Consider the following 115043-nt stretch of genomic DNA (forward strand, 5'->3'; position numbering starts at 1 on the left):
AATGTTGAGAGAAAACTTTTAGAGATGTAATGCACATACGTGAATCCTCTATACAATTTTATTAATAAGCAACCAGCTATGAGGGGAAAAAACAGACGAGAAAAAAAATGAAAGGTTTGGCAGCAACAGGAAAACAGCTATGAGAGCACATTCCTAGCCCGGCTTAGACAATGAGGGGTTGGACAAAACTGTATATTTTAAAATCTGTAATCTAACCCCTAAATCAGAAACATTGCTCAAAGTTTGGTTTAGACTTATCGAGATGGAGCTTGAAGGAGTCGATCTGGGAATGTGTATTTCCAAGCGGAACATGACTTTCTTCTCTGAGAACCAGCTTCATGTTTTCGGTGTATCAGCTCGAGATTTGACTGGAGATATAAAGTATTATGTTTTGCGCAATATTTAACGCAATACTTCGCTTGGGGAAACAGGGCTGATCGTATTGTGAGTGTTGCAAGAACTGGACAAAAAATAATGTCAGGATATGGGATAAGTTCTGGATATCTGGATATGACTTGCGCCACTGGTTCCAGCAGTTACGAGATCATATTTTTGACGTTTTACTCTGCGAGTAATAAGAGCAGGATTTCACAAACAGATGACGTTTGATAAGCGTGATTCGTAAGTGAACGCAAAAGGAAAATCAGGTAAACCACCTATCATGATTTCTAATCTCTTAAATAACTGAAATTGCACTTATATGGTAAAACTTGTGTAATTCATGGAAAAATAGCTATTTAATTTACACGAATAATCGTCTATATAAATGTTGAAAATATTTTGAATGAAAATGTCATTCATTGTTCATTGTAACATCTTGGTTATCACATTATGAAAGGCAACATGCAAAAAAGACCTACAGAATAAGCTATAGCTATTTGTCTTTTACCCTTTAATTTTTATTTAATTTTATTTTTTTATTCCCATCTGTATAATGTGTTATTCTCACAGGTGAGTTGTCTCTGAACACAGAAGGGACATTACAATGATGTATTCAAGTTGCTGATTTATCATTCTGAAATATTTATTATAATTGCATTTAGGAACACAATGAGGCTTGCAAAACACCCAGCTATGTTTAATGAAGGAACAGGGAACACATCGATTGATTGCATCCATTCAGATCTTATTAAACTGGAATAATATAGGCTACTGTATAGGGTGGCCTATAAATATATATTCACAGAAATAAGCCTAAGCTCAAAATGAGGAATAAGTGTAAGTCTGACACAGATGTCATATTAGATGTCAGTGATGGAGTACCTGAGCTGACTTCTGGGTGATGCAGTCATATGAAATGTAGGCAACATTATCCCTTTTTTGAAGATGGTCAACCATAACTATATAGCATCATTGCTATTAAAAAGCACTGTACATTTTATACCAACATTCTGCCTTGACATCTTTGCACACCAGACATGTTTTACGAGAATCCTTGTTACAGTCATCGTGCAGGCACAGAGCCACAAATAAAATCCTCTTCCGGGAATCATGAAACGAGAAGTCGGATCCCTAAAACGACTGTAGAAATTACAATATAAACAACTTTACAGCTCAAATAATACATGCGTTTTAACAGAAGAATTAATGCAAGTGCTTTTATAAAATTATAAGCTTTTTCAAAAATTGGCCACATTCACTTTCATTTTCCCCATTCACTTCCATTATAAGTGCCTCACTGTAACACAGATTTTTGCTTTTTTTAAAGAAAAGGAGGGACGAGTCGAAATTCATTTTTGTGATAATCAATATTATGCCACAAATGCTGTTGATTGAGCTTTCACTTTCTTTAGTCTATGTTTGAGTGGAGGAGAAAAAACATCAAATAACTGAAATGTCAACAGAACGCAATAGGAAGTGTGTTGAAGGACAGTTTTGTCTTCATACACCTGAAGCATATGCTTTCATTAGGAAACCACTTTGAAGTCTGTTCAGCAGGAAACTAATCATAAAATATAAAGGTGTTTTTGTTACATTTATATTGACAATTGTGTTTTCTTAGTTGTGAAAGTTAAAATAAGCTTAAAATATTGATGTTGAGTTTACGGTTACAATTTTAATTCAGATTCATGAACTCAACTCAGACTCGGCCTGTTATGAACTCGGTCTTGAGTCCAACTCGGCCCCTTTTGGACTCGGACTCAATTGTTTAAAGACTTGGATTTGACTCGGACTTGACTAAGTTGGACTCGAACCCAACACTACAAGTTCCTACAGCTGCAAGATGGAGCCAGAGATATGCCGCTGAATGCTCAATTTTCCTCTAACAATTTCAAACTATTGACTATCTATTTTGACCCAATTTATATTTATTTTTATATTTTTTTGTTAACAATGTTGGTTATTATGTGCATCTTTTATATGTATATATGGTATATTATGGGTAGTTGACATAATATACTTTTGGAAAGTTGACATGTCCATGGTATACATTATTTTAAACAACATTTTGAGATTACATGGAATATTTGTACTTAAAAATGTTTGTTTCACACTGCAGGACCGTTTAAAATGATCTAGTGAAGGCAAAATGGTGATTAAAAATGATACACTTTTCCTATATACTATATACAGTTGAAGTCAGAAGTTTAGATACACTTACATACAAGTCATTAAAACAAATTTTTTAACCACTCCACAGATTTAATAGTAGCAAACTATAGTTTTGGCAAGTCGTACTTTGTGCATGACACAAGTAATTTTTCCAACAATTGTTTACAGACAGATTATTTCACATTTAATTGACTATATCACAATTCCAGTGGGTCAGAAGTTTACATACACTAAGTTAATTGTGCCTTTAAGTAGCTTGGAAAATTCCAGAAAATTATGTCAAGCCTTTAGACAATTAGACAATTAGCTTCTGATAGGAGGTGTACTGAATTGGAGGTGTACCTGTGGATGTATTTTAAGGCCTAACTTAAAACTCAGTGCCTCTTTGCTTGACTTCATGGGAAAATCAAAAGAAATCAGCCAAGACCTCTACAAGTCTGGTTCATCCTTAGGAGCAATTTCCAAATGCCTGAAGGTACCACGTTCATCTGTACAAACAATAGTACGCAAGTATAAACACCATGGGACCACGCAGCCATCATACCGCTCAGGAAGGAGATGCATTCTGTCTCCTAGAAATGAATGTAGTTTGGTGCAAAAAGCGCAAATCAATCCCAGAACAACAGCAAATGACCTTGTAAAGATGCTGGAGGAAACAGGAAGACAAGGATCTATATCCACAGTAAAAACAAGTCCTATATCGACATAACCAGAAAGGCTGCTCAGCAAGGAAGAAGCCACTGCTCCAGAACAGCATCAGCCAGAAAGTTAAAGCTCGGTCGCAAATGGGTCTTCCAAATGGACAATGACAACAAGCATACCTACAAAGTTGTGGCAAAATGGCTTAAGGACAACAAAGTCAAGGTAATGGACTGGCCATCACAAAGCCCTGACCTCAGTCCTATAGAAAATTTGTAGGCAGAACTGGAAAAGTGTGTACAAGCAAGGAGGCTCTACAAACCTGACTCGGTTACACTAGTTCTGTCTGGAGGAATGGGCCAAAATTCCAGCAACTTATTGTGAGAAGTTTATTGAAGGCCACCCAAATCATTTGGCCCAAGTTAAACAATTTAAAGGCAATGCTACCAAATACTAACAAATTGTGTGTAAACTTCTTACCCACTGGGAATGTGATGAAAGAAATAAAAGCTGAAATAAATCATTCTCTCTACTATTATCTTGACATTTCACATTCTTAAAATAAAGTAGTGATCCTAACTGAGCTAAGACAGTGAATGTTTTCTACGATGAAATGTCAGGAATTGTGAAAAACTGAGTTTAAATGTATTTGACTCAGGTGTATGTAAACTTCTGACTTCAACTGTATACTGTGTATAGTGAGGTGTAGCATTCAGTAAAGTAAAAGCAAATTTAGCATGAGTTATAAGGTGTGTAGTAGAGGAGATTGTGGCAGACTCTGCCTTCCCTACCAAGGTGGAAGCGAGAACCGGAGTGAACAGTCAACAGAACATTAATTATAACATAAAACGCTGAACTGAAACATAACGACACACACACAGGCACGTATGCCTCTCTCTCTCTCTCTCTCTCTCTCTCTCTCACTGGCGTCCCCGGCTCCTCTTATCCCTCTCCCAGCTGATTGAGCTGATTGAGCTGACGCACCCTCACGGCCCAGCTACGCCCTCCTCCTCGTCACAGAGATATATATAACATACACTGAAAAAAGTAGGAACCAGCAATTGTTACCTCAAGGATCTGTTTATACTTCTAACCCATTCAAATCATTTTTTTGTTGTAACCTAATTTGTCAGATTGATTTAGTCAGACTAAACAACATTTTTACTTGAATGCAACCAGTTCATTTAGATGTTAACACATCTTATGTAGCACACTTTTAAGTTACCTGACAATTTTTTTTTTTACAGTGTATATAGTGTTTTCATAATGGGGATTTATTTTAGCTCAGATAACAGTGGAAGGAGAATTAGAAAGTGTACTGTACTGTTAGTTCCCATGGGTCTTTTGACTGCTCTGAGAGAGAATGTTATGACAAGCATGACATCGAATCAGGAATTGCATTTCATCATGTTTATATTAGGCTTTGATTCAAGACACTGACACCATCTGATCTGAGAAACATCCTGGCAGTTTGGAAATAAAGATCAGCATAAATAAATATCAGCATATACCCAGAGAGAAGAGAGCATTTCCAAAATGGGTGGGGTTGTTTTCCATCTTAAATGTGGCCCAGAGGGTCCAGTAATTACCATTTTCTTGTGCATTGAGCCTATGTGACAAGGTTGTTTACACTAGCCCACCTGCACTTACACTGGTGGGCTTAAATTGGGTACTTAAAAGGCTACTTCTTAGACAAAGTGACTACTGAGAGATTCTGCATGTATATTTCTATATTAAGCAGTGATCAGCATAATTTCCAGTTATGCATTGTTGGTTTGTGTGTGGGCTTGCATTCCCATGATGCCATTCACTGATAGTTAACTAATTTGTAAATAACTAACAACTAAAAATTTCACTGATTAAATTGACAAATTGTCATAACTGTACAGTCTTAATACACAAAATATATAAGGATACTGATGAATGTAGTTTTATGTGCATTAAAATGTTTCAGAAAACAAGGATAAACTTAGATGGATAAACTCTGGCTCTAATTACCGATCTGTTTCAAAACATCTGACACTGTTTTTCCATGACATCACATAAGTAAACTATACACCTATTTAATTACTATCTTTGGGCAATACAAAAATGTGTCCTGTTGTTTTCTGAAACATTTTGGTAAGCATATTGTTATACAGTGGCCCCAAAAAGTAGTTGGACACGTTTGTCACACTTAAAAATGTATACATTTCATTGCATTAGATACAAAAATGAAACTAAGTGATATCTGCAAACAAATTATCCTTTTCTCAGAACTCAACTTTCTTAGCCATTTTTTTTATTATTATTTTTAACCAATTGGTCTCAATGTGATTTTTAGTGGTTGTATGAAGTTAGTTCCCCTCAAGTTCACACAATGGACATGTTCCACTAAGTTTGACAACCAGAAAGTGTCCAGATCCTTAAAGGGAAAAATTAAAATTCTCTCATCCTCAAACTCTACTCACACTCATATCATCCCAGATGTGTTTTTCAAACAAAGATTTTTAGAAGAATATCTCAGCTCTGTAGGTCCATCTAATGCAAGTGAATGGTGACCAAAATTTTGAAGGTCCAAAAAGCATATAAGGCAGCATAAAAGTAATCCATATGACTCCAGTAGTTAAATCCATATCTTCAGAAGTGTGATAAGTGTTGGTGAGAAACAGATCAATATTTAAGTTATTTTTCATGACCAATCCCCACTTTTACTTTCACATTCTTCTTCTTTTGTTTTTGGTGATTTGCATTCTTTGTGCATATTGCCATCTACTGGTCAGGGAGGAGGATTAATAAAAAAAAAAGAAAAAAAAAAGGACTTAAATATTTATCTGTTTCTCACCCAGAACTATCATATCACTTTTGAAGACATGGACTCAACCTCCGGAGTCGTATGGATTACGTTTATGCTGCCTTGATGTGCTTTTTGAAACTTCAAAATGTTGGTCACCATTCACTTGCATTGTGAGAACCTACAGAGCTGAGATATTCTTCTAAAAATCTTTGTTTGTGTTCATCAGAAATAGGAAAGTCATATACATCTGGGATGTCAAAAAAAGTTGGTAAATGATGAGAGAATTTTTATTTTTGGGGTGAACTATCTCTTTAAATTTGAAATAACATTGTTTTATCATTGAAACCCAACAAAATTCTAATTGTGAAATGTTTTGCTTAAGAAGTGTGCTTTTGATTTCTTTTTTAAAATAAAGCTCACTTGGTGTGATATTTTGTTGTATAATTCAAAGACATTCGTGCATTTTTAAGTGTGCCTAAAGTGTCCAAATACTTTCTGGGGCCACTGTATATGTTGCAGACATGTTGCTACAATGTTCAGTGTAATTTATGCAAATTCTTATTCACCACAAAAATGTTCAGTTCTAAGACTGGTTTATTATATGTGGCTTTCAATTCCATACACTGTAAACAAAGTGCAGTTTTCACCTATTGGTTGATAGCAGTCTGGAACGCTTGGCAACACTTTAGATTGCAGGTTTTACCTCATCTTCATATAATAGGTTTCCACACAGACATTTTTGTTTGCATGACCAGTTGACTCCCTGACCAAGAGGAACAAGCAATCCAGAGTCTATGGAAGGCTAGCTGGGTGCGGCCTCTGAATGACAGGAAGTATAGCCATCAATATTTACTATGTGTGCAGCAGCCAGAGTGTCTGCAAGGACCTGCAGAGCAGAGGAGAGCAATTCAGAGCCAAGCGGCCTCCATTAAAGCCCTCTACGAACTACCCTGATGATAATTGCAACACAGACAGAACGACTGGCCCTCTCAATCTGTCGTTCTTTAACTTATGACTTCCTTTGGTATGGATAGGATTTATTGTGCCTTTTTCCCATTAAGGAATGTTGGCCATATGCAGTGCTACATGTGATTGTATGATTGTGGGATTATATTATTGTGGTATGTAATGGTGCCTTGTAGATTCCAGATCATTAAAGGATGGTAGAGGGGGGCATGAGCATTTCAGTGGGTATGACTAAATGTAAGGACATGGAAGCGTTTTTTGTGTTGGAGTGCTTTGATATATCCCAAGGCTTGCTCTCATCCTGCACTCTTATTCTGTTTTCCCTTTCTCCTAGAGATGAAGGTTTCTGAGATGCATGCAGTACTGGTTGTTTTAGTGTATTCGGGGAGCTACACAGCTCTTGCAGTTGAGGCTACATAATGGCACTCTCATGTGTCTCATGTGATCAAAATAATTTAATGTGTGCAGAAGTGTGAGTGTTGCATGAAAATCAGATTGGTAGAGACAGGGGAGTCAGACCCTGGGAAATGATGGACCTGAGTGAGTAACAGGGGCCCTCACTGGTGGGCCCATAGAAAGGCTTCATTGATATTCCATTATATTATCATTTGTTATATATATACATAGTAATAACATGCTATTAGTTGGAATTAAACATCGCAAGACTCTGTTTTCCACATGTAAAAATGGGGAGTTCCCCTATAATCTGCCTTGTCTCCTCCCATGTTAGCGACAAAAGCGAAAGTGGTCTGGTCCATCAGCGGCGCACGATCCAAACTGAGTGCATGTCATGATGTCATTTGCTTAGTCCATTAATGTACCTACAGAAATGTTGACCAAGCCTGCAAAATGATTTTCACTTTCTGCATTGTGGTTTGCCATTAGTTTGGCATGACAGGGACACTATACATCTGCATCTTCTTTCGGATGAGATGTTAAACCGAGGTCCTGACTCTTGGCGGTCATTATAGGGACATGAAACCCACCTAGTTGAGCCCCAATTTTTCACACCTCAGACTGAGAAATTACTCTTGAAATGGGTGGGGAAATTTGTAAATATGTGGGTGGGTACTGTGGGCAGGAAGAGGGAAAACAGGAGGGGGTCAAGAGTTACTTCCAAATATACACAAACAGAGGTTGCTAAGCCTCACATTATAAGTGGAGATGAAAACAAAAGAGTCTGGGGCTTTATATTAATCACGGGACAAAGAGTTAAAGCGATAGAACAGTTTGCAAATAAAAAGATTAGGATATTTTGTTAAAACTTTTGAGAATGAAGTGAGAACAGCACTCAGAGCAGACATTACCATCAAAACCAGCACTGCTTTAAGACTACAGTAATTAATGGATATTTATACTTACAAGTAGTGTTTTGGGTTTAATACAAGTTAAACTCTATTGAGAGTATTTGTGGCATAATGTTGCTTTGTCATAGAAAATAATTTTGACTCATCCCTCTTTTCCTAAAAAAAAAAATTGCATGCAGTAATAAGGCACATACAATGAAACTAAACAGGTCCGATACACACAAAACATATACACACTGTTTTTAAAAGTATAGCCACAATACTTATGCATAATATGTTTTAACATGACTGTAGTGTGATAAATTCGCTTACTAACATTGTCTGTGTAAAGTTATTCAGTATTTCATCTCCACTATCATGAAAACGTAACACTGGTAAACAATAGGCACAAATCCCGGAAACTTGACGTAAGGGGAGGGGGGTGGGGTCAGGTCCGGTTCTAGGCATTGATGTGCCCTAGGCAAATTTTATGTTTGAGGCCCCGGATGGTTGAAAAAAAATGTTTATTACTTATTATATGTATTATTTATTATCGTATGACATGCAACAAAGTGGCAACTTATTCAAATAATCACTGAATCACTTAATCTGCTTCAAGCAGTACTGTTTAATTTTATTAAAAGATTCAATAGCAAAAAAACAACAAAAAAACAAATCAAATAGTTTTTTTCTCGAAGGTGCTCATCAGGGCCATAGCTATTGGGGTGAAAGGTGGAAATGATTCTACGGGCCCACAGGTCCAGGGGGGCCCCACAACAAATTCTAAACAGTATTTTTTAATAGGAAAGGTGCCCAGAGCAATATAAAGTCAGGGGGCCCAGAATACCTTGCTACAGCCCTGATGCTCATTGTAGCAGCCTGGTAGCTTATCTGATAAACTGATAAATACCTGCACATTCCTATGTCATAAGAGTTGCCTATAGTGGCCAGCCAATCAGAATGGGTTTTCTGCAACCTTTTGCCATTTTTGTTGCAATATGCATCATGCTTGCTGTGAATGGTCTGTGTGTATTACATGCTGAGACTGAGACTAACCTTTAGCATTGATCAAATTGAAATATCCTTGAAACTTGTCTTAATTGTTTAGTGTTTTGCAAGAACAGCAACTAAAACATAAGAGAGCGCAAAATAAACAACCCCATATCTATAACACATTTTTATATAATAACATTCATATTAATAGTAATAAAAGTATGTCAAGATCATTTATAGCCATTTCTAAAGCTCCAACACACCAATGAATATTAATTTTCTTATTCCCTACTTTGTAATAAACACTAATAGAATAAATATAACAATTTTAATAATTGTTTTTTATAAACATTCATTTTATTCATTTAAGAATAGACCACTAATACAGTATGAATAGCCTATTAGGAACGCATCACGTGTTCTCTAAGAAGCATGCTGAATTCAGTGTTTCAGAATCAATGCTCACCATCTTTAAGCTCGTTCTCTATAAGTCAAACATCTAGATACAGTACTTGATCGACTCTCATTTTCTTCTGCTCTTGTTTTTGCGTAAGCACATAAAAATGAGGTGCACGGCTTTTGAGCGTGGCCGCGCGAGTAGTGCGCAGCGCAGAGGGAACAATACAGTTATCCCATCAACGTGTGCTACCAGGACGGTATTCGCAGTGCGTGCTGTCTCCGTGTTTATGTCCACATCTCCCGCTGAACACGTGTATTTGAGCTCTACGGTATGGAATGTGGAAAGGTTCTGTGGACCCCCCTCAAGCCTGGGACAAAAGGTCCAGTTGTCCCAGTGCTGTTGAAGTGTAGCGCCTGCAGAACAGCGGTTACATTCATGAGTTTGAATTCTCCGCAATGGCTATAATGTGAGCTCATACACTGGTGGTGTTTAAGTAGATTCCCTGCTACTATATAAAGCCCTTTGAAAGTTGTAAAAACAATTGTATTTGCAACTGTTCAACTGGCCCGACCTGGATAGTGGCCTCTAGGTAATTTGAGTTTGAGGCTGCTGCCTTAAACATTTTTCTTGTTTCAAATGATGTATTGGCCTCTCCCCCAGAGGATGGTGAGTTAACCTACAGTATATATTTCAAATGAAATGACCAGTATTTTTTGTTCTGTTGCTATCACACATTTTCTTACATTTATACATCCCTTTCTTGTCTATAGATGAAGGTGATGAGGACATTTTACCGTGTACATGTGAGAACACATATTCCTGTGTTAACAACACCTGCTGGAGCTGAATCTGCTTCTACAGTTTGGTCCACAAGCGGGTTGTGAGAGGCTGTTTTTCGACCAGTGAGCAGTGCCATGTGCTTGACGTCCCTAGCTTGTATTCTAAGTGCTGCTTCACACATTTCAGTAATGCTAACCTCATTGTGCCTGAACCAGCAGGTCAGTAAATACACAACGTAACAGCCTTGTTTTGCACAGCTAAAGGGGCCTTTTCTATCTGACCTAACCCTTAAAAAATTGTTTTGTAAGGTTGGGAAACAGAGCTCGACTTCAGTACAATACAAGAGCAATTGGTTTCAAAACATCTCTTATGCTCAGAGTCAGACTAACCTGCTGAGACTATTCAGCTCTGATTCTTTGACAGACAAGACAATTGCATTACCCATTTTATATTAAATTGTAGAGTTCTTTTGTGGCAATATAAGACATTCATTACTGAAACCACAAAGGCCTTGGCCTTACTTGGTGTGACATGAAGCATTTACAGTATAGAGGTTTGGTGGCTGCTGCCTCCTAGTGTTTTATTCATATCACACAAGTTTTAATGAAGCAGCTTTAGGTTGCTCTACTTCAAATAGCAAAAAATAGTGACTTTCTGAATCAAGAGAGACTGATTGCAAAGACTTTTAACTTAAAGGTGCAGTCAATATTTTTTCCTAATTTAAAAAGTTACTCCTAAGTATACGTGTAGAATCTTGACCACTGACATGAGATGAAGACTCTAGTCATATCAGTAGCCTTATAAAAGCTGTTTTGTTCTACATGTTGAGATCACATGACCAGCCAAATATTATTTTCTTAGTGTCTAAAACGAAGCGTGCATCTTTAATCACAATGACAAATTTCACAGTTTCACCTCCATAAAAGCACTTGAAATGTAGTTACGACAACACTGTCTTCTCAGCTGGCCTGGTACAAGGGTGTAACTCATGTCCTGTTGTTTCTGGTATCAGTAGTGCTGGTGGGAGTGCCTCTGTTAGTGCTGCTGGTGATGTCGATGGCAGCCTGCGGTCTCATACTGTGGCTGCGTACAAGGCGACAGCACCACCAACTGATGGAGCATGAAACCTCCGTGCTCAAAGTCCCTAACGGTGGGGACCCTACTTATGATGTAAAGCAAAACTGCTGGGACCTCTGCTACTGTGTTGCATTCATAGCATTTTTTAACTGATCTAACAATCCTTCATTCAGATACAGTCTTTTCTGATTCTTAATCTGTTGTTTATAGTGCTCTAATTCCCACAGGAAACAAATATCACAAATAAGATCTCTAAAATCTCAGTTGTTTCTCCTAGTCAGCAATGTGATTAAATAGAGAGTAAATGGAGACTTTACTGAAGTCTCCTGCTTTGCAGATTTTCTCCTGAAAAGTAGACCCCAGTAATCTTGTGTGTCTCGAGTGTTATAGAAGAGATCTTAACAAAGAAGAGAGTTTTTCATAGTGTGCTCAGATTTGCCAAGATACCAGAATCTGCTAACATTAGGGTGACCATATGTCCTCTTTTTCCCGGACATGTCCTCTTTTTTTGGACCTGAAAAAGCGTCCAGCCGGATTTCAAAATTGGATATAAATGTGCAGGATTTGACTTTCTTCTTATTGACGTGCAGTTAGGACTCTCATACATTCTGTGTATTTCAGCCGCGGGCCGTGCATTTTAAGTCTAGGCCTTCAGTGCGATTCATGCCATTAAGAAAACACAATTTCACAATGAATGAGATGCTATGCCTATCATACATTACGTGGCAGTCAACTAATAATACCAACTGACATTTTAAAAACACGTCCACGCACGAAAGCCAGAACTTGAAACGACACTTAACGCTCAAGCAAGCCTAATTTTAACTGCAGCATGACTGTTAACGTCAAAAACCATAATTTTTCATATGACTCTACCAAGGAGGTCTATAATACCTGGAAAAATATATCTAATAATATTTGCGATTTAAATGTTGCTTGCAATAATTTTCGTTTCGTCAGGGTACAGGGTTATGCTGCGTTCCATTCAAGTTGGATGTGGGATATTCCTACTTGATATCTCCGACCATAAATGCATTCCATTGCCTGATATTCGGAACTGCAGTGCTCCCGTTAGCTTAGCAGGGGTTTGACTCTCATTAGAGATGTCTCTTAGCAACCCAACTGATAAACATTACTGCAGCGCTAGCATTTGTGCTTCAGGTGTACGATTATCAAAAGAGATTATAATGTTTTATACACCTGTTTCTGCAGGCGTTTGTTAAACAAGCTTTAATATCATGTAACGTGGAAACGACTAATTTATCAATATTACTTACTTAATAAAGTGAATGTTTATCACCTACTTTGTATATCTCTGACTTTAGTTGCTCATTAATTTGCACTGTTGAGGGATTCTGTGGAAATTCTGAAGGCCTGAGGGTGTGGAGCTCAGACTTCCGTGCGGCTTCCGCTAATGAGCTCGGCTTTGGGCATGCGATTTGCGAAACTGTCACACTTCGCTTGTAAGCATGATAAACTGGATAAACTTTTCGTTTTTCTTTATTTGTTTGTAGATTAAGAGTGGAAAGCGATTAAACATACATAGGCAAAAAGGTGATTGAGAATGAAAGGATGAAAAATATTTATTTATTTGGCATGTTAGGCCAGCAGAGAAGGCTTTGCTGGCCCCGAGAATTCGCCACTGGTGTATTTGATACCCCGCACCAGTTGTCGTGTTCACATGTCCTTACGTGATTATTCTGACAGAGCGGCAGACTAAGTGCGCTTGGCTGCAGCCTTGTTAGGCTGGATATCTCGGCTGCTATGTCATCCAGCACTGTCGAAGGCCGTCTCAATTGTGAGGACACTTGGGCTGCGCTCCGTTTCAAATTTGTATCCCTTTCCCTCGCAAATTTCACTCTGTCTCATGGACTCGGATGTACGTCACTGCTTACGCTGTGCAAGTGTCCACTACTGGCGGAAGACATGCAATGGGTTTAACTGGAACACTCTTAACCCTTGATCACTTGGAGCATGTTGAAGGCTGATGTCAATTTGTGAATTATTTAGTGATTTTTGCACCTGAGAAAATGTTTTCGGAGATTGATTTTAGTGGCTTACAGTATGTATAAATCTTGTATGTTTATTTTTTATTTTATTTTTTTTATTCATTAGAATTAATTGTTAGAAAGGATTAATCAAGATTTACACAAACAAAAATGTTAACATAACAATGAACACATAGGCTATAACTGTGTGATAAACAGTTTAAGGTAGCTACAAGTATTATGCTGTTAAATCTCAATATAACTTTTCTAAACTGCTTAATTGACCTAACTTCACTTCAATCATACATTAGAGTTGTGTGGGGGTGAGGTTTATGAAGTGCAATCTGCTGTCATGTCACAGTCGAGTTGCATTGTGGGATATGGAGCTGCCTGAAGCATACATCAAACTCGCTCCCTCCAAAATCGAGGGGTTGAGGGTCTGTCAGTAGAAACTTCCCTAGCTCACTTATCGAAATGGAACATACTTCCAAATTGGCGGTGGGGATTACCCCGTGGGGAAGTGCTTAGGGGAGTTAGAGTGGATGTTAAAAGTGAAGTGGAACGCAGCCTTGGAAGGCAGCATCGTTTCGCAGCCTTCTTTGCCATATTTTGGAGGATGCATCGGGTGTATCCTTTTTGGCCTTCAATCACCCACAATCCTTTGCACATGTCCCAAATTTTTTTAAAAAGGGTGGAAAACGAGTTGCATGACTGCGGAGGTGGAAACCTTTATGACGCTGCTTACTTTTTTTTCTCTCTCTCTCTTCAAGTTTTTATTCAAATTTGCACCAAGACAATATGTAGAAAAATAAAAAAAAATGCAAGTAGATTAGACAATACAACAAATTAGAAGATAAAAAGCACAAAAAAATAAATTAATAAAATTAATAAAAGTTACATGAATTTGAAAAGCTTTATAAGTTTTATAGTTTTTACAAGTCTAGGGTTCCATTTTTTCATATTTGAAAGGGTTTAAATATAAATTCAAAGATCAGTGTTGCAAAATATATTACATAAAGGCTTTTTTTGAGTGACGCTAGCTTTGTGAATAAAACATTTTGCTAAAATAATTAAGGAATTAAAGACATATTTCTCGTTTTCTGAAGTATATGGGTTTTCTAAACAAAGTCAAATATCACATTATTTCCAACACATCTCAAATTCTGTATTGTGTGTTTAAAAAAATTGTGTGATGGAAATTAAATTTTTAACATTCTTGAAAAAAAATTGCCGCCTCATTTGTCTAAGGCTAATTTCATAGCTAACATTTGATGTATCCTAAATGAAAATTAATTGATATTTAAAAAAAAATAAATAAATAAATAAAAAAAATGTAATTTGGCAAAATTACAGCTTGATTGGATATGATGGCCAATAAAAATACTCTGATCATAATTGATACTTTTTTTTACTTATATTACATGTCAAGCATGCTCTTTACTGGCACTTGTTTGACTTGCTAAACAAGTACATTTATTTTGGGGGAAAAATTATTTGGTGTGGTGGAAGTGATGTCACAACTTCGGTCACAGTCGTAATATTTTTTAATTGATAGAAATCATTTTCACTCAATTAATATGGAATTTTTGTATGTTTATTTCAATACTTGTTTTGATTTGTGTTGGGTTTTTTTTGTTTTGTTTTTTCTCCCCTTTTCTCCCCAATTTGGAATGCCCAATTCCCAATGCACTCTAAGTCCTCGTGGTGGCTTAATGACCCGCCTCAATCCGAGTAGCGGAGGATGAATCTCAGTTGCCTCCACCTCTGAGAACGTCAATCCGTGCATCTTATCACGTGGCTTGTTGAGCGCGTTACCACGGAGACGTAGCGCGTGTGGAGGTCCATGCTATTCTCCGCGGCATCCACGCACAACTCACCATTCACCCCACCGAGAGCGAGAACCACATTATAGCGACCATGAGGAGGTTACCCCATGTGACTCTACCCTCCCTAGCAACCAGGCCAATTTGGTTGCTTAGGAGACCTGGCTAGAGTCACCCAGCATGCCCCTGATTTGTGTAATTTTAAATATGTAATAATTTTCTTTTTTAATGGATTTTTGTGATTTAATATCGAAAATCTGTCTTTCAATATTAAAGATTATTTACAAGGCTAAAATGGTAAAATATATACATTAAAGGCATTTGAAAAATACTAAAAATAAGTGATGAAGGCGTTGAAGAAACACCCAACTGTCTCTTAAGATATAATAGAGCAACCTCTAAATTCTTTAATTCCCATAGTTTGACTGTACCTGTAAGTGTGTGTAATAAGTAGGTTTGACAGTTAATAAGTATGTGTAATTCTCCTTTTAGGGTCTCTTTGTTTTGATTTGTACATCAGGCAGTGGCCTACCTATCCGGTGCAGATGACTATGGCTCGACAGATCTCTCTGGTTGAATGTGTTGGTGAGTAAAACATTCATATACTCATGCAATATACAATTCTGCAAAAACACTAATAATAAAATAATAATGCATTGATCAGACTATGTCTCAATATACGTACAAATAAGTGTCTTGTTTCAGTGTAAACATTTTCTTCTGAATGTCTCTGGTAGGTAAAGGCCGTTATGGAGAGGAATGGAGAGGCATGTGGATGGGAGATAGTGTGGCTGTCAAGATTTTCTTCTCTCATGATGAGCAGTCCTGGTTTAGAGAGACAGAGTTCTACAACACAGTCCAACTGAGGCATGAAAACTTTTTGGCTAAGTACTACCTAGAGTGTGCATTTTTCATTGCTTGTGTGGGAAGGAATAATTTTGAGAGACTTCTGCTGCCATAATATGTTCTGTCTTCTATAAATGTCACAAAACTATTGATTAAAAATGCAATATCCTTCTCTCACTCACACACATGTTCTCTTCTCATTATCTGGCTTCATTGCATCAGACATGACATCTAAAAACTCCAGTACTCAGCTATGACTGGTCACGCACTTCCATGAGTTGGGCTCCCTTTATGACTTCCTGCAGTACATCACACTGGACCCAGAGGGCTGCCTGCGCATGTGCCTGTCCATAGCCAGTGGCTTGGTGCACCTCCACACAGAGATTCTCACTACACAGGGCAAACCAGCCATCGCACACAGAGACCTGAAGAGCAGCAACATCCTGGTAAAAAGAAATGGACAGTGCTGCACTGCTGACCTGGGTGAGAGAATAGAACTCCTATTACTGTAGAACTCTAGAATTGTGCTGTTATCAAACACATATTCCTTATTACTGTAGTCTATTGTTGGACAATCATGAACTCATGCATGTTTTATAGATAATATTTATTTGGCTCAATCACACTTGTTTGTTTGATATTGGGGTCAAAGATGACTTTGGCCTGCTCTGCTAAATGAAAGCCTAAGCTGGCTTGCCAGTCTTAGCTGGTGTCCCAGCATGGTCAGATTAGTGTGTTGGCTGGTTTTAGAGGGGTTTTAGGCACTTTTCAGCTTGGATAGGCTGGGAGACCAGAAAGCTTTTTTTTCCAGCTGGATGTTGAGATCATAAAAATTTTTGTTTTTTTAAACATGTCTGTTCTTTGTGATCTCTCAGGCCTAGCTGTCATTCACTCTCAGTCTAATGACTATCTGGATGTGGGCAACAATCCAAGAGTGGGAACCAAACGCTATATGGCACTGGAGGTTTTGGACAAGAGTTTTCGTGTAGATGTCTTTGAGTCCTACAAACAGACTGATATCTGGGCGTTGGGCCTTGACATCTGGGAAATAACTCGCCGAACTTTTGTCAGTGGTAAGACAGGGAATTTGCTAAATGTAATTCCATGACACCACTGTCATTCTGTGCTCTTGTGACCTGTTCGAGAGTAAATGATTAAAATGCTTCCAAAACTTACATATTAATATGAAAGACTTTGATGAAGCCTGAGGACTTATAGTTATATATTAAGAATGCCCTAAATTTCTAGGTAAAGTTTTATTGACCTTTAACTTCCTGTGAAAAGTTATTAGACTGTAGGATCTCCATGTTCTTTTCCTGAATTATTTTTTTCTGTTGCTAAGCAACGATTCACACCATGCTGATAGAGGTGGTAGAATTTTCTATTTATTTTTCACATGAGTTTCTTCATCTTACTTCCTCTCCATCCCTCCTTTGGTCTTTTTTTCCATGTCTGTGTCTGCCTCCTCTATCCACCCATGATTAGCGATCCAGTAATTATAAACAATCTTATCGGGTGTCAGCACTTCTCTCATATAGTCCAGATGTGCTTGTTCTCTCTCTCTGTTTCTTTCACTCACACACACTCTTGCTTTTTAAGCAGCACCTTACCAATGATTTATATACAGTAGGGCCCAAAAGTCCACAGACAAAATGTGGGATTCCAAATCGAATTTAAACTTAGAATTGGGACCTTCAGATAGTTTAAGGATTTTGACAAATTTAAAACAAAGAAAAGTTATGACTTAAAATGAATAAGAAATATCAAATAATCAAATTAGTGACTATGTTAACTCCTTTGAACAAAAGTTCAGATTTCCAGAGTCCATGCCAGCTCAACTGCATGCTGTCATTAAAGTAAAATGGGGACGTACCAAATACTAGGAAATTCTGAAATTAATGTTAATTTTTCAATTAAAATGTTCAACTTTTCACTCAAATTGTTATGCTGATAATTTATTTTGTAATGAAAATATATATATATATATTTTTCAAGCATTTTATCAAAAGCTTTTTAAGACTTTTGAACTCCACTATATTTTGGTCGGGGTTGCTCTAAAATGTAAATCAAATGTATCTGTTTTTCATTACTGTCTTTTAGTCCAGGATATGTAGCTTCACTCATTTTTACTGAAACAAAATTTTCCTCCCAGAGTTTTCCCCCAATATGTCAGCTGGCATACACACATAGGCACTCTGGACAAATTCCAGCCATCCTCCCACAAAAGTATTAATACTTCCAATCTCCCTCAACATCCAAACCACAGTTTAATAGATATAGCTAGAACAGACTCTCAGTCTCGGCGCACATCTGCACTTTTGTCAGTGTAAATACAAATGTGATCAGTCACCAAATGTTGACAAAAACCGCAATAAAAATCCCTTAAATCTGTGGTTTTCTAGTAATTGTAGAGGAGGACAGACTGCCGTACTTTGACATGGTGCCTTATGACCCCAGTTTTGAGGAGATGAAGAAAGTGGTGTGTGTTGACCAGCACAGGCCTTGTCTACACAATCGACTACACTCTCATCCGGTAAGATACTAAAACATACCAGGGATACAGACTTAAAGGGATAGTTCACCCAAAACTGAAAATTCTCTCATCATTTACACACCCTCATGCCATCCCAGATATGTATGACTTTCTTTCTTCTACTGAACGCAAACGTCCTGGTTACTTTCGTAACCTCCGTTCCCTGATGGAGGGAACAAGACGTTGTGTCGATGTAGTGACACTAGGGGTCACTCTTGGGAGCCCCAAACATCTCTGCTTTTTGAAAAAAGGCCAATGGGAATTGGCGAGTGGAATTTGCATGCTACTCCCCCGGACATACGGGTATAAAAGGAGCTGGTATGCAACCACTCATTCAGGTTTTGTGCTGAGGAGCCGAGGCAAGGTCCCATTTCAGCAGGTAGCTCAGTGTTGTGGCAAGAGGGACACAACGTCTCATTCCCTCCATCAGAGAACGGATGTTACGAAAGTAACCAGGACGTTCCCTATCTGTCACTCACTCGACATTGTGTCGATGTAGTGACACTAGGGGTCCCTATACAAAATGACACAACTCAACCAGGCCGTCATGTAACCTCCCCCAACGCTCTTATGAGCGTCGAACGGTCCTTCGGGAACAAGTCAACTGTTCAACAAATAGGGACAGGTTAGCCCAGCCGTGGCCTCTTTTCCTCCTTTTTCTCCCCAAAAAGAGTGGAATTTGTTAACCGACTGGGGACCATAAATCTCTACGTTGGGGGGTGTGTCACTCCCAAGGGGAAGATACCACGGAGACCACACCCCACTCAGAGAGGGGGGGGGGTATTTTAAGGCGCTATGCACAAGCGGTACACCCGGCCAGCTGTCCCGGAACTTACCTGCTCATACCTGACAATACACGGGATGAAACCAGCTCAACCTGGAGATTGTAGAACCTCACAAAGGTGTTGGGTGTTGCCCAGCCCACTGCTCTGCAGATGTCTGCCAAAGAGGCGCCACTGGTCAGGGCCCAGGAGGCCGCTACACTCCTAGTAGAGTGGGCTCGTAACCCCATGGGGGGCGGCACGTCCTGAGCGTGATATGCCATCACAATGGCGTCAACGACCCAGTGGGTGATCCTCTGTTTGGAGACAGCACTTCCTTTCCGCTGTCCACCAAAGCAGACAAAGAGCTGCTTGGAGCTTCTAAAGCTCTGCATGTGATCCAAATAGATGCGTAAAGCACGCACCGGACACAGCAATGCCAAGGCTGGGTCTGCCTCCTCCTGGGCAGCGCTTGCAGGTTCACCACCTGATCCCTAAAATGGGTCGTGGGAACCTTGGGCACATAGCCTGGTTGGGGTCTCAGGATCACATGAGAGTAACCTGGACCAAACTCCAGGCACAGTTCGCTAACAGAGAACTCCTGCAGGTCCCCTACCCTCTTGATGGAAGTGAGCGCAGTCAGGAGGGCCTTTAGCTCAACTGACTCCAGGGGCTCAAAGGGAGTTCCCCGTAGACCCCGAAGGACTACAGAGAGGTCCCACGAGGGGATGAGGCACGGTCTGGAGGGATTCAACCTCCTAGCGCCTCTCAGGAACCTAATGATCAAGTCGTGCTTCCCCAAATACTTACCATCCACTGCATCGTGATGTGCCGAAATGGCGGACAAATACACCTTCAGCGTGTAGGGGGACAGCCGCCCCTCCAGCCTCTCCTGCAGGAAGGAAAGCACCGATCCGACTGCGCATCTCTGGGGGTCTTCGCATCGGGAAGAACACCACTTAGTGAACAGATGCCACTTCAAGGCATACAGGCATCTCGTAGAGGGAGCCCTATCCTGAGTGATCGTGTCTACCACCATGGGTGGTAGGCCACTTAGGTCTTCCGCATCCCGTCCAAGTGCCAGACGTGGATATTCCAGAGGTCTGGTCAAGGGTGCCAGATGGTGCACTGTCCCTGAGAAAAAAGGTCCTTCCTCAGGGGAATTCACCAGGGAGGGGCTGTCGCCAGGAGCGTGAGGTCCGAGAACCACGTCTGGGTGGGCCAGTAGGGTGCTACTAGGACGACCTGCTCCTCGTCCTCCCTGACCTTGCACAGGGTCTGTGCAAGTAGTCTCGCTGGGGTAAATGCATATTTGCGTAATCCCGGGGGGCAGCTGTGTGCCAGCACGTCTGTACTGAGGGGTGCCTCAGTCAGGGCGTACCAAAGCAGGCAGTGGGAGGATTCCCGGGAAGCAAACTTGTCTACCTGTGATCGACCAATTTGACTCCAAATCAGCTGGACCACCTGGGGGTGGAGTCTCCACTCTCCTGAGCATAGCCTGTTGTGACAGCAAGTCCGCCGCGGTGTTGAGATCGCCCGGGATGTGAGTGGCTCGCAGCGACTTGAGGTTTCAGTGGAACCGCTGTCTTCTGTCTGCACGCCTTCAGACAGTTCAGCACCAACTGTGCGCGCTCGTTCATGAGGCGCGCCATCATCGAGACCGAGTCCAACTCCAAGCCGAGAAAAGAGATGCTCTGAACCGGGGAGAGCTTGCTCTTTTCCCAGTTGACCCGAAGCCCCAGTCGGCTGAGGTGCATGAGCACCAGGTCCCTGTGCGCACACAACACATCCTGAGAGTGAGCTAGGATTAGCCAGTCATCGAGATAATTGAGGATGCAGACACCCATTTCCCTTAGCGGGGCAAGGGCTGCCTCTGCGACCTTCGTGAAGACGCAAGGGGACAAGGACAGGCCGAAGGGGAGGACCTTGTACTGGTACGCCCGGCCCTCGAAAGCAAACCGCAGGAAGGGTCTGTGTCGAGGTAAGACCGAGATGTGGAAGTACGCGTTCTTTAGGTCTACTGCCGCGAACCAATCTTGATGCCGGACGATTGCTAAAATGCATTTTTGCGTCAGCAAAACTGGAGTCTGTGCAAGGCCCGGTTCAGTACTCGCAGGTCCAAGATTGGCCATAACCCACCACCTTTCTTCAGTACGATGAAGTAGGGGCTGTAAAACCCCTTCTTCATCTTGGCGGGAGGGACAGGCTCTATCGCACCCTTCCGTAGAAGAGTAACGATCTCTGCACGCAAGGTAGTGGCATTCTCGCCCTTCACTGAGGTGAAGCGGACGCCGCTGAACCTGGGCGGGCGCCTGGCAAGCTGAATCGCGTAGCCAAGTCGGACGGTCCGGGTCAGCCAACGCGACAGGTTGGAAAGCGCGAGCCACGTGTCCAAACTCCAGGCGAGGGGGACCAAGGGGACAATCATGTCGGATATACTGGCGGGTGGGGCCTCGTGGCAGGGCAGAGCCTGAGGCGCCACGTCGAGGGGGCTCGAACCCCGTGGCCGTGCTGAGTCCAGAGACATCGAAGCACTTACCTGGCTCCTGATGCCCACCATAAGATTGGTTGAGGAGGGGGGGGAGGAATATTGTCCCTGCAGTCTGTTGGAACCAACCCAGTGTGGGCATGTTTGTGCCACAGCTGGGTGCACAGGGGCGGGGGTCCGCCACTGGAGCACCAAACCTGCCAAAATGGGACAGTGGACGGTCCGACGGCCGTGCGCACATGACATGTGACCCAGGGAACAAGAAAACCACTCTTTTGTTGAAGTTTTGGGTACCGCAGCCTCTTGGCATGCGGCGAAAAATGAAACAAAAGATTCTCCTCCTGGCCCTCCACCGGGGGATGAGTGGTCTGTCCACCAGCTCCATAGAAGCGGGTCTCCTCGTCCCTGGGTCGCCCGTCTCAGGGGCGCTTCGAAGCCTTCCTTGGGTTCTTGACGGCCGGCCATGAGATGGGTGGCATCTGCTTCTTGTGGTGGGCTCCACGCCAGGGCCGGGGCTGCCTTTGGCGATGAGCAGATGGGGTCGGGGCAGGATGTGCTGTATAGCCTCCGTCTGCTTCTTCACCGCCAAGAACTGCTTGGCGAAGTCCTCGATGGTGGTGCCGAACAGGCTGACCTGGGAAATGGGGGCGTTAAGGAACCGTGCCTTGTCAGCCTCTCTCATCTCGACCAGGTTGAGCCATAGGTGGCGATCCTGGACCACCAGGGTGGACATCGCCAGCCCGAGAGACCACACCGTGACCTTCGTCACCCGGAGAGTGAGGTCGGTCACCTAGCGCAGCTCCTGCATCAATCCCGGGTCAGAACTACCCTCGTGCAGTTCTCTTAGCGCCTTGGCTTGGTGCACTTGCAGGAGAGCCATGGCATGCAGGGCTGAGGTGGCCTGTCCAGCGGCACTGCAGGCCTCAGTCGCCAGAGACGACATAACCCTACAGGCGCTGGACGGGTGTCTCAGGCGGCCCCGCCAGGTGGCGGTGCTTTGTGGGCACAGGTGCACCGCAACCACCTTATCCACCCCCTTGCAGCCCCACCATCGAGGGTAGTGAGAGCGGAGGAGCTCAGAGACAGGGTCCAGGCAGTGAAAGGTGCCTGCCATGACATCGTGAGCTCCTTATGCACCTCCGGGAAGAAAGGGACTGGGGTGGGGCGTGGCCGTGAGAGGCACTCCGGGCCCAGGAACCAATCGTCAGGCTGCGAGGGTTCAGGGGGGTGGAGGGTTCCACTCCAGCCCGACACACGCAGCTGCCTGGGCAATCATGGCTGCCAGCTGCACGTCAGGCTGCGACTGGGCGACCACACCCAAAGGTGGAAGCCCAGTCGAGTCCTCAGTGTCAGACTGGACAGCCCACTCTCCGATGCTGCAATAGAGAGCTCATCCAATTCGCGAGCGCCGAAACGAGATCGCAAACTCGCCCTGAGACGAGCCGGCGGTCTCATCCCAATGGAGCAAATGAGTGTACTGGGGAATGGGAGGTCCGTGGGGAGTTACCCGGTGGAGTGGCTCCCATTGGGGTCCCCATATCGCCCCCAGTGCTAACCGACGTGGCCTCAAACCCGTAGGTAGAAGGATCGAGGCGGGGAGCCGCTGGGGTGGTCTTTCCCTCTAACAAAGGAAAAACCGTGACCGCAACATTGCCATGGTCATGCTCTCGGAGTGAGAACATGACCCGTCCACGATCGCTATCTCTGCGTGGGCAGCGCCCAAGCACGTATTACCACTATCGTGGCCATCGGAAGCGGAGAGGTAATGACCGCAACCAGGAAATACACACAAACGGAGAGGCATCTTTAAAAAGACACTCTCTGTTAATGCCACTCTTTTAAGAAGGGAAAATTAATTAAATCTTTTAGTAGGAAGAATATACTCTTTTAGCTGCTGAAGCACCCAGGGGCATTCTCTGCACTTCACCAGTGCAAGAGGGGGAGAAGCCGCTGTAATGCGCCGTAAATCCAACAGCTTTTCGAGGTGAATGGATCGGCAGAGTAATTCAGCTCGCTGAACACAACCATTCGGCTCCGAAGAGAAAATCTGAATGAGTGGTTGCATACCAGCTCCTTTTATACCCGTATGTCCGGTGGAGTGGCATGCAAATTCCACTCGCCAATTCCCATTGGCCTTTTTTCAAAAAGCAGAGGTGTTTGGGGCTCCCAAGAGTGACCCCTAGTGTCACTATATCGACACAACGTCGAGTGAGTGACAGATAGGGAACAAAGATTTTTTGAAGAATATCTTAGCTCTGTAGGTCCATACAATGCAAGTGAATGGTGGACAGACCTTTGAAGATCTAAAAGCATATAAAGCAGCATAAAGAAATAATCCATATGACTCCAGTGATATTAAATCCATGTCTTCAGAAGTGATATAGGTGTGGGTGAGAAACAGATCCATATTTAAGTCCTTTTTACTATAAATTCTCCTCCCTGCCCAGTAGGTGGCGATGTGCACAAAGAATGCAAAAAAAAGATTGTGAAAGTGGAAATTCAAAGTAAAAAAGGACTTAAATATTGGTCATATGGAGTCATATGGATTACTTTTATGCTGCCTTTATATGCTTTTTGAATATTTAAATTTCTGGTCACCATTCACAGCTACAAAGCTGAGATGTTTTTCTTAAAATCTTTGTTTGTGTTTAGCAGAAGAAAGAAAGTCATACACATCTGGAATTGCATGAGGGTGAGTAAATGATGAGAGAATTTTCATTTTTGGGTGAATCTCTTTTATGCTTAAGACTTACACTCGAGACAGACCTGAGACAATGCATTGCTTCAACAGCTGCAATCTGTAGCAATTTGTTAGGAAATCATAGAATGTGTGTGGGAGAAATTATCCTATCAATATATGATGTCATTGAAAATAATCTTGTGGGCCTTCATTATGAAAGTTCCATACAGGGGATTATGGCCAAAACAGTTTGGCCATAACCTAAACACAGGAAAACAGCCATTTTGCTAAAGCTCAGCGAGCATGCAACTGACTTTAGGAACAAACAAGAGACAGAGAAACGCAGAGGAGTAGTAGGAGTTGCAAGATAGTTGCAAAATTTGTTGCTTGAAGAATTCTTCCTTTTGAGTCCATATCACTCGTTGGGAGATATGGACTCTTAGTTTTAGTTGTTTTCCACATTAGACTGTTTTATGTCTGTCACATACACGCACTCACTCCTACAAAATATCTGGTCAGAGCAGAATGCCAAAGATTTTGAAAAAAATATTCAAGCAACCGTTTTGAAAGACTAATATGAAAGTTATGACACATATTACATAGCAAATATGAGAGATATGACACAGCACCACATTTCTCTTTGTTTTGTGACAGAAGTTGACAATGTCCTGGTCAGTCAGGGTTGCTTCTTTGTGGCCAGGGTTGGGGAGTAACGGAATACATGTAACGGGATTACGTATTTAAAATACAAAATATAAGTAACTGTATTCCACTACAGTTACAATTTAAATAATTGGTAATTAGAATACAGTTAAAAAAGTATTTTGATTACTGAAGAGATTACTTTGCATATTATTGTCATTTGTTTCATTTAATATTTAGTCCTTTCAGATGGAAAACATTTATACATATAAATGATGCGATCCAAAGTGCATCTACCAGTGCTGAAGAAGTAATCCAAAGTATTTAGAATACGTTACTGACCTTGAGTAATCTAACGGAATACGTTACAAATTACATTTTACAGCATGTATTCTGTAATCTGTAGTGGAATACATTTCAAAAGTAACCCTGCCTACCCTGTTTGTAGCTGTTTTTGTCATTTGACTTGAAATGAACTCCAGATGCAGTCAGTCACATTTCAACACATCTTTACATTTAAACACTAACATTGTATCCTAACCAGCCATAACCACAACAAGCAGTGAGCAACAGGACATTTTGTTTGATCGCTTGTTTTCTGCCGTGGATAGCCCCGCCCACTTTGGTCCAATTACCAAATCGAATTGGTCCAAAATCTCACTTCTCATAGCTGTACATTAAACATCACATACCTGATTGACTGCGATTGTGTCACATTGCACAGTAGCTTTGCATTCAGGGTGTGTGCACAGATAAATTGCTTGTCGCTGGAAACTTGTCTCATAACAAACATATAACCATAGTAAATAATTATACATTATTTTTCTGTCAAGATCCTGTCTGCAGTTGCAAAGATTATGAAAGAGTGCTGGTTCCAAAGCCTTTCAGCTCGATTCACTGCCCTGCGTGTGTGCAAGACCCTTTCCAAACTGGACCAGGACCATGACTACGACATAGACAAGATTAAACTGGCCCTCTAGAATAAACCTGAAATCATGCAATACTGAGGCAGTTCAATTCTAATGGACCTTAATGACATATCCATCTAAGTACTTTCTTAATGTGCATTAATTTTTTCAAGTTAGCACTTTTAAACATCCACTCACTAAAGAACAAATCGTTTCTAGTCAATGACCTCATCACCACAAACAACCTGGACTTTATGTTTCTAAATGAGACTTGGTAAGATAACAGCTGCAGTGCAACAGTCCTCAATGAATCAGCCTCTCCAAACTTTACTTTCATGAATGTCTGCAGAGTTGTTAGGAGAGGTGGAGGATTAGCGGCAATATTTAAAGATATCTTTCAATGCAAGCAAGTGACACTTGGTGATTACTTGACCTTTGAATATCTACGTATTGTACTAAAAGGTGCTCCATCTGTTCTATTTATAATTATTTACAGGCCTCCAAAATACTCTCCTTGCTTTGTTGATGATTTTACAGAACTGTTAACAACAACTTCCTCTGAATTTTGCTGTTTTGTTATTGCTGGGGATTTCAACATTCATATAGATAATCCTGAACACAACACTGCCAAAAAACTCAAAACAGTTTTAAACACTTTTGATCTGACTCAACATGTAGATGGACCCACACACAATCGCAGACACACTCTTGATCTGCTCATTAGCAAGGGTCTGAACATTTCGTCCACTATTATTAAGGACGTTGCGCTATCTGACCATTTCTGTATTTTCTTTTAAATATTGATTTCTCCTGCCACTGAAGTTAGATCTGTCTCTGTCAAAAAGAGGAACATAAATGAGAACACTAGTGTGCAATTTATCAAGGTTGTATCTTTGAAACTGAGTATATCTGCAGACTGTGTTGATGGTCTGCTCGATAACTTCAGCTAAAACGTTATAAAAGCTACTGATGGCATTTCTCCTGTAAAGGTCCGGACGATCACTGACAGGCGTAAAGCACCTTGGAGAAACACAACAGCAGTGAAAAACATGAAAAGAAAATGCAGGAAAGCAGAATGAATGTGGCGGAAAACACAACTTGAAGTCCATTATAATATCTATAAAGACAGCCTTCATGCTTTCAATTTGGAATTAGGCACAGCTAGGCAGACCTTCTTCTCAAACATTATTAACAGCAATATAAACAACACCTGCACTCTCTTTGCTACTGTAGAGAGACTAACAAACCCCCCAACACAGGTTGCCTGTGAAATGCTCTCTGACAGAAAATGCAATGAGTTTGCATCTTTTTTCATGAAGAAGATAAATTATATTAGAATGGCAATCAGCTCAACCTCACGTTGCACTGAGGTCAGACAGCACCCACCACAAAAACTTTAGAAATTAGTCACAATGTCTGATTTTGAGGAAATTGATGGCAAAATCCTGGAAGAAATAGTACAGCATCTTAAAACTTCAACCTGCTGTCTAGACACACTCCTCACAACATTTTTCAAAAATGTGTTTAACTGTTTGGAGAAACTGCAGTTGTCAAGCCCCTTCTTAAAAAGAGCAATCTAGATAACGCAGTATTGGAAAACTACAGACCAATTTAAAATCTTCCTTTCATAGGTAAAATCATTGAAAAGGTTGTTTTCAATCAGCTGAACAAATTCTTAATCTCGAATGGCTACTTGGACAATTTACAATCTGGTTTCCGACCGCATCATAGCACAGAGACAGCGCTCTTAATGATTTTCGGCTAAATACTGATTCAGGCAAAATATCAGTGCTGGTATTACTAAATCTCAGCACTGCTTTTGACACTGTTGACCACAACATTCTCCTAGACAGATTGGAAAACTGGGTAGGGCTCTCTGGGATGGTCCTTAGCTGGTTCAGGTCATATCTAGAAGTTAGGGGTTACTATGTGAACATAGGCAACTATGAATCTGAGTGGACATCCATGACGTGTGGAGTCCCACAAGCCTCAATTCTTGCACCGCTCCTGTTCAAACTCTATATGCTCCCACTAGGCCAAATTATGAAAAAGAACCAAACTGCATACCATAGCTATGCAGACGATACCCAGATTTACCTAGCCCTATCGACAAATGACTACAGCCCTACAGAATCTTTGTGCCAGTGCATTGATGAAATTAACAGTTGGATGTGCCAAAACTTCCTTCAGTAAAACAACAAGACAGAGGTCATTGTATTTGGCAACAAAGGCGAAATTCTAAAGGTGAATACATACCTTGACTCCAAGGGCCTAAAGACAAAAAATCAAGTAAGAAATCTTGGTGTCAGACCTTAGTTTCAGTAGTCACATCAAAACAAAAACTAAATCAGCCTACTATCATCTAAAAAAATATAGCAAGAATTAGATGTTTTGTATCCAGTCAAGACTTAGAGAAACTTGTTCATGCATTCATCACCAGTAGGGTAGACTACTGCAATGGACCCAAAAAGACAATTAGACACCTGCTGCTCATTCAGAATGCCTCTGCCAAGATTCTCACCCGAACCAAAATATCTGAGCATATTATTCCAGTCCTCAGGTCTTTACACTGGCTTCCAGTTACATTTAGAATTGATTTAAAGTAATATTACTCACTCAATGGCATAGGACCTAAACATATTTCAGATATGTTTGTTGAATATCTGTCAGACCTCTCAGATCATTAGTATCAAGTCAGTTAGAAATGCAGAGGGTTCACTCAAGACAAGGTGAGACAGCATTTAGCTCTTATGCCACCCGCAGCTGGAGCCAGCTTCCAGAAGAGGTCAGGTGTGCCCCAACAGTAGCTACATTTAAATCCAGACTGAAAACATATCTGTTTAGCTGTGCATTTTCTGACTGAGCATTGTGCTGCGCTTATTGATTTCACTGAATCATTTTGCTTTTGACTTTCATTTTAATTATTCTATTTTATTCTTTTTAGTTTATTTATATGTAACTTTTTCTCAGTGTGTTTACAATTTTTGTTTATTCTATGTTTAATCAAGGAAGGTTAACAACAATTAAAGTGTGTGATAACAATTTTTGGTTATCCTCTGTTTAATCAGGTATGGATAACAACAGTTATGGATGGTGTTAATAATTTAATATCTTTTACTTATACATTTTAATCATTTATATTTTTCAAATATATTTTATTACTTTTCATTCTTATTTCATGTTCTTAATTGTTTTTGTTTTTTTTATGTATCTTGTATTTTCTTAAAATTTTATATGTAAAGCACTTTGAATTGCCATTGTGTATGAAATGTGCTAAATAAATAAACTTGCCTTGCCTTTTAAAGCTTGATATTCAGTGCAGTATTGTCTTAATCTAAAGCCTCCATTGAACCTGGTTTATCTTATCCTGATATTGGCTCACTGTGGTAAGTTGAGCCAATAGCTATGCTGTTAAATGTTTCCTCTGGAACATATCCACACGACTGCCCTTCTAGGGTGACTTGCATATTTCAACACGGTGACTCATTTGTTACTGAATGTAAAATAGGACTGATTTTAACCCACAAAATTCTTTTTGGTATAGTGAAAGTGAGAGAGTATTGTCATGTAGTGATGTTTTTACCCGACAGGATGTGGGTTATTCTAGACTTCCTAACTGCGGAGTTTCCTGAAATTCTGACATTCCTGGACATAACTCTTAAGAAGGGAGGTTGGTACATTCTTAAGACTGTTTGTTGCACTTTTATGTAGCTGATTTTTATTTATTTTTTTTTTTATTATTATTATTTTTCTCCATGAAAGACTTTGGAATGGACCATTTTTCTAAAGAACGATATAACTGCTATGATATTATAATAAGAGGACTTATAACTGTACATTAAATGCTACAGGCTTTCTGCATGATCTAATTACAATCACATTACCAAGCTATACTGTATCTTTTTTCTAAAATTTAAGACAGTTTACAATATATTTTCTTTTTGATAAATTATAATCATATTGGGAAAATTTTAAACAAGGTTTATGCACAAAAATTCTAATATTATTTTCACTACAAATTATAGTATTTAAGGATTAATACAAATTTAGAATACTGAAGCAAACTTTCAAAATTATTTTATTTCCCTTTCGCAGTAGGCCTGAAAGGAAAACATAGGCAAATTTCATTTTGTCCACTAGAGGGCAGCATTAATTGCCAGTTTTTCTAAAAAGTCTGGGTTCTTATTGCCTCTTTCTCCATCAAAGTATTCTGAGCAAACTGTGCCACTTATGAATCCAGCATCACTGCTGTAGGCTTAAAGAAAAAATTAAGGATCTGTTTACTTTGGCATCAATCCATCCCTTATAAACAAAACAATTTGTATCCTGTAATACAAGCAATCTTGAAATTGTTAGTATTGTTCAGTACAAGAGACACTAAAGACACACCTCGTGAACTCGGTGTTGTTGAACAATATTTCACAGATACAATACTGAATGCATCCTTCATGATCATGTTTCAGACAGACCTATATTTACCACGTGCAAATGGATATCTCACGTATCTTATTCAAATGAGACTATCTTTCAAGTATAAATCCCTTCCTACGCACACAGACACACAGATGAGGCCAAAAAAGCAGATGTTCCCCTGATTGATGGATATTTATAATATGTTTATATTGTTTTTCCAAGCCTAAATTTCCCATCAGTATGGCGTGTTTTCCTTGTTGTGAGACTGTATGGCTAAATGAGAGGGGCATTGATTTCTGTCTGCTTGTTTATCTATATCTGAGCCCTCAGTATATCCTTCTGTGGTGGAGCACAGAGAGGGGCTTTACTCGAGATAATTCCCCAGCACTGCCCCACTCTGCCTGTCCAGTCAGATGGAGAGAGGTTTATTTTTAACAGAGCACAGGGGGACTGAGTGGAGTATCAATGCCCTGCCCTGCATAAAAGACCTAATTTCTTACACTCTATTCCTTTTAACTGAAATGGTGCCCTTCTATCTTCCGTGACATTTTTACAGTGCATGGCCCATTCCAGATGTCTTTGTTTGGAAAATCGGATATGAACGCCCAGTTGAAATATGTAGATACATTTAAAAAATTGAAAGATATGACCCCACTTTACAGACAATAGACAGGCAGGGATGAGATTACTATGTAGTCAAGCAAAGGCAAAGAGGTTAATCGTAGCAACAGAGGTTTAATACTATGTAGGCCACAACTCTAAATGCATTGTATTTGTCCCTTGTCTTGAGAGCAACTTGAAAGGAATCTTTGTGTAATTAGATTAGGTTTTCTACATCATTATGTATCCATAAGGCTTAATGCACCATCTCAGTAGCAGAGGGTCCTCTTGTGTCATGTGGCCATTAAGAGGACAAAAACGAGTGCATCAGATGTCTCTTTATTCCACAAAATTAAAATCACCCTGCTATTTAGAGTATGTAAACATCCTAAGGTCCTGGCAGAAGCAAGAACGTTCCTATAGGAATGCATTCAACTTCTTTCCCTAAGGACACAGTTTTGTTTTTCATCATAAAGAGCTTTTTCATACAAGGACTTTGTTAATGTTATTTTTTTGTAATCAGTGATTTGTTATTGAGGGTCTCTAAATCTTAACCCATGCTGTGGTTTTTTTGTGGGAGTGCTGAGTGCTTTCCGTGCTACTCACAGGGGTTCTGTAAGCTCCTTTGGATCGCACACAATGTGGCTTTCGCTCTCAAAGGTAACTTTGGCTCCAGAGTAAGATTTAAAGCTAAAACACTGCCTGCTGGAGCACTACAAAGGTGAGAGCAAAACTACCAGTCTCATACTTGACATATAGGGTAAAAAACTGCAGATCTCAATCTGCCCCTGTCTTCAGAAGTCAGATCCCTTTCAAGATAAAGAAAACACATTTTTGATGCCTTGCCTGTTGAGATCTCTTCTTTAACTCATATTTTCTGTTGAGATTTACTGTGTCTTTTGGGGTACCAGTGAACTCAAATGTTGTGTATGTTCCTTTGAATTAATGTTAACACTTTACAATAAGGTTCCATTTGTTAACATTAGTTAATGCACTATGAACTAACATGAACTAAGAATGAACCATTGTATTTTTATGAATTAACATTAACAAAGATTAATAAATACTGTAAACAATATATTATTTATTTTTTTATGATACCTAATGCATTAACTAATGTTAACGAATGGAAACATATTGTAAAGTGTTACCGAATTAATCAAAACTCATTAGCAGATAGTATTGAAGATTAAACCCAGCTGTGGTTTCAGAAAGTAGACACAAACTTTTCATAAACGTGACTGTTATCCAATGTTGTTTCCAATCATGTTGTTTCATACGGGTTGATGGGATAGCTGGATATGTGTCTAAGTATGTGATATGAAGATAAAATTATGAGAAATGTATGTGATTCTCTGATGATAAGTACAATACTGTGCAAATGTTTTAGGCACTTGTGAAAAATGTTGCATAGTGAGGATGTCTTCAAAAATGATGCCATAAATAGTTTTCATTTATCTATTAATGTCATACAAAGTCCAGTAAACATTAAAAAAAAAAAAAAGCTAAATCATTATTGGGTGTGGCAACCTTTGCCTTCAAAACAGCACCTATTCTCCTAGGCACACCTGGATACAGTTTTTCTTGGTTGTTGGCAGATAGGATGTTCCAAGTTTCTTCGAGAATTTGCCACAATTCTTCTATCTATTCAGGCTGTCCCAATTGCTTCTGTCTCTACATGTAATCCCAGACAATACCAGACAATGCCATCTGTTGCAGGGCTCCCTGTTCTTCTATTCTATTCTATTTGCAAAAGAACTCTTTGGGAGTCTAAAATGTATATTTCCTATTGACACACTAAAGCTGAAGATATAAATAACCATCTTAAGACAAATGTTTTTGTGAAACATCTTAAGTGCCTAAAACTTTTGCACAGTACTGTATATAAGAAAAGCACATTTTATGACCTTGATTTGATATAAAGAGATGCTTCAAAATTACACAAAATATTCCCAGGATGTGGATGTATTTCCCCATTTTAGTGGTTTAAACATTTTTGAAATGTACTCATTTCAGTTCATTTGTCAATGTTAAGGCCACAAGCTAAACTGGTTGTGGTATAAAATACCACATTGTATAAATACAAAAACAATCATGATGAGACCTTAACTGCATCCTGGACATTACCATCATGCCAATTCACAAATGAGTCCTTGTAAAGAGACATTTCACCACAACAAAGTAGCTAAGGAGTGGAGCCCTCCCCTTTAAAACTGGGCACACCCCTTTAACCCACTATTGTCTATCCCAGCCTGGCAGGCGGTGTATGGTGGGTTTGTGGTTTTGTTGGAAGTCTTGCTCGCTTATCAGTATCACACACTACAAATGCCTTAACGCAAAGAGATGGGAATCTTGCAGTCATGTTTCTGCGACGAACTACTGTAGCGCTGCTCGCCCTGTGTGGATTTATAACGATCGGCGATGGTGAGTCGAGTGTTTGTATGTGTGTCACCTCTCTCTGTGTGTATTTATTTATTTGAGAGGCTGCTGGTGTGTGGAGAGTGTGGCCAGGCTGCGCTGCTGGACGGGGCAGCCTGACGCTCATCATGGCGCTGTGTCTGGGACACATTCTCATTCATTTATCACCGTTGAGCTTATTTCGTAGTTAATCTTGTCTTTAGATGAGTCGTTTTATTATAATTTTATTGACTATTATTAGGAATGAATTGAGCACGAGCGTTTGTTGTCCCTTGTGTACTGAATCCGTGTGGCCAAACTCCCTCTGATCACCGTCTTTAGATGGTTTGCGCTGATTTATTTATTTATTTATTTATTTATTTATTTATTTTTTCATATGTATATTTTTTTGTAATGTGCGGTAGGTTTGTTCCTTTCAAAACAAATGTATTTTTCAAGCTTACGTTAAATAACTCATTGTGTGATTCTCAAGAAACCTGTCCTGGAAATGTCCTGGTCGTATTTAACCCAAAATAAATGCAAATAAATAAATAAATAAATAAATACAAAATTAAATGTTGCATGTTTGCAAGAAAATGAAGCATACACTTAGGACCATTAAGATAAAATTATTTTCAGGACACTTAAATTAATATTCCGGGTTCAATGCAAGTTACGCTCAATTAATCAACAGCATTTTTGATTACCACAAAAAATTATTTCGACACGTCACTCATTTTCTTTAAAAAGAAAAAAAAAAGAAGGGGAGAAATATGGGTTCTTGTGAGGCACTTACAATGGAAGTGAATGGGGCCAATCTGTAAACATTAAAATACTTACTGTTTCAAAAGTATAGCCACAAGACGTAAACAGTATGTGTGTAAACATGATTTTAGTGTGATAAAATCACATACTAACGTTTTCTGTGAAACATTATAGCCAATTTTACAACTTTGTTGCCATGACGATGTAACTGCAAAACCTGTAATCTTGCAAAAACGGCGATTTAAACAACTTAACAGCTCAAATAATATTCAAGTTTTAATATAAAAACTATTGCAAGTGCTTTTATAAAATTATATGCTGCACATTTTTGCCTTTTAAACCCTCAAAAAAATGGCCCCATTCACTTCCATTGTAAATGCTTTGCTGTAACCTTTTTTGCTTTTTCTTTTTTTTTTTTTATAAAAGGTGGGACAAGTTGAAAATATTTTTTCTGATTATTAACATAGTGCCACAAATGCTGTTGATTGAGCTTAACTTGTACTGAACCCAGAATATTCCTTTAAGCACATTTAACCCCCCAATTCTCATTACCGTAATGCCTCCGGACGTTACTTTTCTTATTCTCGTGGTTTTAATGATGATTCTCATTACCATAACACAGACGTATTTTACGGTATTACAGTGAAAAAGATGCTGTTGTACAGTGTTTCCTGACAGCATACGTACATCACCCAGATGCCTATTGATGTGTGTTTACATCTGGAAGACGTATTTTTAATGTCGTTGTATAAGACATAATTCAATAAGTATGTCTCAGATGTCAATAAGACATTTAAGATTTAGAATGTTTGTTTGTAAATCTGATCTTTGTAAGATGTTTATCAGATGTTAATTAAATTGTGATGCTTTCCAGATGAAATGATCTGAAACAGACATCTCTGAGATGTCTATTTATTATTTAATCAGTGAAATGGCAGCACCAAGGGAGTACTACTATGATGTGTAAATACTAAGTTGTCGCGGTAATAAGAATATATTAATGACCATCTTTTTTTCACATTTGCGGTAATAAGAATTGGAGAGTAAAATGTGCAACTGTCATGAAAATGTCACAGTGTAAAAATCTAAAAAATAACCTTCTTTTATATGCAAAATATAATTCTTTTGTTTGTTTCTTTTGATTTTGGAGTTAAATGGTACCAGGACTTTTTCTTGACCAGTTTCATAAGAATCACCCCATAAAATATTACAGCACCGAGGCAAATTTCAGTCATAACTATGGTACATTTTGAGGTAAACTGTTGCCTGCCAAAACAAACAGGCGCTAACGCACCAAATGACCTCCAGTATTTCACAGCGCTTCACAGATCTGACGTCACAATGAATGAGACAAATGTTGCAAAGCTGACATTAAACATGCAACAGCAACCTACGGTTCATGGTGTTCCGCACATTGAGATATTTAAACTCCACACACACGAGATAAGATGTCTTAAATAGAACAGAGCTTATTTATAGTGTTAGCTTATATTATAAATGTTGTTTTCAGTCTCTTGTTTGCTGTGGCATACACTCATGTTTACACAACAACCGAGTGGCATCCCATCACTGAGAATTGTGTTTTTTGGCTAGCAAAACCAGTCCCCACTGACCCATTTGGACTAGGAAATGTTGCCAACTCACTTTGGTAATAGTGAAGATTAATGACGAAGGATAACCCAACTTAAGTTATTATTTATTACGTTTATTACATTTACTGCTTCCAGAGAATTTAATTTGTGTTTAATAACCCCTGGTAAGCACATCTCTGTTGTAGAGTGCAATGGGAAGCTGGCCATTCAAACTCAGACTGAAGTCAGATTTGGAGTCTGGTCCTTTGTAATGGAAATGTGGCTGTCAAGGGAGTCTGCCTTTCTTTTGTATAGTGAAACTGATGGTCGTTACATCCACAGCACAAATAAACATGTCTGTGATTGAAAGGCACAGCAAGATAACAGTTTGTGCCTGGAAACACTGGATTTTCTGGATTACGTTATCTGTACAAAACTTTGTGGTATTGGTATTCGGATGATATCTGCGTGTAGACAAAAGATGTTTGTTTAAAACTGAGCCACCTTCTTGAGACACTAGAGCATGTTTATAACTAGAATGATAATGAAGTTTTCAGTAAGGCAAGTGTGGATTTTTGTTATGATCCACTCATTAAAATATGAATGTTTCCCCTTGTTGCTACTTGCTACACTTAGGGAATATCGAGGAAGATGATGTAATGAAATTTAACACTGCAGGGACCATTTCCATTTGACTTTAAAAAAAGTTCCACAATCTGTGGCCTCTAATTGGCAGCTCATTTTCTGGTAAGCATTCGCGAAAGGTTGTGATGCACAAAATGCTTCCAAACATTTTAATAGAACTTAATGGGAAAGACTAAACGGACAGATCCCACCCGTAGTAGTAAGTATGACTGGGTCAACTCAATGTCAGACATGACAGTGTGTGGATTGTTGTGCGAGAGGCGCCTTCAGGCTGCCAGTGATTGGTTTGCACAGCTGCCGGTAGTTGGATACAGACTGTGGAAATGGAACAGATTGGTGTCTCCAGCCATGTTATGGTAATTATTCCAATGAGGTGGTGAAACCAGGGAATCTAAGGCTATTTAGGTCCTCTTTTCTTGGTGGAGAGAGTATGTCTGATTGGTGTCTGAGTAAGCATGTTATCTGAAATAATGTTTTTATTTTTTATAAACTGGCACGTTGTGAATTTTCAAGCTTCTAGATGTCCGTGTGACGCTTCTCACAGGCCTGTGTGAGAAAACAACAGCAACGTGATATGGGCACTGTGAGTTAGGCAGACAGCCGTGAGGCAGGGTGCGTCTCTTTCAACCTATTCCAAAAAATAAATTTTTTACAAATGATTCATTGGCTTACAAGAAATGATTAAGGGTGTGTTCGACTTCTCCATGATAGTATTGCCATAGTTGAAAACGTGTGTAAGCAAGTACATTTTCATCATGTTTTTGTTGTTGTTGTAAAAGTAGTACTTTTGCAGTTCTAGCTGTTCACTTAAGATATACAGTAGTTCACCCAAAAATGAAAATTATGTCATTATTTACTCACCCTCATGACATTCAAAACCAATATGCTGTTATTTTCTTAGTGTAACAAAAGTAAAAAAAAAACTTTAAGAATCTTTACTTAGCTTTTGGCATACAAGGACTGTTCATTATGACTAATGGCTGTAAAATTCCAAAAAGGCCAAAAACACCATTAAAGCACAAATAGGTATCATAAAAGTGGTCCATGCGACTCGTGCGCTATATTCTAAGTCTTTTGATGCCATATGATGGCTTTTTGTAAGGAATAGACCGAAGCACATGTCTATCCTATGTCCACAACCAGATTTAAAAAAAAAAAAAATGGCATGCCAATGTCATTTAGGTCAAATGCAATTGGTTCTTGAGCGTACGTCCAAATTTGTCATGCCCTTTTTGGATCCTGGACATGAAGACCCAGTTTAAACCTGGTGTTAATATGCTTCTAGGGTGAACCGATCAAATGTGTTCAGCCCTAAATACAGGCCTAAGCAGGGTCTAAAACATTTTGTGATCAGATGACAAAAAACACACAAATACCTGATGTAAATGGTGTCAAAATACCGTACAGCTATGGTCCCTATGAACTGTATTTGTATGGCAAGATCTGCATAAAGATTCTTCAAAAATTTAATCAGCTGTATTCCATGTAAAACAAAATAACAGCATACGTGTTTGGAATGATGTGAGAATGAGTAAATAATGACAGAATTTACATTTTTGTTGTCTTGAACCACATAACTCTAAGCTTGTATTGTGAATGCAGGAAGGAGCAGACGTTTGAAGCCCATTTAACAGGAGGGCTCCAGGTGCTGTGAGAGTAGTGTTATGGAAATGAAAGAGAGCACATTAGGCCATATTTTGCATGTGTGTGCTTGTATATAAGATCAGAGCAGGAAAGTGTACAGCATAAAGAGACATGTAGGTTCATAGGGAGGGTGTGTGCGTATGTCTGGCGAGGCCGGCTGCTGGGGTTGAGTCCACGGTCACAGCAGACTAAGGTTGCTCTCTGCTTCATTAATGACCTCGCTAATGACCTGAATGGCTGGCAGACAGTGCCGATTGTACTCCCAGACAGACCCTTGTGTGAGCTACATTTGCAGGGCTGCGATAGAAATAGTAGGTAGAGTTTTTATTTGTTGATATATTCACCCAAATAAGAAAATTCTGTCATAATTTACTCCCCACTCCTGTCATTCTAAAACCATATGACTTTTCTTTTTTCTGGAACACATGAGAAGTTTTGAAGAATGTTGCCACTGTTTGTTTTTCCGTACATTGAATGTGAACATTATGCCTAACATCTCCTTTTAAGTAACAACATGAGAGTGAGTAAATTATGACAGAATTTTTAAGTGAACTATTCCTTTAAAAACAAGGTAGACTTATCATAATTAGGGATGTGCGTGAGTAATGATCTACTCGTTCAGCTTTAAATATTCGACTAGTGAAAACACTGTTTGAATATCGCAATTTGATTGTGCTTTGTGCTCTTGCCTGCCCTAGGCAACAATAAAACTGCTTCTCTCACCTAAAGCTTACCATTACAACTCAATGCATTGGTTGGCGCTGTTGATGCATGACATTGTTAAAGGTATAGTTCACCCAAAAATAAAATTCTTGTGTTTGTAATGCTGAAGAAGACTAGGAATGCATTCTATGTGTGAGTGCAAATGTTTTTTGTCAGTTTAGAATCTTGATGTTGTTGTTCATGCATAGTGCTGTTTTTTTAAATAAGAAAAACAGGTTCAAAGGTTGAAGGTTGAACTTCAAATCTAAATTTCAAATAATTTAATACTTTTTTTGTTTTTTTTAATGTGGTAAGAGTACTAGACTGCTATATTACTTGAAATGGCCAGCCCTAATCATCATAATCTTATTATATACACTGCTAGTCAAAAGTTCATGAGTTTAATGTGTCTTAATGAGTTTGACCTGATAGTGAAAGAAAATCAGCCTATATTGGAACTCCTTCAATACTGTTTTAAAAGCATCCCAGAGAAAATTGAAGAATCTAAAACATAATTGTTTTGACATTGTTCAATATGTAATTCTCTTACTTCCATTTGTGTCATTTTATTTGTGATGACTACTATTATTCTAACTTGTGGAAAATAGTAAAAAAATAAAGTTGTCCAAACTTTTGGTATTGGTAGTGTAATTAAGTACATTTAGATATATAGTTTTATGTATAGTATGTAAATGCTTCTTATGTTTTCCAGAGAGATTAAACAGCCTGATTATTATTGTATAGCCCAGAATGAAGTGGTTTGAGGCTGCTGCCTGTGGAAATGGAGAAAGCTCTGTAGATTCAGGGATTTGGGGGGGAAAGAGGTTTCTGCCTCCGAAGCAGATGAGTAATTTGACCAGTAAGGGTACTGAAGAAGCTCCCCTTCCTTTCACTGCATTGATTTTGTGAGTGCATGAGCACATACTTCAATGTGTGTTTTAGAGTGCATGTTTGCGAGTGTCTTGGTGGCGTCGGCATGTCTTAATCAGCTCCCTGTCTGGGTGCTCGATGGATCTCATTTCAGCCCTCTGCATCTTGGGTAACTGCACTCTCTCAGTCTGCCTGCTCTCTGTTGCCCCTGGCATCCTGCTCTCTTAAGCAGCCTGAGAGGAGGATGATGAGCTTTTGTTATCTAGAGAAGGTGAAGCAAGATCATGCCTACAACAAGAGATGAGCGCTGGTTTTGCTGGTTTTGTCACAGGGGGTAATATTTGCTTCCCAAGTGTTTAAACCACAAACTGTGTGAGCTGTTAAAGTAACAGTTAACCCCAAAATGAAACATTTGTCATGTACTCATCTACATTGTTCCAAACACTTATTTCTTCTATGGGAGACAAAAAAAAAATAAATAAAATGTTAGGCAGAATCGGTCCGCATCTTTTTCCACACAATGTGAATGGTTGCTCACTGAGGCTGCTGGTCCCTCACATTTAGGCTAACATCTACTTTTGTGTCATTAAAGGTTTCGAACAATATGAGGGTTAGTAAATGACAGAATTGTAATTTTCTCCTCATTTTGACCTCATCTTGGAAGTTACACTTGAAGATTGTGAAATTTGTATTCCATAGAAATGGCTTTAGTCACAGTGCCATGTAATGTGAAGTTGTTTGCGGCTTCATCATTGACTAAAGACTTCTCCCATGAGTCTGCCTCTGATCAGCCAAGCACACTGTTAATGGAAACTATTTCATTCACGTCTTGCCACAATGGTTTTCATTTCCTGTCTGAACAAGTATGGAATGATAGGAACTTCACACTGGCAGTGAGAATCCTTGACTGAATTCCCCTTTTCTTTTGGGTTAAACCAAGTCTAGACTAGGTTTTAAGGACTATCACATCTAGTCTCTTGGCCAAAATCCTGTCGCAGCTGGGCATTCTATAAGTCGCCCTCCCACCCCTCTGTTACCTTGCTCTACCCTGTCCTTGCGTATCTGTTTCACCAACAGCTCTTAAAAGTATTTCGGGGGCAGTCCACTGCCCCACAGCCACTATAACAGTAACTTCCCCCATCCATCTCCACACACCCCACCCTTTGTCCAGACACAGTCTGCTCAATCCCTCCTCATGTCCCCCTAATCTCCACACAAAGAGCTAGTGTAAGGCCACCAATGATGTGCCTATAAGAGAGTGCTTAGCCCAAACCATTTGCAATCCCTTGCCACAGGTTTGGAGCCATGCATGCCATGAAATTGTACTTGGTTTTTTGTTTTGTTGACTAGCTTTGCAGGTGAAAACCTGCAAATATCAGGGAATTGTGATTGCAAGGCTTGGAGAAGTCAGGGAAGTGAGTAAAATCTCATAGTCATCGAAATATACATTTTGTAGTTTCTCATCTAAAATATTTAACTGGTTGGATATTGTCCTTGTGAGTGCTTGTCTAGAGTAAAACTTGCACTCAAGCCAGTGTGATAACATCATTCTGTATATTGAGGGTCTTAATGGAGACACTGGCGCACTAATAAGCATAATGTTAAATAATTAGCTACTACTAGTAAGTAACTGTCTAAATATATTAATTTAAAACTGTGGTACCCTACATGCCAATGGAAATATACCCAGCAAAAAAAATTCTCGTCCAGTAATCATAAATGACTTGACTTACACTGGCAAGAAAAAATATGTGAACCCTTTGGAATTACCTGCCTTTATGAGTAAATTTGTTTGGATCTTCATCTAAGTTACAATAATAAACAAACACAATCTATTAACTAATAGCTCACTAATTATTGTTTTTTTCTTGTACATAATGAATACATCATTCAAACATTCACAATGTAGGTTGGAAAAAGTATGTGAACCCCTAGGCTAATGACGTCAACAAAGATTGGAGGAGGTGTGGGTTAGAGTTACTTTGACTTATAAAAAGAACTCAAACATTTTGAGTATGCCATTCACAAGAAGCATTTGCTGAAGTGGATCATGCCTCGTAAAAAAGAGATCTCAGTAGACCTACGATCATGAATTGTAGCTTTGCATAAAGCTGGAAAGGGATACAAAGTTTTCGAAGAGCTTAGATATACATCTGTCCACAGTTAGACAAATTGTCTATAAATGGAGACGATTTAGTACTGTGGCTACTCTCCCTAGAAGTGGCCTTCCAGCCAAGATGACTTATAGGGCAGGCTGCAGAATGCAATAAAAAAATAACCCTAGAGTGACAGCTGGAGACTTGAAGGAATCATTGGAATTGGTTAACATCTCTGTTCATGAGAATCTACTATACGGAAAACATTAAACAGGCATGTTGTCCATGGCAGGGCACCAGGATGGAAGCCGCTGCTTTCCAACTAAAACATTGCTGCGCACCTGAAGTTTGCCAATGACCGCACTGACACTCCACAATGCTAGTGGGAAAATGTTTTGTTGACTGATGAAACTAAGGTTGAATTGAACACGCAGCCGTACTTGTGGCGTAGAAAGGGTACCGCATACCAACATAAAAACATCATCCCAACTGTAAAATACGGTGGAGGGAGCATCTTGAATTCAGGCTTCTTTGCTGCTTCGGGCCTGAACCATTTGCCATCATCGAGTTTATCAAGATATCCTACAGGACAGTGTCAGAGTGGTTGTGCACCAACTGAAGCTCATAAGAAGTTGGGTGATGCAGCAGGACAAAACATAGAAGTAAATCCACTACAGAATGCTTCAGAAAAAGAAAATCCACCTTTTGGAGTGGCCCAGTCAGAGCCCAGACCATAACCCAATAGAGATGCTGTGGAATGACCTCGAGAGCTGTTCACACCAGACATCCTAAGAATAAGGCTGAGCTGAAGCAATTTTGTATGGAAGAATGATCCAAAATTCCTTCTGAAAATTGTGCATGTCTAATCCGCAGCTACCGGAAACTCTTGGTTGAGGTTATTGCTGCCAAAGGAGGATCGACCAGTTATTAAATCCAAGGGTTCACTTACGTTTTCCACAGCACTGTGATTGTTTCTTGGATTTGTTCAATAAAGACTATAAGATTATAATTTCTTGTGTGTTGTCAGCTTAAGCACATTGTGTTTGTCTATATCTGTGACTTTGAAGACGATATCACGTTTTATGACCAATTAATGCAGAAAACCAGCTAATTTCAAAGGGTTCACGTACTTTTTCTTGCCACTGTAGAATAATTCACCAAATAATATAACAATTCTGGCATCATTTACTTATGTTGTTCATGTCATATGGGTTTAGAACAACATGAGGATGAGTAAATGTAACAAGGAGGAGGGCGTGGCCGGGCTGTAACGATGGACACCCATCACTGAATCAGCCCAATCAGCCGGTAGAGGGATAAAGAGGAGCCGGGGATGACAGTTTGAGAGAGAGAGAAACAAATGCGGCCACTGTGTGTGCATCTGTGTTTTATGTTATGTTTCAGTTTTTTTATGTCATTAAATGTTTTGTTGACTGCTCAGCCAGTTCCCGCCTCCTCCTTGCCCATCATTACCTGTTAAGTAAATAATGTCAGTATTTTTATTTTTTGGTGAACTCCCTTTAAGGTCATGGAGAAGTCAACTGGAAATTCCTTAGTCAAAAAGTGAGGAAACCCTTTTGAAAGTTTTATATATAACTAAATTGCTTGAATTGGATTGTAGGAAAGTAAATTTAGTTCTGTGAGCAGAATTGTTTGACTATACATGGCACTCAATTCATTAAAATTGATATAGATCATCAGCCTTTGAAAGACATCATTTCGACCTCTGACATCATTTAGCCTAGTGTGTTGTTAGCATAAGTTTGGCATGTTGAAATGTTGGCCATGATCTTGTTTGCAACACGGAGAGGAAATATTGCATCGTAGATCAGATTAATTTTCATGAAAAATACATGCATGTCCAGATCACTTTGTGCTTTCATGGCTTTGATTGAGTTACTTTTTACATGAAAAACGTACTACCGGTACTTGACAATGTTATTCAAAGCCATTTATGTAGCGTGCAATTGTGACGTCTTTTGGAGTCTTTTATTGTTCGACAGAGACTTGACTGTTAAGTTTGGTTATCCTGTTTGTAATCGATATCTTTGTTTTGTTTTCTCAGACTCCATACAGAATGAGGCAACGAGGCAATTATAGTCATTTTATTTGCCCCCCTCAATTTCAGTGGGTGATTTAATGATAACGGTTGAGCTCCATTAAAACAACTATTAGTGGCTTATGGCGCAGCGCTGTTTTTCCCACTTTATCAGGGCCTGGTCACCTCTATGTAATCTGCAGGAAATTCCTTGTGCATGTGAACTTCAGTTGACTTGGATCTGCTCCACTAGCTGTTACTGGCAGTGTACTTCTGTGTTTTTAGATCACAGCCTTTAAGATTTATAAAGAGCACACAAACATGCTCTTGCTCTCCCCCCTCCCTTTATCTCTGACACTGACACATACACCAACATACAAGCTTACACTTAAAAAGCGAAGCTTACACTTGTTCAAAAGGGTGTGGTTTGGCCACTTACACATCGTGAGTTTTGCAATAGATCTGAGTGCGACTAGCAGTGGAAGGAATTACAGTGAGTCAGATCAATTAAGTGTTAGGGGACGTTCACCCCAAACCAGAAATTTCATCTATCTGCACTGTTTTTTTTATTTGTTTTTCTACATAAACAATCCCTTCCAGACAACCTTTTTTCAGCTGGAGCACGTTTTTTTTTAAGACGCCGTGTCTCGCACAGCACTCTTTTTCAATGTTTTTTTTTTCTTCTTCATGTAAACACGTGCTAGAGGCACATCTTTGACCATTGTGCCATCTCCAGCTGTTTTTTCAGCATCACGTGCTGAAGCACCACATTGTTTGACTGTGTCAGGTAAAAATATTGGCCACGTCAACTTTTGAAAACACATTTCGAGACACCTGTGTTCTATTATGTGTTGGCGTGCATATAGCTTTTTAACGGAGAAACGCACTTGGTCTGAACTGCCCCTAAGTAGAGCTTCAGTGTTTAAAAACGCATCTTAAAAGACCTAATTCTGTTACATTTGTTGTGCTGCGTCTAGCTTTTTGTTTTTGCAAGAACGTGTTCTGTCTGAACGGCCCCCTTAGTGAAAGAGGTTGTGTGTGTGTGTGTGTGTGTGTGTGTGTGTGAGACAGAGAGATGTGTGACAAGAGGGTGTAAAAGGTAAAAACAGGATCTGCCTATAAAAGGCTTGTACAAACATCAGAGGCCTGAACATGTGGGAAAAGCAAAAGAAAAGCAATGAAATGAGAGGATTAGAATAGAACATTCTTGACAAGGAAGCATTGGCATTAAAGAGTGTTTTGTCCCTCAGCGGCCCTGTAGTGAGTATCTGAAGTTGTGTTATTTTAAAACCGGTGCAATTTCTCTTAAGTGGCCTGCCATTGTATGTAGCTCGGCTCTGGGCTGATAAAGCAGAGGGCGCCAGTGAAGTGTGATAGCCACCCCTCGTGTCTTGACCTCGGTCACCCTCGTCATTCAGTGTGTACCAGCGGTGACTGTCCCTGCTTCTCGTATCCAGTCTGAGTTTGTCTGACTTGCTGGAGAGACATGAAAATACACAATGGTGATGACAGTTCTAAAATGGTTACAAAAAGCATGGCAGTGTTCAGTCATGGTGTCTGACTTTTTGCATAGCCCTCAAGATTAATGATATTTATCTATGCCCGCAGGCGATCATCTTGTACAGTATGAAAATCCTCAAAACATCAGTAACAATACATTTCCATGGCAACAACATGTTTGTTTGTTTTTTGTTTTGTTTTTTTTTATGATACCATGCTAATACTATGTTTTGTTTTTTGGTCATGTACCATGATAGTACCATGTTTTTTTGGACATGGTGCCATCTTTTTTTGGTAATATACCATGTTTTTTGGTCATGTACCATGTGTTTTTGGACATGGTGCCATGGTAATACCATGATTGTTGATGTACCGTGATAGTACCATGTTTTATGCCCGTGTACCATGATAATACAATGTTTTTTGGACTTGTACCATGGTGTTATTTGGAGTACCTATTACATGTCATATCTAATGATCTTGCGCATAATTTGTTGTGCTCATAATTGTTTCTGTACATTGTGTGATTGAACTGAGCAGTTCAGCACAACAGTCTGTGAGGGTTTTCTGCTGATGTAAATGTGCTGCAGTAGGAGTCCAGATCAGGCAGTCCAGTGCCAGCTTCTGCTATACACAGTCTGTTTGGGTTCATCTGCAGTGGAGGATTGGGTTTCATGTTATGCAGCTTGGTACCAAACAGCATTCTGCATGCAGTGCCTCTTCTTGAGCTAAGTTGAAGTGATGCCCTATCTTTCTTTTGTGTTATGATTGCCCCCTGGTGGATATTTTAGGCCAGTACAGTTCACCTGAATCGTCCACTGAAAGTGATCTAAATCTACAGTATATATCATGATATATATATATCAAGTACATTTAGGGACCCATATTGAAGTTATTTACAAGAAGCTATAAACACCTGGAGAAAACTATTCTATGGCATTCCCATTAATCTAAATGGAAGTTGCTCGGCTGGCACAGGAACCCCTGAAAGTATGCAATTAGAAATGTGACATCTTTGCTCATGGTCGCTCAATTCTGCGTTCAGGTTTTTTCAGAGCCAATCACCCGAACTGTAAATGCCATGTGACTAATCACTCTGGAGCCACAGGAAAATAAAATCATAACAGTGCATGACCAAGTGCACAGTCCAAAGCCCTTCATTAGCTACTATCCTGCCAGTGGTTGAGCGTCAAAGACAGCAGACAGGGAAAAGTCAATTTCACACTTTTAAAGCACACCCAAAAACAAATGGGCACCAAAACATCTACTATAATATTATGAAATATTTTAATGAAATTTGTCAGAATCCATGGATACTTTTGAAAGCCTGTCAATGAAGAATGATGCTCTTTGCAGCATATGCTAGTTACAGTATCTATGAACAGGGGCTAGTGGGGCCATGCTTACCAGACCCCTTGGTTATTTAGAGTCATGTAGTCTTTAACCTCTCTTCTCTTTCTATAGCTCTTAAGTGTAATTGCACTGCTTGTGAGAAGACCGGTTATGTGTGCGAGACAGATGGGGCCTGCATGACCTCCACCTCCTTCATCAGTGGTCAGGATGAGCAGCATGTACGAATATGCCTGCCTCGTGTCAGCCTGCAACCACCGGGACAGCCCATCTACTGCCTGAGCTCCAAGGGCTTGCTCAACACACACTGTTGTTATACAGACTTTTGCAACAGCATTGACCTACAAGTACCCAACGGTAGGTGAAATTGTCAGTGTGTAACGGTCTCTAAGAAATACTATAGGTACCCTTTTCATTTGACAGTCTAGGCATGACTTTAAACAGAGTATGGTAACGTGTATTTTATCCCTCTAACTTACAGGGGTTCCTGACGGAAACAGCTGGACAGGTTCAGGGGGCAGCTGGGGTCCTGTAGAGCTGGTGGCGGTGATAGCAGGTCCAGTTTTTCTCTTCTGTTTGCTGCTTATCGTGGGAGTGCTTGTTTTTCAGCACCACCAACGGAACTACAACCATCGGCAGCGACTTGACATGGAGGATCCGTCTTGTGATCATCTCTACTTGGCAAAAGACAAGACATTACAGGACCTCATCTTTGATCTGTCCACCTCAGGTTCAGGCTCTGGTGAGTTACAACCGTCATCTTCTCTCTGTATGCCAGACAAGTGATTTAGATCCTGTTTACACCTTGTATTAACATCTGACTTGGGTGATCTGACCAGAAGTGCTCATGTGGGAAAGATCAGCATCAGAGAGTAGTAGTGTCTCCTTCGAGGGAAGTCACACTTTTTCTTCCAGTTAGACTTCCAAGTTTTCACCTCAATGCAAACATAATATTTTTATTGGAATACTGGGTTATTTTTATCTAGCTCCATGGCTGGGTCTGTGGGGGGGGATGGTGGTGCTGGTGCTGGTGCTGTTGCCTCCTTAGATTTTCTCCAGTCAACCCAATTTTTGTCCAAAACATGTTAGTACCAGGTGAAAACGGGGTCTTTGTGCAAGAGGGTTTTTGCTTTTGCACTGATGAATTTTTGTCATTGCAGGTCTGCCCCTATTTGTTCAGCGAACAGTTGCCAGGACAATTGTACTGCAGGAGATCATAGGTAAAGGGCGTTTTGGGGAGGTATGGAGGGGGAGATGGAGAGGTGGAGATGTGGCTGTGAAGATCTTCTCATCCAGAGAGGAGCGCTCCTGGTTCCGTGAGGCTGAGATTTACCAGACCATAATGCTCCGGCATGAGAACATATTGGGCTTCATTGCTGCTGATAATAAAGGTAGAATCCATCTATCAGTGTACTGATCCAGATAAATGTGTACTACACTCACACATCAATAGTCTTTATCAAGCATCTAAGCCTGGTTCCTCTTTAAATCTCTTCCAATTTTGGTCTGTTTCTTAGACAATGGCACATGGACACAACTGTGGTTAGTTTCAGACTACCATGAACACGGCTCATTATTCGACTATCTCAACCACTATTCTGTTACAATTGAGAGCATGATCAAGTTATCGCTCTCAGCTGCCAGTGGACTAGCACATCTGCATATGGAGATACTGGGTACACAGGGTAAATACAAATTCATTTATTAGACACAACAGACTGTGATCTGTAAGATCACTCAATTTCTGTTCTCACAAAACTGATCTAAACCATGACTGTCCCCTCCCACAGGGAAACCAGGCATTGCACATCGTGACCTCAAATCTAAAAACATCCTGGTGAAAAAAAATGGTACTTGTGCAATAGCGGATCTGGGGCTTGCTGTACGGCACGAGTCCATCACTGATACTATAGACATTGCGCCTAATCAGAGGGTTGGCACCAAAAGGTAAAACTACTGTTATGCAGTACAGTTGCATTCTGAAACAATACATTATTGCACATGAAAGAAATGTAGTTTGGACATTTCAGGATACTTTGCACAACAATTCTTGAAATTTATGTTTTTAATTATACAATTTTATACAGCATTACCTTATTTCTTTTAGATATATGGCCCCAGAGGTACTAGATGAAACAATCAACATGAAGCATTTTGATTCGTTCAAGTGTGCCGATATCTATGCTTTGGGACTGGTATACTGGGAGGTAGCACGACGGTGTAATGCTGGAGGTGAGAAAAAGGGAGAAGGATATAGCTGCAGGCAGTGCTCCAAACTGCCTGCAAAGATATAGGGAACCCCTAACTTAACCCTTTCCCTAACCTTAACCGTGTGTGGAAGTGACGCCCCCTTTTGGAGTTGGTGCAACCCCCTTTTGGAGTAACTCCTATTTTGGAGATTCTGCCCCCATTTTGGAGATCTCCTATAGATTGGAGCTATACCTACTTGGAAAAAGGGGCATGCAGACAGCTTGATTTATCTTCCACCCACAGTATCTCAGGCTCACATTAAATAATGTGGTTTTAAAACCCTTAATAATATCAGTGCTTTCCCATATAATTCTAATATAGTTGCTTTACATGGGCAGTAAATCCTAATCTTGATGGGAAGATTCTTTGCAAGGATTGAATTGAGCCATTCAAACAATAGATTTGAACTTGTCACCTTAAATATTGATTTGTACGTTTTTTTTTTCACAGGCATCCATGAAGATTACCAGCTCCCATACTATGATCTGGTGCCCTCCGATCCATCCATAGAGGAGATGAGGAAGGTGGTGTGTGATCAGAGGCTACGACCAAATGTGCCCAACTGGTGGCAGAGCTATGAGGTAAATGCTGACTATCGGCATAAATTCTGGTCAGCTTTGCAGCTTATTCTGGTCAAGAACCTCGCATTTAGACAGGAAGGCTCATATGACCAGCATATGAAATGACTAGTAGCCACTGTTTCATTCTCTTTAAGTAATGTTTAGGGGCAGGTAAATGTAAAATCTTTTGTAATAATAGAAAAAAAGAAACCTCAAAAGGCACAGTTATCACCATGAAGTGTGCTTGTCTGTTTGAAAAGCTGTTGCCATTTTAGTGGGCAATATGCATCAGACGGTCAAGACAATTCATTTTTATTTGTTTAGAACTTTTCACAACACACATCATGTCAAATAAGCTTTACAGAAAATTATGCTTTAACAGAAAAAGAAGCTGTAATAAAGTAATGTCTTATGGATGAGTCTATTATATACAATAATAATGCAATAAGCCACAAGAGGCTGTGAGTTACAGTGATTTAAACCCCATATCCATGGTAAAACCACTTTAAAGCTGAAACTCAAGTGGGTTATTTCTTGTCTAATATGGTGGCAATAGCACTTATGAAAGACACCAATGTTCAATAAACAGTTAATTTTATTATTATTATTATTATTATTATTATTATTATTTTAAAAACTTTTTCCTTTTTTTCTCAATTTGGAATGCCCAGTTTCCAATGTACTTTTAAGTCCTTGTGGACGCGTAGTGATTCGCCTCAGTCCGGGTGGCGGAGGACAAATCCCAGTTGCCTCCGCATCTTATCACGTGGCTTGTTGAGCGCGTTGCCACGGAGACATAGCGCATGTGGATGCTTCACGCCATCCACCGCGGCAACAACGGTCAACTCACCATGCGCCCCACCGAGAACGAACCACATTATAGCGACCATGAGGAGGTTACCCCATGTGACTCTACCCTCCCTAGCAACCGGGCCAATTTGGTTGCTTAGGGGACCTGGCTGGAGTCACTCAGCACGCCCTGAGATTCGAACTTGCAAACTCCAGGGGTGGTAGCCAGCATCTAATTTTATTATTATTAAATATCCAAATAAACAAATCTTTGGCCAAGTAATATAGTTCATTATCCTAACTGAAGGCTGTTTGTTGTTGCCCAGCATTGTGGCACATTAATATACTGCCCTGCTTGGGCAAATCGCAGTAACTACATATTTTGTCAAAATTGAATTATGACCGAAATTTCTATGAGAATCTCCAAAGACTATGATTTGTCCTGTGCCAAATGGGTTTGGGTCAGCAATGCTCAGATGAGAATGTGACAATTTGATCATCTACATGTGGCTGGACAATCAGTTTCAGTGTTGGTGTAGTTACTGCAGTTTGCTTTTGTGTGGTCACAGGTGTGCCTTTTATAGCCATTTACAGTGGCTTCTGAACTGTTCGCAATTCAATTTTTATTTTGCACGCATACTTTTGTTTTGGCCTGACATTGTTTCTCATACTGTATCCTCAATGGAAACATTCATTTTTTTTTCTTCTCTCGATAGGCACTGAGAGTGATGGGGAAGATCATGCGAGAGTGTTGGTATGCCAACGGAGCTGCCCGTCTTACGGCTCTACGGATTAAGAAGACTCTCTCTCAACTCAGTGTCCAAGAAGACATTAAGATCTGAACTATGCGGCCACGCGGGAGACTGCAGATCCCTGTAGAGAACCATAAGTGAATAAAAAAGACTTGAGCCAAAAGCAGCCTGCCAGTTTTAGCCTTTTTTTTTTTTTTTTTTTTTTTTTTTTTAACCTTTCAGGTTGTGACTAGGCCTACCTCATCAGACTAGACAAAACCACTGAGTGTCAGTCCATCCCAGCCCTGCTCCATTTCTCCATCTCTCCACCATCTTTTTAACAGAGTTAACATTTCCAGTCATGGATAAGCCTCCAACTGCTGATGTCAGCACAACCTCCCTCCATGGACCTCCTTCCCTCCAGTTTTTTTCTTTTATTTTTTGGCATGAATGACATTTGTGAGCTGTGACAGGCAATTTGTTTTGTTCACCCCCTTTTTTTTTTTTTTACCACTTCAACGTTTTGTCCTAAATGAACTGCTGTGTGACTGACTTTTTCAAAGATGTGTTTAGATTTCATTTAAGTTCATCCTCATTCACCAAAATCCCATCGTAAATATACAAGTATATATATATAGTGCTCTACTGCTGTTGTGAGAATGTGAAAAATTTGGATAACACTGTTTCCTTCTGTTACTAGCAACTCATGTAAAAAGCTAAGTGTAGCAAAGTAAAAAGGCATTGCTGTTCTTTGTTCTTGTTGAATAAATGCATTTTTGCAAGAGGAGCAGAAACTTTATTTGCTTCTGGCAAAACATCAGTAAAAACCTGCCGACTGATTCATCTTCATGCAGCATTCGCTGAACTCAATCCATCAATGTACAAATCTGTGTGTGTGGTGAATGCAATCCCTTTAAATGTTCATAGGATGTGTGTGCTCGCGTGTGTTTATTTAATTGTTTGGGGTTTTTTAAATCTTTGTAAATGCTGTGGGATGGTAGTTTGCTCATGTTTAGTCATAACTTGAATTGTCCATTATCTAACACCAATTCTCTCAGTACTGGAAATATAAGTGTTTTTGGCAAAAGGAAGTTGCATAAGGAAAGTGACAAAAAATGTTCTCTCTCTTATTTTAATGGGAATATTTAGTATGTTGTATTCCCAAATGCTCTATAGGAGATGGGATGTTGGCATGTTAAACCGCACTGTTGTTTTAATGTTTGCTCTGCTCTGTGTCCATGGGATGTGGTAGTACCACTTCAGAAAACACATGTAAAGTATTGAAGTAAAATATTGTTCTATTTGTCTGTATTATAACACTTCTATTGCTCTGCTTTGCCATGAAGAGTTTTCATTCGATTTGTAATTTGAATGTACTACTTTCCGTCTAATTTTTGTGTGTTGACGAATCATTTAACCAGCATATAAACCGCAATATTACATCATTTGTGTATCCATTGAATACAAACTTAAAGCATTGTCTGCAACAGTCACAGTCAGGAAGCTGAAAATGTTCAGACTGTTAACTGGAATATTAGCTGCAATGTGTTACAGTAGGTGCAGATGACTAGACTATAGCAATAATTTTGGTATTAAAGGTCTGAAATGCCTTTCAATTAAAGGGCGTACAGAGCTGTAAAAGGTCTGAGAGCAAGGGTCCTATGTTATGTGCAACATTTAAAATATCTATGACAAGATATATTGCAGTCCATTTCTAATTGGCCTGTACGTGTTTTATGTTGTACAGGTCATATCTTAAAAATCTGCTATCTGTAATTGAGTATGTTTGAGGACAGTAGCATGACACCATGAACTATACTTTACACTTGAATTGAGAATGCCTAAAACTAACAATTCTGACTGAACTTTTTGTCATGGTGCTCTGCATCATACACTGGGCTTAGAAATGCAATGATAGGAGAAAAAATGTAGGCTATTTGTTCTGCTGTTATTTATAATGTGCTTGCTATTTTTTCTCTTAACTACTTTTTGCAATTGTGTGTATAAATATGTACTCAAACCTTTTAATATGATGAGGAAAGACATTAAGATGATACTGGATGGCACAAGTTGCAGTTGCCACAGGAAATCGTCAAATGTTTGTCCATTTTAGTCCTGACAGTAAGAGTTGGTGGATGATGACTTCATGAGTTCTTGATCATAATGTTCCAAGTGTATTTTAAACATGTTGAAAACAAATCAACTTCTGGATTAATGTACATAAATAGTATACAGTAATAAATCATTTTTTTCCTATCTTTGTTTCATTGTTTACAATAGCTTCAGGCTATTGACCTCTTTGTTTTTCAGTAAACTGTATTTACATTAATATCATACGAGATCACCTCCCCTATAAGATAATGCTACTCAAAGTGAAATACAAAAACGGTTTCTACACTGGCAAATCAAATTTAAACCTTAAACTCTTCAACTAATTCATGACAATTATGCCCGGTAAGCAGACGTATATATTTAAAATGCATTTTATTTTCCTTTACAAGAAAAAAAAAAGCTGAAACAAAGAAATAAATGGGCTGGGAGGGATGGGGAGAGCCATATATAAAGAGATGCAACCTCTGACTTCAAAAAATATGTACAATTCAAAATAATATTCATACAAAACATGCCACATACAATAAAAAAAATGATCATTTATTCATCTTCCCTAAAAGTAGCTCTGCTGTACAGTTACAGCATCTTAAAAAAAAAAAAAGAAGAAAAAAAAAAAAAGTATGTCAGGTTCAAAAGCAAAATCAGGATCTATTCTTTAATTACAACTTTTGCAGAGAGATCTTAAATTATTTCAAAATAACAAAAGGGGCAAGTGTTACTCAGGCTAAAATCCAGTAAACAACTTTGTTAAATAACAGACTACCCTTAAAAGAAAGCAGAAGAGTTAACTATATCCAATACTAGCTCTGAAACCTCTTGTGTATAAATAAAAATAATTTTGAGTGCAATTCACATGTTATAATGGAGATATTTCTGATTATTTAAGTCATACCACACTCCGGCTATGAGGCCTTTACACAAGTCATATAAAACATTCACTTCTACAGGGAGGAAAGAAAAGAAAAGAAGACACTAATCAAAACCAGTATCATCTTGGGAGCTTCAAGATTTTCCATTTACTCTATACTTGTTAAATTGTCACTGATTCAAGGACTGGGTTCAGTAATTCACAAGCAGTAGCATAAATAAAAGAAATATATGTGAACAATATTACATAAATACACAAATGCTATGCACCATTTTACTGCTTTTCTTTCAAAAAGTATCTATTTCTATGAAGAAGAAATATTATCAGGATAACTTTCTAACATGAATCCCATCTTAAATGTTTGTCTCATTCACCACAACCACTCAAAAGACAAGAGACATCACACATCCTTTTAGTTACACTGTATATGGTTTTGTAGGAAAAATGCGGTTAGAAAAAAAGTTAAAATGCAAAAACACTCTGGTTCATATACATAAAGATATTACTTAGTTTGCCATTTACATATATTTATATATATATATATATATATACACATTTAGGTTTTGTCTGATAAAATGATATCCAGTGGTTGCTTTTTTCAGGAAATTTATTTCTCTACAATTTTGAATTTGTTTAAAAAGGGGCTGAATAAAGAGTTTAGTCCCCTATTATGTACAATTTATACATTTTGCATTTTCTTTTAATGTGAGGTTATAAGTCAGGGGAGCAAGGAACAAAGTAGCTCGGGTTATGTTGGAGACTTTGTTCAACTCCCTTCTTTAAAATTTAACCGTTTTAAATTACTTTAATATAAAAGAAACTAGAAATGCCCTTTTTTTAAGTCTTCCTCTGGCACTGCTTCAAGCCTGTGGACTGTGCTACCACTATCAAACCACAATACATAGATTAGATACACTGGCTGTCGGCAGGCAGAGAAAGACTTACTACAGTAATTTTACAACAGTCCACTATCACAGAAGGGAAGAGGCTTACACCTAAGGGTCCTGGGTTGGAGTGATGAGATCCAAACGTAGATCTAATGAACACAGGATGTAAGGATTCAAGATGGGAAAACATGTCAAATGCAGTGGCAGTCTTGCATCACTAGTTACCTTTTATTCGCCTAGTGAAATTTTTACGATAAACTTTCAAATTGCACCCACATAAATCTGCATCATCTCAAAGTTTATGCTGTGGCCCTTGTCATCATTAAGAATGTAAGAGAGGATCTGGATGAGCGTTTACACACTAAAAGCATGATCTGCAAATGCACTGAGGCAAAGAAACAGCTACATTGTACCTACAGTCTGATAAGGTGGCCTCGGAGACACCCGTTTGAGTTTTGATTGCTCTAAGTAATGCATCATGATATTGGAACTTTTATATACTGTTATTTCCTTTGTATAATCAAATAAGTTGCATTGGCTCACTATTGTAATCGTTAAAAATCATCAGAAAGCAAAATATAGATAGGAGCAAACCTGCTGCTTATGTTTCCCTGCTATCTGAGAAGGCAATTGCCATGGACACATTCCTGCCTTTCCCGTTCCACAGTAGCACTTGACAGTTTATTACAAAGCAGTGACTTCCCACAAACTCAATGAGGTAGACTGGGTGAAATAAATCCACCTTTTAACTCAATATAATAAAACATCTGGTGCCTTTGAGCCACAGGTCAATAGTATTTCAAAGTTATCATATCTCATCAATCATAGATACAAAGTTCTAAGCAGAGCCACTCCAGGATTGTCTTGCCAATGTCCACGATGTCTATCTTCATTGATGATTTGATGGGAGAGCATTTTTCTGGGGCGACGGGATGGTAGCAGAAAGGATAGGTCCAAGCTAAAGTGTATTAGTTCATTTTTGAGTACTTACATGGCTTTAATCAAATATCTTCACTGAGTTCTAGTCTAAGTGTATTGATATGCTATAGTTTCAGATATTTTGGTAGATGTAGAAAGGATTGATTGCAGCCAGAGTCAGCTTATTGTAGGAGCAAACAGTGGAGGAAGTAGAGGTGCTTTTGGCAGAGGTGAATTTTATCAACAAGAAAGATTTAAGCAGGTCCAATACCTTTGAGCTCATCTGTAAAGGTTGTGGCCACAAAAGTTTACTCTTCAAAGCTTTGGCTCTTGTTAATAACAAAGTCTTGTCTTTCAGGTGAGTGTGAGTGAACTTGTCTTCCTCATTTCAGAACAGCTTATTATCTGGACAGTAAGAATATAACAGGCTTTGGCGCAGGAGTGTTCTGGCACAAGGGAGCAAAGATGGGTCTGACTCTTTCTCTGTCCCTGTTAGTTCATCCACTTTCTGCAATTCCAAGCTCCACAATGGCAGGGGATCTTGTGCTGATCGTCCTCGAAGTCAAACTGATAGTCATACGTCAGCTAAAATAAAATAATTTATAGAAAAGAGACTCAGTTATACAGGAGAAAAGCACTGCCAAAGATCACTGCTAAATTGAAGAAATAGTTCACCCAAAAATGAAAATTCTGTCATTATTTACTCACCCTCAAATTGTTCCAAACCCATGGCTCTCAAATTATTGATCAACTCATGTATACAGGGACCAAATAAAATAAGGCGACACATCACTACCATCAAACCTCATTGGTTCTTGCACGTCTTGTAACATGCAACAAAAATAAACAACATGACAAGAAATAATGAGGTTTCATGATATTGATGCATTGCCATATTTGATTTGGGCTCTACACAAACACACATAAACATACACACAAAGTTGATCAGTGGTCTGCGTTACAGTAAATAACTATTTAATTTCCATCTGTTCATCATACAAAGTGATTGTAAATCACTGGCATGCCTGTAACAGCGAGAGAGTAGTAGTCTATTTTATTCATATGAAATTCCACACCTGCATTCCAATCTAAGTCTTGATGTAATCCTTCCTCATGATCACGCAACGTGTTTTCATGAGCTGAATGGGAGGCTAAACAAAAAGTAAAAATGTGACGAGACTGTAGATACCCAACAGACTTATGCAGCGCATGCCAGCCATTCGCACATAACAAGCCGGCAGCGCTTCGCCTTCGGTTAATCGCACATGTAAATGTGCCTGCTTTGCTTCGGTCAGGCTGCGCGGATGACAGCCTACATTCCATGTTTCAATTGTTTCTTTTTGCTTTCAGCACAACACGTGATGTAATAAGAAAAACACCACTATTAATCCTTGAGATTTCCAACCCAGCATACAGGTACACTGTCCTTAAACCATGGTGACGGTCACACTCAAAATTACATTAAAAGAGAAAACAAACCTACATTGTGGGATTCAAAAATCTGTGTTTATTCAAAATATAAATTAAACCTGGTATTAAAGTTTTAGGATTTTGCAGGTGCGATTTAGCCCGAAAAGGACTAAATAGTTAATCGGCTTGTGATGCGCGAATGACTTGCATGCACAGCGCGAGTCTCGTCATACTCCCATTCAGCTGATGAAAACACGCTGCGTGATCATGAGGAAGGATTACATCAAGATGTAGATCGGAATGCAGGTCAGGTGCGAAAAACTTTTATATAAATAAAATGGACTGCTCCTCTCTCACTGTTGCTTGCTTACTAGGGATTACCCCTCTGTGTTATTTTGAAAAATGTATGACATAATACAAGAAATATTTTAAATTCCACACAATTTTGTGATCAGTAATCAAATAAGCAAATTTGTGACAAACTGTGTTTACTAATTTTGTTCAAAAGGACAGGTTTTCTTTCATTAAAGCACTTTCACAAGATGCTCTGTGAAAAATCAAAAGCAAGATTTTTCACTCAAACTGTTATGCTGATAATATCATTTGTAATGAAATATAAACAATTAAAATTGAAAATGCAAAATAGATGTTTTTTTTCAAAAATCCAAATCAGACTTCAGAAAATCACATACATGCGCATGTATATTTTTTTGTGTGTCAGCACAGCCATTGAGCAGGAAAATAAAAAAAATGGCACTCCATGTCAAAAAGGTTGCCAACCCTTTACTTAGAATATAATGAACAAACTGAATGGACTACTTGTATGACAATTTTGGGTGCTTTAAGCTTTAAAATCTCTATCAACTGCTATTTTATGTACAGTGGTGGCCAAAAATATTGGCACCCTTGGTAAATATGAGCAAAGAAGGCTGTGACAAAAAACCTGCATTGTTTATTCTTTTGATCTTTCATTCAAAAAAAATCACAAAACTTGAACCTTTAACTGAAGGAAAACAATTGAAAGTGGGAAAATCTCTCATTATTAAATAATATTTTTCTCCAAAACACGTTGGACACAATTATTGGCACCCCTAGAAATTATTATGAGTAAAATATATCTGAAGTATATTCCCATTCATATTTTACATTTTTGAGTGCACCTGGATGACTAGGAACGTGAAATTGTTCAGCCATGACTTCCTGTTTCACAGGGGTATAAATATGAGGTAACACAAAGGCCAAATTCCCTTAATCATCAATCACAGTGGGTTAGACTAAAGGATATGGTTCTGATGTGCGGCAAAAGGTTGTCGAGCTTCACAAAATGGGAAGTGGCTATAGGAAAACAGTCAAAGCACTGAAAATGCCCATTTCCACCATCAGGGCAAAATTTACAAGTTCCAATCAACTGGAGGGACACGTGTCTATATTCTATCCACGCACAATGAGGAGGATGGTTCAAGTGGCCAAAGAATCTCCAAGGATCACAGATGGAGAATTGCAGAAATTAGTTGGGTCTTGGGGTCAGAAAGTCTCAAAACAAAATATCAGACATGACAAATTGTTTGGTGGGGTTTCAAGTAAAAAGCCTCTGATCTCATCCAACAACAAACTCAAGCGTTTTCAGTTTGCCAGACACTACTGGAACTTCACATGCGAAAAGGGTTCTATGGTCAGATGAAACAAACAAAAAAAGCGCTTTTTGGCAGCAAACACCAGAGATGTGCTTGGTGCACACAGAGATGAAGCAGTACCCGATGCCCATAGTTAAATGTGGTGCTGGATCTTTAATGTTGTGGGGCTGTTTTTCTGCCAGAGGTCCTGGACATCTTGTTCAGATACATGACATAACAGACTATCAAATACCAACAGATAAAAAAATTAAAACCTGGCTGCCTCTGCCAAAAAGCTTAAAATGGACTCTGGTTGTTTCTTCCAGCAGGACAATGATCCAAAAAAACATCAAAATCAACACAAATATGGTTCACTGACCACAAAATCAAGGTTCTGCCATGGCCATCCCAGTCCCCTGACCTGAACCCCATTGAAAATGTGTGGGGTGAACTGAAGAGGAGAGTCCACCAACATGGACCTCTGAATTTGAAGGATCTGGAGAGATTCTGTATGGAGGAATGGTCTCAGATCCCTTGCCAGGTGTTCTCCAACCTCATCAGGCATTATAAGAGAAGACTCAGAGCTGTTATCTTGGCAAAGGGAGGTTGCAAAAAGTATTGAATAAAAGGGTGCCAATAATTATGGACAAATGCACTTTGGAGAAAAATATTTATTTAATAATGAGATATTTCCCGTTTCAATTGTTTTACTTCAATTAAAGGTTAAATTTTTGTGATTTTTTTGAATGAAAGATCAAAAGGATAAACAATGCTGATTTTTTTCACAGCCTTCTTTGCTCATATTTACTATGGGTGCCAATATTTTTGGCCACGACTGTACATCAGCAATCGCAACATTCTTTAAAATATCTCCTTTTGCGTTTTGCAGAAGAAATAAAAAGTCAGGTTTGGATTGACAAGAGGGGATTTAAATTTTTGGGTGAACTATTCCTTCAAAGCTGAATTTGTAAAAAGCCTCTCAATTTTCCTGTAACTAACCTCTTCACCCTTTGGGATCCTGCGGCTGGAAATGATGATAATCTTGTCCTCTTTGTCAAACGTCACAACTTCCGCGACACAATTGGGTGCACAGGAATGATTGACATAACTAGGGGAAAAAAAGAAAGACATAAGACACAAGCCAAGCATTTAGACTTAAAAGAATGAAGAAATGCAGAGAATGATCTTACCGGGCAGGACCGCCAGTTAGGGTGGCATCAATCACATGCTCATTATTGGTGCGGAACATGTAGATTCCACGGTTCTGGTTGTAAAAAACAACAAAAGAGAAAAGAGAAAAAAATAAAAGCACATCTGGTATATGGTGCAAGTATGACATTGCTTGACGCATACAAACCTGCTCCTCATAAATCTTCTCTCTGCGATTTGCCACTTCGTTGCGAATGATAGTACCAATGTACTCAATGACCATTGTGTGTTTTTCAAGGTCTTTAGCAGCATACAGACCTAGTCCTTGAATGCGAGAGCGGGCAAGGTACACGTTGTTCTTCCACTCGGTCTTTAGTCGGCGGTATTGAGAGGATTTAGAATGAACAAACTGCTTGCTATAGGGGGTGTTGATCTCCCCTGTAAATGTGCTCTGATAGGCTTTGGATACACTCGTGCTGTTAAGAGTATGAGGCCTGAAGAGAAGCAGAATAAAATTACATTAGATCCTAACACTCTTTTTCCATACAAAAATCTCTAAGTTTTCTATTTCCTTTGCATGAAAACTTAGTGTGCATGATGGATGGTGTAGGTTATATTTAAATGTTTGTTTAGATTACATTTCTTACCGTTTGCAGTGAGTCAGTATTTTCGGTTCTGATCGTGCACAGCCAGTAGGATTGATCATGAGAGGAAGTTCCATGAGAGGATGGCGACCATATCTGAATGTGTAATTTTGACAGATTTCCACACCAGGAAGCTGCAGGAGAGAGGGGTATTAAATAAACACTTAATAATACAGTTAATTATTCATGTTATTTTTAAAGAGTTCATTCATTTCTTACCGATTCAGTGATTCGCATCACTGCATGAACAGTGAGTCCATACATCTCTTCTCCCTTGACATGCTCAGTGAAGAGCTTCAGCATGGCCGCTTCATCACGCAGCTTGGCAACCTGCTGCACAATCTTGCACCAGATGCCTAAGGAGCAGTGGCATGGAAATAACATGATGCGGCAAGATGAATCATTCCATTAGGATTGCATTTTACAAGCATTTCGGAAAGTGTTCAAATGAAACTTTACGTACCATCTGGAGTAGCGTCTCGGAAGTGCAGGTCTTCATATCCATGCTCTAGTACACGCAGTTCAAACAGGGGCCTGCCTTCCTGCTCACTGATGCGACAACGGTAGCGACATCTTCGGTTTGGCACACGTGTGCTCCAGTAAATTCGTGTGGCCTCGTAGCCCACAGGGAAGATAGCAGTGGGTGAGTGAAAGGCAGACATCTGAGAGGGCAAGAGCTGACCCACAGCATGGAATATGAGCCCGCCAACACGGAACATATGAATGCGGTCACCACGTTGCAGAATGCTCGCAATCTGCTTCACCTCATCACGCTCAATGTAGACACGTCGGAACACAGCAAAACTGTTGAGCTCCTCGTCACTGGGACCTTTAAGCTTGTGCTGAGTGCAGAGCATAGTTTTATCCTTGAAAAACATGCAGCGTGCCCGAATGGCACAGGCAAAATGATAGACATTGGGGCAGCGCAAACGGTTGCAGCTGTTAGTAGCACCTGTCTTCTGACAGTAGGCACAGCGGGTGCGTAGTCCTCGACGAAGGGCAACCTCCACGTTGATAAGAGCCCCACCCTGTGTTTCATACACTTCAGTGGACCACAGAGCACAGTTAAGGTGCACCCACAGATCTACATCGATGTTAAGAAGACGTGCAGGACCATCTGTGGCGCCATCTCCTTCCTCGTGGCAGAAGCAGCACTTGCGCTTGTCTCTGGGCAGCTTGTCTGGTTTCAGAGTAATGCGGAGGCGCTCCATGAGATCTGAAACCTCACGGCTGTTCTCTTTCTTAGATCCTCCCTTGCGAATGGTGATGACTATCTGAAGACGCTTCCATCGCAGGCCCTTCCATTTTTTGACCTTGGGGCGTTGTTCTTCTTCATCAGAAAGGGGCCTGCTACGATGTTTGATGGGTTTAAGGGACATCTCGACTGTGGGGGAGTCCATGGGTGAGGGAGAGCTGGCTGAAATAGAGGGTTGTTCTTCCGATAAACCAGCTGGAGGGAGGACAGCTGGCTCCTGAGATTCAGATTCTAGTGTAAGAGGGAAGCTGTGAGACTCCAATTTAACTATAGCACTCTCAGATTTGGTCTTGACAGGGGTGCTTGGGCTTGAAGGACAGGATGATGTAGTCTGAACAGGAGCCTCTGGTTCTGGTTTGGGCTCAGGTGGAGGTATATTTTCAGGCTCAACTACAGCAGATGATGGGGGTGGAGGTGGGGATGGTGATGGAGGTGGAGATACCTCCACAGGAATAACAGGCAGGTGGCGCACATCAAGATCCGAAACATTAGTCATGTAACAGTGCTGAGCAGGTCTATCTTCTTGATCTTGACTTTCCTGCAAACAGAGAAAAACTAATTTGTATTAGTTTTTGTAATTTTTTTTTACAAATTTCTCCAAAGCAAAAAAACAAAACAAAAAAAACTCTCTGAGATGTTAGCATGTCATTGGAGTGAAATGTGGTAATAGCATAAAGTTTAAAGGAATTGTTCACCCAAAAATGAAAATTCTCTCATTTACTTACCCTGATGCCATCCCAGATGTGTATGACTGTCTTTCTCTCTTTCAGGTCCTTATAATGGATGTACATGAGTGCCAGCACCTTGATGGTCCAAAAGTCACCTTTAGGCAGCAAAAAAGTAATTCATGCGACTCCAGTCGATCAATGAATGTCTTCTGAAGCAAATCGATACGTTTGTGTAAGAAACAAGTCGATAATTAAAACGTTTTTAACTTTAAATCGGCACTTCCAACCAGGGCTCTGATATAGTTTGAAATGGCTGAACTCTCGTGTGACATTCGTTCTTCTGTTCTAAATAAATCTTGTGTGAACTCGCCGATGAGCTTACGTCACACGACAGCTACGCAATGTGTTAGCTGCTAGCAGGAAGCGCTTTTTTAAAGTTAGTAACGTTTTAATTATTGATTTTTTTACACAAACTCCAGAAGACATTCATTGATCGACTGGAGTCTCATGGATTATTTTTATGCTGCCTAAATGTAACTTTTGGACCGTCAAAGTGCTGTCACCCGTGTACATCCATTATAAGGACCTGACAGAGCTCTATCTTCTTCTAAAAATCTTCATTTGTGTTCTGCTGAAGAAAGACAGTCATACACATCTGGGATGGCATCAGGGTAAGTGAATAATGAGAATTTTCATTTTTGGGTGAACTATTCCATTAAGGGTATGGGCTACTAACACAAAGGCTTCAAGCTAATCCCTAATTAGGGGTGGCAACAGATAGGATATTTCCTAAGGTCCAAATTCTGCTCTATTATCTTTTTGCTCGAGGAAGATACTTAAACCCACCTTGAAAAGAAAAGAAAATGTAAATGACAGGAACCTCACCTGTTTGATGAGAGCCAGGATGTCCACTTGTTTTCTCAGGGTACACCCTGGGAGGGAAACATCAAACTGCCTTAGCCATTCAGCATCATTGCTTGCAGAAGGCTCTGTCTTCATACCAAGGGCTCCTGATAGTTAAAACAATTCTCTTTCAGAAAGGCTTCTTTAACAAACCAAAAAAGAGAGCTACACATTCAGCCAAAAATCTGAGAGCCATTTAGAAAGACAGCATAAATGCATTACCTGGGTTGGAGGAGTCAGATACTTTCCCAGGTCCAACCCCTGGTCTACCAGGACTATGGGGAAAAGTCACCTCATAAGAACTTGGCATACGTATGTGCAGCAGTTGGGCAACAGCCAACATTACTGTGTTGAGATTCTGTCAAGAAGAGAAACAAAATCTTTCTTAACATTGTCACATACCCAGTGCTTTTATTTATGGGGGTTCAGACATTCCGAGATTTAAAAACCTTTGCTGCATCTGATGAAAGCATGAAGGTTACAGACACTTCATTGCTTTTGGTTTTGTCCCACTGGCTGGATGAGGGTACAACCTTTCCATCTGTTGAGGCAAAAGGTTTTGTCTCAGGGAAACCTGTACATGGTATAGATTAGCAGGTGAACAGTCAATCATGAATGATTTACTAGTCAAGCAAGCTACTAAATTAATTTCTAAACAGTGCCACATACTAGGGATGGCAGAGCGAGGAACAAGGGGGATAACAGGAGATATGGCCCTCTCATCATCCTCCTCTTTGGGATCCAATAGATGGGGGAAGCAGGTTGCCTCATCTCCAAGTTGGCTTTCAGGTGAGGATGCGGGCACAATGCTGTCTGGAGCATCACTGTCATCATCACTCTCCATCCTGAGATGAGGAAATCCATTAGTGCACTGACATTTACACACACTAGTAAGGATAAGTTGTTCTGTAGATCATATCACTGTGCATTTCAGTAATTTACCGTATATCTTCATTCTGGTTGTGTGGTGGAGTGGGGAGAGCTGCTAGTATGTCTACACTCTTTACCTCCTCTGGAACAGAACCTACAAGTAAAAGGAGGGCCATAAAATTTGAAAGTCTGTTAAAAAAATCCAAGGCATTTTAAACTGAGATGTTTCTTTTCTGGAAGATGGCTAGCAGTTCACCGATACATCCAAATCAATACTATGCATTACCTGTGGTATCCTCGGATGGCTCCGTCTCTTTCTGACCTTCTGCTAGTTCCTCTACAGGGGTCACACCGTTTAGAAGTTTGTGCTGCACGGAAGGAGGTGGAGTGGGGGGAAGTGATGAAGGTGGTGTTGGAGGATTGCTCAGGTTGTTCTTAAGAAATAAAGCAACAAAGAACCAGATTAAATATAAGTGGAAAACATAACTGAAAAGTGTCAGTCATTGGAAACTAAATGCATTTTAGGAACTTGTTTACAAAAGTATTCAGTTAGTCACTGGAGGTACTGGTTGTTCCTTAGAAATCAAGATTAGGAACCACAAAGAGCCCAACAAATTATAGCGCACCTTAGTAAGGAGTTGGGAATAGTAGTCCGGAATGTTTTCCAGCATAGCATTTCCAAATGAGCCTTTCAGCTGAGTCTTGGCATTAGCTGGGCTGCTGCCAAAAGGAGCAAACAAATCTAGACTAGCAGTAATGGAGGGCTCCATCAAAGGAAGAAGAGAAAGTCCCTGTGGATTATCAAAAGACATAATTAAAAAAATAACGATACCTTTCCCCAACATGAAGCCATGAGATTAATGATTCAGGATATGAATATTTATCCATATTCAAAACCACATATTACTCATAAAACAGGATGCAAAAATGCAATGGCACATACTTGCTTCAGCTGCTTCATTATTGCCTCAGTTTTTCCAACCTCTTCTTTTTTAGTTTTCTTACGAGAGTTTGGACCACGGTCTCCAGCTTTTGTAGTACGCTTGGTCTTGACTATTGGAGTCCTCTTTGTGAGTGACTGCAGATCCTAAAAAAAGCAAATATAGATAGAAATTAGATTACAGGAAATTCGGTAATGTTGGCCTATGCATAATGAATTGACTTTTAGGGGCCAAACCTCCATGTTGCGTGGAGTTCCTTGAAGTTTCTGCTCCAGCATTGCCAGCTTGCTATTGATGTGACCATTTATCTCATTATGAATACCATCTGAGGGCCTCTGAGATGCAAGTTGTAAGTTTTTGGTTCGGAGAAGTTTCTGCAGTAGCTGTTGGCCTGTCTCTGTTCTTTGGATTTGGGATCCAAGATCTCCTGCTTGATTTCTGGAGCTTGGAGCAGAATTTGCAATAGCAGTGGCACTGCTCACACTGACTGCCTCTCCTGCAATTTCTCTCTTAATAGCATCAGAATGGGCTTCCACACTACCTCCTGTGTCACACTGAACTTCACGTGGCTCCTGTTTGATGTTTTGCAGCATCATCTTGCACATTTCACTGGGCACTGCAGTTGGTTGAGACATATGACCCTCAGATGTCTGCGTGACACTTGGAGCTTGTGGTAGGTTCTGTTTTGACAGAGGAGATGGACCATTGAGTGCAATGGGAACTGTAAGTGCTTCAATATTAGGTCCTGGAGTCTTGGCAATTGGAGATCTTAGAGGAGAGGCTATTAAACTCCCTTTCTGGCTAAAGGGGCTACTCTTTCCTGCAACACTATCTGGCCTAGATGGTGTTGACAAGTGACTAGAGAGAGGCATAGTGCCTGGCTCTTGTTTATTTGAAGATGCTGGGCTTGAACCAGCTTTTGGAATTGAAGACCCTGCAGGAGAGCCTGCATGAGAGGGAGAGGCTTGAAAGGGGCTCAGTACTGTTGCGACATGGGACTGTTGTTGCTGAAGGTGTTGGGGCCCTGGTGGGGTCTGACAAATTCTCATGAGCCTTTGCTGATTAGAAAGTGGGCTTCCAGGAGAACCCAGACCCACTAACTGGCGAGGAGACATTGGCCTGGCCACATGCCCAGGTGCTGTGGTACGTACCTGACCCATCATTGGCCTGGGCACTTGCCCCCTCATCATATGATGCTGATGTACTTGTTGCAACATCTGCTGCTGCTGAGCACTAGTGATATACTGCGGTGAGGGTCCTTGAGAAGGCTGTTGCAAAGTCGCCACAGAGCCTTGATGGTACTGTGGAGCCATACCAGTAGGTTGTCCCATTGCTCCTGGTTGTTGCAGAGTCCCAGCTGGCCCATGTTTACCTGCTAATCCCAAGTGGTGCTGCTGTTGTGTTTCAAGACCTGGAATTCTTGGACCAACCACTGACCCCTGTAGGACCTGGGGACACATTTGCCCCTGGGCCTGACCTTGCATTCTAAGCATCTGACCTTGCTGTAGCTGTCGCTGAGCAATCAATGCCTGAATTTGCTGCAACTGTTGGCTGGGAGTCAGGTGACGAAGTTGAGGGTTCTGCGCAATGAAGGCCTGAATGTTAATAGGGGTGCGTATTTGTCCTGTGGGAGCACCAGGCCTTTGAGTAATCATGATCTGCTGACCTCTAGGCATGGCCATCTGTTGGGTCAACAGGGCTTGCTGCTGTTGATTTGCAATGCTAGTCATCGTAGTTTGAGTCTGGCCACTATTCTGGCCAAGTACATCTTGTGGTTGTTGTGCAGCAATCTGACCACCTTGCTGTTGGGCCATGAAGCACATTTGTTGATCTTCCTGTTTTATCTGTATGGAGTTCTGAGTCTGAAGACCAAGTTGCATCTGTTGTTGTGGTTGTACTTGAATGTGGGATCCTGCCTGTTGGTTGCTCCTAAAGCCATGTTGTTCTGTAACACATGTGTTCTGGTTTGGTTGCTGCTGTGCTGTCTGTTGTTGACCCAGAAAAGCATGTGGTTGCTGTGGCTGTCCAACAACACGTTGCTGCTGCTCCCCAGTAGACCCTTGTTGCTGCACCTGAAGTGGCATAGGTGGTCCACCCTGTTGGGGGGGTGTTTTCGGACTAAGTATTCCTCCATCTTTATGGGCAGGATTCTGAAGATCTTGGGTCAGGCCCTGAACCCCCTGTTGCAAATTCTCAGCAACTCCTTGGGTACTCCCTGATGGAGTTTCTAAAGTTTTTCGAGGCTCAGATGGACCAGTCTGTGTTGGTTGTTTCTGTTGTGTAATTTGCTGCTGTTGAAGTTGGGCAAGTTTTTTTGCAGCATTCTGTTGCTGTTGTGACATGAGCATGCGCTGAGCCAACAAACTCTGCTGCTGAGGTGTGAGCTGCGATGGTGGCCCCCTAACCACATGCTGCCCACCTGGCCCATGTTGGTCCATCAAACCCTGAGGTCTCTGAAGCTGCTGAACCATTTGCTGATTACCAACCATGCCCTGTGGTTGGCCTGCTATCATATTTGCAGTTTGTGTCACTGGCTGACCCATGGCATTATGTTGCGTCTGCCCAATAACTTGGTTCCCCATCATATTTGGAAGCTGCATTAACCCCAGCTGACTCTGTTGGTTATTTATTAACCCTTGTTGTATGTTTGGTTGCTGTTGTCCCATAAGTGTATTTCCCATCAAAACCTGGGCTGGCTGGTTGCCCATGGCTCCGGGCTGCTGGCTCATTATACCAGGCTGTTGAGTTTGATGTGGCATAGGCTGCTGCCCAATCATCAACTGCTGTTGTTGCTGCTGCAACTGTTGGACCATTTGCATCCTATGCGGTAACTGTCGCTCCTGTAGAACTCTTGGGTCTGGTCCTTGTGCACCAGGGCCTTGTGGGAAAAAGCCAGGAGGTGGGACCGGTTGCACAGTGCCAGGTCCAAGTGGCAGAGGAGGCTGGGCTCCACTGAAGGGTTGCATCTGTGGCATTCTAATTGGCATACCTCCTTGAGCCATTGCTCCTTGAGGAATCACTCCAGGAGACTGACCAATAATTGGTCCTGCTTGTTGGCCCATAATAATTTGTCCAGGCATCTTAGAAAGCATTTGGGGTGCCTGTGTAGAGGGACCAGGAGCTAGCATGGAAGACCCTTGCTGATGCTGCTGTTGTTTACTTCGATACTCTGCAATAAGATTGGTGTGCTCCTTTTGCTGCTTACGCACCTGAAAAGCAAATTACCCTTGTCATAAGAATAACTCAAAAAGACAATACCTGTCTTATTTTTTTGTAAAAAGACAGATTTTGCATACCTGGTCCAATTGTTTCTGGATCTTACTCTGTTCCTCTGTGACCAGCTTAAGCTTTTCAGCATCTGCTTCTGCAAATTCACGCCCTGCTTTCTTTGCAGTGCGTTGCTTGGCACAGAGAGCTTTGCGCGATTTGCGATGTGCTCCGATCTGCTCCTCTAGGAACTTCAGCTGCATTTGTAGCAACTGCTGGGTGTGCACAAGCCATTCTTCATATTGGTGTTGCTCTGCATCATCTGTTATGAGTTTGATGGTACAAAAACATTAAAAGCATGAAATAAATACAATCATATGTAATGGTTTGTGGATTATTAGTACTATATTGCACAAATAACAAGGCAAAACATACTGATGATGCCAAATTGTGGAGGATTTGGTCTTGTTTGAACCTGGTTGCTACATTCTCCCTCCTGAAATAAGAGGAATGATTTATGGATATTACTTTAAATTCATCAGAAATGTAAACTTTAGAAGAAAACTAAACCTACCTTGGAAGACCCAGATGCAAGCTGAGCCTGAGGATCATCACTTCCTGGGGCTGAGGTTAGCCTCTGAGCCAAAAGTGATACTTGCTGTCTGTCCATGTTGAAAAAATAAAAATGCAAATCAATCTAAAAACTGAACTGAAGTGTTTTCTTAAAGTGAGTTAACAAAGACCTCAAAGAGGTACCTGTTCATCCCAGGTGGCACACCCATTGGATCTTGAGCCAATACCCTTTTAATCCCTTTCAGAGCCACCATCTTTGCCTTTGCAATAGGATCCATAATGTCATCTGTCATGAATTTATCTAGATCTGAGAAAAAATATTTGCAAGAATACATTAAATATTTGGATCACATTAAAGAATAAATCACACAAGGTTGATGGTACTCATTTCAACACACCTTTATCTGGTAACAAGTTGCTTGCCAAATTCTGCTTTACAAGATGTGGGGGAGGTGCTGTCTGCTGCTGAGGAGTAAGACCAGGATGAATTCTGCCAGGCTGTGCACTTCGTATCATGCCTTGCTGCTGTCCGATTGCAGCATGGGGAGGTGAAGGCATGGCAGCACCAACTAACCTCTGCTGCTGTTGTGGAAACATATGAGGTGGCCTGGGCACCATACCTGCTTGAGGCACAAGGCTTTGGGACGGATGGTGGTGCTGTGGCATCATAATTTGATTTGGCCCCTGTGGAGGCTGTTGTTGATTTTGAATGTTGTGAAGCTGACTGCCAATCCCTTCCTGTAGAGCACTTAACTGCTGTTGTTGTTTCTGAAGCTCCTTCTTTTCATGCTCCAAAAGATCTTGTATCAACAAAGGAAGTTCACTTGCTGCTAGTGAGCTTTCTACTTTGTCAAGGTCATCTGTTGTGGAGTGGTGGCCAGCTTCTGGCAACTCAAGTGGATCATCTCCCAGGTCTGGATGGGGTGTAGCTGGTGGAAAAGACAGAGTATCTGCTTGGCTGGGAAGAGGAAAAGGTATACCACCTAAACGGACGGTGCTCAATGAAGCGGTTCCAGTCTTTGATTGATTAGAAGCTTTTGCTCCACTGAGCAACACTGACACAGCTTCCCCCATGTCATCTTTAACAGAAGTTTGTTGTTGTTCAACCAATTCCTTGTCTTCCAGTTTTACAGAAGACAGTCTATTGGCATCAGAGGACTCTACCTTAGGAGAGCTCAAAGTATTGGTAGTAGACGAACTCTCAGTCTTCAAAGGTGGGTGAGTGGCAGTTGCGTGCGTGCCCCGGCAAGGTAATTCAAGTTTTGGTTTCTCTTCAACCTTGATTTCTAAATTAGCAGAAGACCCTGATCCTTCCCCCTCTGCTTCAACAAGCCGTAACTGGTCTGAAAAAACATCTTTGGGATCACCCTGATCAAGCTCAGGGTCAGTGTAAGCTAGCAAGTCAAATTCATCACTGTTGAGCAGATCATCCAAATGAGGATCATTGGTCTCAAGATTGTCAAGGTTTCCCAAATCATCATCGCCTTTGTCAGGGTCCAAGTCAAGGGTAGCAAGATCATCATCCTCTACTCCGGTTTCTGCCACTGTATCACCCAGTCCTTTAGGAGCAAAAGCATCCACTAGGTCAGGCTCGGGCATGTCAACTGGATTCACAACAGTTTGTTGACGTCCTATTGTATTTGTTGGAGGAAGCTGTTGAGTAGTAGTGTGAGCAATGGGTGTTTTGGGTGTAGTTGTTGGCACCTGTTGGGACTGCGATTGAGACTGACGAGGGGGTACATTGCTTTTTTGTTGCATCAACAAATCCATTTCACCCTGCTGTAACCCAAGTCTGGGATCACGAATCCCCTCTGCTGAAGCATCAAGAGATGGGGGTAGAGTCTGCTGAACAAAAGCAGCAGTCATTTCTGGTTGTTGAAGAAAAAGGCGTGGTCTGGGAATAGGCGCCCTTTGCATAAACTGAGGACCTAGTGGCATCCTTTGGGTATTGTGCCTCAACTCTATAAACTGAGGTGGAGCTCCTGACAAACAGCCCTGTACTGCCTCTACTCCAGAGACTGGCACCCCTGCTAAAGGATTTGGCATATTCTGTACTGACTGCATGTTGAGAGCATTGTTGATGGGAGTATTAATTTGCTGCCTGGGAACGGCTTCCATCAAGGTTGGCTGTTGGAACCTCCGTGGAGCTCCTTCGGTTTGCCACTGTGCAGTAAATGGTGGACGAGGAAACATCCCCTGAGAAATACTGGGTGCAGCTTGCCTATAAGAAAGTATACATAACAGAATGTTCATTATGAAAACAACATGTACAAGGAGTGTGTAAAACAAAGAGCACTAGAAACCAGTAGTATTATTCAGTTCATTGTACCTTAATGCACTGGGCTCCATAGTTGCTGGTGGCAGTGGGCGGCAGAGCTTTTCATCCATCGCTCCCATTGGCAGAGGCATCCTGTTGGCAATGGCTGCCTGAGCAACCACAGCTCTGTCCTGCTTGACATAAGGTGATAATGTTATACTAACACTACTTCTGGACGTTTCCTGTTTCAAATTCAGTATATCAAATTATTGAGACTGTCTAATAAAGAGATCAGTCGTATTGCTACAATAAAACAAATAACAGCTCTATAGTCCAATTAAAGATAAAATAATGCAATAACCATATCAATTAAATTACTGGTTTTTTTGAATACCTGAGGGTAAGGAGGTGGTGCCCGGTGGCTTTTGTCTTGCTGATAGACTGTAATTTCTCCTCCTGGCCAACTCTGTGCAGGATTACTTGCCACAAGTGCTTCCTTCTCTTGGCGAAGTGAATTTCTCTGCATTTTTTGTCTGATCAAAAATTCTCTTAATCGCTGCCTCTGTGATACATGAAACACAAAAGTACAACTAAAACCACTGATTTCTTTCCATAAATACTTTCAATATTACAATTCTACTTGCTACTTAAATTTTTACCTGTCTGTTCTTTTCTAACTCAGATGGACTAAGGCTCCCAAGTGCTGGATCCTGACCAACTGACATGTCTGACATATCTTGCATCCCTGGCATGGTGGGTAAATGTGGAGCATCTGATGGCCGCACAGAAGTTGTATCTTGGTTTCCAGATGGAAGTGCTATTCTTGTGTTAAATTCAGCACCCACTGGTTGTGTCTGTGACTGTTGGAAGTGAACCTGAGCTTGCTGAGGAGTAATCTGCTGCTGGCACCCTACTTGTTGCTGGCCCATTTGAATACCTATACCAGGACTGCAACTGAAAGCAGGGGGTTTTCCAGAGAGTGGATCTGCTACTGAGGGTGAGCAGGGGGGTTGGCTAGTATGAGGTGAGCCTCTGAAGGGGGGGTTACCTTCTGGAGCTACAGAAGTTGGGCGAGGGGGTTTATGCAGCGAGGTAAAGGGATCTCTGGATTGAGGTCGTGAAGGTGGGCGGGAGTAAGGGTCAGGTGACTGAAAGCGTGGGGTGGCTGGTGACTGCACAGAAAGTACATCGTTGGAAATGGATCCTGGTGTGACAGGTGACTGAGAACTGCCTTGTGACTGAGGGCTGGGAGGCAATCTTTGATAAGTTTCTTGAGATGCAGGAAGCCTTTGTGGTAAAGGAGAGGAACAATCACCTGACTGAGGTCGTGGTGTGAGGGGAGGATGGGCATATGGGTCAGAGAATGTGGAGGGAGACTGGCGGTAGTTTTCAGGAGGATGATTAGGTGATGCACTTTGGGTGTGTGAAACAGACAAGCTACCTGCATCCCCCTGATGCATACGAGGAGTCATGGGTGCTTTAAAAAGCCCATCTCCAGAGTCCAAACTAGCAGGAGAACCAGAGCTTAAATCCTGTCTGCCAAAAGAAGAACGTGGTGAGGGGACACTAACTGGTACCATCCCAGCAGGTGAAGAAACTATAGCAGATGGTGATGGAGATGAAGCATTGAGCTCTTGTCGGCCAGCTCCATGCAGGCCACGGTAAGGGTCACCACAATGAGTTGTATGGGGCGGTGAGAATATCTGAGAGTCTCCAGGCCCACTAGGCCTAGCTCGAGGACTCTCAGGTGGACCTAAGGCCTCCTGAGACGACTGCTGATGTTTGGGGATCTGTTGCTGTGGTCTAAAGAATGGGTCAACCAGTTGGGCCCTGCGAGGAGTCCCTGGCTGCATGTCAAGGGAGCCAAAACTGTCTGGACGTCCCTGAGTAGCACCCTGTGGGCAAGGCAAAAGATAACCTGAGGAAGAGGCCGGCAAGGGGCTGGAAGAAGCCTGCGAGTATGGGGTGGATGGCTGAGACTGAATGTGTGGAGAATTAGAAGGAAGTTTAGAAAATGGGTCTGTCTGCACATCAGCTGAGCAAGGAGTCTTGTGTGGTCCATCAGGAAAAAAGGTTGAAGATGCAGAGTCTGGGGCAAGGGGATATGGACTCTCAGCAGAGCTTGGCTGGGAGGAAGTGGATACAGAGCCTGAGGGTGGAGGAATTTGGAGTCGCAAATTAGGACGCTCTCCTTTAATACGACCAGGCTCAGTTTTGACAGGCCGGCATACTTGACTCTCTGCCTGCTGTTAAGAAGAATAAGAAAAATTGTGAGTTTTAACACAGGCTCTCATCTGATGAACATGTAATTTAAAAGGATGCTCTCTTACCTTCTGTGCCTTGTTTATTCTCTGAGCAGCCCTATTATCTTTGGCCTTTTGCTGCAAAGATAAGGGACAAGTTGTAAACAAAAGAAAACAGTTGGGGAAAAAAGACTGCACTAAAATGAAGTTAACACTACAGGTTTAGACAAGCACCTACCAGATAAGGAACCTTGTCAGCAGCTGATACCTTCCTCCAAATCTTCATTATTTGTTTGCAACGACTTGTCCAGTCTGTGGAAGTAAAGAAAAAAGAAGCTAACCTAACAAATATTTAGCCACCCTGTTTTGAGGAGTACAAAAGGACATATGGACAAACTTTTTTTCTTTTCCTTTTTCACCCAATTTGGAATGCCCAATTCCCAATGAGCTTTTAAGTCCTCGTGGTCGTGTAGTGATTCACCTCAATCCGGGTGGCGCAGGACGAATCCCAGCTGCCTCCGCGTCTGAGACCGCCAACCCACACATCTTATCACGTGGCTTGTTGAGCGCGTTACCGCGGAGACATAGCACGTGTGGAGGTTTCACGCCATCCACCGCAGCATCCACGCTCAACTCACCATGCGCCCCACCGAGAACGAACCACATTATAGCGACCATGAGGAGGTTACCCCATGTGACTCTACCCTCCCTAGCAACCCGGCCAATTTGGTTGCTTAGGAGACCTGGCTGGAGTCACTCAGCACGCCCTGGGATTCAAACTAGTGAACTAGCGAACTCCAGGGCATATGGACAAACTTAACAGGAACAATTGAAAAGAAAACTTGACACATTAATCAAGTAATCTTATTTGGGAAATCAAATGTCACCTATGAGTAGGACCACTACAATGTATTAGATACATGAAGATTACTTTGCTATCAACAAATCTTCAGGTCTCAAAATTTAATAAACGTACATTTTTCAGCACACTAGCACCAGTGTTAACTACTGTCTTAAAAGTCAGTTTGATACTAACCAGGGTAGTCCTGCTTGAGACTAGGGAAGTTCATGTTAGCATAGAGCACAGGAGAGATAGTAGATAGATTCCCTAATTCCTCATCCTTCTCCCAGCGCTTTAGACTACGCTGATTGTATGTGAGGCCATCACCTTCCTGTTCAGTAGGAGTTGGGGGAGTGGAAGGGGTGGCTGGAGTGGATGGTGTTGCCCATGGGCTTTCATCATCTTGGTCTGGGCTGAAAAGACCACCTCGATCACTAAAGATGAGACAAACCAAAAACAGTTTAAGAAAGAGAAATCTAAAGAGACAAAAGGAGAAGTAACAGGAAACCTTTGTCTTACCGCATGTCAAAAAATGGGGACTGGGAGAGACCTGAAAAAGAGTCCATCATTCCAGTCGAGGGCAGTGCACCAGATAAGGAAGCACCTGCATGTTAATAAATGGTGAGGTTTTAGGTTTATGCAGGTACAGAAAACAGTATATAAAAGGTACATGATTCATTTCAAAAGGCACAGCCATACCTGGAAGGAGGTTTCTTTGGGGCAAACCAATTTGATTCGGCTCACACTCAGGCTTAATGCTAGGCTGAAGTGCCCCACTTACAGAGCTCCCCTCAGTGGGTCCAAGTACCTTCCGGAAGAACTGCTCTGAGTCCTGATTTTCCAGTCCTTGGGGGTGATCTGGTAGGAGGGAGAAGGCAGTCTTTTAATTAACAACAGCTGATAACAGAAGGTACCTCTTTTTGTATATATATATATATTTTTAGGACAAATAGGATTAATTTACCTTCATTCTTCTGTGAGTCAGACTCAGGAGTATCTTCTGAGCACTGATCTTTTTTGGAAAGTTGCCCACTTGCTCCTGGCCCAACTGCTACAAAATGTAATACAAGTTAAATATTATGTTTTGACAAAATTCACTGCTGAAATTTCTAACCAGCTTTAACTAAATGTACCTGCTCCATCTCTTGGAGGCTTGGATCCCTCGCCCTCTTGCTTTAGTTCCATGGGGGTACCAGTTGGCCTAACTATGACCTCAACTATAAAGAATAAATTTAAACAAATGTTTAAATCTATGCCAAGTCAAACTTTATTACTTTCAAACACTAACACTGATTTAGTGTCTTGCCTAACCTGGTTCAGAGGCTGTGTTTCTGGCCCCATGCCCAGGGAGTGGGGGCCTCAGAATGCCCTGCACGTGCCTATGGGCTGGAGGAGCAAGAAAAGCCCTCTTACTCTGATCAAGTAATGTCTTGCCAAAGAAAGCCTCCTGCAGGTATGCAGGAAACATGTCCTCCAACTTGCTCTTCTTTCTACCTCTGCGCTTCTTGGCTTGCTCACCATCTCCATCTGTTGTCTTTGCCTCTGGCACATCTAGAGGTAAGTCAGGATGAGGGCCTACACACACAAAAAAAAAAAAAAAAAAAAAAAAACAATTAAAATGACTGGAATTTTATGGTTTGTAATCCACTTTTGGGGTAGACACAGGTTGGGCACACTTGCCTTCCTCAAGTTTTGTTTCAGTCGTTTGCCTTTCAGGAACACCATCACCAGAGGCAGACAGACTCCTCCTCATTCGTGAGTGACATTTTCTTTGCCGGACCATGAACCCTCCAATCCCTACAAGTGGAAAATAACTTAAAGGTGCTATATGTAAGATTGACAACAAGCGTTTGAAATGGGTACTACAGTCCAAATTCAAAATATTGGACAGTTGTCTGCCCCGCCCCAGACTCGAAGCTCATGCGGGTTGCCAGAATGCTGACACGCAAATTAGCCAACTCAGCATCCGTTTTAAAGCATTTCTGGGCTTTAAGCGGTCTCCATCTTCCAAAGGCATCTCCAATATTTATCCTTGTTTTACTACGCCTCTGGTCATGGTGGTATTTAGACGGATGGCGAGGCTTTTTAGGTCGGGTAGAATCTGTTATCTCTGATCCAGTTTGTTTGCGGGCTTCCATGGCTGCAGCACGCAGTGTTGTTTGCCTGCAAACATGTTCAAATCTGGCAACCTGGCAGTGTCGAAATACTATTGGTGAGTGGGCAGTATCACACAGGCCAAAACATAAACAGAAATTCTAGCCCGGAATGGAAACTTCAAAGTAGAATATACTGGCTGTAGCATTGTTATCGGAGAAGCCAGTATTTCAACTTAGCATGTTTCCTAATTCTCTAATGACATATTATGGTCATTTTATGATTAAATGATAAACTATTACATATAGCACCTTTTATTAGCATTTTCAGTTTCTTCAAGACCAAAACGCAAATACAAAGCATTAAACAGAGACTATCACTAGGAAAAATGTTTGTTGACCTGGTCTGTATGGTTTACGCTTTCGCTTCTTCCCGTCTTCAGTTTCCTCTGTTCCCCCTTTGAGACCTTCACAGTCAGCCAAGCCCTCTACACTTCCATCTGCCCCCATTTCTCTGTCCACTCCACCATCCCGGTCTGGGCTCCCAGGGGCCTCAAGTTTGGGTTCACACTCCATTGCTTCTGCACCCCCTATTACAACATCAGTTCTCTTTATTTGCATTCACAACCAATCACAGGGATCCACCATCCTAATTCATCAGCATGACTTGGTTAATTCACCCAAAAATTTCAATAATGTTGTCATTTCACTCACCCTTCTGTTCTACAGAAGAAAGTTATGGTTTGGAACATGAAGGTGAGTACATAAGTGTTTTTTTTTTTTTTTGGGTGAACTATCCCTCAAATAAATGTTCCAGTAAAACCAAACAGAACAAAATAAATAAATAACAGTAAAGTGACTTGTTTTGATATATGAAAATAATTTAACTCTGTAATGAACTGACCTTTCCCCTCATCACAATCAACCTCGCCTTCTTTCAGTTCATCAATACACAAGGTGCCCAGTCGAGACCGGCGCTGTCTGCGCTTGTGCAGTGGTGACATGGACATGCTACGCAACAAAGACATGCCCGTCTCAGTTAGCCAGACACCCTCCAGACGATAAAACTGTGGCTCTGGGGGGAGTGAACAGAGATAAAGTCAGATAAAATTTTTTTTAAAAAAAGCAAACAGAGAAAACGCATAAAACGTTTACACCTACCTGGTTCTTTAATTTTGAAAGCAGACATCATGGGAGATTCCACTTAAAGAGATAAAGAGTATATTGAAGCAATATTGAAGCAAAAGTAGTAGTTTTGAAAGGAATGTCCATCAAAGCTATCATGAAACTTACCAATAGGCCTGGGGACATATGGAGTGCAGGCTGTACAGGCAAAGCCTTCATCAGATGCTTGTTCAACCTCATCCTCAGTGTAAAGACTCTCACATACAGCATGAACCCATCTATACAGGCAAACGGACAAAGTTGCCCACAATTCCCATCTTCCTTATATTACTGTAATAATTAATTAATATCATTAATGTTTTATAAAGCCATTATAGCCTTACCTGTCACAGTGCTGGCACTGCAGAAGCAGCTCCTCCTCCATGAAGTTCTCACGGCACACAGGACATGTTACCAGGCTGGCACAAGGGCCGCAGTGATTGTAGTTATTTTGCCACTCACAGTGGAACCCCGGGGAGCTAGCACCACACTGCATACAGCACACACACCTGTAGATTGCATAGCAATGATCTGGTCAACAATTTCCTTGGGGCCTCTGATGTGCACACAAAACCACACACATTAATCAATGCACAGTGGGCAATGATGTTATACCATTTGCACTTCCAGCCTCCCTTGGGCACAGTCTGTAAGGGCGGGTCCAAGCAATAAGTGTGATAGCTGACATCACAGTCATCACAAAGCAGCAAACGGGCAGGATCTGAAGCCTTCCCACACACCTCACACACAATACACTCAAGACAACGCCAGCCTTTTCTCAACATCATCTTGGTGATCTACAGAGGAGACAAATAGGATTTAGATGTCTAAACAAGAACTGTTCTTTTCAGTTAACACGATGTATAAATGAGTCACCAAGCCAGAAAGCATAGAAACTTCAAATGCTTACTTTGCTGTTTACACAATATGGATGATAACATTGAGCACACTGAGCACAGGCTAGAAGCTGGCCCTCCACACCTTGTCCAAAACTTCCACACACTACACACATGTCCTGAGCCACAAAATAGTACAAGAGAAGACAGACATCAATACACACATTTTCCCTGTACAATGCTGAAATTTATGGCAAGAGTGGAACAGTGAAAAGTGTATAATTACCTGCTGCAGGACAAACTTATCAGTGTTGGAGAAAAGTACCACAGTATTTTGCATGGTGTCATCTTCCTCCTCATCTTCCTCTTTGCTAAGTCCAGTGTCTGCAGTCATGCTTAACTGCAAATATTAAACATGCATTTGAACTAATCTGAGATTTCTAAAGTTCAAACAATTACAATAGACGATAAACAATGACTCCAAATCATCACAATGCTGCACTCAGACAAAATGGCATATGTGGGTTCAATCACTACATATTTTATTTAAAGGTGAAGTGTGTAACTTTTTCAGTGTTAAGCTACTTTTGCCTAACCCAGCTTAAAAGGATTGTTCACCCAAAAATGAAAATTCTCTCATCATTTACTCACCCTCGTGCCATCTCAGATATGTATGACTTTCTTTCTTCTGCTGAACACAAACAGTGGATGGCATGAGGGCGAGTAAATGATGATAGAATGTACATTTTTGGGTGAACTATCACTTTAATATGCAGAGACATACTCTCTTAATTTCTCTTTCAGCTTTTATTCATCTGACTGTCTTCTTTATTCCATTAAGATGATCTATAAGGTGTTTGTTCGTGTATTGTGTTTGCACTGTAAATACATAATAATAATAATAATAATAATAATAATAATAATATGCAGAGACAATTCGACAAAGCCATTCGTAGGTTAATTTTCTCGAAAAACCTAACAACACTCTGTGGTGCTCTAAAATTTCTGTTTGTTTTGAGCGACATGTCCAGCACGGGGTATATTCAGAAGGGTGTTAGAAAACAATGTTTTTTGCAATTTTGTTCAGTGGCAGTAATGGTGCAGAAATTACACACTTCAGCTTTAATGACAAGATAATAGTTTTGATTACATCCTTAAAAATATGAATAAATTAATTAATATTTATTATTTACATAAATTAATAAACTCACAAGAAAGGCATCTATGCAAGAGGCCATTGCTTTGAGACGTGACCGCCCACGGCCTCTTCCACCTCCACCGCCACGTTGCCGACGTCTCCCTGGGAAACCGCTGCCTCTGCCCTGGAGGGTTAGAAATTTAAATGTATGAGTGTTAATAAGCTTAATGTTGGACTAGTGGAAAAAGTAAAAAAAAAAAAAAAAAAAAAAAAAAAAAAAAAAAAACACCCTTTAGAACTATGACAAGGTATATGTGGAGAATAAATGTTATGTGTCTAAAATCTACCTGTTTTATTCGTGAGCGCCCTGGAGAACCCCGACGCTTCACTTTATCTCCATCAGGCTTCAGCGGGTCAAAAGGCAATGAGTCCTCCGTTTCAGTGAGCAAAGAATCAGAACGGGTCCTGCCGGCTTGTACCAGCTCCATGGACAGCATCTGAGAGTCTGCCTCAGCTGGAGAGCCAAGGAAACCGCTGCTGCTCTCGTCACCATGGCTGATGTTTGATGTCTCATCGAGGACTAGCTCTGGCTTTGTATAAGTCTCTTGAGACTCCTGCCTGGACTGATCATCTTCCCCTTGACTCTCATCTTTTTGCAGACCCTCCTCTAAGGACTCATCCACCCCCCCCTGCTCCTCCTCCTCTTCTTCATCCTCAGACTGGCCCATTCTATCATCAGTGTCAGATGCAGCGTGCATTTCCGACACAGGAGCAGGGGAAGGAGTCCGATCTAGTGCTTCCTCTTGCCGTGACTCGGACCCCACCTCTTCCGAAACAGGGAGTGTGATTTGAGTAGTCTGAAAACATGGACTCGATGGAGGCTTTGTTTCAGTGATCTCCTCTGTAATGTGCAACTCTGTCTCAGTTTGAGGAGGCTTGTCTTCCCCTTGTGACTTATCCTGTCTTTCTAAATGAGTTTCAGCTACATCATGTTGGACTTCCTCTAAAGTGTCAGGGACAGGGTTGTCTGGACTAACCTTCACAGGAGGGTCCTGAGAGTCTTCCGATTTTTTCTCAACAACCTCTGTGACTATTTCATTGCTGATACCCTCCTCTTTTTGTTTCTCATCAACATCTACAAAAAAAGAATATGAGTGTAAGTAGTAATCAAACACTAATCATCCTTTCAATGCAGCTCAATGGCCTGTGATAGTGATGTTACACTAATGGTCACATCTGAAAAGTATGGCAGATTTTGATATTACCTGCAACTGTAGCGTTAGGAGCCTGCTGTTCAGCAGATACCTGACTGTGCACATTGATCTCAGTGCCCTCTGGCCGTAGTTCCACTTCCATAATGCTTTCTTTTACTTCGGTTGTTTCCACAACCTCTGACTCAACCCCTAAAATGAAACACATTAGCTCAATATCTGCATTTAGCATCCATCAAAAATACTCCCCAAAAAACAGAAAACAACAAAAAGAACCCTTTAAAATTAGAAAAAGAGTGCAACTGGTTCTTGCCTGTGTAAGAGACATTGCCACAAGGATCTACAGTGGTTGCCAGAGTGTTGCTATGCTCTGGCTAACATGTTCTGAGCACAGTTAGCACATTTCTATGTGGTTGCTAGGGTGTTCTGGTTGGTTGCTAACTGGCCCAAGTCAAAGGATCCGACCCTCAACTTGAAACAATATTCTGATCTCTAGATACAGCTTGCCCAATTTAATGTCCACAAGTCAAAAATAGTAGAAAATTACATTTGTTCAAGCACTTAACCCTAAATATGCTGCTTGCCTTAGCATGACCACTAATTAAGAAAAATGATGAGAAGATAAATAAAGATGATGAAAGGACATACCCAACTCCATAGGCACCTCCAAATCAGCTTTCTCATCCACTTGTGTGGATGACACCTCCTCAGATTCAACTGAAACCTCATCTGGGGCTTCTTTGCAGAGCACACAGATGCATTTCTCCTCAGGAGTTCCTGACAGAGAGGTACAATCACTGTGTACCCATCTGTGGGGGACAGAAAAAGATTAGACATGAGATTTAAAAATATGCAGCTACAGATGAAAGCAAATTTGTGCTACTTTGTGGTGAATTCTGGCTTCTTACGCTAGTGAATTTTTAAAGGTCACTTCAATTTTAGTTACAGCATTTAGTCCACAGCACCAGGCATTCTCCTCAATAAAATACCTTGCTGATTTTTACAGCAAGAGAAATGAGGCACAAACTGACCTGTGGCAGATGGCACAGCAATGTTGCAGGGAGACAGAGGGTTCTGTTGCTTTACTGCAAACACCGCAGACAGAGGTGCGCCTGCGCTGGCAGCCTTCACATACTGTGTAGCTCTCGAACCAATGTTCAGAGCCAGGAAGCTTCAGCCCTCGCACGCCACAGTCAATACACACACGGCACCGCTGAGACAGACATGCAAATTAGGTCAACCAAACCAACAGTGCGCTATTTTACTCACAAAAATCACATTTTCCTATTCATCAAACATCTGCACAAACTGATATCACCTTTACAAGCCACATTGTCTCTTAGGGCTATCGCAAAAGGCACAACACACATCTTTTGCTTCCTTAAAGTGGAAACAGAAGATGTAAGGCAGAGTGTTGGCTACAGTCACCATTTACTTTCATCACATCTTCTTTCCAAACAAAGAAAATGAATGGGGAATGAAGCCAAATGCTGCATAACATCTCCTTTTATGTTCCACAGAGGAAAGAAAACTTATACAGGTTTGAAACAAAATGAGGGAGAGTACATGACAAGGGTAAGTAAATTACAGAATTAATTTTGCGGTGAACCATTCCTTTAAAACAGCTTAAATGATACACTAAAGATTTCACCAAAATTATACAATTGAAAAATTCAAGTGATTTCTTTATTCAGTTTTAGGCCAGAGACAAGAGCTGAGTTTGCCTTCTGCTATGTAAATAAACTGAACAGGTCTGAATTTTGCCTTAAATGGTGATTTTACACAGATGAAGTGCATGTAAGAATGAGTCATGGGAATGAGATTACTTTGCACTTCCATGAGTCAGGGGGTACAGAGTCCATGGCTGGCAGTAGACAGAAGGTGTGGTAGCCCTTGTCACAAGCATCACAAACCAGCATCTTTGAATCTTCCCCTGGTTGCCTGGACATCACAAATAAAGAGGCTCAATTATCCACAAAGACAGATATGGCTATCCAGACATACTAATAATACACTCACCGACCACTTTATTAGGTACACCTGTACACCTACACCTGTACATCTGTACACCTACACATGTACATCTGTACACCTACTTATTCATGTGAATATCTGATCAGCCAATCGGCAGCAGCGTGATCCACAAAATCAAATAGATACGGGTCAGGAACTTCAGTTAATGTTCACATCAACCATTAAAATGGAGACAAAATATGATCTCAGTGATATCAAACGTGTCATGATTTTTGATGCCAGACAGGCTGGTTTGAGCATTTCTGTAACTGCTGATCTCCTGGGATTTTCACACACAACAGTCTGTAGAGTTTACTCAGAATGGTGCCAAAAACAAAAAAACATCCAGTCAATGGGAGTTCTGTGGACAGAAATGCCTTGTTGATGAGAGAGGTCAGTGAAGAATGGCCAGACTGGTTCGAGCTGACAGAAAGGCTATGGTAACTCAGATAACACCTGTGTACAAATGGACTGAACAGAATAGCATCTCAGAATGCATAACTCACCAAATTTTAAGGCAGATGGGCAGCCTCAGCTTTCTGTTCTTTGCTGACAGAAGTGGAACCCAACGTGGTCTTCTACTGTTCTACTGATCACTGAGATCACATTTTGTCCCCTCATTCTGATGGATGATGTCAACATTAACTGAAGGTCCTGACCCGTATCTGCTTGATTTTATGCAATGCTGCCATACGATTGGCTGATTAGATATTCGCATGAATACATATGTGTACAGGTGTACCTAATAAAGTGGTCAGTGAGTGTATATATCATTTACTCACCCTCATTTTGTTTCAAACCAATATGATTTTCTTCTATAGAAGAAAAAAGGAGATTTTAGGCAGGATGATAACCTCAGTCACCATTCACTTTCATTGTATGGAAAAAAGATACAATGAAAGTGAATAGTTACTGAGACTGTCATTTTGCATAACATCTCCTTTTGTGCTTCACAGTAGAGAGAAAGTAATACAAGTTTGAAACAACATGAGGGTGAGTAAATGAGGACTGAATTTTCATTTAAGAGTGAACTATACTTTTAATTTATCATAAAGTGTAACAATGGCTAGATGCATTCAAACATACCTGCAGGTCTGGCACACCTTGCACTCTGGACACTGCCAGCCAGAACGCTGAAGTGGTGTGGCACTGATTTCAAGACAGGCATCATGATAGTGCTGCCCACAGCCTGTACAGTATAGCAGACCTGAGAGGTCCCCAGCAGAGTCACAGACTGCACACAGTGCCTCCTCTCCGGCTGAAAAACAAACAGTCATCTCAGCAACCACAAACATTATTTACTGATGATATCACATCTCTCCCTCTGTAATTTCATACCGATCTCCTCAGCCTTGTCTATGTGCTCTCGACAGAGGAGCGCCAGCTGCTTCATGGACTGGAATGATCCACTTGCAGCTGAGCAGGGGAAGTGGTAGAACCGTGAGCAGCCTTCGGCCTGGCACCGGATGGTAGCACCCAACCGTTTACAATAATCACAAGGCTGAAGCAGAGACAAAAAAGACAGGTAAAAGGAAGAAATTTGCCTGCCATTAAGCAAAATATATAAGATTTCTTAATGCTTTAATAAAGAAAGCTCTCAGCCTACCCGCTGTATCCCTGAGATGACTGCCTTATCCACGTTTATCAGCACCTCATCCTCAGTCTGTTCCACTCCCTCTGACCACATAGCACACCAGTGGTGAACCCAGCTGCTCCCTGTTTCATAAGGAAAACGATTTTCAGTAATAAATAGTGCAGGCCGATTTTTGAATCTTCACAATGTTTTTGCTGGCAATATAAAATTAAGCAACATTCTGAATATTGCGATGATTTAATGTGCTTTTTTAAAATTTGTAGAATGTAAATTTACAAATGCGTATGAATATAAATTATTTGAATGTATTTTAGATAATTTCTTGATTCATTCATTTTTATAAAATAACACTAATTTCAGAAAACCTCAATGTGTATCTTTAACTACACACTGTCATATCAACAAAGTTTGTTATTCACTAAAAGAACAGTTTGTTAGAAGTAATTCATTCTGTAGAAAGCATCCTATGTTTTGTGGTTAAGAATCAAATGAACCAGCTCAAGTGTCAATCATTCAGGAATCAGACTACACTAGTCGCACTGTACACTTCTGTTCCAAAACATAAAAAGGGCCATACCCAAAATGGCAAAACATTAAGCTTTTAATGGTCTTAACCACAAATCATTGGTCAGGAAAGTAGAAAGAACTGAACAAACAGATAAAGTAACAGTATATGATAGCTTTTCTCTTTGCTTTCTTTAAATGTTTAAGCCTTGTGTGTAAACTTGCGGACAGCTTTTTGAAGAAAGAAGAGTCAATGTTGTTCCACTCAATGTTGATGGCTTCAAACAGTTGATGAGCAGAAAAACAATTCCCATGAGAAGAAAAACAATTCCCATTCAAATCTGGACACTGGAATCTGACCAGGCCAAAACATGAGCCTGATGGACTTGTTCTCAAGCCACTTCTTGGTGGTCTTTGCAGTGTAGGCAGGAGCATTGTCTTATTGAAAAATAACTTCTGATCATTCCTCTTTAGAAAATAATTTTTCAACTGTAGGAAGCAAGCCTTTCTGCAATATTATCCTTTACTCCAAAGCATTTATTGACTTTTCAGTGATGCAGCTCACCAGTACCAGCAGCTGAAAAGGCTCCCCACACCTTGACACCTCTTCCTCCAAGCTTCACTGTGGTAGAAATGCATTCACTATTGTATTTCTCACTCAAATCGTGATTCATCACTCCACGCAACTCAGCTGAACCACTCTGAATCAAACTTTCCATATTCTGCCAAAAACATCATTGTCTTTGATGTTTTAATGAGAGAGCAATGGCTTTTGAACACATCTTCTAGACACAAAACCTGCATTAGATAACCTTCTGGTTTTTGTTCTTCTCGAAACAGTCATGTTTTCTGAGGTCTTAAAATCTGCTGACAGTTTTTGTAGGCTTTTTTTCCTATCTTTGAGAACTGTCGATTTCAGCAGGTGGTCATCCATCACATGATGTTTCAAAGCATTAACCTATTCTCTTAATAGCTAACAGCTCTGCCTTTAGGGTCTTGTAAACTTCAGAATAGCTACAGTTGGCCTGACACAGACCAGCTATGTATTTTTTGCCAGCAACCCCTGCATGATATTTTGCTTTTACTTTTGAATTTTATATCAAACATTTTAATCATTATTATGATTTTACCTTTGCATACAAGAAAACTATATACGTGAATTTCCCCGTTTCCAGATTTTTCCCAAACAGTTCACAGCAGCAAAAGTTAATGAGCAAATGGTTGCACAGAAGTGCATCAGGTGTGCATTTGTTTAATTATTGCTAATTTCCTGATGAATGATTTGTTGTGGAGACCATTAAAAGCTTAATGTTTTGCTTTATTATTATTTATTTTTTTTGCCCAGGAGTGTATATTTTGCATTGCTAATTCAACAGCAGTGTTGCAGTGCCGCTGAGTGGTAGCAGGAAATGCTGTCAAGAGTATATTAACACGGTGTCCTGTCTGCATCGATGGAAGAATCCATGTTCAACAACCATTAAAGGAACCGAAAGCCATGAAAATAATTTGGCTCTGGTATTTACTTTAATTTTTTAATGGAATTGTGTGAAACTCTATGTGCAAGTCAACCATTTCAGGGAAAACGCATATGTTCAGAAGGATGAAAAATAATAAAATATAATAGTTTTAACAATATTGCCCAGCCCTAGCTATAAAGAATAAACATTTTACAGGCAATGTTTGAGTTTTTTGTTAAAGCCCAATTTTGATCGATCATCAGAACAACGTAAACACTGCAGCACAGATAATGAACCACCTTTACCACTTATCCTTCAAAAGAGTAAGAAATGGGAATGGACTGTGTCATCTGAAACATGTTATTTCACTTAGGTCAGCCACGACCTATATATGACAAACTATCATGTCAAGCAATTAGAAAAAATATACCAATGATTGCTCATTAAATAAAAAATATGGCCAAATACACCTTTAAAATCAGAAGTGACATTACTGTGATTCAGAAATACTGATTTTCTGTTTTTACCCGTGTCATCAAAGAGAGATGCCAGACAAGAGGATTCAGAGAATCCAATGGAAGACAGGTCATCGTTTCCAGCTGCTGGCAGAGAGGAGGCAGTGGGCTCCAAGTTGGGCTGATCAGAAGAGGGTCCAAAACACCGGAGCTCACGTTGTCCATGCAGACTACGCTCCACACAATTACACAGAGCACAGGCCCTTACAGTCTCTCTACAAAACACCAACAGTGGCACAGTCAGAAATGACCACAACTCTGTTCATAATACTTCAGCTGGACTTAATTTAATTATTAATTCTCACTGTGCCTGTTAGGACTATGTCTGAAATATCTGTCCAATTTGTCCATGCAACATTATGTTCTCTTTAGGCCATTTCTTCTTATAAAACCAAGCTATTTATGCATGACCTACATTTTATGCAAAGCACTGCAAACTGCAATATTTATTACAGGCCTTACATTGATGAGTTGGAAGTGTCCACAGTAGTGCCTGAGATGTTCTCTGCAGCAACAGGGGCACTCAGGTCCCCCTCAACCTGGACGCTCTCCTTTGGAGGGGTCCCATCATCAGCTGTGAGGAACATTGCAGCAATAAGTTAATGAACTGTAGATGCAGATATAAATGTGCCCTTGTGTCACAGAGACTTCAAATAAAATCCAGATGCTGGAGAAGACTCACTTTAAGAAATATAATTACTGCTGTGCAAATAATTACGTATCATCTCTGCTTCAAATGACGGTACAAAATACATTCGATTTTTACAAGTTCAGTTTGAAAGCTATAAATATTAATGCATTTGGACTTATCCATGAAATAGTGAACATGAATTAGAATAGTGTAAAGTTACTTAAACATAATGTAGACTACAGTTTGCATGCTTAATACAGTGAAGTTCACATCAGAATGGCACCCACTGAAATAGCTGAAAAAATCAGGGGTAAAACATTTTATGTAACTCAAATTCAAACATACCTGCGGTTTCGGAATCATTTTCGTCGCAGTTTGATTTCTGCTCGTCCATTCCTACTTCTGAAGAAGATCTCTATTAAAGAGACCTGAAACAGATAGATTTCCACCAATGAGAAAAGTAACATGATACAACAGTAAACACCAATCCACAGAACCACCCAAGAAGAGTACATGTGCACGAAGAAATTCAAGTTTTACAATGATCTACAGCCACCAAACACTGTTAATGTACTTAGGATGTAACAAAAGAGTGTATCTTTGGTGCTTGTATACACAGAGGACACTCGTTCGTACCAAGTTTTAAGCAGTAATGGGAAAGCATCGGATCAGCTGTATTTGCAAATGTCTAGTCATACCGCGCCTAGTCAGCAACTGCGTAGTAAAATGTGCACAATCCTGCAAAGTTCACATTACTCCACACCTAACTACGCAAACATTAGTGGATATAGGAAAACACAGCATAAAGCAACTGATTAAATACGAACCATGAGGTGGATTCGCGTGTTCGGTGCATTCTTTCCGTTTTGGTAAACGCTGATGGATAAACAATGGTTTGTAGGTTAGTTAAATTTGTGAGATCCCGCAGCTGCGTCGTTCTGTTCGGTTTACAGTAGTGCCTGGAAGCGGCTAACGCGCTAGCTTTCTGACCGGGGTTAACAAACTCTCTGCAAAATAATCAAATTGTCCATCACCAAATCGGGCAAATAGAGACATGTGAACAAGGCTCTGGTGCTTAGTGATGACGCACGGTCAATAAAACTGTATAACTTCGTGCATAACTAAGATATTTCGTTACTTTCTTTATGTAAAACGACGCTAAAGGGAGAAACACAAAGAAAATACAACTTCCGTGTAGCGCGCTTCCTGTGAGACGCAAAATGGGGTCGGACTGAAACGTTGGCATCAGTATTTAGTTCCGCGAGTGAAAACGCGAAACATGTTTCGTATGTGCATGAGTGCCAATTTGTATACTTCAATATGGTCGCATTAACAAAATGACCACAACGAATGTGATTAGTCCTACCTAATGTATTCATGGTGTTTTTAAAGCAACATGGCATGCGCTGAAAAACGTGAACATGAATTAGGTCATCAGTAGTCAGAGCTTGGTACGAATGTCCCCTCATATTATCAGTTCAAAAGGAAATGTATTTCAGTTACAGGTTGCATAATGTGTTATAGGTTCCAAGTATAAAGAAAAAAATAAAACGGACTGAAACACAACGTCCTCTCCTCTATATTGCACATCCACCTTGTCGGGGGCCCATCTCCTGATTTACATGTCTGTTTCCTCCCATGACAAAAGACCGTTTAAGAAAACAGCAACATCTAGACATGTGAACATTTTATGTTGTAAGAGAGGGATATATGGCAGGCTGTAGATTTGTAGTGACAGGTTAAAAGGCATTTTCATTTATATAAAGGGAGTCCATTATAGGTGAACTTACTGCACACACACACACACACATGTACAGATGGTTCGGGGCTTGGTTTTGAAATCAATCGAGGCTTTTAAGGAGGCATCTTCATCTAAAGTAATCTAAACTACTAATATACAAAATTCTTTGGATATCACAATTTTGATTAGGCCAGTTCTTCAAACCAAATTGCCTGAAAGAAGACCTCATGTTATGAGTGTGTGTATGTTTACAAGAAATATGGCAATTACTGAATGTTATATATCAATTTTAAAATCAATTTGCCATAAGGAGTTACGTAAGACCACCGTTGTTATGGGGGAAACCATACAATTTCACATTGCGTTCTTGTTTTGGTGACTGGTCCATCCTCATATGCTAGCAGGCCATTCAGGAGCAAAATCTATGCTTGTTGTTTCCATCAGGGTTTGAAATGAACACCCACCAACCCGCAAAATGCGGGTTAAATTCGACAGTGGCTTCGAAGAGTTATTCGAGAGTAACTCTGTCACTCTTAATAGCCACTTTGGCGGGTGACGTTTTTAGGGTTTTTCCTGTATTGAAAATTCTGTGAATGTCAGGCAACTCAGAGCCACTGCCGAAGCAAATGTAATTGTATTCATCTCGCGTTCAGCACTTTATAAGCACTAAATATGCCTCTCATAACTTGCATGCGCATCTGTGTGTGGTGAATGAAGCCACTGCAGTGCACATCAGCATGCTCCATAAATAGAGCCAGAACTCTGGGACAGCAAAGAGTGAAACTTAAGGGATTCAATCTGGCTTCACTCAATATCGAGGCAGAGACCACAAAACTTATGTGACCCTGAATTCTACAGAGAAGATTCTAGTAAAAAGCGATATATTATAAACAGCACTGATAAGGTAAAGAGGAGACAAATACACATCATCATCCTTCCTAAAATGTTTTTTTTTCTTCTTCTTTTTACTGCATAACTGGTAACATGTATAGATTCATATTAACGATGCACTCAGTAACTTTTGTCTTTGTGTCATCTTGGACTTACACTGACACCTAGCGGCTTTGATGCAGCATTATTTAAAATCAATAGTTTTCAGTTTCAGATGACATTGTAGAAATTCAGTATTCACGGTCAGCCATGATTACTTTAATCAATGAGTGAAAGTGTCAAATAACAGCATGGTTACTGAGATTAAGCAAGCAGTATTCAGTTGGTCATGTGATTCTAAAATGGCAGCCCCCATGTGCGGACCCTCTCCACGTAGAATAAAACAGCTTTTGTACGGTTTCTGATTTGACTGGAGTCTTCATTTTAATGTTATTGGTCATGATTTACTACATATATTGCAAAATTACAATTCATGTCTTTAGGAGTTAAACTTTTATAATGAGGAAAAAATTACTGAGTGCACCTTTAAATCCATTCAGGCGAATCTATTAGATTTTATTTTTATTACAACTGTGAAAGTTGTAGTTAAAGGTCTCTAAATTTGTTAGATTTTCCATATCAAATACTCTAGTTTTTTATTTATTTTATTTTTTTAGAAAAGACTGTCAACATTAACCTAACCACAGCAACGTGGAGCCAAATAGACACATTTTTTGTTTGGCTATTTAAATTAAAAGCATACACTGACTAAATTATTTACCACACTACCTTGACAACGTTTGACCTTTAACTTGGGACACACTGTCAAGCTAAATAATCCTTTCAGACTAATTTGTTGACATGTTTTCCAAGCAGTTTAAGTCCCAAACACGCTAACTGGCAAGCGCATTCACACATGCTGTTGATGGCACAGTCCTTTTATAAACTCGTCTCTGTATTATAGCATTTTCAATTATGTTTCCACATGCATAAAAGAGGCAACTATTAAAAAGTAACCGAACGGATTGTTTTTAAAGCAATGCATGCTAACAGGCTGTAAGCATCGAGAGGTAGGCTGCCTATACGACAGGAAAATATATGCAATCATTGCTGTAAATCGACATGTGGTAGCCAAACCTCCAGTTTTATTAAATTTTTAATAACAGCCCCACTTTTGCAGAAATTTCCCAGTTTCTCATCTAGCCTTCTAGCCATCAGATACTTTCATACTCCAGAATGTTGTTGCTCTTTCCAATCGAAACACATACACCAGTTTTAACGCCTTAAATAACAAAACAAAGAGCTCGTAATATTAGGATAATACAGAGGAGACGGTAGACAACATCCTGACTCAAATCTACAATATAGCTTTGGTGGTTTCAGTGTTCATATGGTCTAAATGACGGATGGTTCATGGACTGGGGCTTGCTAAAAAAAAAAAAACATGGCTTACCCATTTACCAAGGACATAAACGCTTGTGCATCACACTACACTAAAAACACAACGAGCAATCATAAAAGCAGGGCAACGGTAAGCAAAAAACATCACATTTATAAAACTCGTTCAAGCGCTTGTGTTTTTAACCTTGAATCTCGGAAACGCAATGGTACGTAGGAGGCTAACAGCAGATTCATTTTGGCCGACAGATTCGCACTGACTTCGCTAAATTGACGTGGAAGGGGGGCCTGAGTATTGCTAGGGTAATTAATCTGCAAGTTTATATTTTTATATTTAAAAAAAATACTACTTTTAACACTCACCTACAATGCGCTGCTAACGTCCTCGTACATGATCGGAACAATCCTCCGGATAATATTCGCTGGGGTCCGTTTCATTTCATTAAGCTAGCTTTGGCTAGGCAGGGTTAACTAGTTTGTTGTTGATGGGGGAAGTGCTATCGGGCGAGCAAACGTTTTCAAAACTACCTGATATTAATATTTTGGCTGGCCGATACCAGTGAATCAAATGAGTTCATACTGGACTCTCATGCTTGCTTCTTTAACCCAGACTGCGTAGCTTTGATTAACCCGCAACCAAGACTTCAAACTGGAGAAAAGTATCACGCTTGTTTTAATAAACTTGCTTCTTTTAATAGAGTTTGAAGGAGAAGCTGCACTAGCTTTCTGTCAGAGTGCAAACTGCTGCAGGTTAAAATGTAGGTTAAACACCAATTTTTAGTCCAATTGCGACCCCTACTTTTGACAGGAAATACAAATTAGGGGTGCAATACTTCCTTTGAGCCATGTTTAGGTGGTGTTTAGATAGGTGTCAAGGTGTTATTCTCTAAGTTCCATAGGATCTATCTGTTAACCACCTTTCCCACACAGTGTTGTAGAGCTGTTACGGGCCGTTAATGCACAGTCAGGTGAGTAAACCGGCTGGAGCTCCTTTTTTGGAAACGTTTTGGTTTTTGTTCGTTTTTCCCATTTCATTCTAATGTAGTTAGCTTGCCTTGCTGAATTGAACCAGTGTGCATATAGGGATAATTCTGTACACATGCACTCACTGAGCACTTTATTAGGCACACTTGTACACCTACTTATTCATGCAATTATCTAATCAGCCACTCAGGTGGCAGTAGTGCAATGCATAAAATCATGCAGATATGGGTCAGGAGCTTCAGTTAATGTTCAAAATGGGGGAAAATGTGATCTCGGTGATTTCGACCGTGACATGGTTGTTGATGCCAGACGGGCTGATTTGAGTATTTCTGTAACTGCTGATCTCTTGGGATTTTCATGCACAGCAGTCTCTAGAGTTTACTCAGAATGGTGCCAAAAACCAAAAAACATACAATGAGTGGCGGGCAGAAACAACTTGTTGATGAGGGAGGTCAATGGAGAATGGCCAGACTGGTTCGAGCTGACAGAAAGGCTACGGTAACTCAGATAACCACTCTGTACAATTTTAGTGAGCAGAATAGCATCTCAGAATGCACAACATGTCAAACCTTGAAGTGGATGGGCTACAACAACAGAAGACCACGTTGGGAACTTTATTAGGACTATATTGTTCCTTATAAAGTGCTCAGTGAGTGTACGTATGGAATTGTTATCTGGATGTTGTAATAAATTGAGTGTAAATCTATCTATCCAAGTTTATTAGCTGACCACAATGCTCACCAGTGTTGGGTAATTTACTCAGTAAAAGTAATTCAATTTACTAATTACTTTTCCAAAAATTGTAATCAGATTACTTATTACATCATTAAAGAAGTAATTACCTTACTAGTTACTTTACTTTTAAGGTATTTGCTGAAACACTTTTCACAGAAGAGGTTTTGTTTTCCCGCTAAACGAATTCATTGTCGCACGCAAGTCATGCGCTCAACCTGACTCGTTTCTCCATTATAATGACTTGTTAGGTGGGGTACCCCCTTCAGCTGTTACAGAAATGCAAACTGATGGTCATATTAACATAATTCATGTTTTAAATGCAGTCTACATAAATTGTGTTAAGAAATGTGTGTAACCCAAGTAATGTACTTAAAATTAATTTGTCAGTAAATGTAATCTGATTACAAGAATTACACTACTTATGACTGGAAAAGTAAGTAGAGTACAGTAACTAATTACTTTGTAATCAGATTTCACCCAACACTGATGCTCACAGACACTGCTCTTTGTAAAGAGACATGTATTCCTTATGCTGTGTTAAAATGAGATCAGATCAAACCACAAAATATTCCCTGATCAAAGGTGTGCATCTCCTTAGACTGACAAGTATAAACTGATAATGAGACAGACTTTATTGATCGCACAGTGGAAATGCATGAGTTGCCATTTTGAAATAGAGTTGTCCATATTATGAGCCTTTACAACTGAGGCAGGATAAAATACAAGACATTTTTCCTTAAATAAAAAAGTGCTTTTGAAGGTATGAAAAGGGAAACCAATATGACCATGAATAAGCTCACATGTATAAAAAAAAAAAAAAAAATTACAAATCCTATTAAATATTATCAATATTGTATTTTCCTTCTCTGTAGGAGATATGAATTGCTGAATAACAACTTCTTCCTTACCTAGTGGAAGAAACCAAGCAGGTTTAGATTTGTTGTTTGAGCTGACAAGCTATTTAAAAACCACAGTGGCATAGTTTGGGTCATACAGTGGAGAAGACTATAATGAAACATGGCCATTTATGAACATGCTGCGGTTTCAGGAACACTAAAAACATCTACCATAATGCAGTCATATGTATTCATGTAATCACAAATATCTTACTCAAGCATGCTGTATTAGGTCATCGTGCCTGTTTTAAAGACGGAAACTGAAATTCTAATATTGCAACATTCAGTTGCAAAGCACAGGCCTATTCTATGCACAGCGGTTCAGTTTGTTCTTTTATATTGCAAACTGATGTACTAACCTTTTATAAAACATAACTTGATGGGACACTGCTTTTTCTCTCTATTTTCTGATCATACTTCCCCATAGACAAGATTAATACCTCCTTCCCAGCTTTCACCAGGATTAATTTGAACAGTAAATGTTTTGAAAGAGCCTTACTAAGCTTATCTTTAAAATTTGATTGCTTCACTAAAGGTAATGGTTGGGTGGGCCTACATTACAGTCCCTGCCATTGGCCTGATCCAGATGGATTTTAGAACATGTCCATTCCGGGGGGGGGGTGCATGTCCATCTGCCCCCTCCATGTCCATGATAATCCTCTTGTATACCTTAACAGCTGTGAAAAATAAATAGAGGAAAAACCATGCGGTTACAAAAAATGAACAGTTCTCTCAGAAGCGTCATTGTAGATTTAAAACGATAATTTTTTTTACATTGTCTGACTGTTAATGAAATACCACAGCACTTTAGCTAAAGAGTACCTAATTGTACTATTTAGTTTATAATTTTTTATATATATATATATATTACACACTACCGGTAAAAACTTTTGAAACACTTGACTGAAATGTTTCTCATGATCTTAAAAATCTTTTGATCTGAAGGCGTATGCTAAAATGTTTGAAATTAGATTTGTAGACAAAAATATATTTGTGCCACCATATTAATTTATTTCATTATAAAACTAAAATGTAATCATTTTTCAATACTGTTTAAAATACATCCCAGGGTGATACCTCAAGAAGTTGGTTGAGAAAATGTCGAGTACATTTCTGCAAATTCTTGGCAAAGGGTGACTACTTTGAAGATGCTAAAATATAACACAGTTTTGATTTATTTTGGATTTTGTTTAGTCACAACATAATTCCCATTGTTCCATTTATGTTATTACATAGTTTTGATGACTTTACTATTATTCTAAAATGTGAAAAAAAAAAAGTTTAAAGAAAAATAGAATTTACTCAGGATGGTGCCAAAAACAAAAAACATCCAGTGAGCGGCAGTTCTGCGGATGGAAACGCCTTGTTGATGAGAGAGGTCAACAGAGAATGTCCAGACTGGTTGGAACTGACAAAGTCTACGGTAACTCAGATAACTGCTCTGTACAATTGTGATGAGAAGAATATCACCTCAGAATGCTATTCTGAGATGCAGGTTGGTGCTGTTTTGGTGGCACGAGGGGGACTTAAACAATATTAGGCAGGTGGTTTTATTGTTGTGGCTGAAAGTAGTGGAGGACCTCTAAAATGCCAAGGCTTGTGGGGTGCTACCGGTCAGCAGTGGTGAGTACCTACCGACAGTGGTCCGAGGAGGGACAAACCACAAACCGGCAACAAAGTATTGGGCACCCAAGGCTCATCAATGCGTGAGGGCAACGAAGGCTATCCCATATGGTCTGAACCAACAGAAGGTCTACTGTGGCACAAGTCACAGAACATTTTAATGATGGTTAAAGGAGGAATGTGTCACAACACAATCTATCGCACCCTGCTGCGTATGGGGCTGCGTAGCCACAGACCGGTCAGAGTGCCCATGATGACCTTTGTCCACCATCAACCACACATACAATGGGCATGCGAGCACTGGAACTGGACCTTGGAGCAGTGGAAGAAGGTTGCCTGGTCCGATGAGTCCCGGTTTCTTTTACATCACGTGGACGGCTGTGTATGTGTGCGCCAGTTACCTGGGGAAGTGATGGCACCAGGATGCACTGTGGGAAGATGACAAGCTGGTGGAGGGAGTGTGATGCTCTGGGCAGTGTTCTGCTGGGTAACCCTGGGTCCGGCCATTCATGTGGACGTCAATTTGACATGTGCCACCTACCTAAACATCGTTGCAGACCAGGTACACCCCTTCATGGCAATGGTATTCCCTGATGGCAGTGGCCTCTTTCAGCAGGATAATGCGTCCTTCCACACTGCACACATTGTTTGGGAATGGTTTGAGGAACCTAATGAAGAGTTCAAGGTGTTGCCCTGACCTCCAAATTCCCCAGATCTCAATCCGATTGAGCATCTGTGAGATGTGCTGGAGCAAAATGTCCCATCCACAGCGGCTCCACCTCGCAACTTACAGGACTTGAAGGATCTGCTGCTAATGTCTTGGTGCCAGATACCACAGGACACCTTCAAGGGTCTTGTAGAGTCCATGCAGTCCACGCGGAGGACCAACAGCATATTAGGCAGGTGGCCATAATGTTTTAGCTCATCAGTGTGTGTGTGTGTGTGTGTGTGTGTGTATATATATATATATATATATATTCAGCATAAATAATAAATATGATCTTGGACAAAGCCTCTTTTCTTTCATTTTAATAAATTCTATTCTAAATACTTTGGATTACTTCCTCAGCACTGGTAGATTTTTTCACTTGTTTTGACTATAAAAACTCTGCCAGTACAGTAAGACAAAATACACATGTTAAAAATACATTCTCTGAAAAACCTAAATATCTTATGCAGTGTTGTTTCTAAAACAAGATAAATCTAATTGATCTTGTTTTAAGGATTTTTAGATATTTTTACAGGAAAACAATAAAAAAATTATTATTATCAAGAATATGATTTTTGCCCTAATATCAAAGGTCTTACAAGAAAAAAAGAAATTATGATCCAACCTGAATTTTCTTGATAAAAAAATATGATCGTGCCTGGTAACATGTGGATGTAAAATGGCTAGAAATAGCATTATAGCTTAGCATAAAGCTGACAATTTACACAAGGTTTATTTCAAATTTTTCTGATCCAAACTTACTTCTCTGTCTGCTCATATGAATGTAACACATCATAACAAGTGTTTCACTGCTGTTCAAATGCACTTGGATCGCATCATTTATATGTATAAATGTTTTCCATCTGAAAGGACTAAATATTAAATGAAACAAATGACAATAAAATGCAAAGTAATCTCTTCAGTAATCAAAATACTTTTTGAATGTAACTGTATTCTAATTACTTATGATGTAAATTGTAACTGTAGTGGAATACAGTTACTTATATTTTGCATTTTAAATACGTATTCCCGTTACATGTATTTAGTTACTCCCCAACCCTGTATATATACTGTATTACATATAAGAAAAGAGGCTTTGCCCAAGATCATATTTATCATTTATGCTGAAAGATATACATTTTAACACAAAACACCAAGTGTTTTAACACAACTAATTCTAATCTTAAATAATATTGCAAATAATAATTTGTAATTTGTTACATATTTTATTTCAGGGTGCAGTTTTTCAGAGCAAATGGGTTTGGTAATTCATGCAGTGTCCTTTTAATAACGTCCACAAGGGGGTATGCTACACTTAGTAAAAGGCAACTTGTTAATGCCTGTAAAGTAACTGGCTGTAGATTTCAGGACACTGGAAATTGACCATAATTTGTCAGGCCGCAAAAGTTGACAATGTCAGATTTGATAAACTTAATTAAATACAATGTTAAGCATTAATTTGTTGGTAATTCATTTCTACTAAGAATGTCTAAGTGAATCACCAACTGCAGGACATAAATATAATTAGGTGTTTTGTCATTAACTGATATGTTATTGTGTACTTAGTACAACTCTAGTGTGGAGTTTTGTGTGAACAATATTAAACCAGATCAGGTTTATTTTGCAACAAAATACACTACAAGACTGTTCAGTAAAAATAAGAATACAACAATTGTAGCATGTTCTGTTTGCTGTTATAACAAAGGGCCTCAGGCCATAATCAAAACTACATGCATATACAGTTTAACAAGAAATATATATATTATGAATCCAAAAGTATAAAAATAAATATTTATTACTCTCTGAAATATTTCCTTGACAGACAAACATAATACAAATTTGCATTTTAAATCACAAAATTGTCTATATGGAGATCATATTAAATGAGATCATGTTCATATCTAAAATAATAATAAAAAAATTAAGTTACACAGTATTTTACATGTATGCGTAACTGCAACAAAATTTCCACAAAATTCCACATACACAGAGTGAAATAATTGCAACTGCATGTTATATTTGGTGATTAATAATACAAACTTTAGTGCCTATTGCATTTCCTTTTTGGTCAGAAGTTTAAAAAAAAATATTGAGTTGGTATTAAGTCAACATATTCTGTGTTTCGACCATCAGTAAAACTTCTGAGGATCAAGAAATATTTGTCCTAATGTGTGCAAAATCCTTGCATACCAGTAAACCGTTTTTGGGCCATCTGCCCAATCACAGTCTTGCAAAAAACTGTGTTCGTTTTCCATTCCAACTGTGGCATCTTGGAATTTGCTGCTTGTGCTGGAAGACGTGCCTGAACTATTGTGTATCACATTTGTGAGGAAGGTCAGATCTGTTGAACAGATAGAGACCTTGGCACTGCTTTTAAGTATCACTGTTTGTGAGTTCTCTTCCACCTCTGATTGGAAAAAGCCAAACAGGAAGCGGAAAGGCCAAAATGCCCAGTGTGCGAGTTTGTGATCCTCAAAAGAAGCATAGTTGGAAGCCAGCACGCCATCAACAAATAAGTTCCCATGTTCTGTTAAAGGGGCATAAACCCCCATCCTCTCCTCCAATAAAATGGAGACTACCTTGGATGGCAGAATTCCTCTATCCCCTCCAGTAGTAAATATATAGTCCCCAATCCTAACTCTTTTGGCAAATTTAGCACTATACTCGTGGTGCAGCTTGAAACTGGGAGCTGCAAAGATGAGGTGGTTTGGAGTAAGTGCTATTTGTTGTCCATTTTCTGTGCCAAAAATAAGGAAAGTGGATCTGCTCTCACTATCCCAATGTAGAAAGAGAAGTACTCGGCTGAGAACAGTTTCACCTGACCAAGACAAGGAAAGCACCTTCTCTCCAGGACGCAAACACGACATTGGCTTTTGCACACCCCCAGCCATTGTCACAAGTCCTGATCCTGAAAAGCAGCCCCCTTTCTCCACTGCTACAGAGTGGTCTGGAAAAATGAGAAATAGAACCAGTTATTAATTAAACTGGAAATCATATTCCAATTCTTCACTTCAGGGATAATTAATCCAAAAATATATAATTATGTCATAATTTACTCACTCTCATGTTGTTTCAGACCCATATGTCCTACTTTCTTCCATAGAACACAAATGTTAGGGACTGACAACCTCAGTCACCATTCACCCTCGTTGCATCTTTTTCTACACATTGAAAGTGAACAAAAGTCCCTAACATTTTGCCTTTTGTGTTCCACAGGGAAAAAAATTTAAACAACATGGGACAACATGAGGGTGTGTAAATGATGACAGAATTTTAATTTATAAGATTTACTTGAAAATATTTAAATGACTTATTAAGTTTGGAAATGTTGGTAAAGACACATTAATAGCTGTTCTTTTGAGCTTACCAGCTTTGACAGAGCAGTGAACGTGATATTTGGATTCATAGTGCACCCAGTCAAATCCAGCCTCAACTGCCAGCTGTGCAAGAAGGCCATATTTTTTGGTGTCCCGGTCTGAGGTGGTGATGTCGACAGCACGGCCCTCATAATGCAAAGAACCAGGGGGGTGGTGCCCATCCTCATCCCAGGCCTCTGTTACTCGCAGTCGGACCCCAGGCCACTGGTTCATCACTGCTATGGCCAATTTATTAAGGCAGTCCTTGCAACGCTGTAAAGTGGAAAGAGTGTGAGCAAATGTAACTATCATACAGTACAGAAAGGGGCTGAAGTGCTTTTTTTGTTGTTGTATAAGCTCTCCGTCGAACTGTATAAAATTGTAAAATTCTACAGGGAAATATTTTTGACAAATGGAAGTCATACATGATTAATTAACAATTTGCAGCCCTCTTACCTTACCAATGATTCATACTAGAAGCATCATGCCTGCTCAAAACTGAGTGGCATGTGCCACCTTCAGATTTTTGAATCAGTGGGTTTTTAATGCAACTTCCAAAAAAAAATAAATAAAAAAATGATATGCATCTTTGATAATTAACATGTATGACTATTGTAGCTAAAAATAAAAAGTGTTTGTCTAAAACGCTGTGGCAGAAATCACTTATTCACATGTCTAATTTTGATCAGTCCAATCAAGTCACATATAAACAGAAACGTCCTCTCACTTTCAGCTGCTTTTATTTTCAGCAAACGTAACGTGTAAATATTTGTATGAACATAAAAAGATTAAACAACTAAGACATAAACTGAACAAGTTTCACAGACATGTGATTAACAGAAATGGAATAATGTGTCCCTAAACAAAGGGGGGGGGGGGTCAAAAGTAACAGTCAGTATCTGGTGTGTCCACCAGCTTCATTAAGTACTGCAGTGCATCTCCTCCTCATGGACTGCACCAGATGTTACCCCACTCTTCCACCAAGGCACTTGCAAGTTCCCGGACATTTCTGGGTGCAGCCCTCACCCTCCAATCTAACAGGTCCCAGACGTGCTCAATGGGATTGAGATCCGGGCTCTTTGCTGGCCATGGCAGAACACTGACATTCCTGTCTTGCAGGAAATCATGCACAGAACGAGCAGTATGGCTGGTGGCATTGTCATGCTAGAGGGTCATGTCAAGATGAGCCTGCATGAAGGGTAGCACATGAGGGAGGAGGATGTCTTCCCTGTAACGCACAGCGTTGAGATTACCTGCAATGACAACAAGCTCAGTCCGATGATGCTATGACGCAACACCCCAAACCATGACGGACCTTCCACCTCCAAATCGATCCAGCTCCAGAGTACAGGCCTCGGGGTAACGCTTATTCCTTCGACGATAAATACAAGTCCGACCATCACCCCTGGTGAGACAAAACCACGACTCGTCAGTGAAGAGCACTTTTGCCAGTCCTGTCTGGTCCAGCGAAGGTGGGTTTGTGCCCATCGGCGACGTTGATGCCGGTGGTATCTGGTAAGGACCTGCCTTACAACAGGCCTACGAGCCCTCAGTCCAGCCTCTCTCAGCCAACTGCGGACAGTCTGAGCACTGATGTTGGGATTGTGCATTCCTGGTGTAACTCGGGCAGTTGTTGTTGCCATCCTGTACCTGTCCTGCAGGTGTGATATTCGGATGTACCGATCCTGTGCAGGTGTTGTTACACATGGTCTGCCACTGCGAGGACGATCAGCTGTCCTTCCCATCTCCCTGTAGCGCTGTCTTAGGCATCTCGCAGTATGGCATTGCAATTTATTGCTCTGGCCACATCTGCAGTCCTCATGCTTCCATGCAGCATGCCTAAGGCACGTTCACGCAGATGAGCAGGGACTCTGGGCATCGTTCTTTTGGTGTTTTTCAGAGTCAGTAGACAGGTCTCTTTAGTGTCCTAAGTTTTTATAACTGTGACATTAATTGCCTACGGTCTGTAAGCTGTTAGTGTCTTAACAACCGATCCACAGGTGCATGTTCATTAATTGTTTATGGTTCATTGAACAAGCATGGAAAACATTGTTTAAACCCTTTATAATAAAGATCTGTAAAGTTATTTGGATTTGTTTTTTACAAAATTATCTTTAAAATACAGTGTCCTGAAAAAGGGACGTTTCTTTTTTTGCTGAGTTTATAATAGCACAAGTCACACTTAAAGGGATAGTAAACATTGAAAATGATCTCATCATTTACTCACCCTCATGCCATCCCAGATGTGTATGACTCTCTTTCATCTGCAGAACACAAACTAAGACTTTTAGAAGAATATCACAGCTCTGTGGGTCCATACAATGCAAGTGAATGGTGGCCAGAACTTTGAATATCCAAAAAGCATATAAAGGCAGCATAAAAGTAATCCACATGACTCCAGTGGTTAAATCCATGTCTTCAGAAGCGATATGATAGGTGTGGGTGAGAAACAGATACAATTTTAAGTCCTTTTTTACTATAAATTCTCCTCCCTGCCCAGTAGGTGGCGATATGCATGAAGACTGCAAGGTGCAAAAAACAAATGAAGAATGTGAAAGTGAAAATAAAAGTGGAGATTTATAGTAAACAAGCACTTAAATATTTATCTGTTTTTCACTCACACTTATATCACTTCTAAAGATATGGATTTAACCACTGGAGTCTTATGGATTACTTTTATGTGCTTTTTGGACTTTCAAAGTTCTGTTCACCATTCACTTGCATTGTATGGAGCTATATAGCTTAGATAGTCTTATAAAAATCTTTGTTTTGTTTTCAGCGGAAGAAAGAAAGTTTTGTGTGAACTGTCCTTTTTAACACACACACAAACACACACACACACACACACACACACACACATATATATATATATATATATATATATATATATATACTAACCCATCTTCACTGGTGCCACTAAAATTTTAGGTGCATGGTGCCAATGACCTTTCAATTCTTTTGACTTTCCTTTGTTGATAATGCTGAAATCATAGCAAAAACCATGACATTTAACTATTGTGTCATCTCAGTTTTTGGCAGAAATTTACACTGGTAGACATTATAAAATTTTTGTCTAGAATATTCAGCTCTTCTAAAGGCCACATCCACCCCCAAACATCTAACAATCAGAACAAAGCTACTTTAACTCATTTCCAGCATTCTTTGGACACTTCAGCTGTGTCAAAGTGTAAAGTCAAGGTCAATACTTTTTCAACTTCACACGATGGGAGAATTTTCACACAGTCTTTTGAATGACCCCAGTGTCAGCCAAAGTAGACTTTGTATTATAGCATTTAGGAATTTGTATATGATTCTCCTTACGGACAAAAAGGTGCACCTCTCTACACCACATGTAATGGGGGATCTGGGAAAAAGTAGTCTTTTTCTACATGAAAATGTATTTTATGTGACCTAGTGTCTTGTATTGAAACACATAGTGAGGTATTGAGAGGGTATGGGAAAAGGCGAGAAACCAAGACAAGGTCGAAAAGCCAAGAAGAGAAAGAAGAAAGCAAGAACCAGTCTGAGCGAGAGGGTAGATGGATGGAATGTTTAGACATGTACTTGGGAATGTGACAGCAAGAGTGAGAAATCAAGAGGGGAAGAAAACAAACCAAGGAAAATTTTCTCGCAATGCTGTCTGACAGAGGCGTTTCATTGTCAAAACTACAATAGAGGCTTTTCCGATGGTGCCATTACTTCAACAGGCGGGAATTCTCCACAGGCGACCCCGCAGAGTCTTGAAAAGATACACAAAGGATAGCTTTCAGAGTTGGGCAACAAGAAGGCACATGCATACATACACATACACCAACTCTAAGCATTTTCATAAGGGTGCTTCCAGTTAACCAGATGCTAATCTACATTGATACAGTCGAACTTCTATCAGTAATATCAAACTTATCAGTGATATCTCAACATGATCTATGGCACGATTTACATGCATTAACCCATGCTAAACAATTCATAGCATAATTTTTATTTTATTTTTAAAGGATACAAATATTTAACTCTAAATGTCATGTCAATTTGTCATGTCTCATTTTGGGGCATTTATATATATATTTAAAAAAAATAAAATTCTGTGTATACTCTGTTGTTCACAATGTTATCTACGTCACTCACCTACCTTCATGTTTACAAAAAGGGAACACACACACGCAGACTAAGGAAGTAGAGGTGTAGTGTAATGATCATTTTAAAGCTCACTAACAAAAAACATAGTTAAAGATTAAATCAGTCCTATTGTCACATTTTTAGATTGAGGAGGTTAGTAAATAAAAAATGTCAAGGGAAACATTGCTAAACAAGTCAACATAACCATCTAAAAAAAAATGATTTTGCAGGAACTTTTTAGTTAAGATTTACCTTGTGTCACTGCTTTTTCAACACTATTAGCCCTAATAAGTTAGCAGACAGCAGAAATGTTGTCAATCAGTTACATACATTTTTTTAAAATTAATAAACTGCCAAGTTTAAGTTAAAAGAACTTTCAGATTTTGATTTTGCACTACACATGCATGTTAATTGCTCTTGAAACTTGAAATATCGAGTAAGCTTACTCATACATTTTAATGGTACTTTAAGTTTAACTCTTTGGTTGAACTTGAAATCACCATATAAGCTCAACTTAAATACTTCAAGTAGAGGGAATTTAACTAGCTAGAACACGATAGTACAGTGAATGTTAGCATGCTAAATGCATGCTAACTGGAAACAGTATGCTTTGATTAGCATAGCAGTAGTATAGCAATACACTGAAGAACAATCTTAAATTGTACGTGTCCTCAACTCCACTATTCACCCTAACGGTAACCCACCAAAACTTTAACAGAAACTTTTCTAGCCTAAATAACACAACAAAACATTAAACAATAACAAGTCTCCCCGTTTACATTCATCTTGCACAAAGACACATTATATAACACTAAATTTTAACATTTACTCTCCCTGTCGAGTGCCATGGAAAACATGCTGGGAAATAGAAATCCCCTGCCCAGTTTCAGTTAAATTTAAGTTCCTGTAAATGTAAAGAGACAAGTTCATTAAACTCAAAACAATAAAACAATTCAGGTTACTTAAAAGGTGTAAGTTTTGTGAACTCAAAAGAAAGAGAAAGTTCTAAATACTCATCAAGGTTAATTTATTTGAACTAATTTATATGGTTTAAAGGTGCACTCAGTAACTTTTGTCTTTGTGTCATCTTGGACTTACACTGACACCTAGCCGCTTGGATGTGGCATCATTTAAAATAATAGTTTTCAGTTTCAGACAAGTGTATCTGTCTGCATCCTGTAAGAATACAAGGAACACCCACTTCATGACATTCCCACTACTTGTAACACTCCCTCTGGATCATCAAGCGATTCTATTGGCTACAAGAACTTTTAAAATACTATGCAATCGTTGTATGATTCATTTTCTCTTAACTCTTTAAATATGATATTGAATGGGGTCCTGGGCAGCTCAGCGAGTACTGACGCTGACTACCACCCCTGGAGTCGCGAGTTTGAATCCAGGGCATGCTGAGTGACTCCAGCCAGGTTTCCTTAGCAAACAATTTGGCAAATGCGATAAGATGTGCGGATTGACGGTCTCAGACGCGGAGGCAACTGAGATTTGTCCTCCGCTTTAAGTCCTCATGGTGGCGTAGTGACTCACCTCAATTCGGGTGGCAGAGTCTGAGACCGTCAACCTGCGCATCTTATCAAGTGGCTTGTTGAGCATGTTACCACGGAGATGTAGCACATGTGGAGGCTTCACGCTATTCTCCGCGGCATCCATGCACAACTCACCACTGAGAGCGAACCACATTATAGCGACCACGAGGAGGTTACCCCATGTGACTTTACCCTCCCTAGCAACCAGGCCAGTTTGGTTGCTTAGGAGACCTGGCTGGAGTCACTCAGCACGCCCTGGATTCGAAATCATGACTCCAGGAGTGGTAGTCAGTGTCTTTACATGCTGAGCTACCCAGGCCCCCTGTCACATATCATGTTAAATGGAAGATATAAATGGTAAACTGAACTTACTTGTTTAATGTGAAATTTTTTGGAAGTGTTCTTTACTCTATTCCTGAGGTGTTTGTACAATTTCTGCTTGTTCAATAATAACATAAGATATAAATGGTAAGATAAACGTTTATCTGTTCTGTTTTGTCCAGTTAGCTTACAGGCTAATTTAATTTAATTCTAGCTTAGCATACCGCTAGCTTCTTCTCTTCACTTTCATTCAATTTGTCCTCACTGTCGCCACCTACTGATACGGCAGTATGAATTAATTTAAAAGAACTTTTAATTTGATGTATATTTAATGAATATACAAACATTTCATTTTTAAAATCTTTGTGGTTATGGTTAGATTTAGAGTTATGAATAGGTGTAGGTGTTTATGGTTGCTGCAGGACTCCAAATAAACACAACAATGTATGAATGTGGCATCTAACAAGACTTCAGAATTTCCCTGGTTATTTGGAGGGGGCGTAACTTGTAGTGGGCGTGTCTTGTAGTAGTTTTGCAGGACACAGACAGACCCCTCTCGTTTCAGATGCTATTGTAGAAATTTAGTATTCACAGTTAGCCATTATTACTTTAATCAAAGAGTGAAAGTGTCAAATAACAGGACAGTTACTGAGATTATGCGAGTAGTATTCGGCTGGTCATGTGATTCTAACATGGCAGCCCCCATGTGCGGACCCTCTCCATGTAGAATAAAACAGCTTTCATAAGGTTACTTAATTTTAGTCTTAATTAAGTGGTCATGACTTCCTACATATATTGCAAAATTACAATTCATTTCTTTAGGAGTTAGTGCACCTTTAATTTTTCCCAACTCAAAACAATTAATTATTTTGAGTATTCGGGTTTACAGTAGGCTACATCATAGTCATTTGTATTAATTGGCAACCCAAAAACTATAACAATCAAACACTGCAAGTACTGTTTAACTGTGCATGAAGTATGCCATGGATGACTGAGAGAGTTAAAAGGCCACCAGATGTAGGCTATCTGCAAAACCATGAAATGGGTACATTGTACACGGGGCGCAATTTAATACAGCTTCCTGTTCAGTTGATTCTATTAACTATTAGCCTACACACGGATTTTCTTTACCTTGGTCATGAACCGGTCAGCTTTGGTATGCTCCTCGTCTTTGAAGTCAATATCAGTGTTGTAGTTGCACACGAGCTCATTGAAGCGCTCCGAATTGCGCGTTATCCTGCCCTCCGCTCTTCCGCTCGCGCCCAGGTTGTTCTCAGAGACACCAGGCACGAACTGCTTGTACGACATCGGAGTTAACTTGCGCTGCCTGGAGCGACTGCCGTAACCGGGACCCGGTCCGCATCCCTGAACCGCCATCCACGAGTAAAGACACGCAGTAAGCAGGCAGAGCCGTGCCAGTCTTACCCACGGAGCAAACGTCATTGACGCGCGTGAAGTGTGCCAGGGCATCAGCGAGCCGCAAAGCCTGCAGCGCGAACGTCTCTCCCAGCACCTCGTTGCATCTCATTAACACAGATGACTTTTTCCATGTCCATATCACGATCTTGAATTAAAAAGGGCACTCCTAGGAATTAGGCTCGTAAATTATTGACCAAAGTTTAACGGTTTCCAGATCAACCTGATTATTTACAGCCTATATCTAAACATCAAATTCCATAACATGCATTTTTCCTCATAATGCTGATTGACTGCAGTTATATATTTTGCTTAAAAAGTGCCTAGATATAACATAAAAACACCTAAATCTGAAGTAGCCTACAAATGAAACACATGTAGCACAGTTGCCAATCCATTTATAACTTTTGGAGACATAATTTCAAGTAGAGATGGACAGATTGCATCCTCGTTTTCCCTTGTAGACATAGGCATAGCAACAGGTGTTTCATCCCATCATCCTACCCCACCTTGGACAGCTCCGCACAAAATAGCGTTTTCTGAAATAGCCTTCAAAGCGCGTCTCTCTGTATCTCTTGCCTGATGATCGCGCTCAAACATAATTTCATTCCTTTAGTGTCTGAGTGCTCTGACTCTGGTTCTACACGTGTTTGTTCCAGTCTCGACACTGAGCGCTTTTAACCATTGAGTATTTGTGACCGGACAACGATTGCCCTCCCTTCCTGCGCGCGCGCTCCGTGGACAATTGCGCATACGCCTCCTCACGCGCGTTTTCAGTCATGCAGTTATGAAGTTATTACAATGTATTACAACCAGCAGGCACTGATTTCAAAGCATTTTTCTGAGTTGCGAATTCAAAATGTTTGTGTCTACACTTGTTGGGCGGAGATAATATTGATAGTTGTCACACTTATCCCTCCAATCAGTGAATATTTCTCAGGGTAGGTGTATATTTGAAAGTCAGTTTCTATGCATGCACATACCTTAACGCTTTGGCTACAAAAAAAAAAAAAAAAAAAAAAGCTTTTGGACATTTTCACCATTATTGCCCTGGTAAAAGATAGGCTACTTCATTGAACCCATGTTGACCTTTTGTCAGAACATGTCCCTATAGCGGGGCTTGTTGTAAGACTTTATGGGGTAAGTTGTCACAAACGGAACATCCCATTAAATAGCTTATTATTGGCTTTTCAGCCAAATTTAACCAGTAAAACAATTATGAAGCACAAAACAATTTACAAAAGAGCAAACCTTGCTTGCAAAAATGCCATTGTTTTGATAAACAGAAAATGCAATAAACTACACAATTATAACATATTGAAGGCATGTGCCAACCTGCCCCAAACGGACATTTGTGAAATATCCTGGCATCCCCACAGTTTATCCTTAAGGTTAAAATCTTCCTTCATTAAATAATGGACCTTTCTGAATATAAAGTGGTTGGTTTTAATGTGTTCATTTATTTACCCAATAGCTGGCCTATTGCAAAAATATGATATTGGAATTTAAGTTTGGAGAATACAATTCACAAAATGATTCTAATTTAAGATTATGTGTTTGAAATCAACATAGAAAACCACTGCCTTAGAAAACAAGCATTTGTATAATTAGACTTTTGACTCAAAACCAGAACCAAAACCTAGTAACTGAGATACAGGATTGCCCTTGTAAAAACATCCCCATGTGACAACTAGCCCCTGTCTTCCCCTCTTGGAGTAGTATAAATAACTCTCAGTCCATTAGTCTCTCTGTTGTGTATTTAAATCCAGGTGAGGGTCAATGACACGTAGGCTATCACTGGCAGCTTCCTGCTAAGAGATTTGTAGTTATGTGCTACATTTATATGACTCATTCATTTCTCTCTCTTTGTTTTTCTCCTGTAGCAGAAGTCACTGGCTGACACATGCACCAGAAGACCTCGGAGCCGTTAACACCCATGTTTTATCAATGTCATAATTTGAAACCACGTCTGAACAATGGCTCAAAATTAGAAGACAATAAAAATATCTTGTCAAAATTGTAAAGCGAGTGAGAGGAAGAAAAATAAAGAGCTGCAAAATATCAAAATGACTTCCACTAACCTGTGAGATGCATCCAGAACTCTGACATCTCAGACAATTAATTTACATGCAAAGAGACATGTATAAATGTTAAGGTAGGTTCATAGGAAAGCTCTCTGCCTACAAACTGCAGTATGTGTAAACAATGACTAATGGCCACTATTGTAAAGGTATAGTTCACCCGGAAATTAACAATTTACTCACCCTCATGTTGTTCCAGTTCATTTGAAAACTACATGAACAAAACAGTATCTCAGTTTTTGTAGTATAGTATAAAATCTCATGTTGTTCCAAACCTGTATGACTTTTTCCTTCCATGGAAAACAAAAGGAAATGCTTGGTAGATTGACAGCTTCAGTCACCATTCACTTTAATTGTAAAAGGATGTAATGAACAGTGACTGAAAAATGCCTTTTGAATTTATTAATTTTTAAGGCAAGTGGTTGAACTTTGGACTTAGGATGGACCCCAACAAACCTCACCAAAATGACCTGCAATGCACCTCATTGATCTTTGCCTGCATCACCTTTGTCTATTGATGGACTACAGTCTTGAAGTGGAATACATAGACTACTATTTAATTGCCAACAAAAGTCATTAATCTTACGGTTCATAAAAAAAAAAAAAAAAAAAAAAAATAAACCACACACTGGACCTTAACACTTAGTTTACTAATCTTAAACATGACCTGTACTGGACATTGTAACGGTCGGGCAAGGCAGGACTGGCTGAAGGCAGGAACGGATGAGGATGAGACGATGAAGTGAGAACCCAAGTGCAGTTTTATTGTAGAAAGTGCCACGGGGCAGAGGGGACAGAGTTCTAGACTGCAGCCACTGGACAGGGTTCAGGAGGGAGCGGCTAAGAGGGCGGAGACATGGAAGACTCGGGGAGCAAAGCCGTGGAAGGCTTGGGCATTGGCCGTGACAGGGGAACAGTCTCCATGGTTGTGAGCACAGACAGTGATGAGGAAACGACCTCAGTGACTGTGGGCATGGGTAGCGACTGGGGATAAGGAGCCCTTCTACTCTTCCGATTCCAGACGGCCAGGAGCACAGCTGTGGGAGAATCGGAAGGCGGAGTCATGGGAGGCACGATGAAGGAAGTCTCCAGGACCACCGAGGCTGGGGAGAAAGTGGTCTGTATTGAAGTGAGCTCAGAAACCACTGGAGCCATAGTGCCCCCCCCCAGGGATAGAGCTGGCTTGGCGGCCATGACGGGGAACTCTGGCTTGGCGGCCATGACGGGGAACTCTAGCTTGGGACTCGGATGATGGCGAAATCAGTGCGGCTGAGGGCTCGGATTGACGGTTACTGTAGGAGTGTCGTGTTCCTCATCAGCCACTCCCACAGTGAAGGCTGAGCCACTCAGAGCAAAGTCAGTATTCAACCAAAGTCCAATTAAATCTGCCTCCAAGCAGCATGGAGGATATGGGCTCATTTATACTAAAGCGGAAAGTCTTTGAGGGCGATCTCATTGAACTCCACCTTTCTGGCCAGAGCGCAGAAGTCTTCCACATATTTCTCCATGGAACAGTTTCCCTGGCGTAACTGCATGAGGCAAACTGCTGGGTTCATGTTGGGGTCGAGTATTCTGTAACATTCGGGCAAGGCAAGACAGGCTGAAGACAGGAACGGACGAGGATGAGATGATGATGAAGTGAGAACTCAAGTGCAGTTTTATTGTAGAAAGTGCAGTAAATCCAAAACCGTGAATCCAAAACAGACATAAACAACTTGACAACATTACATCAACAATACTCAACCAATGACTAGAGAACATGAGGGCTATAAATACACAGACTAGGTAAACAAGTTAATAAGACAACCAATGAAAACACAAAACTGATAACAAGACTAAACTAATAACAAGATAACAAGACTATAAACCAATGAGAACAAGGCACATGAACTAGAGGGAAACAGGATAAATCATATGACTAGACAAGGAAGTGAACTAATTTTAAAATCAAAGTCCTGAAAACATGAACAAAAACACATTTAAACATGGCAGACATAAATAACTAATATCGGCAATATATTCATGTTGTTTAGCCAGAGGGAAACTGGCCCCCACAGTGAGCCTGGTTTCTCCCAAGGTTATTTTTCTCCATTAACCAACATCTTATGGAGTTTTGTGTCCCTTGCCACTGTCGCCTTTAATTATTTAATTTTTATACACAATTTACAATCATATTTAATCAAGTTACACAATGATCACTCTAAGACATTATGGATATTAGTTTAATTTTTTTTTAATGCATGATTTTCTGTAAAGCTGCTTTGAAATGATGTTGTGAAAAGCGCTATACAAATAAAAATTACTTGACAACAAAAGGTATTTATCTACATTTAAGATATTTATTATGAGTTCAAAATACTCATTGTTTTTAAGTTAAAAAAGCTCAGTTATATTGAGTACATCCTACTTAATTAAAATACATACTTGAGGCTTTGTGCAATATTTCAGGTTAACTCAGTTTTCAACATTAGTGCATAGTCCAGCTTGAACTGAACATGAGGGGTAATTTGGTTGTTTCAGTACCCTTCTTTCAGATACTATTAGACATAGGCTAGAGCCCCCCCCCCCCCCCCCCCCCATCAAAACAATGTAATTTTTCAAAGCAGCATATTATTATTGAGTAAAATGAAAAAAATTATTACAATGGATCAAAAGAGCAAAATATCATAACATAAAATGTACTAAGGGCCAATTTATATATTTTTTCAGTGTACTATACTATTATAAAAAGTTTTAAAAGGTGCATAAATCAAGAATAATCTAGTTCTTATTATACAGTATAAATAAGTTTAAGAATCTTCCTTATTTTCAGTCACTCTGTTGGAAGGAGCCGTGTGCAACATCTTCCTGTTGCTCAGATTCAATCACACATCCCAGACACAAAATATTACAGCAAATGACTTAATCAAAAGGACAAACACTTTCAAGTGCACAATCAGTGATACTGTAATTCCACAGAGGGGAAATAGAGAAAATAGCTGCTATTAAACATTAAAGGAAGGAGATTACAATGAAAATAAACACAACTGTTTCAAAATGGAAACCGTGTAATTGTTATTAGTATTTTTGTATTCCCCCACCCCGTAGCCTCTTAACCGACCTCATTCCTCCACTTCAGGATGGGAGTATATAAAACCGTGAATGGCTGAGTTTCCTGGGCAGCCACAGCACAGAAAATGAGATCTTTCTTGCCAGAGTGACTCTGGCCCTCGTGTTACAGAGGGATTGCGACTACACCTTGCCTTTTAATAGAAAACTGCCTTTGAGCTCATGCACCTTTACTTGGCCTATTCAAAATTAGATGCTGCGTCATTCGTAAAGCCCTCAATTCCAACTGCCTTGAATAGTCAGCTGATCTTTAGGGTGACGGTGTTCAATCAATCATCTGAAATGTTGCACAGAACACTTTAATGTAACGAGGACTTGTATAGAAGGGAGAGCCATTTCTGCATTGTTGGTTAGATTTAGGGGGAACATGCTGACTGGACACAATCAGAATAAGTTTCCTTCTGTTGGCGGTGACTGGGGACCAGTGGTGTAGTCGGGGCCATTCGCACATATACGCTGTATGCATACTTTTTCCCAGGGCTGTTTGAGTATAACAACTTCTAAGGATCAATATTTGCGTATACCTGAATCGTACAAATAGTATTTGCTCTGACAGTGGCAACATACAGCTTCTTAGGCTGCCCCTTACCTTAAATAACATGCTTATCGCAGTCCAGAGCAATGTGGCAAGGGATCATGGATAAACAGCATGATCTGCCATAGGTGTGCAAAAAAACACTGTGCTGCATTATGGCCTAGTTTAGTTGTCACGTCATGCACCCTCTATATTCATACTCTGTGCAAGTCTTTTACAAGAGATAAAAATGTGCCTATACAATAATCGTTATAATGCAATGACTGACAGAACAATTGCAGATCAGGGTGGAACTTCCTGTCCCGAAACAAACAGGTTAAAGGTCAGAAGAAAAGAATATACCTCATATAATGTAGTGTTTCTGCTATTATGCTGACCAGATACAGAAACAGTATCTGTTTTACAACAGTGCATAAATATCTCAATCAATGAGATACCAGAAAGTCTATTTATTCAAGATTATTATTTAAAAGGAAAACCATTGCTTTTGTAGGGCTAATTCATTTGCAAATTACTTATCTATTGTTAAATATATTAAATAAAGTTCACAATCTAAAAAAACTTCCTTAAATCTGTTTAGTATCTATTTTAAAAAAATGTATTCAAAACATCACAGACACACCATCTTACACCTTTAAAATTCCACTAGTATGATTAAAAAACAACAACAATCATTTGCGTTAATTTATAGATTATAATGTCTTTAATTCTTAATTTTTACAGTGTTAAACCCAGACATTTTAATTTCCACTATCCATATAATAAATTCTAGAAAGTGTCAGGGAAATCAGGGAAATTTTATTTTACACTATTGTTTTTTTTTTTTATCCATTTAGTATACATGTGCAATTTTTTTTTTTTTGTAATTTTTAACTAGTATTAAACAAATAGGCAGGAAACAAATAATTAGTGCCCCCCATATGATCTGAGAATTTGTTAGGTGTAATTACCAAACTGGATAGTATTTGATGCTTTTAATGTGATTTAAGTCATATATATATTAACACAGATGAAACAGTTTGAAGCCATTTTTTTTTTAAAGATTTCAAGTTGTCAAATATGCCCCTAATTGAAGAATCATCCAAATATGGGTGCATACACATGGAAATTATTATCTCTAGTCATAATAGTACAATGACTGACACTATTAACTCCATTTTTGCTTTTATTTATATTAATTTACAAGGTCAAAAACATTTCTTGGGTTATATGTGAGAAAGGCTCTTGAGTGTGTGAACAGAGTGTGCCATGAGTGTGCAAGGTGGGTGTGGGTGTGATGTTGCAGGCAGGCAGTGCGGTGCATTATCAGCTGATTAGCAAGAAAGTCTTTTCCGGCCATGAGTTTTCTATTTTCCAGAAGGAATAATATCTTCTAATGCACTTTGGCACACACTTCAAACAACCACCAGGAAAGCTAATCGGTCTTTTTCCCTTCATTCTTGTGTTTTGACAATAAAGATAGCCTATCACGACCTGTGAAAGACTGACTGTCTTCCTCTTGTCTGATATGCTAAAATAATTTGGACCGGTCAAATGCCCTATGTTGCTCAATAGGAGTGACATACAGTATGTCCACCCAATATAGTTTAACCAACACACTCTCAGTTTCAAGGTAAACCAGCTTTGTGAACATACAGTATATATATGTGTGGAAAAAGTCAAGAAACAATGTGCTAAAATGTTAAATGTAAAGGTGTCATATTATTTGAATCTCCCAAACCTTGAGTCTTTTACCACCATCTAAAGACTTTTTTCTATGCACTCTAAATGCATAACTCTTTCATAAAAAAATAAAAATATATTCTCTTTCATCTCTGGCTTCACAGTACTGTTGCCTTAGGATAAATAATTTAATTTAACTCCAAAAATATATTTTAGTCTATTTTTAAGATTTATGCATTTCAATTTAAAAACATAATTCCATCAAATTGAATTGTGTAACAATAAAAATATTTAGATTTTTTTTTAAATTTATCAAAGATTACTGAATTCAATTTAATGGAATTTTATGCAAGTGAAATGCATTGATCCTAAA

General features: G+C 40.1%; 5 protein-coding genes across 10 annotated transcripts; 3 read left to right on the forward strand and 2 right to left on the reverse strand.

Moving 5' to 3' along the window:
• Window positions 1-209: 209 nt before the first annotated feature.
• Window positions 210-16496, forward strand: LOC127420440 (serine/threonine-protein kinase receptor R3-like). The gene is made up of 6 exons (XM_051662734.1): window positions 210-647; window positions 10384-10611; window positions 11406-11543; window positions 15774-15866; window positions 16019-16148; window positions 16350-16496. Exons 3-6 carry the CDS (start codon window positions 11444-11446, stop codon window positions 16360-16362), a joined length of 336 nt encoding a protein of 111 aa, XP_051518694.1. The 5' UTR covers window positions 210-647; window positions 10384-10611; window positions 11406-11443; the 3' UTR covers window positions 16363-16496.
• LOC127420439 (serine/threonine-protein kinase receptor R3-like) lies at window positions 16351-29430 on the forward strand. The gene is made up of 4 exons (XM_051662733.1): window positions 16351-16610; window positions 17003-17200; window positions 18530-18660; window positions 26065-29430. The coding sequence occupies exons 1-4, from the start codon at window positions 16466-16468 to the stop codon at window positions 26209-26211; spliced, it is 621 nt and encodes a 206-aa protein (XP_051518693.1). The 5' UTR covers window positions 16351-16465; the 3' UTR covers window positions 26212-29430.
• Window positions 29431-33383: 3953 nt separating this feature from the next.
• Window positions 33384-53316, forward strand: LOC127420216 (activin receptor type-1B-like; the record flags this gene model as incomplete). Its single annotated transcript, XM_051662269.1, has 9 exons — window positions 33384-33576; window positions 46845-47087; window positions 47212-47472; window positions 47891-48121; window positions 48248-48415; window positions 48521-48677; window positions 48838-48962; window positions 49431-49561; window positions 51046-53316. Coding segments are annotated over 9 exons (1635 nt in total), but the record flags the coding sequence as incomplete, so codon positions are not given.
• Window positions 53317-53691: 375 nt separating this feature from the next.
• On the reverse strand, window positions 53692-94808 carry LOC127419740 (histone-lysine N-methyltransferase 2D-like). Of its 6 annotated transcripts, XM_051661413.1 has the most exons (54): window positions 91948-94808; window positions 87921-88003; window positions 87407-87518; window positions 86957-87159; window positions 84481-84590; window positions 84213-84375; window positions 83961-84132; window positions 82688-82802; window positions 81893-82074; window positions 81510-81670; window positions 80916-81053; window positions 79998-80785; window positions 79724-79834; window positions 78799-78912; window positions 78587-78691; window positions 78292-78473; window positions 78021-78185; window positions 77806-77915; window positions 77674-77715; window positions 77417-77587; window positions 76914-77102; window positions 76100-76216; window positions 75731-75994; window positions 75553-75636; window positions 75384-75470; window positions 75119-75277; window positions 74939-75023; window positions 74615-74853; window positions 73817-73890; window positions 73666-73716; window positions 71995-73581; window positions 71730-71897; window positions 71408-71526; window positions 69477-71299; window positions 69262-69385; window positions 69080-69167; window positions 68941-69001; window positions 68595-68827; window positions 65535-68507; window positions 65301-65444; window positions 64984-65148; window positions 64644-64791; window positions 64430-64511; window positions 64157-64332; window positions 63937-64061; window positions 63710-63845; window positions 63470-63594; window positions 61125-62454; window positions 60881-61017; window positions 60665-60795; window positions 60226-60511; window positions 60059-60132; window positions 59868-59976; window positions 53692-56430 (listed from the first exon to the last, which is right to left on the reverse strand). In XM_051661413.1, exons 2-54 carry the CDS (start codon window positions 87967-87969, stop codon window positions 56338-56340), a joined length of 14979 nt encoding a protein of 4992 aa, XP_051517373.1. In that variant the 5' UTR covers window positions 87970-88003; window positions 91948-94808; the 3' UTR covers window positions 53692-56337. The 6 variants fall into 6 exon arrangements, with proteins under 6 accessions (XP_051517373.1, XP_051517370.1, XP_051517371.1 ...); XM_051661410.1 differs by having other exon boundaries at window positions 60059-60511; window positions 91952-94808; XM_051661411.1 differs by having other exon boundaries at window positions 60059-60511; window positions 75384-75467.
• Window positions 94809-98308: 3500 nt separating this feature from the next.
• LOC127419742 (desert hedgehog protein A-like) lies at window positions 98309-108115 on the reverse strand. Its single transcript, XM_051661414.1, has 3 exons — window positions 107000-108115; window positions 99899-100160; window positions 98309-99478 (listed from the first exon to the last, which is right to left on the reverse strand). The coding sequence occupies exons 1-3, from the start codon at window positions 107336-107338 to the stop codon at window positions 98661-98663; spliced, it is 1419 nt and encodes a 472-aa protein (XP_051517374.1). The 5' UTR covers window positions 107339-108115; the 3' UTR covers window positions 98309-98660.
• Between the last annotated feature and the right edge of the window lie 6928 nt (window positions 108116-115043).

The sequence above is a fragment of the Myxocyprinus asiaticus genome, chromosome 29 (assembly GCF_019703515.2).
Source record: "Myxocyprinus asiaticus isolate MX2 ecotype Aquarium Trade chromosome 29, UBuf_Myxa_2, whole genome shotgun sequence".
Lineage (NCBI taxonomy): Eukaryota > Metazoa > Chordata > Actinopteri > Cypriniformes > Catostomidae > Myxocyprinus > Myxocyprinus asiaticus.

Excerpts from the sequence above, each read along its gene's own strand:
- LOC127420440 (XM_051662734.1), top strand. The coding sequence starts at position 11,444 with ATGTCGATGGCAGCCTGCGGTCTCATACTGTGGCTGCGTACAAGGCGA. Across the intron at positions 11,544-15,773 it reads CGTGCTCAAAGTCCCTAACG|GGTCTCTTTGTTTTGATTTG; the intron begins GTGGGGACCCTA and ends TTCTCCTTTTAG. Across the intron at positions 15,867-16,018 it reads CTCTCTGGTTGAATGTGTTG|GTAAAGGCCGTTATGGAGAG; the intron begins GTGAGTAAAACA and ends TGTCTCTGGTAG.
- LOC127420439 (XM_051662733.1), top strand. The coding sequence starts at position 16,466 with ATGTGCCTGTCCATAGCCAGTGGCTTGGTGCACCTCCACACAGAGATT. Across the intron at positions 16,611-17,002 it reads GTGCTGCACTGCTGACCTGG|GCCTAGCTGTCATTCACTCT; the intron begins GTGAGAGAATAG and ends GTGATCTCTCAG. Across the intron at positions 17,201-18,529 it reads TCGCCGAACTTTTGTCAGTG|TAATTGTAGAGGAGGACAGA; the intron begins GTAAGACAGGGA and ends GTGGTTTTCTAG.
- LOC127419740 (XM_051661410.1), bottom strand. The coding sequence starts at position 87,969 with ATGGACGAGCAGAAATCAAACTGCGACGAAAATGATTCCGAAACCGCA. Across the intron at positions 69,002-69,079 it reads TTGCATCTGGGTCTTCCAAG|GAGGGAGAATGTAGCAACCA; the intron begins GTAGGTTTAGTT and ends CTCTTATTTCAG. Across the intron at positions 68,508-68,594 it reads TCCAGAAACAATTGGACCAG|GTGCGTAAGCAGCAAAAGGA; the intron begins GTATGCAAAATC and ends TTTGCTTTTCAG.
- LOC127419742 (XM_051661414.1), bottom strand. The coding sequence starts at position 107,338 with ATGCCCTGGCACACTTCACGCGCGTCAATGACGTTTGCTCCGTGGGTA. Across the intron at positions 100,161-106,999 it reads CTGACCGGTTCATGACCAAG|CGTTGCAAGGACTGCCTTAA; the intron begins GTAAAGAAAATC and ends TCCACTTTACAG. Across the intron at positions 99,479-99,898 it reads TCACTGCTCTGTCAAAGCTG|ACCACTCTGTAGCAGTGGAG; the intron begins GTAAGCTCAAAA and ends TCATTTTTCCAG.